We start from the raw sequence: 141227 nt of genomic DNA on the forward strand, positions 1-141227 counted from the left end.
CACATTATTTTTCTTTCGTATTTATTCTTTAAATTATTAATTTTTAACTACAATTTAATATTATATTTTAGAAATTTGATCACTATTTCTTGATATTTTGCATATGCAACATGTAAATTAAAAAATAAAACCGTATTAATATAACTTAAAAAAGAATTGGATTGTAAGTAAATAAAGTTTAATGACAAAAAAAAAAAAAAACACTATAGAAATAAATAGTGGAAGCCACATCGCATATGAGTCTACATGCACAACAATTGGAGCTGTCTCTTTTTCCCAAATCTTTTAATTTGCTCTTTGTAATTATTACAAATGATTGTTGAAGAGACCGCAAAAAGATGGACAGTGGATGGGCTTGGATCGGTGAGTTGCTCGGAAATGGTTAGTCAAACCTACTTGAAGTCTTTGCTGGCCTTTTTACGTGTTGTTCGAAACAAGATCAAGCTGGGCTTGTATTTTGAGCTTGGTATTAGAGATTTTATTGTATCCCAATTTTCCTGTGCCAAATTTTAGAGTGTTTGGCTAATCAGGAATGATTTGATTTAAAAAAAATTTAACGATTAAAAAGTGTTTTTTACTTTATTATTACACTAATTTTAGGTAAGGTTCTAAGATATGATTTGTAGTATTCTTTAACGCAACTCTTTAAATAAAAATCAAATTATGTTACATTATACTTAATTTTTATCAAATAAATGAGGAATAATGAAATTTAAACTTATAACCGTTTGATCATTAAAACTTTGATACATATCAAAGAACCATCTCAACCTAATAATTTAAATTATTAGATGATATTCTAAGATATAATTTATATTATTTTCTAATATATATATATATATATAATAACTTTACTGAAAATTTAAACAGGAGATGTACCAACATCAATAATCAATAAAATAGAATCACTTATATTGATAAATAATATTTAAATTTCTAGTGATCGACTATTTAACATCTACTTTTTTTTCTCCAACTTTTACTCTATTTTTAGCTATCTTTAAATTTTATAACAAATAACTTCTTGTTCTTTTACTTGGGCTATCCTCTTAATAACTATTTTAATATATTCCTTGATTATCATTAAAAGAAGAAGAAGAAGTTGTATTGGATGACACGATACAAAATTTGACCAACTAGCCAACTTGATAATATTTCTGGGATTTGCTGAATTCCTGAGCTAAACATTGTCACTACCGTAAAGGAGTACCTATACCATTTACAATTTGTATATCGTTATTTATGACTTTTTTTAAAAAAAAAATTAATTGATTATCTCCATATCTTCAATACTAATATGTACAATCCACCTCACCTCTAAATATGGAAAAATCATAACATTAAATAAATTCTTTTAAAAAATTATTAGAACCTCAAAAAATAGGTTAATCTTTTTTTTTTCCTTAATTTTTTTGATTTATTAACTACGTAAAACAATGAATAACATAGAATAAATTTTTAAAAATATTTATAATTTATATAGTATATATTATTATAACTTTATTTTATCTATAGAAACTCTAAAAAAAACAATAATATTAAAATCTTTTTTTTTTTAAAAAAAAAAACAAAGTTCAACAAATTATTAAGTTGTATCTTTATGTTTTCATAATATTTTTTTTATGTTTATACAATATAAGTGGAATATTATAATAAATAATGAAACACTTTTTTTTCCCCTTTTTTCTCCTTCTTCTATTTTTTTCAAAAAAATGTAAGAACTTTTTTATAACAACATAAAATACGAAAAATTTATTTCTCATTCTAATTATGCTAGTAAATAAATTGATGCAAATTCTTTACTCATTACTATTTTCAAGAGATCTAATTATAAACAATCATATATACACACATACATACAACTATACAAGTTTACAACATACACATAATACTTATTCTTCTATAGTTTTTATTTCAAGTGAAATCGAAATTTATTTATATATTTTAACAATCAACAAACTAATTTAATTACAATTATCAAACTTCAAATAAAACTATTTAGATTTTAAAAACTAAGCATTTAATTTTATAAATAATATTACATGTGGGGAGCAGGTGTTAAGAGCCTAATACTTGTAAATATACCGTTATAACTTCATTCATCACAATCACCAATTTCTTATCAACGTAAGGGACCAAAAAGAAATGGAATAAATTAATTTTTCAAATATATTCGTAAGGGTATTCCGTATAGCCAAATTTGAAGAAATGGCTTATATGAGGGAGTACTCTTTATTTTATTTTTTCCCAACTGTTAACTGTTTTAACTGCTTGTTATTAATTTTTCAAATATATTACATGATTTGACCATCCAACTAATGGTCTGCCTTGCTCTAGGCTAAGGATTAATAATACGTATTCACGTCCAACCCCATCAGATCCAAGCTTAAATTAAAATCAGAGCTTGATGATATACGGATATAAAAAAATTACTTGACGTGGTGTGTTAGAGATATTGAAACCTCACCTAAATAAATTATTGATGGGTCCTTGAACTGATTAATTGACCCGAACCTATTTCAAATTAACTCAATAAATCAGAACAAAAATAATAATTATTTTATTTTTATATTAACTTAAATCAACAATCAACTCCACCTATGAACCCAACCCGGCAATTTTCTAGCATAAAAAACACTACCTAACTCTTATTTGAATAGGATTTTTTGCACCACTTGTCAATTGGTCAAAACGTGATTCATACCGGCACTAAAGAAAAGTCAGACACACCTGTCATTTATCTGCACTCTAGTTTTCTAGAAGACAACCCAAATTACTTGTCCAATAAAGAAAAAATGACTTAATAATGATCCCTTAATCTCCCGCACAATATTGTCAGAAAATTAAAGATGCAAAATAAATTTAGAGATTGCATAAGTTACAAATCAAAATTCATTAGCACCTGAGCTAGTCATGACTCATGATGGTATCACTATATATATATATATATATATATATATATATATATATATATATATATATAATGAAGTTGACGTTTTTTTTTTCTAGTTAGGTTTTGGCTGTGTTCAAAGGGGAAAATGATACCAAGGTAGACTCTCTGTCAGTGTGACACAATAAGTTTTGATCTCTTTCTATTCACCTAACACACCGTCACGCTAGAGAGCACGCAGGTTTTGCTTTGGCTTAGGATATAGAATATAGAATGCGAGCAATCCATCTCTGCCTTGAAGCTAAACAAAATATTGGATTAAGAAAAGGACAGCAAGGTTAATTTGATGCAGCCTGACCTCATCTACGATGGAGACAGTATTGGAGTAGGTATTATGATGAAGCAGGCAGATAAATATATATTTGTCTTACTTCCGATCGAAAATATGCATGTAATTAAAGTTTATTATATCTGTGTAGAAATCCAACACTAATCTTTAATACGCGCTTGTAACTGATCTTATCCGATATATGCTTCTTAAAACGTAAATTCTCTTTCACCTTATCTTCTGGTTTGCGTGCTAAGCTCTCATATAGTTGACTTTAAGATCTTGAACACATTTTATTCTATTTGTTGTTAAATAAATACACTAGACCTTTGCTTTTAATTTACTCTTGATTTTCCCTCTAGAGTTTATGCCAAACTTATGTGTTTAAGAGCTAGGATTTGGGAATGGCTCTCATTAACTATATTTGAGTAATATTAGAGCCTGCTGGTGTTTTTTTTTTTTTTTTGGGAGTGCTGCTGTCTGTCATGATCGGAAGTAGAAAATGTTTAAGTACGGCTTCGTGTTTTGAGGTTCTTCTATAGAAGCCGAATCGAGTCATTAACAGTAATGATAAGTGACAGACTCCATAGATGTTGCCAAGCTCAAATAGACACTAGATTTTGACTAGTGGACGGGTTTTACCTAGTGGCAATATATACCAGCACTGTAACAAAAAAGGAAATAAAATATAACCTTGTCGCTATTAAAGATGAGTTAAGAGGCATAAGAACACGATATTAATTGAGAGAGGGATGATAATTACGAGTTAGTTAGGTTGGAAATATCACTATTCACTACCATCATCTAGCAACAGATCAAACGTCCTGAAATTTCTTAAGACAAATTAATTAATTAATTAATTACAAAAGATATCGAGGATCATCAGATTGCAATGTTCGTGCCTTTTGCTTTTAGCACGTCCAATGGAAAAGGCACTTAATTGAGAGAGATCCGGAGTTGCTGTTTCCTTGTGTTTTCCATGACATTACACCCAAGAGCAAAAAAACAAATATATATATATATATGAACAAAGCTAAACGAGCTGGTGGATAGCAAGATGAAATGAACGGTCCTGTTCTCTCTTAGAAAAGAAAATGCCAAGTAATCACTAGTCGACCAACCATGTTAAAATAATTAAACTAATAGATCCCATACCAAACTATAAAAAAAAATGCATAAAAAAAACAAGGCACACATGAAATAATATTCTAGTGAGATTTTGGTAAGCTGTAATGAATATTTAGATAGCTGTAAGTTTAGATAGAGCTTTCATGTTCTCATCAAGGTCTTCGTGTGGGTTTCTATTGCAAGTCTCCCTCAGGATTTGCGTTTGGCTTAGCGTGAAGAGCTGGACTCCAATCCATCATTACTCCACGTCAACCAACACCCTCTCTCTTTTAAACCATCCCCCCTACCCTTCCCTCCATCAAACCAAAATAAACCTGACTAAAGCCTAAAAGTCTCCCTTTCTTTCAAAAAAATGGAGGGTCTTATTCCTTTCGTGTATAGGGCTATAATACAATACAAGAACGGAAAAGAAGCTGGACCTCTGGGGTCATGGTTCAGCGAGTCACCTTCAGCTTCGTATATGCGACTCCCTGGCGATTCCGGTAGGTTTCAGACGTCCGATATACGAATCTTTGGATCCGACTATGGCTTCTCTACCTCTTCAACATCCTCATCTAATATGAATTCTTCTACCACTCAAATTATTGTTTCTACTGGAGCTCAATCTCCTCTTAACTGTCGCTTGACTTCTCGCCGTGTCGCTGCAAAATACCATGATCAACACCATTAGAAGTATATGTTACAGCACGTCCGTGTGACATGCCGGAAGAAAGCCCAAGGCATGGAGCTATAGCTTGTCAGAAGTGTTGGTTGTGCAGGTAATTGTATGTAGAGACTTTGTGTATCGTAATTCTATTTGATGCATGGTTTGGATGATGATAATAATAAGCGTGTGGAAAACCGAAGGGGCCACACAGCTTTGTGTGATTAGTGAAAAAAAGATGTGGGCATGTGAAAAACCAAAGGGGCACGCATGCTTTGTATTAATCCATTAATTACCGATTATGTAATTACTGAATTGTAATGTTTGGAAAGGGTTTATGTTTCTGAATCGTAATGTTTCAGAGACGGCAACCACTTTATGTTCGACATAAGTTCAATCTACCTTCGTGTTGAAAAGAAAAAAATAGCCTCTGTAGATGTGTATTGTTAATATCCTATTATTCTTATCTTCCCATAAAAATAAAAAATAAAAAATAATTCACCGGCCCGGCTGGCTGGTTCTTCATCATCCATCACGATTGAAAACCACGGCTGCCACCAAATCCGAATATTTTCCTCTTAATTGATACCTAATAGACCACTACAGACAGAGAACCGATGAACAAAAAGGAAGGATCCTGGACACTAATAACCCTCCCCATTACGTTATAATTATAATTGAGAAAATTGGAGGCATCCCTTTTGCAGTTTTAACCAGTTTCACTGAGTACTATTAACTCACAGATGCTAAACCAAAGGTGCTGTGGGCATGGACAGATTAAGTAGTAGTTTACTATTTAAGGATATGAAAGACATAATCTTAAGATTATCAGAAGAAGAAGTTAATTTTGATTATTTTGTATAATCAATTAATGGCATTTATGTGTGTGCGTGTATTATCCAATTCATTAGAAGAATATTCTTAAGATTATTTGAGAAAAAAGTTAATTGTGATTGATATTGTCCATAAACATCCTTATCATCAAATAAATAATAATGATTTTCATTAAATTAATAGTAGCTTATTATTTAAGGATATGAAATATCCATTCTTAAGGTTATCTCAAAAAGTTTGATTAATATATAATCCAAGAACATCCCTATAAATCGAATGAAAATAAAAAGTGGGAATCGTATTTTATATATATATAATCAAGGACATATTTTTATATTTCTTGTCCAGCTCATTAGAAGGTCTAATAATTTTTTTAAGAATGGTAGTTACTATTTCAACACTATAAATTATTTTTAAAAAAGTAGCTTTCCAAGATTAAATTATGTTTCTGGAAGTTTTCTAAGATTTTATCCGGAATTGTTAAAATGTGTAAAAGTTGCTGCAAAATGGGTTTGCCGGCAGTGGAACTGTGCAAAATCGGGTGGAGCAATTGGGAGAGGTGGTGCAGAAAACCGCGGGTCTTCTGTAAGGATATTACAAAAAAAAAAAAAAAAAAAATGTTAAAAAGCCTCGGTATTTTATTTTCACTGCAAACGCTCATAATTTATTATGAATTCACATAATAAATTTTTTTAACCGTTCAAATTAAACATTTAACGTTGATACGAAGGGTTACTCAATCTTTCCATAAGAACTCAAATGTCATTGTCACATTCATAAAAAGTATTATGGTTATTTCATTTTTTTTAATAGTATAATTATTAAATTGCTTTAAAAAGTTATTTTAGGGGGTATTTTTTATTTTTAACTATATTTTAAAATTTGTATTGACTAAATTACCCCTAAAATCAAATTCCTGAAATATTGCATCCAGGGGTGTTTTTTAAGGGTGATCCAGTCTTTTTTTTATTTTTAGTTTTTTTAAAAAAGAAACAAGCTATTGATCAGATTCACATGGTAAATTTACCATTATGCTCTGCTATACAAAAATATTATATTTGATAAGAGAGTAATTCAGTCTTTTAGACATAAAAAATTAGACAAGTGCTATTGTCAAATTCATAAAAGGCGTCATAATCACCTCATGTTTTTACTTAGACAATAAAATTACTTAAGTTATCGTTAACAGTTATATTTTTATTTAATGACTCTAAGATATATTTTTGGTTTTTAAATTTATTTAAAAAATTAGATTGATTAAATTGCCCCTAAACCCAAATTTCCTCAGTAGTTTAAGTTAAAAATAATTTTAATCAAACAAACTTAATTTAAATTAATTTACAAAAACCAAACATAATTTAAATGAATTTGCTAGGATGACTGGTTGGATCTGACAGCAGTCTATGCGTACTCTCTCCCTTTTTTCGATCCACTGGTTAGATATAAACTATTGTTCACTGATGAAACCCAAGACTATCTCCTGAGGAAGAGTTGTTATGTACTCCATCTAACTAATGATAAATATTAAATGGACACGTGCCAGTTATTTATTTATAGATTTTAACAAAATAAATTTTTAACAGAAAATACCAAACAAGTACACAGGACTTGGTCAGCAAATTTGAAAGAGTTCAGTGACCGAGAAACCGATCGATGCTTGAAGTCCAATAGAAATTGTACTTTGGATCATACTAGCTTGGGATTATCTTGCCTGGACCATTACCAAAGTCTGACGAACCAGTGATGTTGTAACTTCATTTTTAGAGCTTTCAACTAGAGGACTCCGAGTGGATTTCTAGATAAGTGGCAAGCGCTTTACTGTGGACTAACTCGGTTTTTTTCGTAACTTAAAAACAATATGTTAAAGCGCTATCTACATAAGTATATAATTTTAAGCAAATACTATATATATATATATATATATTTCACTTAAAGAGTACTTTAGTATTGGCACTGTGCTAAGAGGTACAAAAATTTAAAATGCCTTTATCCAAACAGCTAAAAAAAAATTAACTTTTAAGGATATTTCGACATTACACTATAAAAAAATGTTAAAAAACTTTTCTACCTCCATTCAATCTTGCAAATGTATCTCATAAAAAAACACATATTACCCTTTGGATCATGCTATAAGATTTAAATTTGTGGAGGGAAAAATAATAATTTCATTATGTAAGTTTATAGATGAACTATGAGAATCTATAATGAAACATTAATCAAGTTTATTTTTTTTATATTAAGAAAATGTTTGGAAGAACTTATCGATAATGATGATTATGATATTGACAACAATAAAAAAAGTACATCAAGCATAAAAAAAACACATAATTTTGTTGAATAGGATTATCGTACCAAAACTCTAATTCAAGATTTTATTGTTGAATATTTTCTCTTCAAGCAGTTTTTTTAAAATAAATTAAACAACTCTATTTATACTATTTCTAAGCCTAAACTAAATAAAAAGAATTTCTTAAACTGAAAAAAAGGGGAAAATTAGGAAAAATAAAATTCCTAAACTAAATAATAAGAATAAAAACACAATAAACCAAAATATTTTTCTAAACTAAATAGAAATAAAAACAACCATGGAAACAAATATCTTCAATAAAATCCTTCTACAAGAGTCTTTTTGGGTTTGAATAAACTTATTCCTGACTTCAAACCTCTTATCCGTATTTGCTTTAGGTATATAATAATTTGAGATATCAACTTCAATCCCTTCATGTTAATATTTGTATAAGAAATAATAATTGATGAATTATTTCTCTTCCATTGACTTTTAGAGTTATGAATTAAAACCTTAAACTTGCTTCATCGACATATATTGTATCTATATAGTTCTAGAACAAACCTATATTTGTGATAATAAAAAAAAAAAATTAGCTTGTATTCAACCTTTAATTTACAAAGTAAGGGTACTATTAATGATATTATCATAACTATTATTTTCATTGTGTATGTTATTATTATCAACATATATAATCATAATTATCAAAATAAACATAATAAATTAGTAGAGAATATCAATTAACATCTATCTCATCATAAGCTTCTATCCTGTCATAAATGAGATCATCAAAATTAATCTATTATGGATGACATCATCAATACTATTATTTTCATTATTTATGTTATCATTATCAACATATATCATCATCATCATCATCAAAATAAATGTAATAAATTGGTGAAGAAATCAATTCACATTTATCTCATCATAAATATAATCACCAAAATTTTTATGATATTCATCTCGAACAAGAAAATATCTCCTTTGTTCTTGCCTCTATAGTGGTTCTCAAAACTGTTCATGGATGATCACTCTTCTCTCAATCCTTAAATTTTATCTTTTTAATATTTGCCGATTAACAAGATAATTCTTCAACGTACCTCTACAATTTTATCATCGATAACTAATAGGTCAATTTCACAATTTATTTTTGAATGTTTTCTATCACTAGTTTTTGAATGTCTCTTTCCTGAGAGGGAATTGTCTTATCCCCTTCTACATGAGCACATCCTATTTTGCGACCATCTCTTTCAACCATGATTACTCAACAACACACAGTAACTAACCATTAGGAATAGTTGGGCTCTTATACCAATTAATGTAGATAGAAATAACAAGAGAAAGATATCAAACACAAAACATCTCAGAATTTTGTTGAATAGCGTCACCACACAAAACTTTAATTCAAAATTTTATTAGTGAATATTTTCTTTTCAAGTACTTTTTTAAAAAGCAAATTAAACAATCCTATTTATACTAGTATTGTGTCTAAACTGAATAAGAACAATAAATACGGAAATAAGGGATCTCTAACCGACGGAAATAAGGGATTTTACCGACGAAGAAATTAGTAAAAAATAAAAAGCAAAAAAAAAAAATAATTTTCTAATCCGTCGGGAAATAAAGGTTCATCATGTCAAACAATTACGACAGAATTTTTCCGTCGGTATTTTACAGAGAGCTCCAGAACTGTTCATCTTCCAATTACACTGTTAAACTTTACGGACAAAATCACCGACGGATTGAAAATGCGTCGGCGCGGTTTTCTGAAAAAATTCAATTGATTTAAAATTTTCATTTTATATAGCGGAATTGAAAAATATCGGTAATTTTGTGGTTTCTAAAAATTTAGGAAATTGAAAATTTAAATTAAATATTAGAGAATTGACGGAATAATTAAAAATATTTTAGTCGGTAATCCGTCGGTTCAATCTGAATCCGCTTATTTCAACAGAGGATCTTCTTCAGACTCAAGTCATTCATCTTCCTATGCTCGGGAATCCCAGTTTTTTTTTAATTAATATGCTTCACGAATAGCTTCACTTGCAATTTTTTCATGGGAAAAAAGTTTTTTTTTTTTTTCATATAAAAGTTGTAGAACACAATCTCCAAGCATTTTGAGTATATATTATTCATTTTATTGAATTTTTTTTATTATAGCGGAAACTCCATCGGTAATAAAAAAAATTTAGACGCGTCTGTTCCGCCAGTAAATTCGGTAATATTATTAGACGGAAAAAAAATTCGAGAGATTACATTCTCCGTGATTTATCGGTTTAATACCGATGGAATATGTGTCTTACGCCGACGGAAAAATTTAAATATAAGGTAAAAACATAAATTAATTTTTAGTAAGGACTTACAATTAGGGTCTAAAAATTTAAAGCACGTGCGCTTGTTTGTAAATTTAGGAATTTAATTAGTTCGGATGTCAGGCTCAAGTTTATTTCCAGTATATTTTTTATTTAAAAATACTTTAAAATAATAATTTTTTATATATTTTAACATCAATAAATAATCTAAAAAATATAAAAAATTATTTTTAAATAAAAAAAAAAATTTAAATTTTTATAAAATACTATTTGAAGTCCAATTCCAAATAATATGTTAAAAGATACCAACATCATTAATGTTTTACACGCTTTCACTTAGATTGAGGAACTAAAATGATTATTTAAATTTAGAATTTAAAATTAATTTCAATAATTTTTCGTGACCCTCTTAGTCATCCAACGACAAACTCAAAATCAAAAGAGCATTTCTATAAGTTGTAGCAAAAGCGTGGATGCGCGATGAATCATCTAGGTAGATTAATTTTTAAGTTCCAAAAAAGATTTGCACACAAGAGTGGGGATTTGGTTGATATGCGAGAGATATCCTCCTATCGAGTTCATAATCTTTTTCGATGGAATATCAATATCTGGTGAAACCTGAAAGAAGACAAAATAAAAACTTGGTTACTCAAATTTTAGTAAGACCCCATCTGCGGGAATTAAAAAGAGATAGGAAAGTAATGTATTGAACATTTAATTTAAGATTTTGAAGACTTTTTGCTTACTTTTAGATAGTGGATCCTTCCTTTTTGGGGAGCCAAAAGCCTGGCTGAATTCTGAGCTCTCCTTTAGTTCAGAAGCTATCACTCTCAACGTACAAGCATTTTCTGCAATTTGAAATATTCCTTGGTTTCTATGTGAACGGCATTCGTATTCTTCTAGATTTTTGAAAATCGTTTTACTAATAGGAAGATAAGAAGATTATCAGATTCAGATTGAAATCGCATGAGAGGAGCCTACGGTTAGTATTTTCCTTACCAAGAAATGTGGAAAGCTGATATTATTAGCAGAAAGCAGGAGTTATTATTACATGGTCACTTCTGTTCATCCGACCTTGAAGTCCTTCCAGGCGCAATGATCAGGACACATATGGCTGCTGTCTTCCTCGGCACCTAATTTATGTTAGATCACTGTCCTTTCCAACAGGATAGGAAGCTTTTTCGTACTGTTGACGCATCAACTGCCATTGAGAGAGGAACCAGTATGATGTGAAACCAATGAAATTTGTTCACTTTGGAATTGTTAATTAGGGAACAGCACCCTGGGATGATAAACAAGATTAGATTAATTAATTTGGATCTCGAAACCATTAGCCGACATGGAAAACAACTCATGCAAAGTACGTAATAACACTTGAATATCAAACACAATTTATTCCACAGATGTTGAAACAAGATTACTGATTGAGAACCGTTCAAGATTAATTGCACTCATGATTTCGACACAAGCCAATAAATGCTCACTGTTAATTTCCATGAGTTATATATATATATATATATGAGCTGTGAGGTGGGAATATGCATGTGCCTCCTTCTTTAACAAGGGACTGATCCTCAAGCACGACAATCACCATTTTCGTTTCTAAAACATTGAACTAATTACGTATCTTCCTAAGAAAATGCTACCCATTTTCAGAAAACCTAAACTAGCATTGTACAACGCAAGAACTTGGACAGATGTCCCTTGTTTTGCGCATTTCGAATAAAGTCACTCTCGGGTCGTAATTGATTGAAAGACAAAATTGTCCATCCCTCGTATCCAATCAGGAAAGAGGACTAGCTTGACCAGTTGTGTCTTTACACTATCATAAGTCCTATTCAGTATATAAGAATATCGAAACATGTAGTAGGAGTGTGTACCATAGTTTATTATCAGGCTTTGCCTCCCTATTGTGCTTTCTGCATCTATAGACCTTATCGATGGAGAAGAGCATCCTATCAATGTTGATTCTTATGGTTACACTGTTATCATGTTCCTGGAGTGCCACAGCCGTGCAGCTTTGTGGGAATTGTGGCCTTACTCCGGTGCCATTTCCACTAAGCACTGGGCCAGATTGTGGCAACCAACAGTACAAGCTCAGGTGTTCTTTAGGAAAATTATGGTTCGATGCTCTAAATGGATCATCCTACTTGATCGCGTCCATTAACCCAGTACTCCGACGGATAGTTATTAGACCTGCAAGCCTAGCAAATGAGACTTGCATCTCAAGTGATTTTCATAGCCAAGGAATCCAGCTCAATCAAAATCTCCCCTTTAGCATCACTAATAGTAACACAATCTTGTTGCTTAATTGTAAAAATGAAATTTTGCACTTGAAACCACCCATAGATTGTGCAACTGGTAGCATTTGTCATAACTATATTCAAGGGAACGCTGCAGCCTGTGCTAGTGCACCAGTGTGCTGTACATTCGAGACTAGTACTGGCTTACAGAGTGCATATATGATTAAGGTCTATGAAGGAGGGTGTGCAGCATATCAGAGCTTTGTCAACTTGGATGTTAAGGAGGTGGGAATGATCAAGAAATGGCCTGAGCCTGGTGTGGAGATCGAATGGGCGTTTCCAAAGGAGCCAATTTGCAAGATCCCAGTAGACTGCAAGGACTTGTTGTACTCAAAATGTCTGCCTGATCCGATCAGCTTAGGACAGAAAAGGTGCTTCTGTGATGCTGGGTTTAATTGGGACCCCATCAACGGATTGTGTCAAAGTGAGTTTAATATTTAAATTTTCTGACCGTTTCTTGTTTTTTCTTAATTTTTCTTCAAAACCTGAAGGGTGTTTTCCAGTCAATCTCACTCTTGCCATTTATAATCTTCTCCTTTCGTAGATTTGAAGTGTGTTCCTGGAAAAGTTTGCAAAAAAAGAAAGAAAAAGACAGTGGTCTTTGCAGGTACGTTATATCTCCCATTAAGTGAAATGATCTTAGTTTTCTTTTCTTTCTTTTTTTTTTAAAAAAAAAAATTATCAGAATTAAGCTGCACGCACAACCTCCAAATCAAGTTTTTGCTTTTGCAGTTTTGCTCCATAGTGTTTCCATGTCAAAAACGTGCATTGTCTCATAGAGTAGTTGAATATTTCATATAATTGTGTAAATATATTAGGTAACAACAATGATTTCTTTTCATTTATATGAACAAATAACCGCAATGATATTTTCTTCGCTGGTTGATTGGTTCGTCTTTTAAATCATTTCAGGTGCAGCAGTTGGAGCGGTTGCAGTCCTAGTCATGGTCCTAGGTGGTGGTTTATTCCTCAAGAAGCAAAATCGGTCAAAAAGAGCACAAAAGAATTTGATAAAAGAGCGAAAAGAGATGTTAAATGCCAAACATAGTGGCAAATCAGCCAGGATCTTTACAGGAAAGGAGATAACAAAAGCAACCAGCAATTTCTCCAAAGACAACCTCATCGGTGCAGGTGGCTTTGGTGAGGTCTTCAAGGGCATTCTTGATGATGGAACTGTAACAGCTATCAAGAGAGCCAAGCTTGGAAACACCAAAGGCATCGATCAAGTTATTAACGAGGTTCGAATTCTTTGCCAGGTCAATCACAGAAGCCTTGTAAGACTCCTGGGTTGTTGTGTCGAGCTTGAGCAACCTATCATGATTTATGAGTATATCCCTAATGGAACCCTCTTTGATCACCTTCATTGTCACCATTCTGGCAAGTGGACTTCACTCAACTGGCAACGAAGGCTCCGCATTGCATATCAAACTGCAGAAGGTCTAACCTATCTTCACTCTGCAGCCGTGCCTCCCATTTACCATCGTGATGTGAAGTCCAGCAACATTTTACTTGATGAAAGACTCAATGCCAAAGTTTCTGACTTCGGGCTTTCTAGGCTGGTGGAGGCAAGTGAAAGCAGCGATAGCCATATCTTCACCTGTGCTCAGGGGACCCTTGGTTATCTTGACCCAGAATATTACCGTAACTTTCAGCTTACTGATAAAAGTGATGTTTATAGCTTTGGAGTTGTTCTACTGGAGGTATTGACCTCAAAGAAGGCTATTGATTTTAACCGAGAAGAAGAAAATGTGAACCTGGTGGTGTATATAAAGAACGTGATTGAGGAAGATAGACTGATGGAAGTCATTGATCCGGTGCTTAAGGAAGGTGCTAGCAAGCTGGAACTGGAAACAATGAAAGCATTGGGATCCCTGGCGGCAGCTTGCTTGGATGACAAGAGGCAGAATCGACCTTCAATGAAAGAAGTTGCAGATGAGATCGAGTACATCATTAGTATTGCAGCAGGAAAGGTGTCTAAAACCTAGCTAGTTGTATGAGTTAGAATAGCCAATCAATAAGCGCTTCAAAGAATTTTGGTATTGGTGGCTTCTTGTTTAACTGCAGAAAAATCCTTCTTATTTCAGTACGTGATAGCAAAGCAGAATTTGTGCCTTAGGGTTCTATTCTCTTCATCTCTTGGAAAATCCCTCTTCTTCTTCTTTTTTTTTTTTTTTTTTTTTTGTAATTGTCTGTCTTACATCCAAGAAATAAGCATAAATCACCCCTGTTATTCTCCAGGTTTGACCCAGCTACTCCCAAGATCACCATGTCTGTGAACCTAAGATTTAACTGATAAAATCGTAGTTCTTTCATCTCTTTTCTCAATTATTTTATAAATGAATCTTAACTAATCAATAAAATTAGGATCAAGTTATAGAAAAAAAAAATTAACTAACAAATCAAAGGAAAACTAGGATACAACTATGAAATTTAATTAATTATAAGTTTTGATGTACAAAGCTATAATTTAATAATATAAAGACAAGATTTTGTTTGAATTTCCTTAAAACAAGATTATAAGATTTTTTTTTAATTTAATTAATATTCCTGATATTCACAAAGTTTAGATTATTATTTATATAAGAAAATAAATTTGAATACTAATTATAATGTTTTAAGAAAAAAAAATTTTATAAAAAAACACAATTAATTCAGGTCATAGACTCCACTTAGTTGAATAAATTGGTTTTATTTCAATTAGATGAAAAAAAAATAGAAAATATTATTAGATAAATCAAATTTATAACAACCCGGTATTTTAACCTTATAAGGCTTGAACCCATTGAAAACATAGTATGTGTAGGTGTGTGTGTCTATATATATTTTAACAACCATATATATATCTCGTTGAAATTGGTATGCATTTTTTCCTGGTCTTTGGTTGATAACTTGGACCATAGGACTTTTCCTTCCAAAAGGCCTTTTTTTATAGGTCTTAGTTGTCTTTCCATGTGCCTTCAATGCCGGTTACTTTCCATTTGATATCTTTGGTATTGTGGCATTTTACATTGTTGTGACACACTCCTCACATTGTTGTTGATGAATAAGGGTCCAACATTTCTTTTATCATCATTCTTTCAATGTGAATTTCTTCTAACTTGGTGTTTTTGGTAGTAAAGTCTTTCTTGCCTTTGCTATTGGTTTCTCCTTTTCAAGTTGCCTCTCAATTATTGATTATGGAATTGAGGTCTTGTTTATCCATGACTTATGTTTGAGGTCTTGGTTGTCTTTCTTGCCTTTACTTACTTCTTCATTCTCAAAATTCCAGAAAGAAGTATTTTTAAGTATCCTTTTAACATTTAGTCTTTATTTGTTAGGCATTGTACTTATGGTATCCACATCATATTTTTAGAAATATTATTTTTATTTAATCTATATTTATGCAATAAATGGCCTTTGTTGTTGCAAAAATAACATTTAGAAAAACAACTATACATGATAGATTGATTAACATACTTATTGGATTTTTGTTTTTCTACACAATTGAAACCTAAACTACTTTTATTTAGGCTCTTGTTTTGTTCTCCTAACAAAACATTCAAGATTTCTCGAGCTTGAGTAAACTTAACTAAAATTGAAGTTACGTCTTCAAATTGTTTTCTTAAAGCATAATTTTCATTTTTCAAATCATCTAATGATAAGAAACAACTAGCAATATTATATAATGATTCATTTACTTGTGTTAATCTATCATATTTTTCAAGCAAATCATTATTTTTATTTTTCAAAATTTTGTGAATCTTTTCAAGTTTTTATTAGTGTTTTTATACATCTTTTTTTTTATATATGTAAGGTTTCACATAAGGTAATCAAGTCATCAAAATTCATATCAGTATATTCATCTTGTTCAATGGAGTTTGAGTTAAATGAGTCTATATTATCTTCTTCATATACTATTGTCCTAAGAAATTTAAGTTCACCAAAGTTCATGATCTTTAACTTTAAGATGGCTAAGTCCTATAACAAGAACATAAGCTCTGGTACCAATTATTGGACCCTTTAAGGGATAGCCTAGGTGAACCAAAAAAAGAGGTGAATTGAAATGATTAAATAGACCCTAATTGAACTTGGTTGTAAAAAAAAAAAATTAAAAGAAAAAAAATCCTTGGATGCCAGCAAAAGATTTTTTTTAAGGGTAATTAAGTCATTTCATAGTGAAAAATATGAGAAGACTAATTCTCCCTTGATTAATTTGATAAATGCCAAATGAACCTCATTAAAAAACCATTCCCCTCGCCCTTAATTTGGACTTTATTAGCTAATACTAGGGCAAAATCATTATTACAATGTAGTAATCTTGAAAATTCAAAAATAAAAAAAACATAATGTATTTTTTTATTGAGCCCCTCTAGTTTTATTTTCTTAATTCACATTTTTTTTAAAAAAAAGCTGTTAATTGTAACATTACAATTTTTATACCTTTTTGCCAAATGGCTCCAAAAAGCAAATGCTACATGTTTTGAATGTGAAATATGAGAGAAAATTCAAAAAATAAAAAAAGAGTCTATTAGAGCCACGACTTCCTTCATCCCTCTCTGTCCCCAGCCATTTTAAAACAAATTATAAACTCTCCTTTTCTCTCTGCATGAAACCACATTTAACATTGGATGGGTCGAAGTGATTGATGTTCGACCCATCCGGGTTTAAAACTGTGATTAACTATTATGCTTAGAAATAAGGGTTTTTTAAGTGTTTAGATAGAAGATGATCACACGTTCACGTTAATGTTCATTTCTCTAGAGTTTAAGAAGTTGATGATTAATGATAAAAAAAACCCAGAACCTGCAAAACAATCCTTTTAATTTGGTGAGATTTAGGAACCCTTCATTGATAAAGTTAATGTCTTTCAATAAGAAATTGTAAAAATTAAGAGAATGAACTTTAAATTCTTAAGAATAAAAATGTTTTTTTTCTTAGTTATGTATGATAAATGTTCTATAAAATAAGAACATGAATAAAGAATTAGAAAAACGTGAACCTTTTACCTGAGTAGTGCAAAGGGTATATATAACCTTTAAACATTATCATGGTACTTGAATGAAGGGGTTAAAGTATTATTTCTTCTTGACAACATTACCAATGGATAGATATCTTTTACACAAAATTAATATTAATGGAATTATGGTAGGTCGTTTGGAGACTTTTATGCACTTATAGATATAGGAGAATGATTATTCTTGACTTTTAACATTTTATGTTAAAAGACATGAGAATAAACAAACAAATTCATGCGACTCAACATGAAACCTAAAAAGATTATCAGCTCTATATGTATTCAACTTAGAATGACTCCAAACTCAAGGGTCATGAGTGTGACACCTTGTCAGATCCATACACACTTGGGCTTAGCACGTAGCTAAATCTAAGGCATTTAGGGTTTGACGTCTTACTAGACCCACAAGCAGTTAGGCTTCGTGCATAGCTGAACACAAGGATGTTGAGTTTGACACCTTACCAAACCCACAGGTTCTTGGGCTAAGCACATGGCATGATCCAATGATATTTGGGTCTGGTATCTTGTTAAACCCGCATACACTTGGGCTCAACGCATAGTCGAGCCTAAGGATGTTTGGTTTGCCACATTTTCAAACCCACATGCATTTAAATTCAGTGCATAGTCGAACTTAAAGATGTTTTGGTATGGCATATCGTTAAACCTACATGTTCTTGGGCTCAGCGCGTTGATAAATCCAAGGGTATTAATATTAGACCCACATGATCTTAGACCCAACACATAGTTGAACCAAATGATGTTGGGTATGTCATTTTGCTAAATTTATATGCTTTTAGGCTCAATACATAGTTAAACCAAAAAAAAATTGGATCCAATATCTTATTAGACTCATGTATACAACTCGACTCGCAGTTAAACTCAAGGATATTGGACTTGAAAGTAAGTTAGACTTGTATTATATAGGCTTGACATTCTACCAAGTCTAATTAATACGTTGAGTTATTACCTTACTTTTAGTTTTTTTAATAATTAACTTTTAAGCAAACATATAAAAAAATATATTGATGCATTAGAAAATCATACCGAAGAGGAGGCTAACTAACACAAAGAAAAAACTATCGGAACAAACCTAAATCAATAAACAATATTGTGTTTGGAATCAGATTTTAGAATATTAGTTTAGTTATCCTTTCTATTCTTAACTCTAAAACTAGGATTAGTTGAGTTAGGATGAAGCTCACAATATTAATTTTTCTCTGTTTGGTTAGAGTGCGTTTCGCCTTATGTTTGAAAAATATTTTTAAAAAATTTAATTTTTTTTTTTTTTAAATTAATATATTTTTTATATTTTCAAATTATATTGATGTGCTGATCTCAAAAATAATTTTTAAAAAATAAAAAAAATTATTAAAATATTTTTTAAAATAAAAAGTACTTTTAAATATAATAACTAGTACACTTCCAAAAAAACTAAATCATGAAGGGTGTAAAACAAGGTTTCTTATACCTTCTTTTTTAAAAATAATAATAATAATAACTTAGCACAAAAATAATATTTTGAAAATTCTGTCGTTAAGTTAAAGAGACGAGAGAAATAATAAAACAGAGGAGAAGCAAGTCGGCGACTGTCAAAAGCCTTGCTCTATGCGAACGCGATTCCGTTCCTTGATTGAGAAACAGCGTCTCATTCAAGATTTCTAATTTCTCTCATCACTATTACCCCTTTTCTTGTACAAGATAGATTAGTCTCCATAACCATCATAGCCGATCACAGCACCAGCCAGCCATTAATCTACCATTCCCAAGTCTAAAGTTCGAATCAACAGAGTACGTTTTCTTCACTTCTGTCGCTTTGAGATCAATCTATAGTCCCCTTTTTTTCTTTTTTTCCTTTTTATTTTGTTAAACCACATCAAGCATGTTTACCGTATTTGGGTTTTGATAAAGGAACTTGTTGTCTCTGATTATTTTGGAGATCGAATCCATCCAAATCTTTCCTCTTGTGATATTTGTTGGTTTGAACCAATCAAATGATCCCATTTCATCCCAATTTTTTATTTTGAAAATCCAGGAGAAGAGGATCTAGGTTGAGAGCTTAACAAAATGAAGGCACTCATTCTTGTTGGAGGATTTGGGACTCGTTTGAGGCCTTTAACCCTCAGTGTACCGAAGCCGCTGGTTGATTTTGCTAACAAACCCATGATACTGCATCAGGTATTACTTGATAAATTTCATATTAAGGGTTATTTAAATAGGACATAGGAGTATCTACTGCTCTGTATCCCGACTTTCCACCCCCACATAACTAATGAGTATGCATGTATGTATTGATTGAAATTTGATTCTTCTTTACAGAAAAAAAGTAAATTGTTACTTCAAGATTGCTTCTTGTCATTGGCTAACCTACTATTTATTAGTGAATTTACTGTTTTGGATTTCATTTTTTTGAGACTGAGCAACTTCCCTGGCCATGGTTTTTCTATTTAATTGTTCTGTACCCGATAAGAAGCGCATGCCAGCTACGTGTATGATGCATTATTGAATTTCTTATAAACAGATTGAAGCTCTCAAAGCAATTGGAGTCACTGAAGTGGTCTTGGCAATTAACTACCAGCCAGAGGTAACAACAACAATTCAGAGGATCACCTTTCCACTGAAATTCCATATCATATTCATGTATTAATATTGCAGTTGGATTTTCTTACGATGCCCTGTAATTATGTACTTTTAAATTCAGGTTATGCTGAATTTCTTGAAAGAATACGAGAAAAAGCTTGCAATTAAGATCACCTGCTCACAAGAGACTGAGCCACTTGGCACAGCAGGTCCTTTAGCCCTAGCTAGAGATAAGCTCATTGACGATTCCGGTGCACCCTTTTTTGTCCTCAACAGTGATGTTATAAGTGAGTATCCGTTAAAACAAATGATTGAATTTCACAAAGGCCATGGAGGGGAGGCTTCCATTATGGTAACCAAGGTGAGTTGAATCTATTGTTTTGCTTTTTCCCAGGCACCAAGCCTGCTCCCTATATGTTAAACCAATTTTTCATGTCACAGGTGGATGAACCATCAAAGTATGGTGTGGTGCTGCTGGAAGAAACTAGCGGGAAGGTTGAGAAATTTGTTGAGAAGCCAAAAATATTTGTAGGTAACAAGATCAATGCTGGAATCTACTTGTTGAACCCCTCTGTTCTCGATCGGATTGAACTGAGGCCCACCTCAATAGAGAAAGAAGTCTTCCCAAAGATTGCAGCAGAGAATAAACTTTTTGCCATGGTCCTGCCTGGGTTCTGGATGGACATTGGACAGCCAAAAGACTACGTTACAGGTCTGAGACTATACCTGGATTCTTTGCGGAAAATGTCCTCTCCAAAACTGGCGACTGGACCAAACATTGTTGGAAATGTTTTGGTTGATGAGAGTGCAGTAATTGGAGAAGGATGTCTAATCGGACCAGATGTAGCAATCGGCCCAGGTTGCATAATAGACTCAGGAGTTAGGCTTTCCCGCTGCACTGTGATGCGGGGAGTGCGTATCAAGAAGCATGCATGCATCTCTAGTAGTATCATTGGATGGCATTCCACTGTGGGGAGATGGGCTCGCATAGAGAACATGACAATCTTAGGAGAAGATGTTCATGTTGGCGATGAAGTTTACAGTAATGGGGGTGTTGTCCTGCCTCATAAGGAAATAAAGTCTAGCATTTTGAAGCCAGAAATTGTCATGTGAGCTTTGAGGTTTTTCTCCTTGTTTGTCCATAGCCATTCTTACTAACTGATAAACTGCTCACTCTGAATGAGGAAAAATGTTACTGTAGAAACTCAAACAATTGTCTTGATCCCCCCCCCCTCATTGTTACTCTTTATTTAATTTTCCTTTGTTTGGTTAATCGTATTCAACACTGAGCGATTTTCTTGTGATGAATTTGTATCAGATGTTTGCTATAACAAAATCGAAGCATTTTTGCGTTTACAATGTAGTAAAACTAGACTGCTTATCAAGCTTGGAGTTTTCTTTTTCTTTTTTTCATTAATTTCACTGGCACGGTGACCTCAAACTATGACCCCAGGCAAATCCTGATGACCTCGACCTCAAGCAATAACATGTTTCTCTTACTGTTGCTGTCATTTTAAATGTACTGCTTGTTTGTACGGTTTTTAGGTAGTGTTTTGGTTACTGTTATAATAAAAAGAGTTGCACTTCTGAGCTCTATAGTTCTTTGTTGTATAATCAAATGTTGATTGTAAAATTGAATAAAAAAATTACTTTAATTAGAAGTATTAATAACTTCAAATTTATTTTTAAAAAACTTTTGATGAAGGAATTCTACCTTATACTATTTTTTATTTTAAAAAAACTGTTTCGAGTCAAAAAAAAAAAAAACTACTAAATACACTCTTAACTTGACTTGTTTAAACTCAATCTAGTTATAAGCTGTTAATAAAAAAATCAAGAATTCATGTGGATCCAAACCGTTTGATTGGTGGACGAACTGGATGCCAATATCATTGTTGCGAATCCCTTTCGTATGATTGGATGAACTAGGTCCCCATTTCTTCTCATCAGGTAATGATCCGGTGTCCATTGTTTTTATTTTTTAAGCCGTTTAGGACTATTAATTTATTGATGAAAATGGGAATATCCATGCCCCATTACCAATGAGGGATCAAGGAAACTGATTACATTTATGCTCAGCGACAGCCATGATCAAATCTTCTGTTTGTTTTGATCTGGTTTGAGAGAGAGAGGTAAACCTATTAGATGTACGCACCCATCAGGGCTGAGAAAGATAAACCTATACAAATTATTTCCAGCAACTTGGAGAGGCCAGTGATAGATTAGAAAGAGGGAAACAGGGCTGACTCAACTCTGCCGGGCCTCTTATAGACGCCGACTGTATTTTAATGGGTTGAAATGAATATCCATGCATCTCCATGAACTTGATCGCCCTTTCCTTTTTCTTTTTGTTTTTTGAGCGAAGAAAAGCATTCATCAAAGGAACTTAAAAGGGCAAATCTCATTAAAAAGTCCATTACAAGAGGCCTTGGCCATGATCTAAAGCAAATATACTTCTGAAACAAAGATTACAAACAGGACACTGATGAATAAGAGAAACGTAGCATTGCTTTGTCCCTCATGAACAGTCCTTAATTTATAGAATCTGCCCTTAACTACGTCGACAGCCTATTGTCCGTCAGTTACCTATAACAGACAGCCAGTGCTTTGTGGCAGGCAGGGGTCCTTCTTCATCCACAGTTCATCCGTACTTCACAGCACTGCTTTTTGAGAATTTTTTTTCCAACAATTTCATTTCGCTCTTGTATGCTAGTAACAATGAGAATTGGCCTAACTCAAAGAAAAAAAGAGCATTCTTTCCGAGTATGTGTGATCCTTCTTTCATGATAATTCTTTTGCATTTACGTTTATCTGACCAAATATGAAATTTCCATAAATAAAAGGAAATGAACATCAGACCAGGCTGATTTTTCCTACTAATTACCGGTTAGTTATGAGAACGGCATTTCCAAACTCTAAATGTTATATGTTATAGTTCGCTCAAACTTTAGGTCAAGTTTTGGAAGCAAGTGAGGACATGGAGAGCTTATATGAACACATGATCATTAACCAAAACATTCATTTGCCTAAGGAAAACTCATAACAAATAGCAAACAAACAGGGGAATCCCGAAAATTGTCCAAAATTAAGGCATGTTAGAGTGGGATAAAAATTTACATGTGAAGCAGAGAATATTACCATTTGTGTACTCTGCAACTCTTGGAAACAGACACATATCAACTACTACACCGAGGCTAGGATCCAGAACATCACATGAGATGATATACTGACTTGAAGCCAGGTGATGAACGCCAAGAGTATGGAAATCTCATACCTGCTACATGGAAGTTCTGGATGGATCTTGCAAAAGTTCATGTCCCTAGCATAAAGAACAACAACACCTGCTGATGAGCATGCAGCTGCAAGTGATAGCATAGCTGTTACCTGCAAGTTCAAGCTATTATTTGTCATTCCAACTATTACCCAAGTTCACATCATAAATGAGGTAAGCTGCCAACATAAGTTCCAGTTATGTCATTCAGTATCCAAACTCGCTTTCTAGATGTACACTGGCGGCATTATTTTCAACGCAAAGTCCTCAAGTTAACAGTTGCAAGCTGGTCTATATTGGGTGAGGGGTGAGCAAGACTCAAAGCTGGTGAAAAAAAAAGACCTGCCTAGCTAGTTTTCAAAACTGGTCAAAACAACATTTGCACAATTCTCTCTAAGGAAAGACCGGATAGGAACCTAGAACAATTCCAAGGCAGGAGGGAAGTCTCAGGCACTTTTTATGTCCACGCCTGAATTTGTAGAATCACCTTTTTGCTAAGGATGATCCTAGTCACACACAATTCAGCTTCAAGAATATTCTATTAACATTTAGACCCTCATAATGCCTCCTTGGCTCCAAGAATTTTCCACATTCAATTTTATTTGCTTAAATTTACTTATGGAGATCTTCAAAAGCATCTCTCACAAGATCATTAAATGTCGAAGCTGCCCGAGACATTGAACACCATTCAAAAGTTGAAAGCACATTGTACTAGTATTCAATGTGGTCATTCCTAAGCCATGTGCAACGGTGGAAATAACAGGGGGGGAATGTTGCTTCAATTTCTTTTTGATATGGCTACTAGATGATTGAATAGAGATTTATGATCAAGGACTTCTTGCTTTACCATTCAAAAACATTTAAGCTGAATGGCATACATAAGTCCTTTACTAGATCCTTTTGTAGTCTTTTGTGATGAGTACAGCCTTGTTAAAATTAGAAACCAGTTCATGAGGGAACCACCTTACCATGCTCCTAAACAAAATAAATAGCAATAGCCTAGCTATGTCTGTGCTTGGACAGCAAATCTTCAAGCCCCTCTCTATGCGTTTGGGAACGCAGTGCAAACCGCGTTCCCACCAAATTTGAAATTTTTTTTTTTTTTGCTAAAATTTAATGCGGTTTGTACTTTTTAGATCATTTTGATGTGCTGATATCAAAAATGATTTTTAAAAAATGAAAAAACATCATTGGCATGCATTTCGGCACGAAAAGTTATTTGAAAAGCAACCGCTACCACACTGCCAACATGCCAAACATGCCTGTCTTAATTAAAACCATTTACTCAAGAAAGGAATAAATAGAAAATCAAGTGGAACAAAATAATAGCTGATGCATGAAATTGGTAAGGTCCAATCGGTGCCTTAACATTACTGGCAATATATATTCATGCACAAGCTTTGGCTTAAATCAACTAGACAATTTTCCAGTAAAAGAGAGAATTAATCAGGACTGAGCAGTAGTCTAAAGGACAAGAGCAGTACCCAATCACCTACAACGAAGAGGCTCACTAAGACAGGATTTTGGAGGTCTTTCTTTCTCCTCAAAGCATAAATGTCAAGACATGCAAGTCCAAAGCTCCACAAAAGTTGAAGCCCCATTGATGCAATCAAATAGCTGAGCCAGAGAACCACATAACCATCAAAAGAGATGAATGACAAATGCTTGAGAGATGAATTCAATAGTGAATAAAAATAAAAGTGCATGTGAACATATCATAGATACATGTACATGAGGAGCGGGCAAGCAGTCAACATGCTCTTACTTCAATTAGCCCCACTAACCTAATAACATTATAAGGATAGAAGGCAAAATAACTGCTAAATCTACAGGAAGGAAAAAGGAAAAGGAAAAGGAAAAGGAAATGGACATTGACTTACAAATAAAGAAGCAAGAACAACGATCAAACAACAGAAGCTCATTTTCAACATTGCAAGAGACATTACACACAAACACTTATCCAGTATCAGTATTTAAAGCTTATTCATGCCAATTGGTCGACACATCATCTACAATTATTAACTCAAAAATTCAATGACAGATTGACAGTAGCTGCTTCGAAGAGGTATTCATGCATCTACAGAGAAAAACAAACTACAAATGTTCCAAGTCCCACATAAAGCTTTCAAGACGCAAGCTTCCCAATCTGCACTAGTCTAAATCTCATGTAAATTACTAAAACTCAACAAATTACAAATAACAATAATGTTCGAAAAGGGCAAAAAAGGGGCATTCTAATTCCTTGCATACATAATGAAACATCATAAAAATAAGTAATCTAATCACTGTCGAATAAATAACAAGTAAATAGAAAAGAAAAGAAGAAGAGGCAAAAAGAAATAAAACATAAAAAGGAAAGGTTGAAAAAATAGGTACCAGAAAGAAGTGTAGGTAGAGAAGCCAATGGCAGAGGTCATGACTGAAATTGAAGCTGCAGCAAAAACGAATTGTCCTATTCTCAGTAATAACCCACTCACTGTCCCCGGCCCTCCTATTATCTCCTTCATTTTCCACTCACTCTCTCTCTCTCTCTCAATAACCAAAGGGCCCTTCTCTTATTCAGAGAACCCTTCAAGCAAAACCCTAGGTTTCAATGTCACTCTCATCAAATCAGTCACAGATTTGAGAGACTAGATTATCAATCTGGTTGAAGAGACTGGTTTATAGTTTTCAATCACAATCAGAATCTCATGTTCAGTTGGACTGGTTTAACTCTAATTACGGATAGTTGAGGAATGGGCTCACCACTCGAAGCTGTTCAAAAAGGACACCGTCCTACAATGGATGCCGTGTCCCTTTCTCAGTTCGTGTAGAAAAAAAGCACTCATTTCAAATTGAATAGTTTGCTAAATTTAATTTTTTTATTTAAAATTAATTTTTTTTATATTTTTTATTTTATCTTTGATAGAGACACAAGTTAAAAATAAATTTTTAAAAATATATATTATTTTAATTTATTTTTAAATATAAACTATTTTAAAAAATAATAACCACCGCGTTTTCTATCATCAACCCACCCGACCCGTAATTGTGTAGATAAAATTTTTCTTAAAAAAGAAAAAAAAAAAAGTTTTTAAACAAACATCTGTCGTAATTTCGGTTCCCATCGACACGATGTCTTAAGATTCCATTAAAATCTACTACGTATAGATGAACAAGCCCAGGAGATAAGGATGTGACGTTGCGTCATGGACTTTTTATGACGCCATGCGAGACACCCCCACTTCTTGGAAACGTTCTTCACGCTATTCATATTGACACGGGTTAGGACTTGATCCCCTAGGTGTTACTCTTGCAGTGTAATGTGCATCTTCGATTTTAGTTATTAAGGTCCTCACAAATTCATTTTAAAAAAATAAAATAGTGATGATTAAATATGATATAAACTGAAATCGAGATTAGAATTATCAAACACAGAGAAAAAGGATCGCCTTTTTCTTTACTAAATAGGGAAACAGTGAGAAAAATCACCAATCAATTTTAATTTTTCACATTAAATCTTGGATGATAAAATGAGAAAAAAAAAAAAAAAAGGATGAATTCAAACAAAAATTTAAGAAATAAAGTAAATGGTAGCGGAAGATGGAGAAGGAGAGATTCATATTTTCTAATCAATTATGAGTTAGAATTCAAAAGAAAAATGTAAAGAAAATTGTAAAGAGTTATATCCATGAAAATATCATAGTTTTCAAATTGTAAATTAATTAAGAAAATGATCTTTTATAATAAATCTTTGCTTGTATTTAATTATTTAATACAATTAACAATCTTTTTCTAGTAAGAAGTTCTTACTTTTTTATGCTCTTTGTATTGGTTGAAAAGTTAAATTAGAGTACATGGAGTTATTAATTATTTAATTATAATTATTTGGTTGAGAGAGAATATCTACTAATTTATTTATGAGAAAGATGATAAAATAACTTGGAAATTTTAAAATTCATCTACATGTATATATATAAAAAAAAGAGAGAGAGAGAGAGCTCATGTTAGAACCAAAATGTTAAAGAAACCTAACATTCACAAACCTAAGATAAAAAGGAAAAGCTCATGTTAGAACCAAAATGTTCAAGAAACCTAACATTCACAAACCTAGAATCCTATTATATCCAGGACAATATGATTAGAAAACCCCATTACAATACATTATAAAAACGTCTGAACTCTCTTCACAAAACTATTATGAAAGTTATAAGTGATTTGATTTAATTTTTTAGTAATTAATTTCATAATGTAATTATTATCATTTCATCAACAATGTCTCGATTTAGACATTATAGCATGGAGTGTATTTACTCTATTAAATCATATTTGATCTCAATACCATAGTCATTAATTATTTTAAAAAAATCTAAATCTCATTACATCTTACACAAGGATTTATAATCAATACTATTTGAGAACATATAAAATTTTTTTTTCTAATTCACTTAAGTTGATGAATTTTCTCTCGAGTACTCAAATACTTTCATATAGTTTTTGTTATATCTAATATCTTTTTATTTTTAACCCTTAATTATGATAACATGGAGTAGAATCAAAGCATAACATTCTATATATAAGATAATTTAGTGATTTCAAGTCTAAAGATCATTTACACAACTATTATGTAAGCCTTTTTATAAACATAAGTGATCTCCTCATATGGTATTCTCATGCAAGTCAGTTCAGTATATATACATGTCATTTGACAAGCACTTACATATTAGTTATAGGTATCTTTTATATCTCAACTTATGAGAGCAATTGTTTTTTTTTTTCATAAATGAAATAATATATATATATATATATATATATATATATATATATATATCAGCCTTGACAGCATTTTTGTCTCAATGACATTATTTTTACTCTAAATTCATTAATCAAATATTTGATAAATATTAGAGATAAATAAGTTTTTATTAATAAATTAAATGTATTTAAATGAACAAATGTAGTGTTTAGTATTGTGATAACGGTTATTGTTCGGAGTGCTTTTCGCTCGAAAATGTATCAAGATAATATATTTTTTTATTTTTAAAAATTTATTTTGACATTAGTACATCAAAACTATCCAAAAACATTAAAAAATAATTTTAAGCAAAAAAGAAATTTTTTTAATTTTCATCAAACAACGCTGGGTCGGATTCCCAAACACTACCATAGTCAATGCCACATAAAACCAATCAATTAGCTACACGGCATATATACTAATAATCACTACTGTTATTAAGGTATTTTATTTTTATCCTTAATAATTTAATAAGAAAAAAAAATTATATCTCTTATTTTATTTTGCTAGAATGCATGATCCATTAAGGATTATTTTGGATTCTAAATCGGACATGATTCCCCATTTTCCCTTCTAAAATATTAGTGATTGAGGTTTTGGTATGTGTTTAATACAGGCTCATTGATTGCACTTGATTTTACTGCAATGAGAAAGAGGTTACGATTCTGTCTACCGCATAGTTTTCTTTCCATAAGTTGTGCTTCAGTTTTTATAAGAAAATTTAAAAAAGGCCATTCATTTTTTTTCCTTTTTTTTTTTTGGTAAATAAAAAGATCACGTGTTGATGTCTGGAATTGATTGCTGGTTTTCTATAGATTGGTTGTGCATGGAAGAAGCTATTTGACAACGAGGTAGGAAGGCGTGAAAAATTGTGGATCACTCCGAAACTTTGGTATATGTTAAGGGATTTAATTATCCTTTTTCTTCATATGCCCTTCAAAACATAACATCCTTAAGCAAGTCAATCTGTCCAGTTTGTAAGAGCATGTTCGATGATCTACAGGAGAAATGATCATGCACAGGAAGATCGATGCACCAAAGGCATTAGAGACAACTTTGCAGGACTTGCAACTTGACTATGTAGATATGTATCTAGTATGTTATTATAATCAATATTCATACCAGCATTTCTTTTATGTTTTTGAAATAAAAAATTTAAAAACAAATGTGCAATTAATTTTGTCACTAAAATGTGGTGAAATGTCTAAAGGTCCATTGGCCTGTCAACATGAAGAAGGGTTCTTCCAAGAGCTAGGGTGTTTGGAAGTGTGGTAGCGGTTGCTTTTCAAATAGCTTTTCGTGCCGAAAAGCATGCCAATAATTTTTTTTTTATTTTTTAAAAATTATTTTTGATATCAGCACATCAAAACGATCTAAAAAGTACAAACCGCACTCAATTTTAGTAAATTTTTTTTTTTTTAATTTTCCCCAAAAACAAGTTGCACCTCAATGCCAAACGGGCACTACTGGAAGCATAAAGAGCGGCCGGGTCACTTCATGATTCTGGCAAGGCTCGTGCTATTGGAGTTGGTAATTTCAAATAAAAAAAAATTGGGATTTGCTAGGAGTGGCTCATGTACCTCCAACTGTTAATCAAGTGGAATGTAACCATGTGTGGCAGTAGCCAAAGCTTCATGAATTTTTTATCAATCCAAGTTCTGTGAGTAAGAAATAGAAGTAGATCTTCTCTTAGTTGAATGCAAATAAAAACAATTATTATGGATTCTTTTTTCTCTTTTCTTTTCTTTTCTTTAGGGGTATTCACCTCTAAGTTCCCCAGGTTCGGGAACCATCAAGACTCAAGCTCTAAAGAATTCAATTCTTAATATGATTGCGGAGAAATTAGGAAAATCTCCAGCACAAGTAGCTCTTAGGTGGGGACTTTAAATGGGCCACAATGTGTTACCTAAGAGCACTAATGAGGCAAGGGTTAAGGAAAACTTTAACATTTTTGGATTGGTCTCTTCCTGAAGATTTGTTAGCCAAGTTTTCTAAAATTAAACATGCAAGTGGCTGGTTATTTCTTCCTCAATGTCTTATGCCTGTGAACTTTTGTGTGCACCTGTTTCATTTACTATATTTTTGAATCATGAAGTGGTTTGTGGATATCATGGGGAGGTTCTAAGCAATTAATTCGTGATTTTATCATTCAGGAGAGGCCAGTTAAAGGTCTTAAAACATATAGCTGCGGAGTAGCTTTTTTTTAGCCCGAATTTGTTTTTGCATATTTTTGCAATTGTAACATCCCTCCATTGTTTTGCTATGTTAAAAACTAACCTTGAGATTTTACATATTTTTATTAACGTATATAATTTTTATTATATTTTATTATATGTAAGTATTAAATTTTTTATTCACAGTTATATTTTTTTACTCAATGTTAGAAAATATACTAATTAGCACCTACACATTAATTTTTTTGTGTTAAAAAAAAAAATTCAACCTACAACGATACAAGTTGAATAGACGCGTTAACACCCTGTTTATTGCATTTATTGACACAAATGATTCTTAATGTATTTAATTAAATGCATGCATAGGCTTTTTTATTTATAATTATAATATTTTAAAAAAAAAAACTGAAAGCTTGCATGTTTATATTTTTACTAAAAACAATTATCCAACCCATGGTGAAGCGAGGGTGAATAACTAGTTAATATATATTGAAAGGGTTTGGTGTTTTATTGTAGTAATAAACAGTGAAAAGCCAAGCCTTTTTTTTTTTGTTACTTTGGTCCTAAAATTTTTCAATATTTATTTTTCAATTTCATCCTTTAATATTGAGTTTATTAGATATAGAGCTTCATAATTTATTTTGATTTGTTTTCAATGAAATTATTCTAATCTCATAATATGAGTCATCAATTTTATGGGTTAGCCGTGTTGACTCATGTTATTTTTTTTAATTTTTTTTCAATTTTATCATTCAATATTAGATTGATTGGGAATCAAACTCTAAAATGTTTTCCGAATCACTTTCTATGGAGTTATCCCAGTCTTTTGACTCGGGTTTGGTAGATTAATTCAAGTTGACTCAGATCATTTTTTGTCACTATTTATTTATTTTCTCAATTTAATCCTTCAAAATTGAATTGAATGGGATTGGTTTTTTTATTTACTTTTTATGTGGTTATCAAGGTTTTATAACTCGGGTCTTGGGTTAGTCTAGTTGACTCGAGTTCTTTTTGTCCTTTTCTTAGTTGGATTTTTTCTTAATTTTATTTTTCAATATTAGGTTAATTGAAAATTAGGCTTCATAATGTTTTTCTGTTTGCATTCTATGAGGTTATTTCGGTCTCATAACCTGGGTCACAGATTTAATCGATTGACTTCGTATAGTTTTTTTATGTCATTGTTTTTTTTTTTTTAATTTCACCCTTTAACATTGGATTGATTGTGAATTAAGTTTCATATTTTTATTTTATTTCATTTCTATAGAGTTATTCTAGTTTTATAACCCATGTACATGGTGACTCAACTTATTTTTTTAGTTATGTTTTGTTTTCAATATCATCCTTCAACACTGGATTGATTGAGAAATGGATTTAATAGTTTTTTATTTGTTTTCTATAGGGTTATCATAGTCTTTAACGGATTTGGTAAGATTAACTTCGAGTTGATTTAAGTCGATCTAATATTTTATCGTTTTAATATTTTAAAAAGGATATCATCTTAATTTTTTTAAATCAAATTGCATTTTTATCGATTGTTGGGTTGTCTTTGAATCTATCAAGCCAATCAGTTCATATAAGATCAATTCTCATATAGTTTAATTTGTTTTTCTAAAAAACACATTAACATTATTAGATTTTTTTTTACATTAAAAATTTTATCTAACCTACAACATAGCGTGGATAATAATGATAACTACACACACATGCAATCATAATTATGAGTACCTATCTTATCATATTATCCTTAATTTAGTCAAGTCCATTCCTTATGCTAGTTCGGAGATCTAAATGTCATTGTTTTGATTTTGTTTCTATTAGGTTATTCTGGTTGATGATTCATGTTTGACAAGTTAAATTGAATTGAATCAACTTATATTTTTAGTTAATTTTTGTTTTCAATTTCATCATTCAACATACATGATTGATTAAGAGTTGAGTTTAATATTTTTTTTATTTGTTTTTTGTAGAGTTAACATGATTTCATAACCTAAATAAAGGATTTGACAGGTTAGTTTAAGATGATTCAAGTCGAGCTAATATGTTTTTATTTTAATATTTTAAAAAAGATGTTCGTCTAATTTTTTTAAATCAAAATTGTATTTTTATTATTTTTTTTAATTTATTAAGTCAACCTGTTTATATCAAATTAATTTTTATATAGTTTAATTTAAGAAATAAAAACATATTAACAATTATTTTTTTTACATTAAAAAGAAGAAGTTAATTTAACCTACAAGTTAATGAAAAGAATGATGTTTGACACATACAATAATGAGTACCTACTTATTTGGACTATCCTTAATTTAGTCAAGTCATTGGACTATTCCTGAAGCAATTTAGTCTTAGGATGGGTAAAGGTTATTTATTTATTATTATTTTAATAATAATAATGCTAGAAGGATGAATTTGGGTGGAGTTTAGTAATAATTAATTTTTTTAATTTTTAAAAATTATTTTTAATATTAATATATTAAAATAATTTAAAACTTTTTAAAAAATAATTTTAAAAATCACGAAATAGAAGCAGCTCCATACAACCCCAAAATTTGGCCAAAATCTAAACACAAAAAGTTACCCTGAAGTACCCTCTTCGTATTCTAATTTTTTTTTGAATTCCTACCCGTTAACAAAATGCTCAAAATTTCAAACTTCCAAGGATAAAGAAATATAATTTATCCTTTTGTGACTAAAATTCACTTCTATATTATTTTTTCTTCGTTTTAACCATGAAAAGCTGCCATCTCGAAGCATTTGTTTTCTGGCGAAGCTTCAGATTGTATGTGTAAGTGTTTTCCGTGCGCTATGTGGTGACATTATTGTTCTGGTTAGGGGTTTGGTTCAGGCCGGCCGGCCCCTCAAAGCATTCCTATCAACATAAATAACATATAAATACCATTAGTAAATCTCTTTCACGAGAAGCAAATGAACAAGAAGCAGAATCTAAGAGGGACCTTCACCGACCGATTTAATATCCCGGTTATCTTAACCATCTAGTAAGTGATTTAATAGTAAGATTTTGAGATTAAAGGGTTTGTTTCCTGTGTAATTTCAAGTTCGAGCCCTATGATTGCTAATATAATAAGTCATTAAAAGTTTATATGGTTATTAACTTTAAAGTTCATAGAACTAGTTGAGATATGTGAAAACTGGCTTAAACATCACGTTAATAATAAAAAAAAATATATCCCTTTCCCCAACCCATATAGAAAGTGAAAAAGAAACATCTAATAGTACATCTATAATGTGAAAATCAAATTTGATTGGTGTTGGTTTTTGTATCATATCTTATTTAACTCCGATAATGAGAAATAAAGGTTGTGTATATACATCCTTTTATATCTAAGAATAAAAAATAAACATTAAAATTATATTAATCAGTAGTAGCATATAATTTGATTTCAAATAAGGTGATAGTGTTTAAAAGGATGGAAAGAATTTGGATGGGAGAAGAGAAAAAAGAGATGTATTTTTTTTTTATTAACATAAGTGTTCGGGTTAGCTTGCGTGTATCTTGACTAATCCTACCGGCTTTGAAGTTAACGACTATATAAGTCTCCAGTGGTCCTGAAATTTATGAAACTCGAATTGGTGACCTCTAGATAACAAACTTGAAACTTGACCAATCAAGCTACATTCCTTAAAATTAGAGATGTATTAATTTTGATATTTGAATATAGAGCAAGAAAAAAAAACATCAGTTTATAAATTATAAAGTATTAGCCATAATTTGATATCTAACTTGGCTCTAAGCCAAATCATTAGATTTTTAGGTGAACCTATTAGTCATTAAGTTAATTTATAAATTATAAAGTTAATTAGTGTTAATTTTAAAACAATATTGGTTTAATAATTTAAAAAATTAAAATAATATTTTTTAAGTAAAAGTTTTTAAAAATTTCTTAGAATCAACTTGCTAAGTAATGTGAATTTTATTATCCAAAATAATTTAATAGGAACCTAACTTGGGCATATTAGACAAGTAATTACCCTTTACCTTTCCATTCCCTCCCATTTTTTCCTTTTTTTATTTTCTTTAACAAAGACCATTCATTTAAATCGAATCAAGACTTTTAAGTTTCGACGGCTCCGATAAGCATCACAGACTAGTGGTAGCAGTAAACTACGTAGTAATACACCAGATAAATGATTACACGTGGCTCCTGAATTCTGATTCATCCCGCCGGTTTTCTTTATAAGCAAGAACAACATTTGTCTTCATTCACATTGCGATCCTTGGCCCTTTCTCTTCCCTTGTTTTCTTTCCCCTTTTTTTTGTCTTTTAATTTTGCCGCTCTAAATCTGCGTATTGCAATTAAAAACACAGCGAAAAAATGGCAAATGAGATACGATTCTTCGAATTAAACACAGGAGCTAAGATGCCGTCGGTTGGGCTCGGCACCTGGCAGTCTGATCCAGGTGTCGTCGGTGCTGCCGTGACTGCCGCCGTCAAGGTTTTCCTATTATTAATCTAGCCTTTCAGTTTTTTTATAAATATATTTATTTATTTATTTAGTTCCCATGCAGATCGGATACCGCCATATTGATTGTGCTCAAGCTTATAGAAATGAGGAGGAGGTAATTGCTTTTATTTTTATTATTATTATGGATTTTCTAGTCGCCGTTTGGTGTCATTTACAGTTTTCTTTTCCTTTTTTTTCCCCTGTATAATGGTTCGGTTTCAATCCTTGTAGAACAAAAGTCTAAAGTAAAAAAGTTTTCGATTTTTATTTCTATTTCCAAAATTCTGAAACACTAAAAAAAAAAATGAAGAAAGAAAACGGAAAGCCGAAACTGAAACTGCAACTGATATCAGAAGGTTATTACAATGAAGATCACGAGCCATCATAACTGTAGGAGTCATCGTGATCATCCCCAACAGAACATGATGATTCCTACAGTTATGATGGCCCATGATCTTCATGTGATGGCTATAAGCCTATAACTATAGATCTATGGCGATTTGTTGCGCACCGTTTTTGTTGTTCTTCCTGAATTAAAGTAAATGACTCTACCTTAAGCATGGAGGTATTGAGTTATGCTTGAGCAGTATCTTCTAATTTTTGGAATTGGTCCTTTTAGGTTGGTTTGGCTCTGAAGAAACTCTTCCAAGACGGCGTGGTGAAGCGCGAGGATTTATTTATTACCTCAAAACTCTGGTTTGTTTCTATCTCTTCCACACCCTACCATGGGAAAATTTCCTGAGAGGTGCTGTCCCTGTGGTTAGGTATTGGTTAATGTTTCAATAGTGCTTGGTGCCCATTTGCTGAGTTTTAAAAAAATGAGATAATCCATATAGGTGCTCTAATCATGCTCCAGAAGATGTGTCAGAGGCATTCGCAGGAACTTTGAGGGATCTACAACTTGATTACGTTGACTTGTATCTTGTAAGTCTTTAGTTTTTTCAGAGCTTAATTCTTTTGAGAACTCCAGTACTTCGGTAAGGATATGGCATCTACAACTAGTAATGTTTCTCATTAACTTAGTTGTTGAGTCGATGCTTCATTATTGCTTGCATGCTCACCTCGAATCAATCCATTTGATAGAAACCGTGCCTACCAGGTCCCAATAATGTGTAAGATACAATTAGAATTTTGAAAATTTAAATACTCCTTTGGGTGCCTTTGAGGAAAGTACGGCAATTACCGCTAAATCATTGAAGCTATTGAATTCAGCTTTCTCTGTCTCTGTCCAACCTAGAAAATCAAAGTATCAATACTAAAGATATATACTTTAGCATTCAAGTTTCAATTGACAGGTATGTAATTGATGAAGTCATCGAATAGTAAAGGCTGCTCAATTTTGTAGATACACTGGCCTGTTCGGATGAAGAAGGGATCAATTGGCGTCAAGCCTGAGAACTTTGCCCAGCCAGATTTTCCTCTGACATGGCAAGCGATGGAAGCAGTCTATGATTCTGGCAAGGCTCGTGCTATTGGTGTGAGTAACTTCTCTACAAAGAAACTGGCAGATTTGCTGGAGGCTGCACGTGTTCCTCCTGCTGTGAATCAGGTGGAATGCCATCCTGCATGGAACCAGGCAAAGCTTCATGCATTTTGTCAATCCAAGGGAGTTCACCTTTCTGTGAGTAGCCAGCTGCTTGCCTGCTTCAGCATCTTCTTTCTGAGAGCTTTTTGTTTGTAAGTTGGCAAGAGTTCTTTTCAAGACTATAATGCTCTCATTTGTTTGCATGTATTTCCTTCAGGGATATTCACCTCTAGGATCTCCTGGCACCACATGGCTCAAGAGTGATGTGCTCAAGAACCCATATCTAAATATGGTTGCAGAGAAATTGGGCAAAACTCCTGCTCAAGTTGCCCTACGCTGGGGCCTTCAAAAGGGCCATAGCGTGCTTCCTAAGAGCACACATGAAGCATGGATCAAGGAGAACTTTGATGTCTTTACATGGTCTATTCCAGAGGACCTGTTTGACCAGTTTTCGAAAATTGAGCAGGCAAGTATCCTAATGCACTTTGGTGTTGCTACTGTTAATGTGGATTTAGCATATTAATAAATGGTAACATGGCTAAAGATGCGATTGGCTGCAAACCCCAAGATACAGTTCCCACTTGACGTATCTGTCGCATTTTATTTAGAGAAATTTGTGGGTCGCTATACTAAGTGGGTTTTAAGTTGTCTCTGAAAGTGTTGTGGTCATCATAAGAGAATTTGCTCTTGACTGATGGTTTTTTACATCCCATTTCTGCAGGCAAGACTACTCAGAGGTACTTCATTTGTCCACGAGACCCTCAGCCCATATAAGACCCTCGAGGAACTCTGGGATGGTGAGATCTGAGCAGTTAGCTGGACGACGGTGGAAAATATTTAAGGCTAATAAATGGAATGAATGGGACGTCACAGGAGAGGCGGTTGTTTATGGATATTTCTAGCTGGCGTTCATGAGCAACGACAGAAGATTTTACATTTGTTTTTCGTGCTTGAAATTGCAGTTATAAACAAAATTGGTGGTTGTGATCGTGGCTCTTAATCAATTATCATTTACCATTTTTTATCCGTGATTTAAAATGTTTCATGCACGTATTTATGTTTGACATGGAACACTATCAAAATATATATATATATATATATATATATTATATATATATATATATATATATATATATTTGTCAAATACAAACAAAACAAAATTATTGATGAAACAAAATCCATCGATAAATTACAGTAATATATAATGATGAAATCTTTCTTTGCTTTGTCCCTTAATATATGTCAATAGAAAGAATGAAAAAAATAACTTTTTATTATTATAGATAGAATTATTAATAAAATATGCTCTTTGCTAATACTTGTTAGCGATCCATTAATCTAAAGGAGGTTCGCATATATGTCTTAGGGAGTATAATTGTAGTTAGTTTTTAAAGTATTTTTTTATTTAAAAATATATCAAAATAATATTATTTTTATTTTTTAAAAAATTATTTTTAACATTAGAGTATCAAAATGATTTAAAAATACCTAAAAAATATTAATTTAAAAAAAAATATTAAAAATTTTAAATTTTTTCAAAAACTCTTTTAAAACACAAAAATAAACATATCTTAAATGCTTATTTTTTTATATATAAAAAACACAAACAATAAGTTATCTATATTTATTTTAAAGGAAATATGGCGTCTAAAAGAATCAACCTTGCGATCTCCGATATGCAATACTCGCTAAAACACTAAAGCTGCAGCACAAAGATAATATAAAATAACTAAAAAATACATCAACTTGATTCAAGCAGTTAAATCAACCACGCTCCTTTTAATTGTTTTAGGACTCCTTTGCCCATCCAATAATTGGCATCCATTCAAACCTGTTGGGCTGTCGGGTCACGATGGTACCGGTTATGTTTCGATTTATTGTTTTGTCTCTTAGGCAAGCCTTTCAGTTTGGGCCTGCTCTTACGTAGATTGGGCCTTATCTCAGATTCAGATTTGGGCCCTTAGCTGCAAATTGGTGTTTTTTAGGGGTAAGAAAACTAGAGCCCGTTTACAACTTACAAGCAACATCAAGGAGAGATACCGCGACGCCAAATTAACCCCAAAACCCTCTGAATAAAACGCAGCCTAAACCCTCAAAGCTCAAACGTTAAACTTAAACCCTAACATATCCGACTCGCCTAGATATGGCTTTCAACTCAGTTCTTCGCCGAGCCTCCAAATCCTTCTTGCCTCTCGCTATCCGCACCGTCGGGTCTCCCAGAACCTTCCAAAGAGCTACCCCCACCGCTCTCTTCGTTGAAAACCGCACCACTCTACGAAACTTCCTTCCATTTTCACATTTCTCAACAGCGGCCACTTCAGAGAAACCGATCGCCGATGACAATTTGATTCGAGCTCTTGAAACTGAGATCGATTGCGCCGAGGAACCCCAAGATGTCGGTTTTTTTTCTCTCCCTTTTTTAACATAAATTATGAGTTTTGCTCTTCTTTTATGATATGTTTTTTGGTTAATCATGCTTGACATATATTATCTAGTCTTTTAATTTCGAGGCTTCGAGTTTTGTCAGCATAATACTCTGTTTTCTTTTCTCTGTTGTTTAACTTGAGAGTTGTTTTTCTTGTTGCCTAATTTTTATTTTCTTGTTTCTTTGAATTTTCAAGATATGTGCTGATAGAGAATAAAGTCTAAAATCTTGATGAACAAAGAAACATTTTTTAATTAAAAATGTTTTTTACTGACATGTAAACAGGTAGAGGATATCCCAAGTGAATTTCCTTTCAAAATTGAAGATAATCCCGGGGAGAGGACCATTTCACTAAATAGAAAGTTCCAAGATGAAACTATCAAAATTGAAGTTGACATGCCTAATGTTTCAATTGATGTTGAGGATACCGATGACAATACCAAGGACGCAGATGTCTCTAGCATTCCATTGGTTGTGAGTATTTCCAAGGGAAGTGGTCAGTATATGGAGTTTGGTATCACTGCTTTCCCTGATGAGATCACAATTGATAGCTTGTCAATTAAAAACCCAGAAAATTCGGATGAACTTGCATATGCAGGACCTGATTTTAAGTAAGTTTACTATGTGGACCGTTCATTGTTTTAATCCTTGGGTGGTTTTTTGTTAATTTCTGACATGGTTTTTTCTTTGGCAGTGATTTGGATGAGAATTTGCAGAATGCTTTCCACAAGCATCTCGAGATTAGAGGGATCAAACCTAGCACAACAAATGTTTTGTTCGACTACATGGCCAACAAAGACAACAAAGAATACTTGCTATGGCTGAAGAACCTCAAGAATTTTGTGGAGAAGTAACTCCTTGGACGAGAAACAACTATTTACAGGGTGGCCAGTTTATGTAGCTGATGGCAGTATCTGCCTGCTGTAGTGATATAGTTTTGTTTTGAAATGTTTTGCTTCTGGACTTGATCATGTTCAGGAAGGAGCTAGTATTGAAACCCATGTCAGGGATATTAGTTAGTCATTTTTTAACCTGCCAAGGATAAGAAAGGGAAGATGTTGTCCAAGTTCTAAACTATTTTCAAATAAGTGATGTGAGATTCGAACGTGATTCATGGTTTGTTGATCTAACTATTCTCAGTCATGTTTCTTCATCACACAGTTTTTGGATGGCGATAGGCATGCAAATAGGTGCTAAAGTTGATCTTGATGCGCATACAATCTTATTACACAACTGATTTGGTGCTGCAAAACTTTGGAATCGGTATATCTTTTATGCACATGCCTTGTTTCTGCTGCAATGAAGGGAAGTAATTAATATACAATCTCTCCTGGGAAATTTCAATCCATGAGATTTTTCCGGAAGTGAATTGGGGAAGAAATGTTTCTTTATTGTAAGATTTTCATTACTCTTCTTTTAATGGTTGGGGAGTAAGCTTGGGATTAGCTTGTTTTGTCGCAGATAAAGGTTAGTGGCTAATTGTCTTTATGGATTCGTTCTCACGATATTTTCCAGATTTTGGCAGTTAAAGAAGAAAATGTTTTGCAAATTCTGGTTGTTATCGTATAATTGGAGTAGAGAGGGAACACCAAGCTTCTTGCCGCCTTGGAAAGGATTAATTGTTCAGTACAGGTCCTATTGCTCCTTTTCAGCTCATAAAAAAAAAAAAAAAGTCTCTGTTTTCCTTTGCATTTGGGGGTAGTTTAGCTAGCAACTGATTAAAATTTTTGATAAGCCAGCAAATGTCCGTGCCAGATAAAGACTCAAATCCGCCCGCAAATCTGACTCCGGCAATCAAATACAAGCAGTTGTTTTTGCTTCCGTTGTGTTGGTTTTCTAGAAGTGAATCTTCTTCTATGAAGGTGCCCCATTTGTAAACAGTGTTAGGTGGGACTTTAGGAATTCCTGATACCATATTAGAATGCTTAACATAAAGAACTAAAGTTTTACTCCGTATCTTCAATCATTAGCTGTCCATAACTCCGTCAGGTCGTTTAAGCCAATAAGGAGTATATTTGCTTGATCTATTAACTTTCTAATGCTATAATTCAGAGTTATAGTTTACACGGATATTCTCTTTCAGAAAAGGGAAATGCCATTAACATTTCACATTTGTCATCATGTAAAGATCCAATTTTCTTGCCGTGAAGCTCTTGGAATGAGACCATCAATTCATTCGATCAACCAGTAAATGAAATTTACTTTTTATCTCTATAAGCTGGGCATCAACTGACCACTAAATACCTTGTCTTCCAAGTGAAAATTCGTGTTGAGATACAATTGCCTCCAAAAACGTCTCCTCTTCATCTTCCATTCCAAAGGAACAACGTTTCTATAGCAGTTTCAGTGTTATACACGTATGACAGAAGAAAATGGATAAAGAAAAGAAACTTGGCCTCTATATTGTGATCTGAATACGGTACTAAGATCTCATCTGTTCGTCCAGGGACATGGAAAACCCTACCTGTTATCATCGGGGAAGCTGTCAAATCTTCTGGCTATGTTCTTTTTTTTTCTTACAATCAATTCCATCTGTTCTTCCCAGACTCCTCTAACATTAATTTCTATAGAAATGCTGGAAATGTACTGAGTTTGGACATTTTGGTTCCAACTTTGTGCAGTCCGGCTACAGGCATGATGCCTGTGCTAGAGTCTCTACGGTAACCGTTTCTTACTTTCATGTTATTTGAGGCGAATAAATTCACCTTCTATAGCACCTGTTATCTTCCATTTCAAAGTTTGAAGACACCTGCTTTGTGTTTGTCATCATTTATGTTTTTTTTTGGCCTTTTTAACTAAATAGAGATATTTCTAGCCTTGTGTTGATGTAATGCAGACAGGGTTAGCATTGAAGGAATGTTTTGCAGTGGGGTAGGGAACGCAGTGAGATGTTCATTACCTCTAGCACTTTATTATATGTTTTTGCCACTCATCGTTCTTGATTTGGACCCGAACTGAAATTGCTTATAGATGATTAGTGACCACAATCAAATTTTGAAGTCAGGAGCATGATCATTAGTTTAGGACCCTGATCTTGGCCTAAAGCCACCTCTGTTTTAGCAATCAAGTCATTATTACTTGAGACTGTATTGGTTATGAAATTTTTAGGGGCAGCGACCAAGCTCCTGAAGACGTTTCGAGGGCACTGAGCAAGAGTTTAGAAGATCTGCAACTTGATTATATTGATCTATATCTTGTAAGCGTTTATTATGTATTGAGTTATATTTGCAAATCAACTGGAATTCGTCTCTCGGTAGTGCTCTAGACAATTTGTTTGTCACTGATTTTTATCTTTAGAACCTTTTTTATAATTGTGAAAAAATCTCTCTTTCGGGCACATGCCCTTCTGGGTTCTCCAGGATCTTGGATTAAAGGAGAGATCTTAAAGGAACCAGTGCGGTTGAAATTACTGAAAACCTTAACAAATCGCCTGCACAAGTAGCTCTTCCCAGGGGTATTCAGAGTGGTCACAATTTCTTCCAAAGAGTGTAAATGGATCAAGGAAAACTTATGCTTATTAGATTGGCATATCCCTCCAGAGCTCTTCTCAAAATTCACAGAAATCCACCAGGTAAAATTATATAATTGTAAGCCGCTACGATGGATACTTATAAATGTTAACTAACTAACTAAACTGGTGGTTGTGTCAAGCAGCCAAGGCTCCTCCGAGTGGGGTTTGCAGTACAAGAAACTAGTAGTCCTTGCAAAAAGTCTTGAAAATTTGTGGGATGGTGAAATATGAGATGACATATCCTCTGGTGATTTATTCACTCCCATCTTCTCATCAAGAAAGTAAGTTTGTTTGCTTTCCCATCAATCGTGGAGAAAAAGAATTCCAAAAAATATATTATACAAGGTGTGATGACAGCCATTCAGCACCTTCCCAATCCTAGAGAAGTGGAACATATCCATGCTCACGAATGTGGGCAGCCAATAAGTGCAATTCTGGATAAATCAACCTGGCTTCAGGATGGTTCCGGTCACCATTAATAAAAGTATTGATGCCATTCTTGAGTTCAATCCAGCTACATCCTGGTGTCTTCTTCACATCTTGTTGCCTCATTGTATGTCTAATGTCTAACACTTCCTGATATCTACCAGCTGCCACATAAGTATTTGACATCAATACATAATTGCCGCAGTGTGCAGGATTGAGCTCAAATACTTTTTGTGCAGCAATCTCAGCTAGATCTACGTTACCATAGAGCTGACATGCTGCCAACAAAGCCCTCCATACAACTGGATTGGTCTGAATAGGCATTGTTACAGCCAACCTATACGCTTCCTCAAGCTGCCCTGCTCGCCCAAGCATGTCAATAACACAAGTATAATGCTGAATGGTTGGAACCACACCATGTTTCAGCTCCATTTCCCCAAGGAATTTAATCCCTTGGCTTATAAAACCTGCATGACTGCAAGCTAACAAAACTCCCACAAATGTGATCTCGTTGGGTTTAAGTCCGGACTTGCACATGTCTGAAAACATATATAATGCCTCATTTCCATAACCATGCATACCATATCCCATGATCATTATATTCCATGATGCTGTGTCCCTATTGCTCATGTTATAAAAAACCATTCCAGCATCTCTCATACTACCGCATTTAGCATACATGTCCATAAGAGCATTAATAGTTTGCAAACTATACATATTTTCACTCTCACCATCCTTGACAAACCCATTAACAATCATGTAGCCATGAATCTCTCTACCATGAACCAGGGCAGCAAGATGAGAGCACGCAGGAAGAATGGTAGTAATTGTAACTAAATCAAGCTGAACCCCATCACCTAACATTCTATCAAACAACCTCAACGTTCCATCATGATCACTACAAAGCTCGTTAGCAGATAAAATTGAATTCCACGAAAATATATCCTTCTCGTTCATTGTCTCAAAAATTTCTAATGCATCAACAGCACACCTACACTTCCCATACATATCAATCAATGCATTGCAAACTGAAACGCAAGAATCAAACCCCATTTTTATCATGAACCCATGAACCAGCCTTCCATTATCGAAATCCCCCCTTACAGCAAAAACCGACAAAACCCCACTAACAGTAAACTTACTCATCAAAACCCCTTCTTGACTCATTTCCCTGCAAACTCCTAACGCCTCATCGAACCGACCAATCTGTGCATACCCATTAACCATCGAATTCCACAATACAACATCCCTGTCAGGAATTTCATCGAACAACTCACGTGCCTCTTTCATTAACTCAGACTTCAAGTAACTACTAACCAAAGAACTACCCACATACATGTCCAAGTCCAAACCAAGTTTACGCACCAACCCATGAATCTTTTTCACTTGGAAAACCTCCATAACCTCACATAACCCTTTAATTAAACACGGAAACGTATACTTATCCGGCAAAACCCCCGCCTGTCTCATTTCCTCATAAGCTCCCAATCCATCTTGTGGCAACCCATTTAAAACAAACCCGGAAATCAATGCATTATATGCAAAAACATTACGGGCATAATCAGCGGTGCGGTTAAGAACTAAAAGGGCCTGGTTCATTTGGTTGCATTTAGCATACATGTTGATGAGACTCGTGGTGGATGAGGGTGAGGAGGAGGAAATGCCGGTGATGAGCAATTGGGCATGAAGTTGTTGACCCTTTTTGAGGTTCTTGTCAATAGCACATTGTTGAAGAGAAGCAATAATGCAGGTAGTGATATTATAGGGTGGGTTCGCAGATGATGATGAGGTAGAGAAGTTGAGGAGGGTGGAAGTAGGGGTTTTGGAGAAGATGGTTCTTTTCAGCATATGACCATGAATTCCGAACCCAGATGCCAAGGCAAGAAACAGTCCACCTTGCGAGACGAGACGCTTGAAATTCTTTACAAATGCTTCCACTAACTGAGCCGTCAGATTTGTGGACCAGTAACAGCTTGTAGCTCTCGTGCCATAAGACAAGAAACTCAAGGAAGAGGTTTTTCTCATTCAACAGTCCCTTGCTTTCATAGAAGTCGAATCGTAATTTCTCTATACAGGACTGCATGCCTCGTTTTTATTCCAATTAAAAAACTAGCGTTCATTCAATTCATCATACATTTAGCACAGTCGCAACAAATATATATATATATATATATATATATATATATATTTTTTTTTTTATAACTTTGTGTAACATATTTCAAGAAACACAAAAATACCTAGTTTATACTAGTACGCGGGATCTGTACCAGTGAAATCCAACAATAACCGGAAGTAATTGGAATCAAAGGGCAAAAGTTATGGCATAGTAAGAGTTAATTACTCATCATGGTTTTAGAAGCTATGCATTTAGTCCCCATTCAAATTCATTATTAACTTAGTCCTTTCTTCAATTTCATATTTATTTTCAATTTATTTTCTTTTTTCTCTTTTGTGAAAAAGAAAAAGAAAAAGAGTATTTCATTATTTTTGCTATTATATGGATTAATTAATAGTTTCAACGGTTTAATTAGCTCATACAACTCCAGTATTTTTTTTTAACTCCTGTTATTGTAACGGTTGTTTCACGATTTTTCTTCGTTTATTTATTTTTTAGTAACTTTAAAGCAGCGCAGGTAATAATTATTCAATCGCTCACATTTTTTTTTAAATTTATTTATTTATTTTTAATAGGAGACTCCACAGATAATGGATTAGCCCAATAGGCTATAAGATCCAATGTACCCGCCCACTCCATTGAAACCAGAAGTCCCAATTCTATCCGAAAAGAATAAAACTGCGATGGAATCTTGAGCTTGAGATCGAACGAAATCCATCTTGGGATGCATGGCGTGCCGCGTTAGTAATATCAACTGTCTCCGGGCATACCCTCCTTCTACTCCGCGTTTCTCGCCCAAATGTCATCACCAAAACCCTAACTCTCCTCCTCTCCTACTTAATAATCATTCCTTCCCCCCTCCTCCTACCCTCAAACCCCATCTTCCAAAACAGGTAATTACTAAACATGTACTTTCTTTTTTATTATTTTCAATAAATATTATTACTAATGGAGAATATTGCCCCGCTGTCTCTGTCTTTCACTTACCAGATGATGTCGTGCTCCGTTACTCTTCGGCGCAGCTTTGTTACTGTGAAGTCTCACATGGCCACTGCCGAGGAGAAGTCCATTTCTGAGGACCGCATGCTTGTCAGTCCCTATTTCTTGATCTCTGTTAACTCCATTTATTTTACTGTCTTATTAAAATTAGTATTTTTTTTCCAGGTATTTGTGCCTCCACATCCATTGATAAAGCACTGGGTTTCCGTTTTGAGAAATGAACAAACCCCTTCCCCGATTTTCAGTTAGTTTAGACTCAGTCCCTTTTTTATTTTAATTTATTTTCCGTATTTTTTTAAATTTTTTTTTTTTATCTTTTTGTTGCAGGGAATGCTATGGCTGAGTTAGGCAGGCTACTCATATATGAAGCTTCAAGGGACTGGTTGGTTAGTTTCTTTAATTTCACTATGTTTCGTCCTTTCCTTGATTCTTTTCCTCTCTTTGAATGTCCGTTATAATTTTTTGACAAATGGGAATCTGGGGTTTAGTAAACAGTAAGAACTTCTGATAAATGGGAATTTTGGATTTGTCAAGAACTTAAGAAACTCTATTGTGCATTGTTGATTGTTTTTTTAAGCATTTCATGAGAGAAACTTTTATTCTTAGTGAGTTGTTTTTAATGGTTTCATGTTTTCTGACTTGATTTTCTGTTTTGTTGCTGCTAGCCTATGGTCACTGGAGAGATTCAGTCACCGATGGGAGTTGCATCTGTTGAATTTATTGATCCAAGAGAGCCCGTGGCAGTGAGTTAATAATTGCAGAATTTCAATGGTTTTTTCCTTTATTGTTGCTACTCTGCTATTGACTTTGTCAATCAATTTTTGTTTCTATGTTAAAGTATCTGTTTCTGTGGTACGGTTGTAATGAAAGTGTTATGATCTAATTGAATGCTGCTAGCTGGGTGATGAGTTAATGTTTTCTTCTGTTTTGAAGATTATTCCAATCTTGCGAGCTGGTCTTGCTCTTGCAGAACATGCATCATCAATTCTTCCAGCAACCAAAACATACCATCTAGGTAAGAACGTTCACAAATGCTAAATATGAGAGCAAAGTCATGATAATAATGATAAGATTCCTTATAATTGTCCCTATAGATTTGGGATTAAATCCAGTCCATGCCTGCAATGGGCTGTAGGTCTACTACCTATTTTCTTGGGGTCAGCTATTTAAAAGAAACTGCAAAATGACAGTTATTCTAAAACAGTTGGCATCAAGCTAAGTAGCTTTCAAATTTTACTTTTCCATTTGCCCTAGAGAATGAGAGATCTATGATTGTCTATTATTGTGGATTGACAACATTGTTGGTTTAAGAATTGTAATTGTCTTGTTCTTTTGTTTGTTCTTTTGCAATAGGGATAAGTAGAGATGAAGAGACACTTCAACCAACAATATATCTGAATAAGTAAGAATTTTCTGTCTGGGAAATAAGGAAATGTTTATAACACCCTTCGTTTGCATTATGTGATTCTGTCATCTATTAGTTTTAAATACTGATGAATTGGAATCTTCTCATCTCTTTTTATTAATGTGTACTTCTAGTGCACCGGATCTTCTTTTATTTCCTGTTTGTTTGTCTGGTTTAATTCTTTTACTGTATTTCATCTTAGAATTCGTTTTCAGACCCTCATGTTTATTATTCACATTTTTCAACTCTTTCAATAGGTTGCCTGACACATTCCCTGAAGGGTCTCGAGTACTTGTGGTCGATCCTATGCTGGCTACAGGTACTGATCTACTCTGATAAATAGGAATGCTGGCAACACTGATAAAGTTCGAATTCATCAAAATAAAGTCTTCTGCTGTCTTTCTTTGATGTTGCAACATGAAATAACAAACCATCCAGTAGTGCAGTACCATAATACTGGTTATATAAAGCAAGTAGGATTTGCATAACCAGTCTTTCATTTCTACTGCAAGCTTGCAGTCTAACCATTATTGCTTCATTGAAGGACAATAGAAATAAAATACGTAGTTATTCCTTCATCTTTCTAAGATATACAAATTTCTAATAAACAGATTAGGTGAAATATCTAGCCATTATCCAGTATATTATTCATCATATATATATATATATATATATATATAAATTAATCTTTCATTGCTTCGCTGGATGAGAAGAAGAAACTCTTGATGACTGAATTTATCAATTTTTGTATGAAAATATTTCCAATCCTCTCTTTCTCCTTCCCCTGCCCACCACCACCAAAAAAATTCTCCATGTGATGTGTAATTTCTTGTGCATACTTTTGCATTTATTACTACCACAAAATGTTGCATCTTTTAAGAAAGTTATTTTCCTCAATGGTGGCCTGTAACCATTCCTGATTTTGAGGCATTTTTCTTGATTCCAGGGGGGACGATAGTGGCGTCACTTCAACTTATTAAGGAGCGTGGGGTTGATAACCAGCAGATCAAAGTGGTAAATAATTCAATCAGAGATCCTGGATTTTTTTTATCAAGTTTGGCACACTTTTATTCTGCAGAAGTAAATTGGGAGGACGGGTTTTGGTATATGCAGTTGCTTGCATGTTATATTTCTTGATTTTTTGTTTGAATGTTTAGCGCATAGTGATTTGCTTTCCTCAATATCTATTGCCACATCTTGTGTTACAATAAGATTGGAAATTCTTTTCCAATGATTTCTCTTGCTTATATGTTCCAAGAAAGTGTTTGAACTTTGAAGGCCTGGAAACAATAGCTTTAGGATTGGGAATGCCAAAAAAATGAACATGCAGAATTAAAGATAAAATCTCATATAGTATGGAAATGATAGGAAAAGATTCATATCATATAACTCTGTGTTGATCTATTATATTTAAATGCTTGTTGAAGGATTGTCATTGGTTGTTTATTGTTCTGTTATATGGACAAAAGTGAGATATGCGAGCTATATATCTGACTCAATGAGCTTGTTAATATCTACTTCCTTTTCTGTGCGCTTCAGACAATCATGTGTATCTTTGCTTGCATTGTATTTTTGAGTGAATATTATTAGGTGTCATAGGGTTGCCAAATGCAATTACAGCATTCCATGAAAATGCATCAAGTTCTAATATTATTTTCATTTTTCTCATCTTATATGGGGTTTGCTTTCACTGCTTAGAAGAAAATCTGCTTCAAGATAAAATGCTAGTTGTTCAGCAGTTTAAGGTGTGATGCATAGTGGGTGATTTGGGTTATTGATAATTGTTTGTAGAATATTGGAAGTCTGGTCTTTTAGTCTCTGTTCAAGTGTGTGTGTGTGTAAACTTCAGTGAGTAGATTGCTGAAGGAAAAACTGCTGTATGACAGATATCTGCTGTAGCTGCTCCTCCAGCCCTTCAAAAGCTCAGCGAGAAATTCCCGGGGTAGTAATATCCTCAAATGATTTTTTGCAAGTAAATATGAATGAAACATTTGTAAGGCATTTACCGTTTCCTTATTTGGTGATTTTCCAGGCTTCATGTTTACACTGGAATAATAGACCCCACTGTTAACGACAAAGGGTAAGTACCTGTCACCATTATTATACCCAACAGACAGAGGTGAAGATGTGTGTTTCACCCTCTTATTAATCTGTTCTTTTCAGGTTCATAGTTCCTGGACTTGGAGATGCAGGAGATCGCAGCTTCGGAACATGAAGTCCAAGTAGATTTTCATGCATGCCTCTAGCCTGTTCTTAATTGTCCTGGCTTGCAATTTTGATTATTGAGTGTCACTTATTTCAGGACTTAAAAAGGCTTTCGTGAGTTTTTTGCAATGGTTCAGCTCATAGAAAGGGGGGAAAATCAGAAATTGAGGAATTTTGTAAAAGAAAAGAAAATTGTATTCTAATTGGCAAAAAGTTTATTTGCTTGCTTGGCATACTGTGAAGCGCCCAATCAAAGCATGCAGTAAAATCACATCAGCCACTTGAAATTGAAGTCTTAGATAGCATGGATGATCATGCTTTTTATTGTCACTTCGACTTGTAGAAATGACTATTGACTTTTGAGTACTGATTCTGAATTTTTTTTTATATAAATAATTCATGACAAAATGAGTTAATTCAAAAGCATAAGCAGTTTGCAAGCTCGACATTTTAGTTGCAGAATCATTGATCAGTTACCGAGTCCTGGAATTTTAAATTTCCTGGGTTTTTTCAATCGGATCACAGTGGCTATCGTCAATGAAAACGCTGGATGATTCTCTTCACAAATTCAACTTAAAGGGGGAGAGAGCGATCGTCCACTTGCTTGGCTTGGAGTTGGTATATCTTTCAAGTCCTATATTGTAGAATTTGATGGGGAAATAGAGTGGCACAGAATATCCCACCACTCCATGAATACGTAAAAACAAGAGGTCTAAGAAAGCGCATGAGTTAAGTAGGCTTGGAGGAGGATTGATCCACCTGGTTTGGGTCGATTAAGGTACTGTTTGTTTGTATGGCCCAACTGTGTTTTTTCAGTTTTTCTTGCTTTAGATAAATTTTTTAAAGTAACAAGTATGACAAAGATGATCATGATCATATGTAAGAAGTAACAAGCATGACAGAGATGATAGAGAACGTGCAAGTAGTTTCAGTTACCGCTCCTACCACCAGCTTCACGACACTCTTCTATATATGGTGCCATAATCTTCATCAACAGCTTTGATTTTGGTGCCATTTTCTTCAATTGGCATGGACTACTCGACCTCGTTGCGGTTAAAACCTAGCTTGCAGAGACAAATCGACAAGAAAGCTGCTACAAATGCAGCTAAGAGGTCTCCATACCATTACTGAAACTTGAGAAACAAGGAATATCACTGCCTCTCTCTCTTTTATAGCCAAGTGATTGTCTAAGGTTTGCAGACAGCTAGGCGGAGCGAGCGCTTTTAGTTACTCCGAAGAAAAAGAAAACAACGAGTTTACGATTCCAGGCACAACAGGAGCAAACCCTGGTCTGTTGATTTTCCCGAGCAACTCAAAACTCTGAATTGATGGTAAGAACAGGAACTGCCATTTTTCCTCTGTCCAACTTAAGATGACTTGCCCGATCTACACATAATCATTACCATCTAATCCATGCCTCGAGTTTGAGGACGTCAATTCTTGCGTATTGCAAGGGTCTCCGTCAAAGTTCCAGTTTGCACGCAGGCTGTAGCGGCCAAGGATGATAGAAAATGACGTAGAAATTAAGGATATATCCAAGAAGACAAACTCGGAGACTTCGCTCAATTCTCCTCAGAACATCCCGCAACAATCTCAAACAGAAGTCATATATATTCCACGTGCGTAAATGAGATCACTATCTAATAACATTCCTTGGCATGCAAAAATACAAATATGAGATAGATTGCATCGAAGAAATCCCTGGAGGCTTAGTGTAGTTTTTAGTGAACAGATATATTCTATATTTCTGAACTAAACTACGACGTTACAAGACTTAGTTTTATGTTATATAAAAACTAATTCGAAGTCCTTGTTTTCAAAATACAGGAAAAGAAACTAAGAAATCTCTTTCACGAAATGAGAAAACTATTGGCAAGACCTTGAACAAAAAATCTCTATGGAAACCCGATACATTTTTTGACTGTCAAGAGAAATCTCTATGGATGAAATTATAGATTATGGATAATCATTACAGAAAAAACTAAATGGTGTGGGTAAAGATTTAGAGGGTTCACACAATATTTTTCCACACTTTATTTTTTATATGCTCTGACATGAGAAAAAGATGAAAAGAAAGAACAAATTAATTAGTACTGAGGAATGTTTTTATGTAGCCATCTCCTTTGGGTTTCTTGCTTGTCTTGGCTGCTTTTGAAAAAAAAAACAAATAACGTTTCCTCTAGAATTTTTTAGAATCTAGTTATTTTTTTTTTAAGCAGGACTAAAAATATAAAAAATAAAATTTTAAATAAAAATTAAATACTATGGACCTGAATTATATTATTGGAAAAGATAAAAGAGGTTTTAGAAGGAACAAGACAATCACTTTTTTTTTTTTTTCAAAAGAGGCTATCCTATCCATACCAAGCTGAGCGTTGGAAGATTGAATCCTCTTATTATTATATTATTTGTAATATCGTTTGATGAGCTTCGATTGATGTGCAATGAGATAAGAAAAACTTCGTTACTATAATAAGTATGGTATTAAATAAATGAAAACAAATCTATATACATTAAAGAAATACCTGCTCTAAACAAATATATGGCCTAAAAAAGAAAATGGTGTTAAAAATGCAATAATTGAACTTGTACAACAAATAATCACAATTACACACCAGGAATCATCCTCGATCATGAATCCCGAACAAGAGAGAGTTGGTGTCATTGTGTCAACAACCCCACCCCCGCCTCCACCACCCCCACCCCCACCCCCACCACCCCCATCGCCACCCCCTCCCCCTCCCTCCACCACCCCCGCCTCCAAAATCACAGCCTCCCCCTCCCCCGCCTCCCCCACCCCCGCCTCCAAAATCACAGCCTCCCCTCCCCCACCTCCAAAAATCAGGTGTCCAACCAAGACCACCATCTTCTATGTCACCACCACCACCATCTTCTATGTCACCACCACCACCACCGCCACCACCACCACCACCTTTTATGCCGCCGCCAGTGCTGTTGAGCAGAAAGCAAACTGCTAGTAACTTCAAAAGAACACAGAAAGCAAACATTGAGCAGACAGCTATAACAAAGATGATGAAAGGTTGCATTTCTGTCTTTCTTTCCTTCCTCTTCTTTTATGCACTTAAAATAATTAGTTATACAAACATAGTTACGGCTCCTTTTATAGATTATAGCTGTGCATGGCAGAGAAGCTAGCCCATTCTTCTTTAGTTCTTAAAAACAATGACGTGTCCAGATTAAACCCGCGGTTTGCCAAGTCTTATCGTTTATTATGTGAAGATTGAAATCAAAATTAGCGTCTCTCTCTTGATTTTCCAGGTACTTGAATGATTCATGGGCTAGCTTACTTGTTATAACAATTGGTCAACTTCTGACTAATTCTCTTCAAGGGATTACCATTTGCCACGTAGGGTAGCATATTGGGTCCCTTTATAGCTTCACTGTTCGAATCACTGTACATTACGGAATATTTATAATTTTGTCCTTCCTTCGTGACTAGGCTCAATTTATTTTTGTGTTTTAAAATTACATTTAAAAAAATTTAAATTGTTTTTAATTTTTTTGTTTTAATTTAATATATTTTTTAATATTTGTATATCATTTAGAACGAACCTCCAATATTAATTTCTATTTATCACAAAAACATCGGAGATTTTTTTATATTGATTTCTCTTTTTAATATCTTTTTTTAATAACTTTTTTATATGATAAGATTCTAGTTTTTAGACTTTACTGATTCTTATTTTTTTCTAAAATTGATTTTGAAATCTTGTTTTTTCATGTTAATGTTTATTATTGCTCATTGTATTCTTAACTAGAAATTGAGAATTTATTTTGGAGATCGTTTTTTTTTTGTAATCATATTGAATTGCTTTTTCTATTTTAACAAACATTAATACAATAAATTATTTTATTTAAAAAATATTTATATATTTTTTGTTAGAAATGTATAAAGTCAGTCATCAAGGGGTTCAATTTTGTTAACTAATAGTCAATTTTAATAGAGGGGACCATATTATCAACATAGCATGACCTATAAGGACTCAATCAAACAAAAATCAATCGAGGAACTCAAATAAAAATAAAAAAATGGAAGAGTACAAGGATGAATTAATGAGAGAAACCCCTCGTTTAACTAAACGCAACACTCGAGAGTCAAGATTGCTGATTCTAAGGCTCCGTTTATTTGCAGGAAAGTAGTTTTTTTTTGGAAAGTGAATTTCGGGGAAAGTAAATTCCTGGAAAGTGAATTCCGGGAAAATATTTTCCGATGTTTGGTAGTGTTATGGAAAATGAACTGAAAAATAATTTATTAATGAATTAAATTTTTTTTCAAAGTTTATCTAATATATATAAAATATTTAATATAAAATATTTAATCACTTACAATTGTCATAACCCAATTTTTGACCTTTTTATTTATTATTTAAAAAAAAAAAATGATGAAAAATAAAAATAAAATAAATGAAGGATTAATTAAAATTTGGGTTAAGGGCAACATGATTGGAAATTTAAAGATTTAATTAAACTCTTGACTAGTTTAATTAATTAAATCAAGGGTTTAATTGGAGAATTGATTTAATTAAAATTTAGATTATTTTAATTAAAGAAATCAAGAGTTTAATTGAAGAATTAATGAGTTTGAGGAATTAATTAAACTTTGATTTAATCAAAAACCCACCGCTTTGCATTTTAATTAACTGCTACAGTGCAAGCGAATTATAATTCACTTGCTACAGTAGCAAGTGAATTATATCACTGCCTACTGTGGCAAGTGAATTATATCGCTTGCCACTGTAGCAAGTGAAGGTGTGCGCTACGCACGCCGAAAGGAAAGTGTTTTCCTTTTCTAACAGAAGGAAAACACTTTCTTTCAAGCACGTTATTATTTTTCTTTATCGTCGCCAAACATAGGAAAAGCAGGAAAGTGAATTCCAAGAATTTACTTTCCTGCAATCAAACACGGCTTAAGAGTTTATTGACCTCTCTTTATTTTTTTTTCTTTTTATAAAAAAAATCCCATAGTGTGGCAAGAAAATTAAGCCGCAAGGATGAAAACTATACTTGGATTATCAACAAAATAAAAATCACGATATGAATCAGAAAGGAAACCCTATTAAAGGCTGTTAATATAAAATCACATTTGAATTTACAAATAACTATGCTTAGAGGTTGACAGCCAATGCAATGTTAGAGTAGAACACACTTCCCAGTTGGATTTCTTTGAAAATCATATTATTACTGTGTTAATTAGCCAAATACTCTAAGCATCACCAAGAAAAAGAAGATTCCATGTTTTCCTCTCAAATTAATTTGCCCCATTGGAAATGAAAAATTGTGCATTATATATACGGACGAAGCATACCGTGACAAACCAAAACATAAAAAACCATGAATTATATAAGTGTTGAATATATATATATATATATATTATGAGCTAGTGTAGTGGATGAAATTTATGACATATTCGAGCTTATTTTGGCATCTTAAATGAAAGCCTTAGAGAATGCGTAGATTGGACAAATATTTAATTGTTGTTAATAGTGGATGAATTGAGAGATGACTTCTTCTGATATTTATTATATTTAGAGTAAAATTGAATAAAATCTAAGAGGTTTCAAACCCAATTTATAAGGGGCTAACATGTAAATTAGGGCTACATTGAGGGTTTTTTCTATGAAAAAAAGGGTATGATCTAGGCTATAAATTGGGTTGGGAAAATGAGCCAAAACCCACACAGTCCTATCGGCATCCAGAATAATTAATTTTGCTTGTTGACTCTTCTATGTTGCAAAACTTAACGGTCAATTCATTTTCTTGTTTCTTAGGAAATCATTTTATCAAACGCTAATAACTGATTTTTTTTTTTTTAAATAACACGCTGAATAAAAAAATTGAAAACAAGTACAGCCGGGAAAACTTTTTGGGATTCATTACACTTTTTAATTTTTATGCTATTGGAATTAATGCAACCTCAAAAAAAAAAACAATTAGTGAAGTAAACATTTATAAAAAAGCTACTGAAAGTTAAAAGTTTAGTTTAATTTAGATATTTTATGTATAATTATTTTGAGAATAAATGATTATTCATGGGAATTTAGCCTGATAAAAACTTTTACTATTCTCAGCTGAAATTCACCTCTCCTACCTTTTCTTGTGTCATTGATAAGTGATATATATATATATATATATATATATATATATATATATATATATTCCTTTTACACTATTATTTTTAATGTATTTTGAATTTATTTGAATTGATTGGAAGTTATTTTTATAAGTTTGGCATAAAAAAAAAAAGATTTCATGAATTAATCATTAAAAGATAAGAAATTCTGCATTTTATATTTTGAACCTAACTTCTTGTGACAAGTTTTTTGCCAAGTTAGAGTTCCAGAATGAAAAAATAGGCTCAATCTACGTTGAAGTACACATGTCAAGCTTTCCAGGAAGGTATTATGAAAAAAATTACAATCTCATTTAGACCTCGAATTAGCTTGCAAACTCAGGCTAGAATCCTTTTTGCAGTAGGATTCTCTGCTTTCATACTAGAGATTCAAACAAAAATATCTTGAACTTGTGATATTGAAATCAGGCGATTCAAAAATCTAAATTCATCTAAACATTCAGGACTATAATTTTCATGAAGGACTCAAAGTTAGATAAAATTATTTTGAATGACAAAATTCAGACGCAATCTGGTTGGTTGAAATGGATCCTTTGATCTGATTTGAAAACTAACAATGCCGAACATCCAAATATGATTGAGAGTCTTACATAAAAATAGTGGGGTTTAGGAACCAAGAAAGTTATAGATCAAGTCTTTAACATGTCTTGAATGAAAGAATATAGTTGAGATGATCGGATATTACAAAAAATCAAGTCAGAATAAAAATCTAAATTGTAATAAAGTTGGTATTACAATCAAATTGTAACAGTAGCAGAAGCATATTTCAACACAAATTCTTAGAGATTTATCCAACCTTAAAGATCAGATAAAGAAGGAATGAATTTAGTATCATGAAGACTTCTAATTAATTAGCCTAAGAATTCTGGAGATTTCAATAGCAAAAGGAGAGGATAAAGAAAGCACAACACAACTAAAACAAGGTTGAAAAAACATTCATTTCTTCTCTGTTTTTGTCAATTTCCAACAACCATGAACTAAACTCCTGAATTTGGTTTAAGAGGGATACACATTATCTCCATTAGCACAATGTGAGAAATAACATTATTATTGTAATTGTTTCAGATTCAAGTATTTATTTTTTCTTATTCAAAATTATGTTATTGATTCTTATTCAAACTTATTGAATTGTTTTAAGATGTCATGTATGATTTCTAGTTTATTTCAATCCATAATTGTTGTTAGAGACTAGAGTAAGAAGCAAAAGAAATTAATTTGATTTCTGCAACTCTCATCTTGATTTATTAGAGAAGAATAAACTAAGTTAAATTTGTCAAGCTTTTGAACGTTTGCATAGAAAAAATGCATAGATTTTATTCCTAAGACTACAACCAAGTGAATGAAAATTACTTTCAATATTTCATTTGTTTGATGGTAAGAAAATGATTAGAGAGCTTTTTCTAATTAATATACTCGTAATCTCATTGATTTTTCTCAGCTTTAAGGGATATGAAATTTATTTTCTTGATGTGAAAGAATATTTACTTTACTTCAATGATCAATTTATTTATAGGAATGGATATGTGGATCCTTGAACTGATTTAACGACATATCAATTTATTATTTTTAGAATTATTGTTTCTTGAATTCTTCATTCAAATCCCTCGTTCTTTCTCATTTTGGTATATTGTAAGAAGATTAAATGAAATTTTGCTTGGGTTCTACTGGTTAAATAAAATTGGCTAATTAGAAAATAATTATGAACATATTGAATAGAGTAAAATGAGTTCTTAAAAAATTTAAACCATGTAAGTTATTATTTTAAAAAATAGGATGTAAACCCTAGATAAGATCTATAAGAATAACGAAGTAAATATTATATTAAGTAAGTAAATTGACTATTTACACTAGGAGGAAGATAGCAGATTTTTGGAATTTGAAATAAAATGGGTATGTTTTATTTTTAAAAATAAGAATACAAAAAGTGGTTGAAAAATAAAAAATATAGAAATAAGAATAAAAATGAAATGAAATTCAAATTAGCCTAGCTTAAATTTGGTATAAACAAACAATGAAATCTAGAAAATATTACCTGAAAAACATAAAAGGATGTAAAGAAAAGACATAGTGATAATTAACAAAATTCATATGTGTGTATAGGGGTGGGGAAAAGTGTGAGATTGTTAAGGAGTTAGAGAGAAGAAGTTAGGGAGGTGAAGAAAAAAGGAGAAAGCTTGGAGAAAGCTTAACCGGTTAGCTTTGAGAGTGCATATTATTGCCCGGTAAAGTATTTTAAGCTTATTTGAACACGATATTAAGAAGTTTAGTTGATGTTTTGATTGAATTCTAAATTCTTGAATTTAAAGTTCTTATGTGAAATTAGGGGTCTTATAAAATCATTATGGGATGATATTATTAAGATGAAATAGCATTGAAATGGCCTAAAATAATAAGTAATTGAAGAAAGAAACTTGTAATTTTACATGCTATAGGGCCACGATCATAGTAAAAGGTAATTAAGGTATGGGAGATTACAGTATGCATGGCTAGGATTAGACGAGACCGAGACATCATCAACACGGAGAGATACAGTCTTGTTGATTTTTCGTATTTATTAGAGGTAAAACAATTCTTGGGTATTCATGAATCTGAAATTATCTATCATCTACATGTCTATGACTATTCAAACTTTTCTCCTTGTGTTGATTAATATCGTCGCATTCCTCACTAAAGACCTTAATTCTGGCACATTTTGCAGATTCCTAGCTAGTTCTCAATCTTTTCTTTCTCTTCTAATCCACGAATATATAGTTAGACGACAAAATGTCCCTTGGAATATTGGTTGGGGGGGGGGGGGGGCGACTCGTTTGACCAGAAGGATCGACTTGCATATATTTAATTTAATCCGTCAAGTCATGTAATATTTATAACAATACGTTAATTTATCATCCAAGATTTGAATCCTAAAAAATGATTTGATAAAGAATTGTGAATATACAATTATTTATAATGTTATAAGATGAAAAATCTTTGTTTGAATGATTGATGTTTAAAAAACAGCATGTTGAAAATGTTTATAAAACATCCATCTAATTAGTATTTTATTTAAATTTTCATCTTAATTTTCCAGCTTTTCACAATTACTTTTTTATTCTCTTCACCGACAACTCCTAGTAACTTCAAAAGAGCACAGAAAGCAAACATTGAGCACACAGCTATAACAAAGATGATGCCAGGGTGCATTCCTGGCATTCTTTCCTTTCTCTTCTTTTATGCACTTAAAATAATTAGTTATACAAACATAGTTACGGCTCCTTTTATAGATTATAGTTGTGCATGGCAGAGAAGTTAGCCGTTAGCCCACTCTTCTTTAGTTCTTAAAACAGTGACGTGTCCAGTTAAACCCGCGGTTTGACAAGTCTTATAGTTTATTATGTGAAAATTCAAATCAAAATTGGCGTCTCTCTGTTGACTTTCCAGGTAATTGAATGATTCATGGGCTAGCTTACTTGTTAGAGGAGAACACGCTTTCCAATTGAATTTCCTTGAAAATCAGTTAGCCAAATACTGTAAGCATCACCAAGAAAAAGAAGATTCCATGTTTTCCTTTCAAATTTGCCCCACTAGAAATGAAAATTGTGCATTATATATACAGACGACGCATACCGTGACAAACCAAAACATAAAAACCATAAATACACTATTAGAAAATCAACGAAAAATACTTATCAATAGAATTATTTTGTCAATAATTTTTACCAACGGATATAATTCTGTCTCTAATTTTATCGGTCTATGCTGACAAACCTTTTCTGTTGGTAATAATTACCGACGACATAGATTATGTCGGCCATTCAGTCGGTATCATAGTTATTAAACCCGGCCCGGGGGTTGACCCGAACAAGGGGCCGGGTCTCGAGTTTCATGGGTTAAACTCGGGTCAACTCGGATTAACCCGGAAAAAATTAAAAAAAAAAATTAAAGTTTAATATTTCATATGAAAAAATCAATGCAAATATAGATTTATACATATTATAAATAATGAAGTTTAAAAGAATATTTTAAAAAGATTTTTTTATCCCACATTGAAAAAAACATAACTTTTTCCTTGGGAACATAGAATATATATATACTAATAGGTTTCAAATCCCATATTGAAAAAACAATAACTTTTTTCATAGGAACATAGAATATATTTATGAAAGGGCTTCAAAATCCAACATTTGAAAAGATACTAATGTTTATCCTTTTAAGGTTGAAGTATTTAAACCAAAAGGCTTTTTTATCCCACATTGAAAAAACATGATTTTTTTCTTGGAAACATATAGTATATATACTAATGAGTTTCAAATCCACATGAAAAAACATAACTTTTTCATGGGAACTGTCGCACGTGTGCGGCGGCGCGGCGATCGTCCACCCTCAAGGAAAAACAAATCGGAATATTTGTTCCTATTCCTGTTAAATAAGGATAGACAAGGAATTCTTGTCTCTACAAGTGAAAAAATGGACCGGGAGTCGCCACCTAGTATTCTGGTTACTAGGAACCTTAACTGGTCTTCAGAGATCGAGTACGGAGACTGGTTGCGTAAAGGGAAGGTATTAGCACCCCAACTACGCCCTACCTAAGACAGGCTGCATTGTTTTAATGTCTGATAAAATCTAGAATCGTGTTGTGGTTTTTGAATTGTTGGTTCGTTTACGGTTTACGAAAAGTCCTCCTCTGTAAGGAGATCCTTATCTTTATCGGTAAAAAACTAATTATTCAAAGTCGTCAAAAGCAAATATCTTTTTAATATCAGGAATACGATTTACGTATAAATTCATAATCCTTGATACTAAAAATCAAACAAAATAAAATATTTTGTTGTGTTTTTGAAAATTTTTGGCCAATATTCTCTTGACTTTATAAACTGGTTATTAAAGTCAAAATGCATGCTAAAAACATTTTTTTTTTGTATGAAAAATACAAAATGAATTTTTTAACTTTTGAGATATTTGGCCGTATGCACAAAAACATTTTTTTATTTTTTTTTTAATTTGTTTTTTTTGTATTTTGGGAAGTTTTGCCGAAAATCGGGTATTTTAATACCGGGATTTGTATTTTTACGATGTAAAATACAGATCGATATTGAAGGTGGTTGATAAAAACAAGTGCTGGAAAAAATTGTCAAAATTCTATATAAAAAAAATTAAAAAAATTAGAAAAAATTGAAATGGGCCGGACCGGCCATTTCAGTGGGCTGGGGCCGAACCTGGCCCAAATGCATGGGCTGGGCTCGGGCCCGGCCCCTTAGCAGCTTCACCTCGCCTGCAGGCGTGCACCGTGCACGATCCTGCTGGCGAGGGAAGAAACGAAATAAAAGTAAAAGGGGGGGCAGTGTTTACCTGGAGAGGCGGCGACGTCGGTGACTGCTGGTGGCAGCTGAGGCGGAGGCAGAGACAGTGCTGGCGATGGCAGTGGCAGCCTCTCCCCTGTTTCTCTTCTTTCGGTGCAGAGGTGAGAACTCTTTTGTTTTTTTTCTTTTTCTTTTCTTCTTCTGCTCTCTCTCCTCGGTCCTCTCTTCTTCTCTCCTTTTGTCCCTCGGTCTCCCCCTTTTCTTTGGTCTGCTTCCCCTGTTTTTATAGGCAAAAACAGGGGAAGGACGTCACGGTGGGGCGGCCACTGTTGGCCGCCCCCTCCACTATCGATCAGTGGAGAAAAAGGAGGCAAGTGGGCGCCGAATGGTGGGAGTCTTATTGCGTAAAAAATGGGAAAGAAAGTTCGGCAAAAAAGTGGAGAAGAAAAAAAAATTCTTCTCCCTGTTCTCTGCGTGCGCAGGGAAGAAGACGATGGTGCCGTCTCAAAACGGCACCGTTTTGCATTTTCCTTTTTTTTTTTTTTTTTTTTTCAACAGTGCATGAAACGGCGCCGTTTTGGTCAAAACGCGCCGTTTCATTTAAAAAGGAAAAGGCGCCAAAACGCGTGATTCAAAGCAGGCCTTTAAGTTGCGCGCGTTTTTTCAATTTAGTCCTTGGTCTCGGATTTCTTCAATTAAGTCCCTAAATTGGCCATAAACTTCAATATTATGCAATTAAGCCCCTGATTTGACCAAATTAACTTCCAAAAATTTATAATTTGACCCCCCAGAATTCAATTTCTTCCAATTAAAGCCCGAATTAACTCCAAATCAATTTTTTTTGCAATTAAAACTCATAAATTCAATTAAACCTTCAATAAATCTAATTGAGTCCATAAACTTCTGATTTTGCATTTTTTCTTTCTCAAATTGAATTTTCTTTATCATCGGGGCTCTCATCAGTCAATGATATACTGTCAAAAAATAATTTTTATATTTTTGAAAAATCCTTAAACAATTTTTTTTTCGCATGTTTAGGGCGCTCTGACATTTTTTCACTGTTATAGTTTTTTTTATAATATATTTTTTTAATTTTTTTTGTATTTTATTATTTTTTATGCGGGGACCCAAAAATGGGTTACAACAGTTGCCCCCCTCTTTACAATGCTTACGGAGCAAAGATTTGTGCATAGTAAGTGTTGTAAAGATAAAACAAAATTGATTTTCTGAAACGGGTCGTCTCAAAATTTGATTGAATTCAAAATGGAGGTGAGGGCTCAAAGGCGCACTCAAAAGGAGGTAGGGTTAGAAAACGCACTACCGAAGGGATGAGGGCTCAAAGGCGCACTCAAAATGGAGGTGAGGGCTCAAAGGCGCACTCAAAAGGAGGTAGGGTTAGAAAACGCACTACCAAAGGATGAGGGCTCAAAGGCGCACTCAAAATGAAGGCGAGGGCTCAAAGGCGCACTCAAACGGAGGTAGGGTTAGAAAACACATTATCAAAGGGATGAGGGCTCAAAGGCGCACTCAAAATGGAGGTGAGGGCTCAAAGGCGCACTCAAAGGGAGGTAGGGTTAGAAAACGCACTACCCAAGGGATGAGGGCTCAAAGGCGCACTCAAAATGGAGGTGAGGGCTCAAAGGCGCACTCAAAGGGAGGTAGGGTTAGAAAACGCACTACCCAAGGGATGAGGGCTCAAAGGCGCACTCAAAAATGGAGGTGAGGGCTCAAAGGCGCACTCAAAGGGAGGTAGGGTTAGAAAACGCACTACCCAAGGGATGAGGGCTCAAAGGCGCACTCAAAATGGAGGTGAGGGCTCAAAGGCGCACTCAAAGGGAGGTAGCGGTTAAGAAAACGCACTACCCAAAGGGATGAGGGCTCAAAGGCGCACTCAAAATGAAGGTGAGGGCTCAAAGGCGCACTCAAAGGGAAGTAGGGTTATAAAACGCACTACCCAAGGCATGAGGGCTCAAAGGCGCACTCAAAAGGCGGTGAGGGCTCAAAGGCACACTCAAAAGGAGGTAGGGTTAGAAAACGCACTACCAAAGGGATGAGGGCTCAAAGGCGCGCTCAAAATGGAGGTGAGGGCTCAAAGGCGCACTCAAAAGGAGGTAAGGTTAGAAAACGCACTACCAAAGGGATGAGGGCTCAAAGGCGCGCTCAAAATGAAGGCGAGGGCTCAAAGGCGCACTCAAACGGAGGTAGGGTTAGAAAACGCACTACCAAAAGGATGAGGGCTCAAAGGCGCACTCAAAATGGAGGTAGGGTTAGAAAACGCACTACCAAAGGGATGAGGGCTCAAAGGCGCACTCAAAATGGAGGTGAGGGCTCAAAGGCGCACTCAAAAGGAGGTAGGGTTAGAAAATGCACTACCAAAGGGGTGAGGGCTCAAAGGCGCACTCAAAAGGCGGTGAGGGCTCAAAGGCGCACTCAAAGGGAGGTAGGGTTATAAAACGTACTACCCAAAAGTTGATGTTGAAACAATGATTGTCAATGTTGAAAAGCAAATGCATTATGATTGATATGCATGTATACTTACCTGAGAAATATAGGCCCCCATTTCTTCATGGTGTCTTTCTTTTCTCTCAAAAGTTGTAGTGTTGGTAGTAAACGTCGATGGCTTTTCCACTTTTGCTTACTCGGGTTACACATTGTGATCTTGACCTCTGGGAAGGGTTTGATGTCATCATACATCTTTGTCCTTCACCCTTTATCTCAAGAGTTGCCAATTTTGCCCGACATTTTCCTTAGAAAAGGAATCATGGAGACAGCCCTACCATGTGTGTTTGATTGCCCCCCAGCTTGATCATGCCCTAAGTGTTTCAACTTGGGTTTAGTTTGGGGTGAGGATATGTGAAAGTAAGTTTGGGTTTTTTGTACAATGAAATATTTTCATGCAAAATTTTTGGAACTTCCAAGTTATTCCAATCATAAAAATGATTTTGATATTGGTTCAAAATAAACTTGTTCTAAAAAATTCAAGTGATTCCTATGGACAGGTTTCTTGAAGTGATGAAAGCTTTTTTTGCTTTTGGTTTAAAGATGAAAGTGACATCTGGTTGGTCACAAAAGGTTTAAATTTCAATTTGAGGGTTATTGAGAACCGAAATAATTCAAAGCATTTATTTTATTTGCATGAATAATGATTTGACTCGCACGAGAAAGCACTGCATACCGATTCAGATTACTTGCCTTTGATCAGAAAGGGCTTTATCAGGTATGTAATGTAGGCTTTGGCTATTGGTTATGAAGAAAATGGATATGTTGCAGGCTCAAAAGGTGTTTAAGGGATTTCAAGACTAGGGATCACTTGTGCTTGTTTCCTGACCTTTTGTCTTTTGGAATTGTTTGTTTTTCAAAATGATTTATCCTACCCCCCAGTGTCGGTTTTGGGCTTTGTTTTTGTTTGGTTGAGCACAATCATATCAGTTGTTTGTATGAGAAGCTCAAATCTTTTAGATCCTTTAGATCTTCTTCTTTTCTTTTTTTAACCAATCACTACTTCATTTAGATGATAATGAAAGAGTAAACATTACATGATCAATTCCAGCACCCATCTTCACTGCTTTGTCTGGATGGTAAAAACAAAAAACTCTCTTATTTTGCCCCCCCAGTGTGGGGTGTGATCCTAGTCAAGGTTATTTCCAAAAAACATTACTAGGCTCAAAATGGGATTGCAACGGATATTTTTTTAGCCTTGTGAAAAGATTATCAAAGATGGTCTTTCCTCATCTCAAACTCATGCATTGAGGATCGATAGGTCTTGCTTTCATGCGCGTATGCCAAATGATTTATCCAGTCAAATAAAACTCAGCTTTTGAGTCACCTCATAGTGTTGTTTGTCTTTGTTGTCTTTTTTGTTTCAAGTTTTCTAGGTATATGTGTACCTATTTAAGGAATCACTTGAATTTTCAAAATGCATTTGTTTTGGACAAATATCAACACGATTTTTGTTTTTGTACTCACTTTGGAGGTCCCAAAAAAATATGCTTGAAAACATATGAGATTAATGTATGGGTTTGGAAGAAAGGAACACCAAAGGATTCTTTATGTTGTAGTGTTGTGAGAAAAGTTGTGCTCAAATGTTATTTACATGGAATAACAACAAAGAAGAGTGTGATGTGAACACAAGAAAACACATGATCTTATTTCACAAGAGAAGCTCATTAACAGAGAAAGTCTTGTTCAAAAGCATTAATAAAAGGCAATAACAAAGCAGGCTTCATTCCTCTATTTTGGCGAATTTGCTCTTAGGCTAGCCTCCTCTCCAAAGTTCTGTGCAGGGAACTCAAAGACAATGCGGAACAACACCACGGTCAAAATTTGAGTTCTACAAAATTCAAGCTATCATGCTGGACCATTGATGCTTTCCAATTCCCCAAATATTCCATCCTAATATGCTTCAAGCATGATTAGGCAACGGGTTTGTATTCATATTCGGGGTGTCTTCCAACTCTATCCACCCAGCCTTGATTAATTGCAGAAGCTTTCTCTTGAAGGCGTTGCAGGTATAGATGTTATGCCCAGTAATACCGGCATGGTATTCACAATTGAGTTCTGGCTTGTACCAATTAGGATAAGGTGGCTGCAGAGGTGTCAGAGGTTCTGGAGCTATTTGCCCGATGCTCAATAGCTTTTGATACATCTCATTCAGGGGTAACGGTAGTGGAGGTAGTTGTTCTTGAAACCTTTGGAAATTTCCAATTTGGCTTTTGGCTTGAAAGTTTTGGGGTTCAGGTTTTTTGATGTTGGCAATTTGGGATGGAGTATGGTAATTTTGGGATGTATTTGTTTTACCCTTGTAGCCATCTTCAACATGGTGAACATCTTTTCTTTCGACGCCTCTTTTCTCGGTTAGAGCAGCAATTCTACCACTCTTGACACCTTGCTCTATGCGTTCATACACTATCACAGCATCAGTGAATTGTTGGGCTGAACTACCCATCATATGTTCGTACTATGGTGCTTTGAGTGTATTGGAAAATAAAGAGACCATCTCTTTGTCCAGAAGTGGGGGATGTACTTGAGCAGCTAATTCTCGCCATCTTTGAGCATATTCCCTTATGCTTTCTTTATCCTTTTTCTCTATATTGGACAAACTGGTTCTGTCGGGCGTAATGTCCATGTTGTACTTGTATTGCTTGACGAAAGCATCCACAAGATTTTTCCAGTTGCGAATTTTTGTGTTATCCAATCTCATGTACCAACTCAAAGTTGCCCCACTTAAACTGTCTTGGAAAAAGTGCATTAGTAGTTTTTCATCATGTACTACCTCAGCCATTTTATTGCAGTAGGACTTGAGATGAGTCATGGGGCATTGTGTTCCACTGTATTTGATGAATTCAGGAACACGAAATTTCTTTGGGACAACCACATTTGGGACCAAACACATCTCTGCTGCCCGTACCGGGTCATATAAGTCTATCCCTTCAATGGCTTTGAGTCTGGCTTCCAGCGCCTCTATCTTAGCTTGATCAATGCTATCAGATGACTTAGCCTCGTGGGACTCATTAACAGATGCCTTTACGACTGTTGGGGATGGTGCAGGTGTCGTTGACTGCACAAATGTTGGATTTTGCTGAGGTTCTTGACTATGTTCGCTCATTCTTTCCTTAGGCTGAACTGTAGTAGGAGTCGTCGGATCAAAGGTAATCGGTCGATTAGAAGGACCTTCATCAGAGGTATTTCTTAGTGTTTGCTTGAGTAAGCTAGTGAGGTGAGCCACACTTATTTTCAGAGACTCCAACTCGTCGTGCAAATAGGCCTCACGTTGAGCACGCTCTTCATCTTCCATGTTTCTTGCTCGAAGTCGGGTGTTGTAGACTTTTTGGGGACCTATATTTCAATCTGACATGTATGCATGTTAAATGTATGAACATGTAATTTATATGATGCATTTGCCCCTTAAAGGGGTGACATGATTTTTTTTTTTTTTTTTTGTATGACATATTCTGTAAAGAAAGATAGCGCATACAAACTAAAGACAGGGTCTATTCATGAATAGGTTTTCTACCTGGTCTCAAAAGGGTCTCATATCTGCCCAGTGACGTCCTTCGTAAAGGCAGTATGGGGGCGTTGCAAAGAACAGTTAAGGCACGTATGCCCACCATTACCAAGCAGGCTCTCAGATATGAGTTGGGTGTTTCACGCATCTGAACCCGACCAATAGTCATAGGGCAGATCGTTAATTCCCCACTTAACTTAGAAGCTTGCGTGTGCTTGAAAAATATAAAGCATGTGATGCATGAGGCAGTTCTATACAATGCATGAACAAATATGTACAGAAATTAAAGCGCGTAAGCAATAAATAAAGGAAATGCATATTTAAAAATAAACACGCAAACCACAACAAATAAAACACAATAATCAGACAAAAACAAAGCTTAGTCCACAAGGTCCCCAGTGGAGTCGCCATTCTGTCGCACGTGTGCGGCGGCGCGGCGATCGTCCACCCTCAAGGAAAAACAAATCGGAATATTTGTTCCTATTCCTGTTAAATAAGGATAGACAAGGAATTCTTGTCTCTACAAGTGAAAAAATGGACCGGGAGTCGCCACCTAGTATTCTGGTTACTAGGAACCTTAACTGGTCTTCAGAGATCGAGTACGGAGACTGGTTGCGTAAAGGGAAGGTATTAGCACCCCAACTACGCCCTACCTAAGACAGGCTGCATTGTTTTAATGTCTGATAAAATCTAGAATCGTGTTGTGGTTTTTGAATTGTTGGTTCGTTTACGGTTTACGAAAAGTCCTCCTCTGTAAGGAGATCCTTATCTTTATCGGGTAAAAAACTAATTATTCAAAGTCGTCAAAAGCAAATATCTTTTTAATATCAGGAATACGATTTACGTATAAATTCATAATCTTTGATACTAAAATCAAACAAAATAAAATATTTTGTTGTGTTTTTTGAAATTTTGGCCAATATTCTCTTGACTTTATAAACTGGTTATTAAAGTCAAAATGCATGCTAAAACATTTTTTTTTTTGTATGAAAAATACAAAATGAATTTTTTAACTTTTGAGATATTTGGCCGTATGCACAAAAACATTTTTTTCTTTTTTTTTTAATTTGTTTTTTTTGTATTTTTGGAAGTTTTTGCCGAAAATCGGGTATTTTAATACCGGATTTGTATTTTTACGATGTAAAATACAGATCGATATTGAAGGTGGTTGATAAAAACAAGTGCTGGAAAAAATTGTCAAAATTCTATATAAAAAAAATTAAAAAAATTAGAAAAATTGAAATGGGCCGGACCCGGCCCATTTCAGTGGGCTGGGCCGAACCTGGCCCAAATGCATGGGCTGGGCTCGGGCCCGGCCCACCTTAGCAGCTTCACCTCGCCTGCAGGCGTGCACCGTGCACGTCCTGCATGGCGAGGGAAGAAACGAAAATAAAAGTAAAAGGGGGCAGTGTTTACCTGGAGAGGCGGCGACGTCGGTGACTGCTGGTGGCAGCTGAGGCGGAGGCAGAGACAGTGCTGGCGATGGCAGTGGCAGCCTCTCCCCTGTTTCTCTTCTTCGGTGCAGAGGTGAGAACCTCTTTGTTTTTTTTCTTTTCTTTTCTTCTTCTGCTCTCTCTCTCTCGGTCCTCTCCTTCTCTCCCTTCTGTCCCTCGGTCTCCCCCCTTTTCTTTGGTCTGCTTCCCCTGTTTTTATAGGCAAAAACAGGGGAAGGACGTCACGGTGGGGCGGCCACTGTTGGCCGCCCCCTCCACTATCGATCAGTGGAGAAAAAGGAGGCAAGTGGGCGCCGAATGGTGGGCGTCTTATTGCGTAAAAAATGGGAAAGAAAGTTCGGCAAAAAGTGGAGAAGAAAAAAATTCTTCTCCCCTGTTCTCTGCGTGCGCAGGGAAGAAGACGATGGTGCCGTCTCAAAACGGCACCGTTTTGCGTTTTCCTTTTTTTTTTTTTTTTTTCAACAGTGCATGAAACGGCGCCGTTTTGGTCAAAACGCGCCGTTTCATTTAAAAAGAAAAGGCGCCAAAACGCGTGATTCAAAGCAGGCCTTTAAGTTGCGCGCGTTTTTCAATTTAGTCCTTGGTCTCGGATTTCTTCAATTAAGTCCCTAATTGGCCATAAACTTCAATATTTATGCAATTAAGCCCCTGATTTGACCAAATTAACTTCCAAAAATTATAATTTGACCCCCAGAACTTCAATTTCTTCCAATTAAAGCCCGAATTAACTCCAAAATCAATTTTTCTTGCAATTAAAAACTCCATAAATTCAATTAAACCTTCAATAAAATTTAATTGAGTCCATAAACTTCTGATTTTGCATTTTTCTTTCTCAAATTGAATTTTCTTTATCATCGGGGCTCTCATCAGTCAATGATATACTGTCAAAAAATAATTTTTATATTTTTGAAAATCCTTAAACAATTTTTTTTTTTCGCATGTTTAGGGCGCTCTGACATTTTTTCACTGTTATATTTTTTTTATAATATATTTTTTAATTTTTTTGTATTTTATTATTTTTTATGCGGGGACCCAAAAATGGGTTACAACAGGAACATAGAGTATATATATGAAAAGGCTTCAAATCTCACATTGAAAATATATTATGTTATCCTTTCAAGTTGAAGTATTTAAACTAAAAAGGTTTTTTATCCCACATTGAAAAAACATGATTTTTTTCTTGGGAACATAGAGTATATATACTAATGGGTTTCATATACTATGTTGTTATTTTAAATTGAAATATTTAAACCAAAAAGTTTTTTATCTCACATTTGAAAAAAAAAAAAAAAATTGGGTCTCGTCCGGGTTCGCCCGGGTCCCGGGTCGACCAACCAGGTAGCCCCGGTTTGGACGGGTTGTTGCCACAGCCAATCTTTTATTAAACCCATACCAGTCCAGCCATCAGGTCGACCGGGTCACCCGCCGGGCCGAGTTTAATAACAGTGGTTGGTATATACTAATGGAATAATACCGTCGATATATACCAACCAAATTGCTGACGAAATATATACAAATTTAAAAAGAAGAAACCCTTTGATGACGTGGAATTTTTTCAAACGATGTTACCGACAGAATAAACGAGGAATTCAAATCAGGGTCTACATACAATGACGTGGCCAATTCACCGTTAGAATTACCGACAGGTATACCGACAGGTTGTGTCTGTTGGTGATTCCATCGGTAAAAGCCAATATATCCACACTCTACCAACTCTCTCCTCCTCTATTTCTCCTTCTTCTTCCCCAGCCAAACTCTCCCCTCCCAAACTACAAACAACCACCCACCCCTTAAAAACATCCCCCTCTTCTCAACACACGAACTCATCTTTCTTATACTTTTGTACGTGGTCACAACATCTGTTCTCCAATTTATTATGGATTTTATCATTTTTAATAAGTAAATCTATCCTTTTTAATTTTAACATTTAAATGTCAATTTTATTAATTTTTATTTTTTAGTATATATATTTATTAACATATGTACTTGTTTTATTGTTATGTGTCAAAGAAACTTGTAGTATGAATGTATAATTTTGTAGTTGTTATAGTTTGTTTTAGATTTTATCAAATTGTATTTGTATGTAAATTGTTAAAACTTTGTTTGAATTATACCAAATTAGATGTGCTGTGATAAAATAAATAATAGCTTGTTTTACAGGTCCATTTTAATTTTTATCAATTCTATTGCGGAGTTGTGATTTTCGTAAATTTATAAATGTATAAATTTATATGGACGTTGATAATTGATAATGAATATTTAACATAAGTGCTTTTTTAGTTTGTTGGATAATGTCGGGGCAAACCAATATTTTTGTAAATTTATTTACATAACATAGCTAATTAATACATGTTGTCATCATAATTTTATAAAAGCTTGATAGAAGTCATGGATGATCATGCATGGATATTTGAGACTCACCTCAAGGATTGTGGAGGATGGATTATTATAATGGGATTCAGGGTTTTATTAATTTCACAATATCTATTTCGAGGAATTTTTCTGATGGCGGTATTAAGTGTCAATGTAGGAAGTGTAAAAATAAAAAGTTTCTGCATCCAGAAATTGTAACGATGCATCTTCTAACCAAAGGGTTCATAGAGGATTACATGTGTTGGTATGCACATGAAGAACTATTTGTTCCTAATAAGAGCATGGTAGAAAGGGTGGTTGGGTCAACTTCTAGTACTAGCAACGTGCATGAAGTTGTAAATGACAATAGTAATCATTATAGAAATATGATTATGAATGCAATGATAATGAATCAAAGTAATGTTAGTTAATGTTCAATCGTAAAAGAAGAATATATTGTGGATGCAACAAGGTTTTTTGATATGTTGAAAGATTCTGACAAACCAGTATGGGAGGGATGCACAAACCACAGTAAATTATCAGTCGTAGCACAGGTGTTCATCATCAAGTTAGATCACGGGTTGAGTGAGGCTGATTATGACAAAATTATTGAACGGACGAGAAGCATTTTTCCTGAAGGGAACAAGCTGAAAGAGAACTTCTATGTTGTAAAGTCCATAATGAAACCCCTCAGTTTAGAAAACCAGAAAATTGACATGTGCCCTAACTTTTGTATATTATACTACATTGAAAATGCTGAGCTAACTGAGTGCATGACATGTTTGCATTCCCGTTACAAACCTAGAACTAGAACAAAAAAATAGTTAAAAATTATCTATGAAATAGACATAAAACTAAACACATTTCATTGGTGAAACAATAACAAAACACTACCCAATAGTATATACTAGTCAATTGGGTCGTATTACACCGTGGGTCGGAATAAAATAAAAATAGAGCAAAAATAAAAATATCTCATAAGAAAAAAGATTTTAACCATGAATTGAACTATATTTTTTATCTAATATTGAGATGAAAACACATTGAATTTACCTAAATTAACTTGGTTTGACCTGCAAAACTCATGGGGACAATATTGAAAAAACTAAATGGAAAGCTCAATCCCCAACCCAATGATGAATGACAAAATTGGTAATGAAACAACACTTAATTAAAAAAAAAAAAAACTAAATGAACTCAAGTCAACAAAACAAACTCATGATACAAGTCATGCACGCCATTAGATTCAATAATTTTTTTTTATCCAAAATATTATTTTCATTTAATTATACAAAAACAAAGCACATGAGAATCTTTTTGTATGAAATAACTTTTTTAAAAGGAAGAAAAACAGTGATTGACACATGGCTGAAATAGCAAAAGTAAAATCATTGATAACAACTGATGAAATTGCATTTTATTTTTAGTTTTGAGTTGAATAAAAAAATAAATCATCAATAACAAATAATGAAATTGTGTTTCTTTTAAATTAAGGGGCAAAAAAGCATTAAAAAAAAAATAGCCAGGATGCTGCGAATTAACTCGTTCAAACTATGACTCGGCTTATGGACTCAATTGGGTTTAATGATTTTTTTAACCCAAATATAAAATTAAAAATTAAAAAAGAAGACAAAAAAGAGTCTAGACGCCTAGGCCTAGCTTCTTCTTTTTTTAATTTCTTAAATAGATGAACAACAAAGAAAAAAAAATTAAAGACAATAAAAGACACATTGTCTTTTTTCTGCAGAATTAGTCACTGTAATAAATCTATTAATGACCTCAAAAAATTGAAATCAACATGAACCAAAAACTTTTCTCGCGAGCAAATCTACTACCTTCAGTAAGGTGAATGAAAAAAAAAACCCAAGTAAAACTCTCTTTATCAAATAGAACTCTTTAACAATGATATCGATTATTTTTATGGCTGGAATTGTTGCTTATGAAGACTTTCTCTCTCTACACTAGAATCCAGCGAGCTTCTTTCTTCTCTCGTATAAAAGGATTGCAAAGTAAGGGAAATAAAGTTTGATATTAAAATTAATTTTTTTACATCTAAAGGGACTTATCACATAATAACTAAAAAAGATATGAGAACTAAAATGAATTCTTCAAATAAAATTTGAAGCCATCCCCTATTTTTCCACTCTTTCACTTTAATCCTTTATTTTTCAATCCAATCCTTTCTTTCAAAGGAATCAGCAATTGAGTGCTGATTTGAGCTAAAAAAAAAATATTCAATTGCTCTGTTGATAGGCCTTGCTGTTCCTTCACCTCTTTTTTTTGTTTTTTTTTTATTTCCTTTTTGCTGTCTTTTCATAAACCATAAAATAATGTCTTAACTAAGATTTTAAGAAGAATTGAAGGGGTCTTTGTCCCAAAAGACGAGGGGGAGAGAGAGTTGAGGATGTCCAAGAGATTGTTTCGGGGCAAGTCAGGTTATCAACAGAGTGAGCATGATTACTACGGTGAAGCAAACATATAATCACGTTGTAAAGCTAGGGAGGGAACCTGCCACACGTCCAAATTTTTATAATACTATGTTGACAGAATATGCTAGTTTTGAGAAAGATGATCATTCCGGAGAAGGAGCTAAGCGGCCCACGCTTGCACCGGTGGAACTGGAAATGGGAGGAAAACACAGAAAATCCAGTTGAGTGCCATTTGCACTTCGGTGTAGAAGAGAGCAAACGGATCCAATTATAAACAGCTCAAGTGATTTTCCCTCCTCCAGATGTAGTAAACTCTTTCCCATTACTTATCGTTGAAGTTTTACTCAGATCCTGGGCTGGCTTCTTCTGTAAAGGAATATAATTTGTTTGATACACATAAGCAACCAAACCAAGAGTATCGGAAAGAATCCATAGCTTCTTATCCGACAGACCGCCTTGTGCCATGTCCCTGATTAGCACTTGCCACGCTGAGTAGCATCTCTGGTTCGCTCAGTTCCAGAATTTCAGTAACTCAAAGTGGTGGGTTGCAATGACAGGAACGATCTGGTATGAAAAAACTTCACCCCCGGACAACTGATTGATGTAGATCAAGAAGCTACAATTGCATCAGTTGAAAATGGACAATCGGTAGATAACAACTCATTTCGATAGAAACTACATCAGACACGTTTCATAACAACATAGAACCCTTGAAATCAAGTTGGGCATTAAGACTTCATCCAAGAATTCTAAATGCCAACCTTTTTCCCTTTCTTTCTAGGTTTCTTCTAATATGGACTGTTCACTTTACAGAAAGAAGTCCTGACAATTTACATGACATATTGGAGATATGTAAACATTAGAAGCCTTAGCCTGAGAATTTCCAGTCCAGTCAGAGAAGATTGCTTTGTAGCAACAGAAACAGCTAAAACCCCAGAATAAAGTGAGCTATGCAAAGCCCCGAAATGAAGAAATAATCCCTGCACAAAAGCAAACCTGTTGTTACTATGAAAGTTTGTAAATAATTAACATGATAGATAAAAAGCAACTGCTGGCTTCAGCATTCCCCATGAAAAGGATATTTTACAGTAAAACCACCTCTACAAGCAGCAATGATGGTGGCCTTGAACTAGTAATACGACATTTTTAATGTAGCAGCAATAATAGCACATTTTTACTTACACATGCAAAGAAAATAAACTCCCCAGATTCAAAGATATGAACACAGGCCACAAGCTCAAGCTACAGCTCACTGTAATTGCGCCAAACTGCACGAAACTCCTCACGAAATGTGTTCAGACGAGCTTTCAGGTTAGGTGTTCGGAAACTTGCATGTAGGATAGTGGCTGAGAAAGAAAAGGAGAGAATAAAGAAATGAGAACATGAAATTCTAAAGAAAGTGTGAAAGATATGAGCAAGAAAGAAACTAACCGAGAAGTCCAATGGCAAGTGCCCATAGAACAGTCAAGAGACCACAGGAGACATACCAAAGGGTGAAACTCACTGCAGAACATGGGAAGTAGAAAGCAAATACAATCAATTACCAGTAAAGGCTACCTGGTTCACAACAGTTTTATATTGCTTTGAAAGGGGAAAAAGATGCGGGAAGGTATTAAAGTACCAAAAGAAAATATCATGACAAAGAACCAGCGAGGCCGACCACATATGTAAATTGCTCTTTTTGCTGATGGTCGTCCACGAATAACAGGTCTGTCAAAGCTAAAAAGTGAATAAAACAGCAAACTAGATGCTACTTGAAACAATATAAACAAAAGGACCTACGTCAGAGGAGGTCTCATTTTTGCCGCTAAATGTGGAGAGAATTGCCTCACAGTTCTCGTTACCTTCTCACTAAAAGTACCTGCAAAGCTGTAAAGAAAAATTCTCAACAATCATGAATGGGAAAAAGAAAGCAAGAACAGATGATAACCAAAAGATGCCGATATGCTTGCAAGGGTGAAACAGCAATGAGAAATGAGAATTAGATAGCAACCAAAAATGTTCCTCACACTTACCAGATCCGGTGTTGCCAATGTGACTAAAAGTACTACATCAATAAAGCCTCATGTCTACCATGAAAATCATGGCTGGGAGAAAGGAAATGCCCAGTTGTTTTTGTTAAACCTTAGACATAAGTTTTTATAATAATACTAATAAGCAAATCCCTAGCCTGTTTCAATATAGGCCCCTTATAAGCTCTACATTCATTCTATAGTACACCAAAATGATGTGGCAAATTTGGATTTGAATTTTGGCTAAGATATTGGATCTAGTAAAACTAAGGAACTTTGTTATTAGTGATTATGTTGCTCATCATGACTCTTGATCGCAGTGGTAATTCAGAACTACGTTTTGCAGTGACAAAGGTATTCTGTCTACTTTTCAGGGCAGACAATGGACTGCTGGAATGACACTATAACAAGATATAACCCTTTTACCCAATTTATCTTACCCAAGCCTTTAACAGGTAGCATTTCATGTCAATTCTATGACACCCTAGAAATATTGATCTCTCTGAGATTAAGTGCACACGCTCATTTCCATAATGACGGGAAAAATACAAAAATGAATTCCGACACACGCACACAAATAAAGAGGTCCGAAGCAACCTACCTATCATTCATAAATGCAATGGAGAGTGCTGTTAAAAGAGCAGCGACAATAGCAAGTGGCCTCCTAAGGAATCCCAGTCCTGTAGTAACAATAATATGCAAAATTAGACACAAACAATATTCATAACAGCACCGTCTCCTTCCTTACCCATAATGAGAACCATCATAATGAAGTAATTCGTCCTGTAACTGCAAACAAATTAAAAAAAAAATTATCTACGACAACAGCAATCGCCATTCAAATTAAAGCAAAAAAAATTAAGATTAATAGAAAAAAAAAATGACATGATTATTTGGATAATAGGGATTGAAATGGAGAGAACATACTAGTAGAGATTACATTTGAGGCGGCTGTTCCATTTGGAGGAGGATTTAGGGAGAGTAAATCTAGAGAAGAACTCAGAAAGAGGTCGAGGTGGAGATGACCAGTCAACTTCTCGAAGCGCGTCGATCAGATCTTCTGCCGTTACATTTCCCCAATCCATTACTATTACAAAACAGTAGAAGGAAAAGTAGCAGTTAAGAAACGAAGATGACGAAGAAAGGCACTGATTTTTAGGAGATGAAGAGGAAAGTTCGAAAGCTAGAGAGAGGAGAGAGGAGAGAGGAGAGAGATCAATCTTTTTTCTCAAAGTGTTGACGTTACGTATGCGTTTTAAGACGCGAGGCAGCCATTGAAATTGATTCTCTCCTTTTCTCCTGTTGAAAAAGGCAAAAATTTATGGCTTAATTGTCTGAGCCCGGGTTCGAACCGGGGACCTTTAGTGTGTGAGACTAACGTGATAACCAACTACACCACCCAGACGTTTTATTTTGTAGGTTCCTAACCTTATATTTGTACATAAATATTTGTTAAAAATGGAAAATTTTTTTTTGCCTCCATTTAAAGTCTGGAAAAATTGAAAAAATGTTCTAAGAAGAGTATTTTTCATATTTTAAAAATAAAAGTAGAGATGAAACTATTTTAAATAATAATTTATACTAGTCTGGGTAGCATTCACTCCCAAATTACCTTAAAATTTATCTATAATAATCATCTGAATTTTCTATTATTTATGGTACTTTAAGTAAACTATTTTATTTTATGCGATATTGTTAATAAAATGTACACAATTTGTATATTATGGATGTAACCTTTTTGTATTCTACTATTGAATTTTCTTTATAAAGCTGGTTATTCAGGTAAAACACAGTTACATTAATGTTATTAACTTCTGTGAAATATAATTTTGATGACATGATAGCAAATAAAACATGTATGTTTCTGAGGTGCTTTAGGTTTTTTCATGTAAAATCCATAATCCATACAATTGATTAGTCCAAAATACCCTTATTACATTAATATATTATAATTATAATTATAAGTATAATTATATAAATATATTGATTGATTTACCTTTTACTATACCCCTAGATGTATTGTTCTCGTCACTAAAACGAAACATTGACTGGTAAAAATTCACTTTGATCTTTTGAGTTTTTGTTTTGTTATAACTTGGTCCATGAAATTTCAAGGTTTTATATTTTAGTTCTACAAATTTATTTTCATCACTTTCCATATCCTGAATTATATATATATATATATATATATATATATATATATATATATATATAATAGCGATGAAAGAAAGAATTTAGTTAGCCATGTTGCGAACATAGAAATGAACAATCTTGATATTAGTTGATTTGTCTTAGAGATGGAAATTTAATGATGGTGTTTTCCATCAACGATGGGGGGATTGATTGGAACCTGTAAAAAAAATTTAGATTTAGTTATATTTTTTTTTTGGATGCTTTTAGAATGTTTTGGGGTTAGAAATAGATTTGTTTCCCTTTTTTTTTTTAGTCATAATGCATAATATACAAATTTGATTTATTAGAAGTGTGGTTATGGTTGTTTTTTAAAGTGTTTTTTATTTCAAAATACATCAAAATAATATTTTTTTATTTTTTAAAAATTATTTTTTATCTCAGTATATCAAAATAATTTAAAAATAAAAAAAATATTAATTTAAAATAAAAAAAATAAAATAAATTTAAATTTTTTAAAAAATATTTTTAAAACACAAAAATAAACAGAGTCATCCCACACACACGCAAGTTTGATTCAGGCCATGCGCGCCTTACCTTTCCTCTTTTAAGGCTAGGTGAGTTGATTTCGTACCTTAGGCCCATAAAATTATTTTTTAATTTAAAATAAATTATTATTTAAATTAATAATTACAATTCCATTTATAGTTATACCATACTTTTAAAAAATGATATGGCACCTTTTATAATTATATTTGCAATAACGTTTTTTAACAATTATATAAAAGTCTAATATGTAATAAATTATGAAAAAATTGCATATGAATATTTAATGAGAATTAAATAGTCTTTGATCCTTTTAACTTTGCCACATAAAAAATTACGAAGACATATTTTTTATATTTTTGCTGAAAACTGGCTTGATAAGTTATTTATTGAAAAAAAAACATGTTACTAATAAAAAAGAAATGAGAGTTTCTACTTCTACTATAAATGGTGCAATTTTAGCATGGATATAGACTGTGCTCTATGTAAACCATAAAAGCTCAGAGTCGAGAGCAGTTTTTTTCCATGTCACCCATAGGCATCCATTAACACTCACCGAGTTAATTAGGAGATGAGGATGAAATTCCAGCATTTGTTAGTAGCAAATATAGTTGTGTTCCTGACAAATCATGTTTCGAGCTAGCTTCCATGAAAAACCCAACACAACTTTCACCCTGTTGGAAAAATAACAGCAGAAAACAAGATGAACAATCTAAGAATTTGTGTTTTAGAAAAATATTTGGTAAAGCTGCAGCTCAATACCAATCAAACTTCTTTCATTAATTTTGATCTAATTTCTTAACAGATTATTGAAAGACTCGCGAACTTGGCTCTTTAAATTACCCCCAAATCTCAATTTCAAGGCAGCAGAGAACGGTAAACAAGAGGAGATTTATTTGCGCCTTGGAACATCCTCTTTAAATTATCTCCCAACGTGGAAATAGTTTCATCTATTTGCAAAACAAAATTTATATCCCGCGGTATCAATATTAGTAGGCAAAGAAGGTCAAAACGGATTCCATATAAAATTCTCTTGTGGGTTCTATGGGATGGGACAAAATGCTTATTGGTTCTCTATTTGGTTCACCAATTCCAAGGACAGGACTGTGGTTTGGATGGCCAACAGAGACAGACCTACCAATGGCCGAGGCTCAAGAGTTTCTCTACGATGAGATGGTGCCATGGTCTTGTCCGATGTTGATGGTTCCCTCATATGGGAGACTAACACCACCTCCACTGATGCTAGAATGGCAGAGCTTCTGGATACTGGTAACCTTGTTATTAAAGGCCCTGGTGGTGAAATTCTATGGCAAAGCTTTGATTCTCCGATTGATACACTTCTTCCAAACCCATAATTTACTAAGAGTACAAAGCTGATTGCTAGATTACATGGAGGGTCTTGTGCTTCTGGATATTTTAGTTTCTTTTTTGATAATGATAATGTGCTGAGGTTGAAATATGATGGTTCTGATATTTCAAGCATATACTGGCCTGTACCTTATTTGACTGTGTTCGAAAATGGTAGAACAAGCTATAATAGTAGCAGAAATGCATGAAACGGGCCATTTTGTATCTAGTGGTCGGTTCCAGTTCATTGCTTCTGACATGGGTTCGTTAAGGATCAAAAGGAGGCTAACAATGGACTATAATGGGAATCTCAGGCTTTATAGCCTGGACAATGACACTGGGTTGTGGTTGACATCATGGGAAGCTCTTTCTCAGCTTTGTAATGTTCATGCAGTTTGTGGGAGAAATGCGATTTGTGTAAATACACCAGAGCCTAAGTGTCCATGCCCTCCTGGCTATGAGATCACTGAGCCTGGTAATTGGAATAAAGGCTGCAAGCCTTTGTTTAACGTAACTCTTTTCCAGTCACAGCAAGTGAAATTTGTGGAGTTGCCGCATGTAGATCACAGGGGATTTGATCTTAATTACACCGAATCCATTTCGATAGACTCCTGCATGAAGAGCTGCGTGGGGGACTATCGGTGTAAAGCTTTTAACTATAAGCTAACTGGGGAGCGACATTGTTACACGAAAAGTGAGCTTTTCAATGGTTACCAGTCTCCAAGTTTTGAAGGCAAAATATATCTCTAATTGCCAGCGACTGTTGAGACATCTCAGCTCGCTATTCTTAATGGCACTGACCCCATTTGCCAGTCTGATGAATTGGAAACAATGATCGGTTCTCCATCTATGTATAACACCAACACTAAGAGAATAAGATGGGTTTATCTCTATTCATTTGCTTCTGCCATTGGTTTTATTGAACTTCTCTTTGTAGTCTCAGGTTGGTGGTTTCTTTTCAGAAAGCATGGTGTGCCAGCTTTGGAGGGAGATGGATATCATGTGTATCAAATCGATTTAGGAGGTTTACTTATGCTGAGCTCAAGAAGGCGACGAATAATTTCAAGGAAGAGCTGGGAAGGGGAGGTTCTGGAACCGTATACAAGGGCATTTTGACAGATGAAAGGGTTGTAGCTGTGAAGAGACTGGAAAACATGTACCAAGGGGAGGATGTATTTTGGGCAGAAGTTAGCACAATTAGAAAAATCAATCACATGAACCTTGTGAGAATGTGGGGATTCTGTTCAGAGGGCAAACACAGACTCCTAGTCTATGAGCACATGGAAAATCAGTCACTGGACAAGCATCTATTCTCCCCAAAGTTTCTTGAATGGAAAGACAGGTTTGAAGTTGCCTTGGGGACAGCTAAGGGTTTGGCTTATCTTCACCAAGAGCGTCTAGAATGGATTATACATTGTGATGTGAAGCCAGGAAATATACTTCTGGACAGTGAATTTGAACCTAAGATTGCAGATTTCGGGTTAGCCAAGCTGTCTCAGAGGGGTAGCAATAGCTCTGACTTCTCACGAATTCGAGGAACAAAAGGTTACATGGCTCCAGAGTGTAGATACCACAATTCAAAACACCACAATACCAAACACATGTAGATACCAAACACATATAGATATCAGTATCAGACGTGATCTAGTGACTTTGAAATAACACGAGGGTTGCGATTGGAAACCAATTTACTATTTCTACACAACAAATTAATAAAATGGCCTGTTAAATTTGAGAACACAAATAATGCATCAACTGGAAATCAACTAAATTGTTTAGTTCAAAACTGGTTTACTTGCAGCACAGTTCGGACTGCTGCCTGCTTGACTTGTAGCATATGCATCCATCCATCTATAGATATTCTGTGGAAAATAACAAATGCCGCATGGTACAGACGATAACAACATATCTAAAATGTAAATTATTAACATCATATGCTTTTTAATTGAAAAAACTACATACTAAAGAAGATTCAGTTCTTTATGATATGATTATTCAAAAGAGAGAATAAATAAATAAATGAATAAAAACAGGAAAATATTCGTATAATTCTCCAAGGTGAGTGAACAAAATAAAATAGTCTTCACCCTTGTCCTCCTTGTCACCATAATCTCTAATTCCCAGCGGTGCAGCAAAGCATTCAACACAGTCACTGGCCAAATCAACTCAGCAAAGGTTTCTCCAAGGAAAAAGGAGCAATTCCAAAAATTCAAGCAAGAGGAAATTTATCTGCGATGTTCTGATAATCTTGGAGTTGCTGTTTTCCATCCACAGCATCAGCAAGCATATCTGAAGCATATTCAATTTTTTGCCTTCCCTGAATAGTGTCAAAATCAAGAGGCAAAGGCCTTTAATGTCTTTCTCTCATCTACGTAAAAGGATCACTCATTAAAGCAGATGAATTTGCACATGAAAATCAACAGATTGATAATTTGATAGGTCCTAGGGCTCAACAGAGAGTTCAGGTTCAGTTCTAGAGTTGTCATAACAAACACATGGACATACATTGCTTATCACAAATATGAAAAGATCATATGATCAGGCTCAGTTCTAGAAACACAAGGACATATACCAACACGTGTTTGGGGGCTTCTGAATGTCGTGTTCTTTAATAGCCCTTGAAACTTCATGTGGGGCACATGTTTCTTACAATGTTATATCATCAAAATCATCTAGCTTGGAAAAAGAGCTTGAATGCGACCAAACAATAATAAAACGCCTCTCATGCTCAATTAGAGAATGGGAATTCCAAGATATTGTAAGTGATGGTAATGAATAAAGATATAATAGTTTTGTCTAGAAAAGCAAACTGCAGATACTAAATAATACATCTCTTACTAAGATTTGAAGGCTGTAATTGGATGAAACCAAATGCTTTTATACATATTATTATGGCATGTCTTCACTTAATGGACCTATTTATATTTTAATTGTGCATAATCCAATAAATGTTTTTGAATATAAATAAATAATATATTTGAACTAAACGACCATCATACCCAGTGACCCACCAGTTGTAGAAGAGGTGAAACTTCCAGGCCCTTGGGCAGGTCAAGGTTGAGCTGGGTTTGATAAATCAAACTATCCAAAGGACTAAAGCAGGTAAAACCATATTTTTTATGAAATGTCAAACTTAAAGTCTAGCTTGGTCCCCATCCACTACTGTATAATCTTCAATGCAGTCAAATTTCAAAGCTTGCAATCACGAAAAATTTGAGGGATGGGCAATAGCAAAGATTGTGCATATACTATAAACCATCACTGTATCCAATTTTCCATCATTGGAAGTAGTTTGGAGGTTTGAAGACTAAATTGAAATGTGTTCATGTTTGTGTATAGAAGCTAAATGATGATATTTGCTACAGCACCAAATGGCAAAGACACAGTAATCATACACGCTCTAATTGCAAAGTACAATCATAGGCCAAAGAAATCTTGTTTTCAGAACATTCATTTCAAAAATTTGCTTAGTTTGTTTTTTCCTTTTAACTAGTTATTGAGCAAATTTACAGCACAAAAATTTGTTGCTATCAGAAAGTGACTTGAAAATGCCTTACCTGATTTGTTATTTTTTTTGGAAGAGACAACCCTAAAATTCTTGTTCCATCCTTTCCCTGTCTCAATGAACAGATGATTGTACTTCTCTAGTAACCTTCCCTTTTCTTCAAGTAAGCCTAGCATCTCATATGCATCTGCTACTTTTTGCACAATTGATTTTTCTGGAGGTTTACGATCAAAAGCTTCCAACCCCTTGAAAAGCTTTGCATCCAATTACAATGACAAAGCTGCGTTAGTCCAACCAATATACAAGGTGCAATTTTAAACAATTCAAGATAGAAAAAAGCTAATCCAACATCAACCTATAACCAACTAACAAAGACAACAAATGACAAATCTAAAGAATGCATACTGAAAGGCAAAACTAACATTCCTTTCTTACAGATAAACAGTAGATTCAACAAGAAATGAATTTTATAGCACTTTTCTCCTTCCTTGTACTTTTTTAACAAAGGATAAATTCTTCCACATCCTCCAATGACTACCAAACTCTGTTCAATTTAAGCAGCAAATCAACAGAGTTTTGTTTTGCTTTATTCTTGGGATAGAATGGAAGAAATATTAAAATATAGACTACACCACTAAAATCAGAGAGATTCACATGCAACTATTGCAAGAAAAAATGGACAATCTATGGGTGTATAGATACAGTTGCACTGCCAGCTTCATATCCTATAGAAAAATTGAGAAAGAAATCTCACTTCACTGACTTCAAAACATTATAGAATCTTCAAGTTTTGTAACATTTCCTTGAGTTAGTTACACATCCAAGGCGTCAGAAAGTAATAATGGTTAGTATGAACACCTTTCTACCATTTTCATTCATGTTCCTATGCAGCTACCTCAACAAGGATAGAGCTTTTCTGTGTCCTTCACTGGAAAATAAATTTCTACAGAAAATATTCAAATTGTTTTTCTTGCATTGGATGATGTATTTCTAGAAAACCACCATTTTCTACAGAACAATGAAAAAAGTATGGTATGCAAATCGTGAGGATGAGTGCCTAGTAAACATAATAAGTTCATTACACAACCAATTCTCCATGTGAAGGGGCATATGACATGCTGCAAAGCAAACCTTTATAAGATTCTCTAGCATGTTGTTTCTGTAGTATATAGATATCATGCTATTACATAGCTTCCATGGCACGGAATGAAGATCTCTACCAATTTTCTTCAACCAAAACTCATGTGCTTCTTTTGCTCTGTGGTCCATATCTAATGCTCGTATTAACTGTGCATAAGTTGCCATTGTGGTTCCCTGCCCCTTGCTTAGCATCCATTTAATAACCTTTAGAGATTAACAAGAAACTATTAACATATCAAATAAATTTCAATGTTAATGAAATAGCATTAATTAGCAGCATAACAAGGAAAATTAAATAATATTTTGAAAGAACATTACAAACACCACCATGAAAATGTTAAAAGCCAAGCTCACAATATTGTTCTACAATTCGATGTTGTCAAACATACAAGGTAGGTAGTCACTATAGTTCACAGCTCCATGAGCAGCTAATGTGGGTCTTGGAAGTTATCTTAAACTAAAGTTACCAATATAAAAGCAAAAACAAACAAACACTGTATCCAACATTCTCTAATGACAATATAAGAAAACTAATCACCAGGAGCTGAAAGAAGACCTTTTGCAAAGCCAAATATGAGATTCACAAAATGCCTTCACCAATTTCTTCAAGAAAAGTAAGCACAAAGCAGCTGGGCAAAAACACAGTTGCAGCTGTCACCATGAAGATCTCCTAATAATTCTAATTATCATGGCCCATTCCAGTTCCTCATGATATTTCTTTGTGAGACTTCTATACTATCCTGTGCAGACAACAAATGTACCCATGTCACCTCAGGCTAACATATCCACACAGACAAGATACCCCAACTTCAGGTCCTTTTTCTAAACTACAGTACTCAAGAAGAGAAAGAGAAATACTAGTGATCCATTGCAAATCAGGAAGCCAAAATTAGGCTCCATCACCTGATATTCTTTGTGCTATGAACCATGGCAACAAAGGGATGCACGGTCACTTAATCTGTAGTATTCACAGTGAGTCTTCAGAGGCAATATGTAGAGTGAGGTGGATGTTATGTATATCCACTTCATGGCTTTTAGGATGAGAGAGGACTAGCAAGCTCTGTAGAAACAAGCGGTATTACTATCATTTGGAATATGGAGTTGAAGTGCAAATTTAAAATCTTTGATCAATCTTCATTAAAGGCAACTCCTTCAGTATGTATTAGTCTTTCTCAACTCTTGAATTCTTAAGAGTTCTGCATCCAAGGCCTCTCGAGGACTTTCATTAGATGAATTGTGCAACCTACTGACCTATTACTTCTTAATTTATTTACCTAGAAACAACCGCAGCTGTCATTTTAACCATGTTTATCTGACATTCCCTTGAATCATTTTTTCTAGCCAGAAAATTATCAGCAGCCAGGAGAGAGTGAAACAATGAGTCATCCAATTTTATCAAATTGAAATCTTCTCAAAATTTAACTAGGTTAATGCTTTTTAAATGACATTTTTTCTCGATTCTAATAGCTCTAACTTGCTTTGCCTGGTAACCTAATGACATGGGCTGGTTACAGGGTAACATATTCCACTTGATCAATTGATATGTTAGTACGCAAAATTTGTTCATTGATTCAGGCGCATCAAACACCAAAATCTTCTTTTCTGGTTTCTCTTATGAGATAGAGCTTTCCTCCTTGTTTACACAATGGGGAGTCATGGAAAAAAAAAAAAACAGCTTCACAATAAAAGATAAGTACAGTATAAGCAAAGCGTTTTCACAATAATAGTATTAAAAAACCATCTTCAACAAGTTTAACAATGTAATCCTATTCCATGATTTATGAAGGAGTATGTACATCCAATGTACATCCATATCAAGCACCAATTTTTGGTTTCTCTTAGAGAAAACACGGTATAGTTTGCACTTCCATATCTTACTGGACCACAATCCTAGATCTCAAATTTAGGGTGGCAAAAAGAACCGGGATACAGCTGCCTTTACTAGTGGCTCTGTTGATAAACCAAAAAACAAAAACTCGTGTATCACAGACACAGTATCTAGTCATCAGTTCTCAAGAATTGACCAACTTGATTCCAATCATTTCCTTCTCATTTTTTATACAATTTTACTAGTCATTTGTAGTAAGATTCAAAAGAAGAGACTGATGCCTTAAGAACTTAGTATCAAGATAGCATAACAGCAAAGATTTGCAGCTCCGTAAAAAAAATACAAGATGAAATTTCTGCCTTTGCTCCTTCACTTTTGTCTTTAATAATTAATAGAGATTCTTAAATGGACATACAATTTCTTTTATTCTTGTTTCACTTTGCTTTGGTAGAAGTGAATAGAAAACCAGACCATAGGAGTGTTCACGGTTCGGTTTGGTTCGGTTTAGACCCAAAAAACCAACCAAACCGAATTACAGTATTGTTGTAAAAATTTAACCGAACCGGACCGAAAACCGGTTCGGTTAAATCCGGTTTTTTAAGGAAAAAACCGGGAAACCTAATCCCTTAGGTTTTTTTTAAATTGGCTTATGGTTTGGGAAGATTTAGTCTTTCATTCATTACAAAATATCCCAAAAGGCAGGAATTCACTTCAAAATAGCATGGTTTTACAAGAAAAGTAGAAAAAGAATCGTGGGCAGTTACAAGATGGAACCCACAAATGTTACAACTTATATTGAAAATTAGCAGTATCATTGACAATATGAAATAGAAGCAATTTCATTTAGCGAAACAAGACAGGAACCAGAGCCAACATTAAATTCTATTTAATTTATCTAAAGCATTGTGCAAAAGGTGTACAATGAACAACTCTTTAATTATGACAGTAAATCAATCATCACAACTCAGTGTAAGGCCCGGTATCTCTTGAACAATTTAACGCTCCCTCAACTCTTTACCTCTTTAACTCTTTCTACTGCAGGTGAAGAGAGAGGCCAAGGGGTTTTGTTCGGGTTTTTTTCCACTGCAAGTCTACTAGATCTATGGATGCGGAGATGTGGGTTATTTGCTTGTTGATCAGCTAGAGAAGAAAGTTAAGAGACACATGCAGGGGGCAAGAGGCAGGGAAGATGGAAATTGAAGGGGAAAGGAAGAAGGCTGGTTTGGTGTGGGCGGCAGCTGCAGAAGTGAATTGTAAATCATTTAGGTTTAGGTTTAACTGTACCGTTTAGTATTTATAGTAGGTCGTTTCTGCCTTTCTGGCTTTATTTTTATGGGTAGCCGGTTCGGTTCACTGGTTTTGGTGGTGAAACCGGAACCGAACCGAACCGGAAAGATTTTTTGTTTTAGTAATCGGTTTAATCGGTTTTTTATCTCGGTTCGGTTTTTTCGGTTAATTTTCCATCAGTTTTCTCGGTTTTTTCGGTTATTCGGTTTTTTTAAACACCCCTACCAGACTATAGTTTGAAAAGCTCGAGGATCTCAACCATCAATCTTAGAGAGAATACAAGTAGCCAATCAAAATTATTTCGTTTAACATGAAAGATAAAAATTTGTCCCAAAAAAATACCATTTCTTTTATTATTGTTCATTTTGTTTTGCTGGGAGTGAATAGAAAACCAGACCATAGTTTGAAAAGCTCAACGATCTCAACCATCAACCTTAGAAAGAATATAAGTAGCCAATCAAAATTGTTTTGTTTAACGTGAGAGATAAAAATCTGTCCCAAAAACAATTAAATCAAGTTAATTCTATTTATCATCAGTTTATGAAATATAATAGAGAAGGTGTCCAATTATATTACCCCGTATTAGCAAACAAAGGAAAATACAATCAATACAAAGAACATGTATTTAAAGTTTTATTCTAGAATAGAGAACAATGAGTGGTCAGATTTGATTAATGGAAATAACATGACTACCACAGCGCAAACTCTTATCAACAATTGTCACTAGTTTTTTAAAAAGAGGAAGAAGAAAAGAGAGTGTTATACCAAAAAGCTTTAACAACTTTTGGTATAACATCAAGATTATCCAGTGGGAATAACACAATCAGTTGCCAAATGAGCAATAAATCACTTGCAATAAGTCATAGAAGTTTTTCCCACCAGCATAACTTAAGATATTAGATTCATATGGCTTGTGAGAAGTTTTTTAGTCAATATTTGAAAAAGATATAGTTACACAAGCTAGGAGAGTGCTAAAACCATGAATTTTTAAGTAGATAAAATGAAAGGTTTATCTGGCATCCATATGACAGTTGTCTTGTGATCTTTACATGTTTTCTGCTTATTTTTTAGACTTAATCCTACAAGAATCCACTGCTATTCTTAATGTTCACGCAGTACATAAACACCATCATATTCAGAAAAGCATGCATCCAGGTTAGGGTCACATAGGGTGGGGGGAGAGGGGGAGAGGGGGAGAGAGAGTATCAGACCTGAACAATTCGATGCCACTGCTGTTCCTTCTCAAGAGCAATCAATACTTGCTTAATTGACGCAATAGGAAACTTTTGCTCCCATGCAACCCAGGCATCAAGAGCACCATAAACAGCATCCTTGCTGTCATTTAGATCTAAAAGCTGCATATGTAAGATTGTCTTGTCATACAATACTGAAATAGTACAAGCTATGGAAACAAAAAGATGAAAGTTTATGGACATTGATGCCATTTAGAAACTCTCAAATACCATATCCAGAACTAAGCAGCTTATGCCTCATAACTACAAAAACTACCAAGCTATTGAATGGGTCATTGAGTGCAGAAATTAGTTTATTCTGTTCTTTTTTTTAATGTATTGCCACCATGAGTGTGCTTAACTTGCTTTCTTGTGTGTAGGTTCGTTGTTTATTTCCTTAATCAATTTCTATAACCCTAGAGGCTGCATTACAGATTTAATAAATGGAAGACCGACAAAATAGCTGGTTAGCGAACCAAATTAGAAAAGGGATTTGGCTAGTTGTTGCTATATGCAGGTCAGAAATGGCTCAAAAACTCTGCAAACCATTATCCTAATTACTAAATCAAAAATAACCTTCGCACAGCATTAGTGACAATGTCACTAAATTCAGAAATGATTTTTCCAAGTACTGGAGTCAATAGATAGCAATTTGTAATTTGTGTTTTGGGTAATTACTGAGGTAATGAGAAATTTGATCCTGTCCTTCTTGGAGACATTGTCACCAATTTGGTTTCGCCTCAGATTCTGCTCTGATTTTCCATCATGGTAAACCGCCTGAAATATTATTACATGCATATAATTCAGGAGATTAACATCAATCAAAATGAAACAAGAAGCAAACTAATGAGAATATAAGGAACAATTTAATTTTAGTTTTGCTATTAAATGATATAGGGATAGTAATTGTTTTGAGCACCTGTGACAAAGGCAAAGCAGCATTAGCAGCAGAGTGTGTCTTAGATGTTAGTATTTGAACTTCCATTGTCGTTTTGTAGCTAGAATTTAGCAAGGTTTGCACCCTGCCCACTCCTATTCTCCTTAAATGCCCAATCTGAATCAATAATAGATTGAAATGAAGTTTAATCAAAGCAACAGTAGTAGCAGCAGAGCAGTAGTTTCATGAATAACAAGTAAAAAAGGCAAGTTAGCATGCCATATCAACAAAGTAACACAAAAAGAGAGAGGGAAGACCAAACCTTAGTGAAAGAGAGGGCAACGTCTGAGATTAAGAAACAGAATGAAAATGAAAATTGCTAATAAAATAAAACTCAGTCAAGATGAGCTGTAAAATTCCTACAAGTCCACAAACAACAGAACTGGGTTCAGTTGTAACACCATCACTAAGTGAATGGGGAGAGAGTCTCCTGTGTCACTGTGAGCGTGTCAACACAAATTGGAGGGTTTTAGCCACTGGCTTATATATTGTCCATGTTCTGTTAAAATGAATCAGTCATTTATTATTTGGACTCATTTTAAACCTTCTACTATAACAAACCAGGTCTCATCTCTTTATGCCCGACGGGTGAGGTCTGTTTGGTAAAAATCAGCATGCAGTCACATGTATTTATTAAAATCTGACAGTAATACAAGATTCCTGTCAAAGCTAACTAAATTTTCCAGCATGGATGACTGAATACGAAAATCACATAAACTCATAGAGAAACAGCTAGAAAAAGGGAAACAAACAAGCAGTGGTTTCGTAAAAAATTCAAAACTCAGCAAGCACATAAAACTAACATGTTTCCTATTTTCTCCGAAATAAATCAAATCAGCCAGCATTTAGAGTAATAAGTTAGCATTTTTACCATTAAAGAAAAATAAAAATTAACCTAATTTAAGCCATCCTCAACAAAGATTAACAAGGGAACCCAAAAACAATGAAAATAAACACAGAATTGAAACATGCTCAAAACTGCATCTTTTTACTTAAACCAGACCAGTAGAGTTCCGAAACAGAAGCATACAATGGCACGAGAAGCATAAGACATCAAAGTAGCGCAACCTAAACTCAAAAAACTAACCAGGCAATCTTCACTCATTACACACAAAAAAAAAAAAAAAGGAAAGGAAAGGAAAGGAAAAAGTGGGTTCAATGGAGATTAATAATCACATTTGAAGCCTAATATTATAGACAGTTATGTGCATTTTAACCTCCAAAAATCGCACAAATACATGAACCAAAGCAAAACCATCTTTTTCATATTAACAGCCATTTATAAAGTAAGAGTATGAAGAGTGTTTTTAGTAACAGCAATCACACAGTCCCGTATTAAAATTCCGAATCTCCTCATCAGGCATTAAAATCGCACATCTTCTATTTAACTTGTTGATACAGAGTTCAAACATGAATTTAAGTAATAAAAATTTAAGCTTTCAAGATTGAAGGTAAAAATAAAAAAGGCTATACCATTGCGGGTTTTGGCTAATTTAAACCCTGAAACGAATCTGAATCACCTCCTCAACAATTTTACACAGGTTCCTCCAAATGTTTCTTTTGCAAATCGTAATAAAGGTTGGTTGTTAGAGGCGCGGAGGCTTCAGCCAGGACGGTTAATGACGTTGATGGTGGCGATGTGGGTGGCGGTTGAGGAGGAGTGCTGTCTGGCATGGAGTCAGAGAGGTGAGGACGGAAAAAGAAAAGGAAAAATAGTTTTTCCTGTTAAATATTAATTTGAGCCCATGTGAAAAATTAATTTAAAAATCTTATTGTGTTAATAAAATAATTATATGAGATTTTTTTTTTAGTTGGTTATATATGTATATCCCAAAATCACTTTTTATTTATAAGATATTATTTTTATTTTTATAAAATTTTGTAACTTTAAAAATTGTGATTGTAGTTCTTGTTTTCTTAATAGAATAAAAAATTATAAAAGCATCTAAATTATATTTGTTTAGCAAGGAAGTATATTTAGTTTATCATAAAAAATAAAAAATAAAAACATTCAAAACATAAAAGGTATTCAAGAAAGGTTTAAAATTTGTAAGTTTAAAGTAATGAAAAATTTTAATTTTTATCATTATTAATATTTGATTAACCACTATAAATCAAGAATTAAATTTGAGCATAGTAGTTATAAATACGAATTTTTAAACTAAAAAAACTATTCAAAATTGTAAAAAAAAAATTCTGGAAGATACTGTTAATATTCATGAGTTCAACTAAATAAAACAATGAGCTAAAATAAATAATTTTTTTGGACTAAGTCTAAGTCCAAATCTTACCTAGTAAAAGATAATATTTTGTGGTACAAAATATTATTTGACAATAAACCTTAACCTAATCATAGGTATGGCTTAAAGCTTGAGTACGAGTCAAATTGGGTTAGTATGAGTGCGCGTGGGTTTAAGTTGATAGCTCATTTTACTTAGAACATCTTACTTCTAAGAAATTAGGTGTTTTTAGACTTGCTTTTTACTTTTTAACTTTCCTCTTTATAAACATCAAGAAAGTTTCATTTCTTTTCTATGTAGGATATAGTTCTTTTAGAGGGTTTTAGATTTCATCAAAACATGCTAACCAATAGTTATTTAAGATTAACTTCTCATTTACCCATAATTTATTTAAATCATGTTAATGTTCTATATTAAAGAGCTTATGTTTGAGATTAAAATTAAGTTTCAATAAAGTCTTAACTCAAAAAGTGAATATGTTTTAACAAATCTTCCAAAACTCCCCAACATGAATGGAAATTGTTTCACCAATTTGAAAATGACTCAAATGTTTGTTGAGAGATATTAATTTAATAGATTACTATATCAGGATAGATAGCTTTTGGTTTTGAACCTTTCTTTTAAATTTACTCGGTTAAATAATAAACATGATGTTTTAAACTATTTATTTTTTTCTTTTGTAAACCAAGATAATAATACTCATATAGTTTTCTACCTAAATTTTTTTGAACTTCTCATTGTTATGTTCATTTTGATCTCGAGAAACTCATAGATTCACAAGTGCTTGGGAGAAGTCAACCTTTATCGAAATTCTCAAAGAAGCAATCATATTACTTACACATATAGATGATTTTTTATTAAGAGTATTGTGTTATACTTTACTTGGTATATCAAGATATGAAAATCATTAATAATACTGTCATTACCCAATTTTTGAATTTTTTTTAAAAATAAAAATAACAAAAAAATAATTTGAGAATTGGTTTAAGACAACACAAATAGAAAGTTTAAGGACTAATAATGATTGAATTATAAATATGGGAGTCAATTGGTCAAAATTTATAAGTTTAAGGACTTAATTAAATTTTGGATTAGTTCAATTAATGAAATCAGGAGCATAATTGAAGATTGGGGCCTAATTGTTAAATGTCAGAAGTTCAGGAGGCAAATTGAAACTAGCCATTTCTAGGGATACAAACGGAGCCATTTTAAAAAAACTATTCATCACCTTTTTCCTCAAGAACCGTTTCAACAGCAAAGGTACTAGAACCGTTTCAGTAGTAAAGGCATAAAATCGTTTCAGTCTTGGACTGCGTCTCCCAGCTGCTATCGTTCGCCCCCACAATGCATGTTGTTACCAAGCCATGACTGCATGGCATTCTCTGGCCTTATAAAAGTTAGAGAAAGGTCACATACTAGAGGAGCTGAAAACATGAAAAAACACCGGAGAGAAAAAAGACGATGAGTAGAAAAACCAGAGGGAAACATGGAGAAAAACAGACAAACGAACACAAAAAGAAAGGACAAGAAACCAAAATAACACACAAGCAGAGAACACAGGACCAAGAAAGATCACATAAAAAACAGGAAAAAAAAAATACAAGATAGAGGGAACAAAGAGACTGGACAGAGAGAGCTAGAGAGAAGACGAAGAGACCAATAATTAGGTTAGAAAGACTTGAGAAAGAAAAGAAGTGAAGAAGAAATAGGGGAGAGAGTGCACCAAGCAACCTCATGTCTTCGTCTCCACCAAGTTTATTCTCTTCTTTGCATTACAATTAACACTATGCTTTTTGATTTTTAATTAACTGTCTTCTGTAGCAAGCGTGGGTGAACATCTCACACATGCTTGTTGACCATGGCCAGCTAGGTCACTGGCTTTGGCTAGTGGTTGGGCTGAGTTGCTGGGTCTAGCTTAATCATATGATTTTTTTTTTTAAAAAAAGGAAAAAAAAAGCTGAGGCTGAGCTAGGCCTTGGGCTCAAGCCCAACCGACCCAATCCCCTTTATTTTATTCTATTTTGTTTTGATATTTGGCTAAATGAGTCCTTTTTGATATTATAAAATTCCAAAAAATTTCATGGGCCCTTTCGAATTTATTTTTATATCCCTCGCATTTTTGTTTAGGTATTTCACTATATAATTGATTTATGAAGTTTTACTATGAAATGCAAATTTGGTATATGATATATATTTTTTTTCTTAAAAAAAAATTATGCATTGATTTAAATTTATTTTATTAATTTATTCATTGACGCTAGAGTTAAGAATAACATATGTTTTTTTGGCTACATAATATTTAGCAACACTAGAGTTAAAAATATTTGTAGTTGAATATTCACTGACACTAAAGTCAAGAATATTATAACTAAACCATCATAGTATAATCCAACAAACTCTTAGCAATTTAAAATAAAATTAGTAATGTAGTCTATCTCAAGTATAATACTTAAAAGATAATAATATATTTTTTTCTATGTAATTAATACCATATTATAGAATTTTTATTAATTAATTAAGATTTTTAGTAACTATAATGTTAAATAACGATTCTTTAAATCAAAATAAAAATACTTATTTACCTATGATTGGAAAAAAAACAAACCATGAAAAGAGAAGGATTCATGACCATATGTTTTGTGCACAACTACACATTCAAGCAATTTCTCATTAACTGATTTGGGTTCAACGTCAGATGTATGACGGTTATCCATACTGTTTGCCATTTGTTGTCCTGTCTAATCTGATTTATCCTCTTCCTCAAAGGACGGTTGCAATGCTTGAGAGGACATGTTTTTATTTATTTATTATTTTTTAAAGAAAAATATACAGTGCTAGAAAGAACCCTATTCATAGTTTATTCAAAACTTTACGTTGAAGGGGGACATGCTTCTGCGTACTAATTATCTATCCCTAGTACAAATAATTTTAATTATTTTATTGGAAAATAATATAAAATATATTTTAAAATTTTATTTAATAATTTAAATTATTAAATTAAAATGGTTATTTGATACGAAATTAAAGTTTTGATAATAAAACAATTAGAAATTTAAATTTTATTATTTTTATTTATTTGATAAAAATCAAAATATATATATATATATATATATGTATGTATAAATTTTAAAAAAATTATTTTAAAATATATATTAAAAAATAATATTAATTATATTTTAAGATATTGGTCACACCTATAAATTTTGAAGTTGTAAAGTAGCCTAGCTTAGGGTGTTTGAATGGGAGGTAATTTGTGTTTTTTTGAGTAAAAAACATGTTTTTATAGCTTTTAAAGGTGTTGTTTGTGTTTAAAAAGTATTGTATCTTTAACAAAAAGCCACCACACCTTCAAGCCAAACACACCAATGTAGATTTGACTAATTAAACAAGTAGGGTGTTCTATAAAAGCCCAACACATAAGTTTAACCTATACTAAAAGTTGTGAATTCATGATCAAATCTGGAAATATTTTGTGAGAAATTATTAGGTATTATTAGATATATATTCCAGGAATTATAGGCAGCCGTTATTCAAAATTTTATAGCCTGGTAATTGTATAAGTTGAACTTCCACAAGTTGTTAATAATAGGAAGGAAAACCCTAAATGAAGGAACATGGGTCAGGTGCGTAGAAAGATAATTAAGCTGTCCAAAGGAAATAACAGAACGATTCATTAAATATGACAGCTTCTTTGAGTTTGAGGCTGTAAGAAGCAAGAAAGAAAGAAAGAAAGAAAAACTACTCGAACCACATGTGTTATGTTCGATCTTACGTAGAGATCGACCACATATGTTATGTTCTTGCCATTCTTGCTGTGCAAGCAAGCAAACAAACTAGTGAAAGAAAGAAAGAGCATCAGAAAGGGCTGTACTGTAGCTGGTTAAGGTCTTTTGTTTTCTGATTTGCTATTTTCTTATTATAACATGACAGCTTAAATTAAGGGCAGATATTTCTCATCCGCATTTTAAGTGCACAAACAAAAACAGCTTGTACTGTTAGCTAGAAACAAAACCGATCGAGAACAGCTAGGTTCTGAAAATACAAGAAACAGAAAAATAAGGAAGAAGGTGTCACTTGATGCGAGAGATAAGGATTGCATGCGAAATGCAGAATAAAGCCTTGAACAGGAAGGGGGCAGGAGGAACAGAACCCAGAGACGGAGCAGAGAAGGAAGAGATGGAGAATGTTGTCGTTGCTGCTAAGACTTCATCTCCTTCAGATGACGATATCTCTCCACCTCCTCCTATCTCTTTTCTTCCTCCAACTAAAAAGGCACCTGGAGGATGGAGATCTGTAAAATACATTCTTGGTAATTAATGCAGTCGATTAGAATTATCTGCATGTTTTTTCTATAATTAATTTGTTTTCATGTATTTTGTGTTGCTTGGTTTCAAGGGAACGAGTCATTCGAGAAGTTGGCTTCCATGGGTCTTGTAGCCAATTTAACAGTGTATCTACAGACAAGATACAACATGGATGGTATTCAATTGGTTAATGTGTACAATATTTGGTCTGGTTCCACCAATGTCACACCCATGCTTGGTGCTTTCTTGTCTGATGCTTATCTGGGAAGGTTCCGCACCCTTCTCTTCGGCTCCATGTCCTCTTTCCTGGTAAAATCATCTGTCTGCACATTTCCAAAGACTCGTGTAGATTGTGATATAGTAAATAAACATGTTCTACGAAATCCTTAATCTTCTACTTCCGTTCGCTTGAATGAACAAATTATAAGGATGGCTGTTTCTTAATTAGTTACCGTTAGGAATTTTGGATATGTATTCTCTACTTTTACTTGGAGATTTAAATTACTAACACTGAATAAGGATCATGATCCATTGAATATGTTCTTTTATGTTTTAACAGGGCATGGTGGTCCTGGCCCTAACTGCAGGCATACCAAAGTTAAGACCCCTCAACTGCCCTGGAGTATCCAATTGCCAAAAACCTCAGGAATGGCAGCTTGGAGTCCTCTATTCGGGTCTTGGGTTGCTAGCCGTTGGAGCAGGAGGTGTTAGGCCCTGCAACATTGCCTTTGGAGCTGATCAGTTCGACACCAGAACTGAAAAAGGACGAGCCCAGCTTGAGAGCTTCTTCAACTGGTGGTATTTCTCTTTCACAGTGGCTCTCGTGATAGCTCTCACTGCAGTGGTCTACGTTCAGACCAATGTTAGCTGGGTTATAGGTTATGCCATACCAGCTGCCTGCCTCTTGTCGTCTATTGTCATTTTCTTGATTGGCAAACACACTTACATAATCACAAAGTCCCAAGGAACCGTTTTTGTCGATATTGCGAAAGTGATTGTAGCTGCCTGTAAGAAGCGTGCAGTGAGTCTTGAATCATCTTCCGGGCATCCCCTCTATGATCCTCCCTTGACTGAGTCAGATCAGCGTGTAGCAAAGCTTGCTCACACTGATCTGTTCAAATTCTTTGACAAGGCTGCTCTAATTACTGATCCAAGCGAATTGGATGACAAAGGCTCGCCCAAGAATTATTGGAGATTATGTAGTGTTCAGCAAGTTGAACAGCTGAAACTAATAGTAGGACTAGTGCCAGTTTGGTTTACAGGAATCGGTTGCTTCATTACCATGGACCAAATGAATACTTTTGGCTTGTTGCAAGCAATTCAGTCGAACAACGAAGTCCACAATTTTAAAATTCCACCTGGTTGGATGGGCCTTATTTCGATGATTTGCCTTTCAATATGGATATTCATTTACGAGCAAATTTACCTGCCTCAGGCAAGGAAAAGGTCAAAAAAGAATATTAGATTTACAACGAGACACAGAATCAACACTGGTATTGTAATGGCAATCCTATGCATGGTGGTGGCTGCAATTGTTGAGAAGAGCCGCCGGGACGCAGCTTTGAAACAGGGAACCTTAGTGTCACCTCAAAGTATTCTGCTGCTGCTGCCACAGTTTGCCTTATCGGGTCTGAACGAAGCATTTGCTGCTGTTGCTATTATGGAATACTACACCAACCATTTGCCAGAAACCATGAGGACTCTTTCTGGGGCAATCTTCTTTCTCAGCTTCTCTGCATCCAGCTACTTGAACACGGCTATTATCAACTTAGTCCACCTCGTGACTTCAAACAATGGGAAAGAATCTCCATGGTTGGGTGGCCGTGACCTCAATAAAGTTAAACTCGACTACTTCTACTACCTTATTGCTAGTTTAGCAGCATTAAATCTCCTTTATTTCAATCTCTTTGCATTCCGCTATTTGGAAAAGCAAGTTGACAAAAGATATGAATCAAGGCATGAAGAGATGAATGAAGCTGCTTAACGACTCAAAAACTTAATGATTTGCGGCAAAGTCTCGATTCCTTCCTGGTATCATGCACCTCTGGCTCACCAGCGTCTTGTGTTATAAGCATCTATGGTGTGTTCTATTTCCTCGCCTCTGCAAGGGTTTTTTCTTCTTCTTCTTCTTCTATTTTTTTGTTCTTTTTTCTCCTCTTAAGATGTGAAATTAGTTTGTAAACGCTCAGAATTGCCATCTTTCATACGTTGAAGACTTTTGATGTTGGCGGAAGCACAATTAAGTATAGAAACTAGTAAGAGAGATATAGACTTGACCGAAATAGAGTTGTCACAAACATAATCTAAGACATAGTTTTATTTCTAAAGATAAAAGTCTGATAAGCTTTGCCTTTTTAAAGGTTTACATCCCATAAATAGGCAAGTAACTGATCTTTACTATGCCTATATGTGAAGAAGTTTGATTCCAAGGGGGAAATGCTTAGAAACAGGATTTACGTACAGAATTCCTGCACACGGAAAGAAGACTGTAGGAAATATTAGGGGTTGGTACCTTGCCGATGGCCTAATGGCCATGCCCATTCTAGACCTCCCTACAATTTTAAGATGATTGTACTTAATTTCCTACTCCAAACGAAAACAGAAAGCTCTCGATCTTGAACCAGTATTAACAAACAAATCTCAACGGCTATATCTTCTTCCCGCCCCCCCCCCCCTCTCTCTATATTTATGTATCTGCATCACATTATCCCATGCGACTCTTCAGAATAACACATCGTACCCGTTTCTTCTTTTGTTCGGGTAGCCAAAAACAAAGATGACCAAGATTGACGCCCTACGTCGATTCCTCCTCCCTTGTTTCTCTCCTCCCACTACCACCAGCACCACAACCACCACCAAGAAACGCCTTAGCACCTCCCTTCGTGATGATCTTGATAACCCCATCACCACCAATCAAGAACCTCGAATCCAAGAAGACCAAGAATCCAGCCCCCAACAATCGACACTCAGCCCCATAATCACATTAGCCCCACCACGCCCTTCAAAAACAATGGTGATCGGTACCATTTTCTGCAACCGCAGAGGCCACGTTTGGTTCTGCATCTAACATGACCGTCTCTCCACTATACCTCTTCTCCTTCTTGAATTCTCAATCCCCACCCACCAACTCGTCAAAGAAATGCAATGTGGGCTGGTCCGCCTCGCTCTTGGGTGCAATCGATCTGAGTTGAACTCTGTCCCGCTACGAGCAGTCCCAATCTGGATAGTGAATTGCAATGGGAAGAAAGCAGGTTTTGCTTTAAGGAGAAATTCAAGTGAGCAGATTCGTTTGATGTTGAAGACAGTGCAGTCAATGACGGTTGGTGCGGGTGTTATTCCGGCCAGGTTGGGGTGATCTTCGAATTCGGAGGAGATCATGTATATGAGGGCTAATTATGAGCATATGGTTGGCAGAGCTGATTCAGAATCGTTTCATTTGATTAACCCAGATGAGTGTCCTGGTCAAGAACTCAGTGTGTTCTTGATGAGGTCTTGATAATCTTGGACCTATATAATTTATATGCCTTGATAAATTGTACTAGTAAATCTTGACGTTTAGAATGCCTTTTTTTCTTTCTTTACTAGGAAGAGGGGCATGAAAGAAAACAAAGCGTTTTCTTGATTGGGGGATTCTTCATCAAGAATTTTGAGGATTAGGAAGGGTGATCTTGATAAAAAGAGATGGCTAATTACATTTAATTTTTGTAATATAGAGGGCTAGATTATATTGAGGTTGTTCCATACTTGGGGATTATTCAAATTGTTCATTGATTAGGTTCTTAGGGCTAACTCTGATGGATAAAAGGATCATTAAGACTCTGATTTGTGTACCATTTCACTTTTCAAGAGAGTGTTCGAAATTTTATCCAAGTTTTGTATCTGAAAATGTGTGCTTTGATCTATGTCAGAGTTTATGATTCATTACTGTTGAAGCTGAAGGTTTCTAAAATTTAAAAGTGGCGTGCTTCAAAATTCCTGTGCATCTGATTTGAGAAAGTTTCAATAATTTTTTATAATGAATGAATTTATAAAGAAAATAAAATACAGCAAGCTTTTTATTCAGGAAAAAAAATGAAGTTACAGGAACCAGAGTAGTGTTACACTTGGTCTCTGTTGGGACACTAAGCAGTTCTGAAGAAATTCTATAAAGCAACATGTAGGCCTCGTTGTAGTGGCTTAATGAATGGCGTAGGATTGGGGAGACTACCATCCACAAAATCTCATATTCGAATCTTCCTGGCCTTTCAAAGTCTCAAATTGACCTCTTTGTCCTAACTATTTTGTTATGACAATTGCTGACAGCTTATACAGACAGAGAATCAAATTTAGGTTCTGTAAGAATCACCTGTGGTTGCAATTTCTTCTGCAGTAGTTTTTAGTCATCTATTACAGCTTGTCATGTATCAAGCAACATGGCTATTATAAGAACCAAAATTTGAAAGCCATTCAATATTCCAGCTGAAATGTCTCACAGGTCCTTCGATTGCTGCAAAATACTGGGTCGGATTACTAAGAAGAAACGATCCACGCCCTTAAGATAAGATATTTATGTTACAACTGTTCTGATTTTGACAGCTTCTAGGAATACAAAAGGTGAAAATTGTTCTCAGTAGTTCTGCAGAAAAAAATATCATCAAGCAGCTTCGAAGCTGAACCACAAGATTATTAGTCTGCATTTCTAAGCAAGTCTGTTCTATTTTGTAGTAGTATATAAGTTCATAAAAAAAAGGCTTTTAATAAGCATCAACTAGTCCCGCTAGTAGCTACTTTAGGTTTTGGTCACTGGTTAAGATGCTGGAGGGAAAAGGTGTACTGCGTGAGACAGACATGCCAGAGCAGATGCAGAGCCATGCCATGGAATTAGCTTATCAGGCTCTTGATCTACATGAGGTCTCTGATTGTCAATCCATTGCTCATTACATCAAACAGGTCTCCTTTATTCCTTAAAAATCTTATCTTATATATGTAGTCTGTCTTATTGACACTCCAATCAGCAAGATTAAAGAAATCGTTTTCTTTTCTTTTCTTTTCTTTTCTTTTTTTATCTTTTGTGAGAAATATTGTACCTTGGTACTTATTCTTGGCAACAAACATATCAGACACTTAAAGTGATAAGATACTGATTGGTGGGTTAGCGTGTTATGCCCTGGAAGCAAAGCATGATTAGAAAGGTATCTTTCTTTTCCAAAAAGCAACATAGCAATATAAGATTGTAAAGGCTCTGCTTGCTGCCATAAGAATAATTGATATAGCGAGGAAATAAATAAACTGATGCTTTTGCATCACAGAAACCTTAGCAGCTCTCTCTCTCTCTCTCTCTCTCTCTTTCCAATTTATGCAGAAATGGGCAGAGTTAAAGAAAATCCACTTCTGTTCAAAAAAATCAAAGAAAAAAGAGAGAAGATTTTCTTGATGTTCCTATATTCTTTATTTCAATCTGGTTAATATCTCATGATTTTCGATTGGTTTTTTTTCTTTCTTTCTAAAGAGGTATTATGAAAAAGTTCATGTTACTCACTCAGCGGGGAGAATTTGCATATCATGGGAATGTAGGAAGTGGTCTGCCATTGCTTGGTACGGAAAATCAAGAGCTATACAAGTTCCCATATTCAATGCAATACATGGTTTTAGGTTTTAATACGAAGAGTTATCATCTTTAGAAGGACCCAAAATGGATCTAATCCATCAATCTTTCTCATTGTAGCAAAGTCTTGTCAGCAAAATACCCAGCCTTTAACAACTTATTTTCTTAAGAATAAAACTTGGAATAAGCTACTAGGCGAATAATGCTCAATTTGATGTATTGAATTTGAATATGCCAAGTGGGGCATGAAACAAAGAGGTTTTCACGCTCGCTCTCTCTCTCTCTCGCACACGTTTTTTCTTTCTCAAAAAATCACAGACAACAATCATGGTGCAACCCCACAGATTAATGTTTCTCACCTCTGAATTACCTCTCTGAACGCCACTAGTTCACAGTGGAAGTGTTATTTATCCCTCTATCTATTAACATGATCAACCAGCATCGATGTTGGTGGACATCAAAGAATGATGGTGTTGAAGATTTTGCTTAATGAAGCTATTGTTGTAATGTTCAAGCTAACAACATTTGTAACTGCTAAACAGAAATTTGATGATGCTTATGGACCAGCATGGCACTGTGTGGTTGGAAAGGACTTCGGCTGTTGCATTACACACTTAAGTGGAAGTTTCATTTTCTTCCGGGTGGAGATGATGGAGTTTTTAATCTTCAAAGATGGCAGGGACTTCAGTGAAAGCAAGGAGGAAGCTATTGGAGTGCTGCAGCAATTCCAGAAAAGTGACACCTAGATTCATATAGTTTCTTGCCATGTCTTACAGAAAACCTCCATCTGCTTCAAGAGGTTGAAAACTTCTAGATAGGAACTTGGAATATGACAAGAATGTTCAATTTTGCTAGAACCAGAAATCTAAATTATAGAGAACTCGCTCCTTTTTCTGTTATGCTTCTTTGCCAGGGCATTAGAAAACAGACCTAAGTGTCAGGGGTGGCTGTGAAATCATTATTTTCAAGTATGGCCATACCTGAACTATCATAAGAGAGTGGAACCATAAGTAAAATGTGTAGTTTGCCAACAGGATCAAAGACCTAGAGTTAGAAGTGGAGAAGAAATATCAGTGCAGGTAGCAGCTAGCTCTCAGTTGTTTGACATGCCTACCAAACGAAAGAAGCATTTGAAGTTTTAAACGTATATCTCTGGGAATAGCATCCAACTAAAGCAAATAAAATTTTTCATCAGCTGTTATTGACAAGAAAAAGGAGAGCTCAGAAAGAAATGACCTGAAGAGCAAGAGCATGGTTTTAGTGTAGCCAGTAGCCACCTCAAGTAACTTTGAGTTGTCCAGGTGCGAACGGAAAGCTCTACATTGTCAGTGAGGAAGAGGTAATCTGCAACCCAAGGACTAGATCAGAACATGTGGTGATCCAAACCTCAGGATGCAGATTACCCAATCCTGACCCAATATCAAGGATGAAGTAATTAATTTCAAGAGGAAAACAGAAGAGACGTAAAGAAAGTGATAAGTTGAAGGTTAGTTGCTGGGTGATGCTCATTTGAATGATTGATTGCAGGAATTTATAATGGCTCTTAAAGCTAAACATGATTATTCTGCAAGAAAGGGATGCATAATTGCTTTAAAGCGATGATAAGGTGCTCTGCCCTGGAGATTCTGTTCTTCCTAAACCAATCATATAGGCCAGGTAGATTACTTTCCATAGACAATGATGTTGATCTTGACTGCTTTTTCAACAAGACTGGAAGATCTTCTTGCTAATTATGAACGATTCTTTTCAAATAATGGCAACGCTATTCAAGCTACAAGAAAAAACCCACATCACAAACTCCGTCACCATCGTCTCGTGTGGCTATTCAATTAGTGTGCTTGAAGCTTACTAGAGGCTGTAGTTAAGAATCCATCTATTTAAGCTTTATAAACACATATCTCATATGCTCATGATTCTGTAATCCTATCAAATCTAAAGACAGTGAACCGAAAAGGAAAGGTAGTCTAGCCGCACTGCCTTCTTGTAGTATTACCATCTAGTGTGATGGTCACCATCTGCTTTTGTTTCTTTTCTTACACAGTAGCATATTCTATTCCTTGGCCTATCGAAACACACATCATTAATTATCACAGGCTACAAGTGCAATATAATATTTTGGTGAATGATCATAGTTTATTTTAAGCAGAAACCATTTCAAGAATTCATAGAGCGGGGCTACACAAGCATCAATTCCCTTCTTGGGTGATGCTGATAATCAAATGTAGATGCTTCTATAAGTGACTTCCGAAAGCACTAACTTCGCTGGCAAAGACGCAGATCGTAATTTGAAATGAAATTGATCGATCGAACCTGTGTATTCAATTGAGTTTCCATGCTTGATTCTCAATTTCTCATACTGGAAACTTCCCATGAGGGAAGAGCTACCTTTATGTAACCTTGCTAGGGGCTTGCAATAAAGATTCATGTCAGCATGCAAGTTATCGAACACAAGTGGTGACGGTAAGTGTTCTTTACTGTAAGCTGTTAACAGGTTACTCCATTTCCGGGGCGAATTATGTTCTGCCTGATTTCCAACACTTCAAAATTGTCTTCTGGATCCCACATAGTAACTCGTGTTTGAGCAAAACTGGAAAATACGTTTGAGGGCCAAGGACGACTTGTCCTGTCATTATCTCGCATTCATTGTACTTCATTCCAATTTCACGCCGCAAATTGATGCCTTCCCTAGAAAAAAAAAAAAAAAAAAAAAATCACGGATTGGTGTCATGATTTTAGCACCACATAAAATTATATACTTCCCTGTCCTCTGGTCGCAAGTCATGCAAGTCCCAGTTTGCATCGATGACAGGCACTATTGGCAACAATATAACATTCAAGTTTTCAACCAAGTATTGATGTTTAGGGATTGAGGAGATTGCCCACTGAAAATAGGAAATGACTTCTTCCATAAGAACACTCAAACAGTAGCTGCTCAAACAAAAGTAATACACAAGCCTAGGATTACAAGACTGCTAGGCAAGTACGAACACAAGCTGGGATTACAAAACTGTTGAGATAATGAGATCATCAACGACTGTTAACTTAACGACTATATATTGGTATCGGATACACTTGTGTAGCTCTCGCAATCTAATCTACCCTACTATCACCAAGTTAGTGTCCTACAGAAATATAGAGACACCCTTCATCTTCGCATGAATTAGCCAATTCTCAAAACCTGCATCCTTACGGTTGTAAGCCCAACTCTCCAAACATTTCATCTTTGCATGAAATGGCACCTATACATTAAATAAAGTATAGTCTCACGGCAGCAATGACAAAATTTACCACCATGGAATTTCTTGACACAATAACTCAAGACATTTCTCCAATCTACCTTCAACTATAAATAACAAACTGATTCATTCATTTTTCTCATGCTATGGGCTCAAATAGATAGCATCAATATAAACTGATTTCATGCAACTAATAACCGCTGGGGGTGCACGATAGTAGCATCTTCAATGTCTCATAAGTCATGAACACAATGCCAACACCGGGAACCACCTTGTAGTACTCGGGCAGAATGCCTCTATACATGCCTCGCAACCCTTCAGTCTGGATTATATGGGCAAACGCTCCAAACAAGCCAGTCTTGTAGACACGTGCTCGACCACCAGCCCCTTCCAACTGCATTCTTCTCCTCACAAGATCCAAAGGAAATGTTGCTGTAAATCATGAGGAAAGAAAAACAAAGTCATACAGCATACAGCGATCGCCTATAATAATTTAGCATTTTAGTAGATACTTGAGGAAACTGTGTTCACTTTATCAGGAACACAACAAAATCTAACAGAATAAGATGTTGACAGACAACAAACAATTTTTCATAATTTATTCCTATCCCAGTGATTTCTAGAACAGTCACACTGGCTAGATTGACAGAAGAATAAAAAATAACTAGTCCTCATAGCATTGTATCCAAGTAAAACCTGAAGCATTACTAACAGATGGGACATGATAAACAAGAGTCACAGCAAAAAAGTCCAGGTACAGATAGAATAAGGTTTGAAAAAAAGGGTTGAATTGAGGTGCTGGTCACTCACCTGTTGAGGATGCAATGCCTGAAAGACTGCCACAAGCAAGACTAGCCATGACAGTAGAATCATTGGGCCTGAAAACAACACAGAAGCGAGCTTATAAAACACCATTCCAACTCAAACACACCAAGCAAGAGATAAAAGCATAAAAATATAATGGAGCACTCAATATAGCTCAATTGAATTAATTTAGGGAGTCCTCACCTTTTAGACTGCCAAAACGATCTGAGAGACTCATAAACAGAAAAGCTTATCGCTATACTAGGTCCAACACCCTGTAGCACAAAAGTATCCATGTTCGCAGTTAAATTTGATAGAAAAGGAGAAGCAAAAGGAAAAGAAAGATAAAGAATAGAGATGTGTAACAGAAGCTTACAAGTAATGTTGCTCCAAGTCCTTTATACAAGCCCAGGAAACCTTCTTCTCTGCATATGGTGTGAAATGCATGCAAAATACCTCTGTAGTATATTGTGTTTCTCTGCAAGGTTCAAAACAACTGCATCAAGACAAAGTTTCAAACGGGAAAGAATACAATAAGATAAGAACAAAAAACCGAATCTGTGATCCAATACTCATTAACCCACCCAACCCATGGCAGTTCTTTAGCCAGCCAAGCATGATAGAGTTACCTGTGCTGCTAGGCGTGTCCTCACAAGATCCAGTGGATACGTGGCAGAAGCAGCTGTTATTCCTGCCATCCCACCACCTATAAAGTGCACAGCAAGGTCTGCAGTTCCATTCCCCCTGTGATTTTCAACACCAAGAACTGATTGCAATAACTGCAAAAGAGCAAAACAATATGGAATTTAGCAAGATTGAGATGACATGTCAATCCAATTTAATTTCAATAGGAGTTTTGAAGAAAGAAATTGGATGCACTTACACTCTTGTAACGTTCATAAGCATAGAAGCTGACTGAAGAATAAGGAAGGCGGTGTGCAATAGTCACTAGATTGCCTTTCCAAAATGCCCTAAACCCTTCTTCATTCATAACACGAGATGCCTCCCGCCATATGCTAGCCTTGCTCAATGCTGTAACATCAGAGTGCATGCCTTGAACCTAGAAGAATGACGAAGTAAAAGGCAGTCGGATAAGTATTTGATGTGAATATGGACAGCATAAAAGAGCAACCAATCCAGCAAATCATTGTCATCAGCAAAGTAGAGAGCAACGTTAGTCCTCTTATGAAACTCGTACAGTGCTAGAATTGGAAGTGAGCAAACTGCTCGAGCTCCTTTTGTAACAAAATACATTGGACACATAAAAAAAACTCTTCTTTCTTTTTTACAAAAAAGAAAAAAAGATATCAAAATTCAGGGGCATTATCAGACATCTAATTCATTTTCAGAACTCCCCTCCAACTGGAAGGGATTTGAAAAAGTTTTTCAGCAGAAACTAATCACATACCAATTTTGCATTGAAATCCGAAACAGAACCAAATTAACCCCTTCCAGCTAAACCCCAAAACCCATAATTCCAAAAGAAAAAAAGAAACAAAATAGCAGGAAAAAAAATATAAAAACCTGAAAGAGGATAGTAAGTCGTGCGAGAGGAGCCGTGCAAGTCTTACTAAAAGCACCAGCAACACCACCAGCAAGCAATTGTTGGATAGTTCCTAGCTGTGAATGTTGTTGGTGACTATTGTTATGTTGTTGCTGCAAGAATCTCCTGGCACCTGCATCCAAAATGCTTCCATGGGCGGCGGCGGCGGCAGAATTAAGTGCTCTCTGCCCTCCCTCAACAACCGCACCAACTCTAGCTTCCATGTTCATATTCTGTTTTAACTATTTAAATAAATAGAATAGATTTGGTGCTCTTTGGGATTGTGTAACATGAGATGGGTTGAGTGTTGTGCAAATGTGAGAAAAGGGAAAGTCGTGGTGGTGATGGTGGCGAAGAGAAACCCTTGTGTAGTTAGTTCTAGAGTAGAAAGCAGAGAGAGTAAAACCCTAATGAGAGTGTGCGCAATTTTGGCACTTGATTAGGGGGGTTTGTGCAGTTAGACTTTTAGCGGCGGGTGGAATATTTTTTGGTATATGCGTGGTTTGAACAAAGACAAATCCAAAGAGGTTTTCTACCTTTTTTTTATTATTTGATTTTTTTGTTGGTATATATATATACACATGCTAGCACATTGGTTTGTGCTCGAAAATATATTAATATTCACTTCTCAACATATCAATAATAATTTTTTTAAATATAAAAAATATATTAAATATCTTAAATATAACGACAACTCAATTTTATTAGATTTTAATGGATAACATAGCTCAATGATATTAGATTATATTAAAAGTAGGGTCAAACTCTATTGGGGTAAGGCCTAACTCTATTAGATCTTGCTAGACAACAAGTTTAATTCTATTAGATTCTGGTTGCAGCAAAACCAAACACAAACATGCTCATTTCTGAGTGGAAGCATCTTGAGAAATGATGAATTAGTTTTAACTAAAACTCAATTACTTTATATGGTGAATTCATAATGATTATTGATTCAAGTGAGAGTAGCAGTACCATTAATTTATTAATGAATCAATTTCAACTACAATGATATGGTCATTATATTATTCTTTATCATTGTTTTAAGATTGAAGGCAAAGCAATTATTGTTACTCCACATGAAAAAAAGGGGCCAAGAAATATAAATGAAATTCTTACATGCTCTACTAAGAAAAAATGAATTAAAGCTATTGAAAAAAGGTGGAGTATACAAAATCAAACTAAGTTTGGAAATTGTTTGATTTAACAAAATGATGTAAAGCCATTAGGAACAAGTGAGTTCTTAAAATAAACCAAAATAAAACAACAAACTCAATTTCAAGCTCTTAACTTGAAAGGATTAAATTAAAAATAAAAAATTAAGTGACAAAAAAACATTAAAGAAAAAAAAAAGAAAAACATTGTGGATAACTATTATAACCTCAAGTGGATTGTGTCTTTTTCCCATATTGTATTTTTATTATTTTATTTAATATTTCTTCAATTCAAATATTGTGGGTAACTAATATCTTTTGTGTTCATGATTCCAAACACCATTTCATAATTTACAAAGCATTAAGTTTACAAAACTTAAATACAATTGTTAAATGAAAAGCAAAAGAACTCAATACAAAAAAGGATGTTAATGAAAGAAAATCTCAATAAAAAAAGGAAGGATTTGAATGAAAAAAAAAGTTTGAGATAATTCACAATTTATAATTCAAATATCATTTATTGGTATATAGAGCATCAATTTTACAATTAATGAAAAGAAAAATTACTCTAAAAAAAGGATGCAAATGGAAAAAAAAATCCAATAATAAAAAAAAAAGATTTGAGATGTTTAACTAATCATAAAATTTCCACCTCAAATCTTTTAATGTTTTTATTAATAAGAAAGCAATTTTATTTGATCACTAAACGAGTAAAGTGGTGAAAGAATATCCACCGTTGGATGGTTTTCCCCAAAATTACCCATCAGCTGGACCATCAGTGATCTTGGCATTAGAAGGTGATTATTCAACGGCTGTGATAGTCATTTGTGGAGGGGCCTAGTATGGTGCTTTCATCGAGAGGGCATTGAGACCCCGACGCACGGTAGTTATGGGTGTATTGTAGCTATATCACTCAACCCGATTTGGGAAATGGAGGATCATGGGTGTGTCAGGTATTGCCCATAACTAAAGATGATTATTTTCAATTTGATTCAGTTTTTATTAAAAAAATAATTAAATAAAATTTTTCTTTAAAAAAAAACTGAAATTAATTCAAACCGTCCAGTTTCAGTTCAGTTTTTTAGGAAAAAAATCGTTTGCTTGATTTTTTTGGTTTAGCTTGGGTTTTTTTTCGGTTCGGTTTGGTTTTTTCGGTTTTAGACTTATAAAACCGAATCGAACCGATGTAGATTTTTTTAAAATTTTAATTGGTCTAATCAGTTTTTTTTCACAATTTAATTTTTTAATTATTTATTTTCAGTTTTTTTAATTTGATCTATTTTTTAATTTTTTTACTCATCCCTCTCATAACTGATTATATGCTTCTTCTTTTTTGCTCTTTTTTAATATTTATTTTTGAACCAATTGGCAAGCAGTAATTGTTGATATAGAAAAAGTGGTCAAGGGGACTTCATAATGTAAAATAAAGGATAACATGAAGAAATTCCAAAAAGAGAAGGCAAAAGAACATGGGGGCGGGGGGCTTAATTTAAAGGAATTCATAATGCTATATTATTGGTTGCTAATGTAGATAGAATTTGATAATAATTATTTTTTAAAATGTATTTTACTCAAAAATATATTAAAATGATAAATTTTTTAATTTTTTAAAAAATTATTTTTTATATTAGCACATTAAAATGATTTGAAAATACTTAAAAAATATATAATTTAAAACAAAATAAATAAAAAAAATATTAAATACTTTTAAAAATATAAAAACAAAACAGTCTTTAATATGCAATGAAATCCACCCTAAAATTGAGATGGGTGTTGTGGCTTTAATCTCTAAAGACTCCTTCAAGGACCCTTTCATTTCTTTAAGAGGTACCCAAATAAATTAAGTTTTCAATGCCCAATAAGATATTGGTTATTTTTCATGTTGTAAAAGTATTTTTAAAAAAATTAAAGTTTTTTTTAAATTAAAGTTTTTAGCGTTTTTAGATTGTTTTTAATGTATAGATGTTAAAATAATTTTTTTTAAAAAATATAATATTTTAATAAATTTCAAATAAAAAATATTTTAAAAAACAAATATCTTGGAACACATGTCGGCGACTTAAAAAGAAAAAGTTATGGTATCTTTATTATATATTAGCGACTGATTGCCATAAAGGCAATAAATACCCTTTTGCTTCATGGCAATGGCAATTCCATGAATAGTTGCTAGTTATTGATATTTGTTATTATTTTATGACACTAATAATTCATTGCAGTTCCTGAAAGCCGCTCTTCTGCTTTTGCTTCTGGACTGAGTTTGATCATAGATTGTTGATTGCGTACAAACATGCATTGATGAAGCAGGAAGAGTTGAAAAAAACACCAGAGAAGAACATCTGCAAATTTCCCACCGCTAATAATAAGCAAAAACATGAAATAAACTCTCTTGATCGATCATATACTATTACATTCACATGTTATGCCTTAAGCATCGAAGGTTATTTCATATATATACTAGCTAGTGGCATATGTATTTCAGGCCATTGAACCTTCCAGGCCATCTTCATAGCAGTCAGCTACAGCCACGCTACTCTGCACATTTTTGTATGGATATCGCCGAGCCAAGAACACATAGAGGATGAAGTTGGCTGCAGTCATGGCGGCTACAAGCCAGTAAAAGTTGTCCAGGCGGCTACTGTTCAAGTCTTTTCCGAACCAGCTCTTGCCGGTTTTCTCAGTCACATGATCAACGGCTGTTATCAGGAGACTGCTGAGGAAGTTTGCAGCTCCAATTACACTAAGGTAAAAGGCAATGCCTAGGCTTCTCATAGAATCAGGAACTTGGTCGTAGAAATACTCTTGCAAGCCCACTAGAGTAAACGCGTCTCCTACACCAATGATGACGAATTGTGGAGCCAACCAGAAGACGCTCATTGAAAGTGAACCCTTCACCGGATCCTTCGCTACAACACCTAGTCTCTTCCTCTCAACCAAGGCTGAAACTACCATTGTTGCGATTGAGAAAAGCATTCCAACGCCGATTCTCTGGAGGATCTTGATGCCTCGCTCATTTCCTGTAGCCCTTCGTAATACTGGGACTAAAATCTTCTCGTAAATCGTCACGGAGACGATCATTCCAATAGCGGCAAGTGCGTAAACCGAGGCTGGAGGGATCTGAAAGCCGTTACCAATACTCCGGTCCAACGTAGTGCCTTGCTTGATGAAGAATGTGGCGGTTTGGGCAACAGAAACTCCAAATGGTAGCATGGCTAGCCATATTGGGATCAAATTGAGAATAAGCTTCATCTCTTCAACCTTGGTCACGGTTGCTAGTCTCCAAGGATTTTGGTTTTCAGCACCAGTTTCCCTATCCTTCACAATAGTCGCCTTGTCAAGAAACCTGTACGTACGTAATATTCATTTGCCAAACGAGCAGTTTAGACAATTAGGATGAAGATGCGATCTAAATCAATTACAAGGATACATAACACCATTCAATATATATAAATTATCATGTCAATGAGTTCGTTCGCTTGCTTACTTGAGACTTTCGGTATGGCAGAGAAGTCTCCCCTTGTCCGTTCTTGACTTGGGAACTTCATACAATTCTGCAGGATTGGAAGGATATGGCAGGTTTCTGTTTCTAATGGCAGCTACCAGGACCTGCAACATTGGGGTCAAGGGGCTCCCTGTTGGCACCTGATAGCGGTAAAATGGCCTTCCTATAATGAAGATAACTAGTGATAAAGCCATAACTGCTGTAAGAATGATATCTCCAGCACCCCAACCAACATGATCTTGTACATAAACAACCACAGTCACACCAAACAGGAGTCCACAACAGAGGCCGAAGTTCCACCAGTTGAAGTAGGACATCTTTTTCTTTCTTTCTTCATCGTGATTCTCGTCAAATTGGTCAGCTCCAAAACTCTCCAAGGAGGGTTTGTGCCCTCCAGTTCCTACGGAGATCAAGTAAATTGCAAGAAAGAAGACTACTTCATGAACCTTCCTAGGCTTGGGACACACAGCTGCCTCACAAGCCTTTAGACTTGGTACAAACGCGGACATTGTTAAGAGAATCAAGCCCTGTTGGTTCAAATAGATAGAATAAAACTTTCAGAAGAAATATAATATAAAATTGTTTGAAAGAAACTATGGGATCAAGAATTAAATTATTTCTCTCTTTTGCAAAGACGAAACGATCGATGGCGATAATTAACATCATTTTACACGAGCTCTTCCTGGCCCATATATTGGATCAACGAAAACATTCAAGAAATCCAATGGACAAGAACCCCAAATTTAGCTTTCATGGTCCTCCTCAACCTTTGAAGGTCCATCTCTCTCTATCACCATGTGATAAGTCAGTGAAAGAAGAATTAAATCCATTGCATATTGATGTGCTACTTGGAATAGCTATTCAGGGTTAAATATATCATACACTTCTTCTAATTCCAAAAATAAATAAATAAAAAAAACATATATAGAAAATTAAATTACCAGAAGATAGACAACGGATGAAACAAAAACAGTGGTAAATCGGCCCCAGTAAGCATCAGCAAGAAAGCCTCCAAATAATGGCATCAATGTAGTCACGCCACCCCAGTAGTTTACACTCCTAGCAGCTGTCTTAAGATCTTGATGCATCACCTTGGAAAGATAAATGATTAGGCTCGTCGCTATTCCGAAGTAACTCAATCTCTCACTGAATTCAATCGCTGCCAAACAATAATAATTACTTCAAACTTCATTCTCACACTCCAAAAGGATAAAAATAAAGTTATGATATGATCATAGAATTTCTGGGCCTTGAACCACTGTGGACTGCTCCATTGTGATCGCTACATTTGACATTAGTGATGAAATTTATATTAATCACTTAGTGGATTTGTTTTCTTGTCATGGGATTTTACGAGAAAGAAAAGATTTGTGCTGCGATTGTGGACCTTACCACGTATCTTTGCAGCGATTACAGGCTATTCATTCATTCACTGACCTCATAAAGCAGTAGGACCATGTAAAGCACAAGTTCTTCTTATTTGTGATTGTAAGGGAAGAATCAAAAGTATGAAGCTTTTACTGATGTTGACAAAAACATGCCCACGAACTAAGAATAATTGCACTCCAGTGAACAGAAACACGAGTACAAGCTAATAACTTTTTTCTTCTTTTTTCAAAAAAACAAAAAAAAAAACTATATCTAAGCTCCTATTTGGAGAATCTTTAATGTTTTTCAACTTTGAATTAGGATTTGAACGTATCAACACACACAAAAAAAGTGAATTCGGATTAGAACGTATCAACACACACACAAAAAAAAGTTGTTTTTAGGATAAGTATTATAAGACAGATTTGAGTGTGAGCTTTATAGGAAGGGTAATGGGTTTATCACTTATTTTTCTGAATAACAGATGTTCTTTTTAGGAGTCTACTTTTTTTTTTTTAAGATACAGCTGATGAGGATTGTTGTGTTATATATCCATTGCATCCAAGCACTGATATACTGGTTAGTGCTACAAATGGCCCTCCACTTTATGCATAAGACCAACGGAATCATCCAAATTCTAACATGTATGGCTTATCTTTAATGTTTCTTTTACACACACACACACACCAAAATGTCCTAAAATATAGAGGACCTTAGATACACACACTCATCCAATCATGTATGTTAACCGATCGAAACTTAGCGTTTTCTTTTGAGAAAATATTTAGTGAAATTTCATTGTGATTTTCATCTTGCAAAAACTCACACAAATATTGAACCAAAAAGAAATTAATCGTGGGAAAAGTATTCTTGTTGCTAGCTCCCATTGTACAGGAGTTTTAGAATTATTCAGCTGTGTATGAGCATGAGCCCAGGTTCCATGACGACCATCTGACACGCTAGCTAACTTCAGGTTTTAGCAACATTACCAGCTAGTTTGACCACTTGTGAGCACATATTTTTCCTTTAAGAAGTTCTCAAAGCACATGGTAACGGCGAAAATTGTATTAAACACCTCACTCTCTTGCATGGGTAGACATTTTTTCGTTTTGGGATAATAAGAAGAAAAGTCCCATGAAGAGTTATCCATCGGCATTGAAGGAAAAATAGTCCTTTTCTAGGGGTAATATTCATGGATTTTCTTTAAATAAACTCGATCAAGCTATATTAATTCTCCATGAACACAAAGAAAATAAAATATTATCGAAAGAATTTGAGACTTTATTTCCCTCCCAAGCAAGCTTCCTCATCAGTAACCAAACACAGCATACACAGAAAATATATAGCAGTGTGTGTGTTAATTTGTTGATAGCTCTTATTTATTATACGTTATTGCACGAAAATATTTAGTCCTTACCGATGATGAAGAGTGATGCTTTCCATGCACCAGTAGAGGCTCGGAGGGGAACCCTTCCTTTATGATCCACCGAGGAATCATGAACCCATTTCTCTTCATTAACACCTCTCGTTTCTACTCCCTTTTTAAGCTCCATAATATTCCCTCCCTAACTGGCTGATCACTTGATAATGTTTTTTACAGGGCCCTAAGATTTCTAAGCAAGAGCAATGCAGCTGCTTCTATGGTTGTGGATTTGTGGAAGAGATGGTGGGGAGAGAAGCTTGTTTTGGACCTCTTTATATAGAAAAGGACTTGCTTTGTTGACTCATTGAGTGCAGGCTTTGAAAACTCTTTATTCCCACCCCATAATAAAGAAGAAGTTTTTCTTGGAAATTATTGTGAAAGAGAAAATGGTCATTTTATCCTCCCACATCCACTTACTCAGAGATGTCATCGTCTTCTCTAGATGGGAATGGCATCCATCCCAAAATGTTGTCTTCACTCATGGACTCATTGGACCCTTCAAAATGGTAAAGAATCTCGTAGGCCTTGTACACCACTAAAATGATAATAAAGATGGATTGTATATATTATTGCCTTCGTGGTTGATCTATTGGACCGGATGAAAAGTTGTGTCGATTGAAATTCTTAAATCTAGAGATGTGTTTATTAAAGATTTTAAATTAAAGTTATGTTTGTTCAAACTTTATTTAAAATAAAATTATATCATTTTAAATAGGATTGTATTTTTTTAAAAGGATTTTTTTTGTTTATTTTAATCATTAAAATCATGTGTGTGTAGCCTTATAATATTCCTTTAAGCCACTAAAATGATATAATAAAGATATATGGTTGCAAATATTCATATCAATATGAAGAATTCAAAAACTTTTAATAAAGAATAATGTATAAAATCTAGTTTGCCGCTTATTTTTGTTTGTGCTATTGATAATAATAAAAAAAATTGAGTAAGAATGAGAAACAATATTGCGATGAAACTACTAACACTAGAAAACAAATAATAAACTATTTTAAGGTAAAATGATTGATCCTTAACTTAATTTAAGTTTTCACATCTATTTTTTTTGTCAACAAGTATGTAAGTTGATTTTTTATATATATGTTGATTTATTTATATGTTTTATGTTTTGTAAAAAATCAGATCATCAGTGCAAGAAGTAATAATGCATGCTTCATATCATTGATCCTTTTTCTCTTTTCAATTAATTATATATGTATATAAGCTAAATTCAAATTAAAAAGTTTAGGACTTTACCTACTAATCAGTCTTCTAAATTATTAGATGATAACTTATATAACCAAAACCTTCAGTTTTTTTATGCGATCAAAGAAATTGAAGTTCAATGTCATCTTTTTAGCTAGATAGATGATTATCTATGGTAAAAAAATTTTGGTATTTTAAAAAAAAAAATATTGAAGACAACTAGAAACTAATATTTGAATCTACCATAACAGCTTATTTTTATTGATCATTGTCTTGCAATATATACATCATAATGAAATTAGATTTGCACACAAAATGTACTAGCAAATTAGTTTGTTAAGCAAAGAAATAATGATAAATATAACAAACACATTGACTGATTTATTTTCAAAATACTAGCAACAAACAATTGTTAAAAGTAAAATATTGTTAGCTGTTTCATGAGTCATGCTAATCAAGAATTCTCCTTCTTAACTCGGGAAAAACATGTTCTTAGTTTTTGTCTTAGGAATTCAAATCTACCATTTGAAAGTGATTTTGTTAGTATGTTATCATGTTGCTTTTATGTTTTCCATTAGATTAGACGCGTTTTACCTTCCTTTTACATGCACCTCTCTTAGAAAATAAAACTTTATCTAGAAGTGTTTCGTCTTTTCATGAAACACCGAATCATTAGTAATTGAGCTGGTGTTCAATGCTTGCGATTTCACAAAACTTGTTAGATTTTTTAAAGATATATTCAGCTTCATTGTCAGACATTATCATTTGCATCTTACATCAACTTTTAGTTTCAACCCAAGCTTTAAACTTCCTGAAAATGCCAACAACTTCATATTTAAGTTTCATAAAATAAATCCAACACATTTATGTATAATCATCAATTAAAGCAATATAAAACATACTGTCATTTAGTGATAATGTGTCTATAGGTCCTCCAACACCTGTGTGTATCAATTACAGCTTTTGTATGGCTCTTCGGGCTTTAATTTATTGAAAAGAAAAACTTAATAGTTTTTTATATTGACAAGCAGCACATGTAGAAAGTTCCTCTTTTAATTCAGAAAAATCTCTCACCAATTTGTTTTTTTTTTTTTCATGAAGAGTAGAGCAAAATAATGGAAATGCCCTATTAAATAACACCCTATAGCCTTTTTTCTAGTAACTAGTGACATTCAACATGTTTTGATTAATTTCAAGAACATATAAAATATAATAAATTAATTTCAAACTTCTTGACCTTCAATTACCACTATTCCTTTGCCTTTTACTGTTATTTGTGCTTCATTTCCAATCCTTACTTTAGATACAATAGTTTTATCAAGATCTTTGAAGAGCTTTTAATCAAAGGTCATGTGGTTTGTATAACTGTTATCTACAAGTCAGCTTTCAATGGAACTATTGGTGTAAAATATAATGCCACAAATAACTGCTCCTCTTTGTTTTCATCCTCATCATCATTGGCTTTACTTTGTTGATATTGAGTCTTGTATATCCTTTCCATATAGCTTAACTGACCACACTCATGACATCTTGCATCTAGTCTTTACCATCACTCTTTTTATGTATGATTGATTTTTTTACAACGAAGACAAGATAGAAATACTTGAGTATTGTGTTTTTTTTTTTTTTGTTATTGTTGTTGTTTTTCATAAAACCTTTCAGCTTGTTATAGTGACACTGGCTTTTTTCTTATTTTTGCTTTCATTGTTGTTTTATGTTTTAGCTAGAAAAGCCCCTTCACATATCTTTCTTGCCTCGTAAGCTTTCTTTGTTTTTGTGCTTGCAATGCATTCAGTCATTTTACCAAGGTAATACTTGACATATCTTTTGAGTTATCCAATGAAGATATTCTAGCCTTAAACTTCTTAGGAATTGTAACTAGGATTTTCTGAACTATTCTAAAATAAAAATAAAAATCAATACCAAAGAGTTTTACTTTGTTAACAAGATAAAAAAGTTTGTCGCAATACTTCTTTATTATTTCTGAATCTTTTATATTTTGCATTTTGAATTCTCAAATCAAATTCAACACTTGCATCCCTTTGACCCTTTTATTTCAATCATATTTTTTCTTTAAAAAAATCTCAAATTGCCTTAGCTGCTTTTAGAATCATTATTTCAATAAAAATAAAGGATGAGACAGCAGTAAACAAGCTTGCCCTTGCCTTTGAATTTTTATTTTTTTTTACTTCCTCTCCTTATATTTTTTATTTGTGCAAGTGTTAGGTTATTTGATAGAGGTGGAACTTCATACTCTTGTTCAACAGTTTCCCATAGATCATTATCATCATGATAGGCTTCCATTATGATAGTCAACACTTGATAATTTGTTCAATCAAAAACTAGATGAGAATTAATCATAATTAATTGAATTTCAGAATTCATACCAGATAAGTTGCAGGTTTTTTGTATTCGTGTAGTGTTAGGTGATAAGTGTTTAGGGGTTGTGTTTTAATTCTCTTAATCTCACAGGTTTCTCAAGAATATCTCTTTGATACCACTTTATCAATATTTTTTAAAATATTAAAGACAACTAGAAACTAATATTTGAATCTGGTGAGAAAGCTTAGTGTTATTTATCATTATCCTGCAATTTATACATCATGATAGAATCATATTTGCACACAAAGTCTTCTAGCAAATTAGTCTGTTAAACAAACAAATAATAATAAACATAACAGTCATATTGACTGCTTTATTTTCAAATTAAAAACTAGCAACAAACAATTATTAAAAATAAGAGGTTGTTAGCAGCTCCATGAGTCAGTAGTCAACTATATACAATATAAGTTTTTCATTTTTGTTTTTGACTCATTAGGAAATCAAAATAGGTTACATATCTTGAACTACAGGATAATGTTAGTGTTCTTGTAGTTCCCAACTTATCATTCCGTACTTGGCTCATTTTCTTACAGGAATTTAATTTGAGATCTTGGTAATGAAATCCCAAATTTTAAACAGTGGACCCCATTTTAAATGTTAGGGCATTAATTTTTAATCGATTCTATGACTTAAAGTCATGATATCTGTAGTGGGTTTGTTTCAAATTGTGAAGAAAAATGTTGAGTGATACAGTAAGATAGACTGAAATTTTGAATCTTGAGGCAATGGATCTTACAGAAAACACAATTCCCACAGTAAAACTTTGGCTCCACCAATAATTAATGAGACATGTAATACAGTATTAAGGCTGCTTGACGAAAATACCTAGTGTTTGATTATTCTTTTTCTTAATCAAGTGGTTTGACTGATTAATAATATAAGATAAGAGGGAGGAAGATATAGAGTGTCATAATCACCGGGTTCTATTTTCAGCTAATCATGATTATGATTGAAATGGATACGTACGAAATCTTTCTCCCTATTATTTTTTTTTTTTTTAAATAAGAACAAGAACAAGATATGAAGACCTAATTACTTGGCACTCTTTCTGAAAGTGGGATTTTTCTGCTTGATGTTGGTGTTCCTGGGTTTTTGCTAGGCATTCCAAAGGCACTTGAAAGACAGAAGACAGGCATAGTCCTACATGCCTTTAGTCTTGTTTCGAGTCGAGTGGATTGCAGACAGTTCCTTCTTCCATAATTTTCCATTTCCCCCCTCGAAGCGGCACTCCTTGATTTTGAAAGGAAGGAAAAAATGGCGGTGGTTGGGGCTCAGGGGTGGCTCTAGTTGGCCCTTTTTTACGCCAGTGGTGGTGCTGTGTGGCGTGATCACAACTGGAATTCAATAGGAATGATTAATAACTTAATTAAGCAATCTAATGATAACGATGATTATGAAACAAGAAGAAATATGACTTCTTCAATAATTACTTGTTCCATTAATTTATTTATGGAGACTCATCACTAAAGCCTAATGTATCTAGTTTCCATCACCAACCAACAATGATGAAGTCAGAGTTTTTACATGAAGGGAAAAATTATTAATAAATATTATGTTATGTAGATATATGTTATAAATCAATTCAAAATATATATAGTAATTCAAGTAAAATTAATTTAAAATAAAAAAAAAACCTTACATTATAATTGTTATCTTTGAGTTTTTATATTTTGAAACCACTTTATAAAACTTACATATCTATATACATATAATAAGTATGTTAATTAAATTATACTTAATCATGTCTATATATTTAATTGAGAAACAATACTTGAAAAACATGTTTTTCTACTTGATATTTTACTTACAAACAAATCATGTGAGAACATTAAATTTCAATAAATAATTCTACCATGCAAGAGATGCCAATAATAATGGTTTTGCATGAATATTAATTTATTCCTTTATAATAAGAAAAGAAATATTTAATTGATTATATTAACAGATTTAAATATTTATTTTGAATATATTGATATCAAAACCCTTAAATTATCACAAACCCTAATATTTTTAATGACTAATTATAAAAAATTATAATTAAAATGAGAAAATAAAACAAATAAAAAGATGAAGAAAATTTATCTAAAATATAAAATAAAAAACAAAAAAAAATTAATTACTTAACTGTACTTGAAGAAAAATTTATATATTGAAGAGAGTCAAGAACCAGCTGGACATATATATGGGAGAGAGGCAGGGAAAGTAAAAGAGAAATTTGCATAGTTAGAGTAAGGAAAGGAAAGAAAAGGAAATGAGCTGCAATAACAACTTTCTTATATCAACCATTCACTAAATTATTATATTAATATTTTAATATAAAAAAATATTTAAAAAAAATTAATGGGGTAATTGTTTCTTTTTGTCCCTAAGTGGCGGAGCCACTGCCAACCAAAGTCATACTTAAGTTTGGATATTGGTGCATGGTGCTTAAGTTTAATTTTAATCGGGTTTTTGAATTAAGGGAGATTAAAATAACTTAATCATGGCTGCTAATTCAAAATCATCAAAAATTTGCGTGCTGTAAGAATCATATGTATACTGCAGGATACAAATCCTCGATCGTGTTCCTTCGGCTCATTATAGTTTTATTTCTCTTGTTGAGTTTTTTTATTATTATTTTTTTTAGAGAATCAACTTTATTTTATGTTTTTCACACAAATTATATCAAAGTTTCGTAGATTAAGATATAATCTTAGTTCACTTGCATTTTATTTTTTTTATTTAATGCCTTCTCTCCAATTTCCTTGAAAACATACATCTTCTTTTAACCAATTATAAAAATACAAAATGATCATATAAAAAATTAATCATTTAATAAAATCAGCGTGTGAATGTAATCAAAAGACTTTGATTAAATAAATATACCATGTATAATCATTTAAGATTGAATATAAGGCATGCAGCCAATCGTAATTTCATGACACACAAGTAATTATGTGACAAAAATGCAAGAGGAGGGGGTGACCTTTCACCTTTTTAACAATCTTTTAGATCACTACACAAACGCACAAAAAAATTAGTGGTAAGCAGATTACTATGATTAATTAAGAAAATAAAAAAAGATAAAACCAAGGCCGGAAGTCAAATCCTACACAAGGATATATTTAATAATTACTTGTAGCCTCGAAACGTTTTGAAACTTTAGCTCCAAAGTCCACATCTGATTATATTATTTCATTAATTAATCAAGAGTGTGGTTGAGGTTTAAAGATAAACACAGATGATTCAATTCTATAATTGAACTCAATGGCAAGCTCAACTTGTCTGTGCTTCTGGTCAACTGCAAGTTCACAACATTAAGCATAATTCAGTGGCTGTGGTTGATGAATTAATTAGTGCTTAACTTTTTCATGGTGGCTAGAGCACTCTGGCTCTATACGTCATGATTAACCTCTCCAAAAATTGTTAAATGGCACATGGATTTGCCAACTAGTTAATTAGTTAAATATTAGAAAATTGACTCTCGTGATGCTGCAAGTCCAATTAAATCTTTCTTAAACCTAAAAAGATGTTCAGATGTTACTAATTTTTTTTCTAGTTAAAAAAATTAAATCGTGTGAGGGTTGACCTGATATATCACGGTTGAATATGCGGGTCCAAAAAAAAATCCATACAACTTGTAAAAATATAATTTGATTTACAAAAATCAAGATGATATATTTTTTAATATTAAGATAACAACATATTGGATTGACTTGAGTTAACCCGAGTTAACTTATCAAATCCGCAACTCGGGTTATGAGACTATGATAACCTCGTAAAAAGCAAATCAAAATAAATTATAAAGTCTAATTCTCAGTCAAACCAATATTAAAAGATAAAATTAAAAAAAAATTATTTAGAAAATGATTTTAAAAAGCAGTCCAAGTTAATTAAAAAAATTAATTAAGAAAAAATCCCAAGTTAATAAGGTTAATACGTCAAACTAAATTAACTTGATAAACTCGTGATCGAATATAAGGGTGAGATAACAAAATAAAAAAATTAAATCTAATATTAAAGAATATTGCATTGTGAAGGAGGAGTTTTCCTTTAGTTTATAATTAATAATTTTTAGTGCCAATTAAACAAAGCTAACACATTATTAAAAAATGTGGGCACATGCTTGCAATTGAAGCCAATGAACCACGTGTTTTTCACTTGCTTTTTAATCTCTCTCTCTCTCTCTCTCTCTCGCTTTTATTTATCAGCACCTTTCCATGATTTCAATCAAAATGAAGGTATCACTGCTCATCAGCAGTGATAGAGATGGACAGATACACGATGAGGTATAAGCCCGTTTTCAACTAGCCAGTTAAGTTATGATGGCGTGTCAAAATCCACCATTTCCCATCAAAGTCTTTTCTGGAACTAGTTCTGAGTTTTGACACGAACTTTGTATTTGTAGCTAGAGGCAGTCATTCTCAGATCACAGTGATGATATATCTAGCGGCAGCCTGCAGTTTTGGAAAATCAACAGTATCTTGGAATTTGTTTATACTTGCATCAAAAGCAGCCTAAGAAATTAATTGGTTATCCGTGATCTAGGGAACTTATTCGAAGATCTTCAAGGATGAAGCTTAAGGGAGCACATGAACCGCATGCCATGCTATATATATATATATATATATATATATATATATATATATATATATATATATGTGCAAAATATTGCATGCCTCTCCTGTGTCGGGTTTCAAGTTTTGAAGAGTTATGATTTGCCCTTTGACACGAACAACTGGGCAGTTCATGTAATTCCTTGCAGAGTTATATATTCGCATGTAATGTTGATGTCTGATCAACCCTGAAAGAGACAAGTGAGGGATGGCCATTGTAGATTGATTCTATGCTTTTGAGGTGCTTTATGGACGGCAGGTTTTTTTCAATTTTTTTCAACCAGAAATAACTTTTTCTTCCCCCCCAATGACTGGGGTCTCAAGCGTTCAAGGCCAGTACAAGACTCATCAACATGTTAACATCGTAGATCTATTGATTGTAAGAAAATCTATGCATGGTTATGTTGTTGGTTCGTGAACAAGCAAGCGTCCTTTAAGTCAAAGGCTAGAATATGTATAAATCTTTAAGCGAGACTAAAATTCTTGAAGTTAGTGAAAAGAAGATTCGGTAGTATCTTTCGTTTTGTTTTCTTGTGCCAAAATAATGACCAGGTAATGTAATTATATATTTAAGAACTCTAAACGTGGTTAAATTAGCAGGAAAAAAGAAAAGAAAAGAAGATTCGTGTATCTTCATCCTGTTTCCCTGACAAAAACAGTGCTTGTGTATTATAAATGCAGTGTAAATTACTCCTGTTACAGCAACATTTCAGAAATCTAAACGTGATTGAAAGTAGATAATGTGCTTTTCTTTTTGCAGTCTACTTCAAGCAAGGAAGTGCGCCAGCATCACTTGGTAGTCGTTCATCTGCATCATCTTCTTCTTTCTTTTTTTATGTCTAGAAAAGATGACATAGCTATAATTTGAATCCATTCATCTATTGCTATTGCCATCTTCAATGTCACCACGATCTCATCTTTATCTCCACTCCATGTCATATCCTCTTCCTGCATATATTGATTCTGATGGCTTCTTTATTCGATTCATATAATGCCAGCTGTAGCATGATGCATCTTAATCCTCAATGCCATCATCATCATCATCATGCATCATCATCGTTATATTCCAAGCAAGATTTATTGTCAAGGTTTTTAAAAAAGTAAAGTTAATCTGTAGGGAAGTAAACAAAGATGACCACAATTTTCACATGATGAAAAATGGAATAGAAAAACACTTGGCTTTTTTCCCAAGATCTGCCCTGGATCGCTTCTTATCTTTTTGCTGTTTATTCTGTAAAAAGCTGTGTCTTAAAACGAGTCCATGATTGCTTTAAGAGTACAGCTATCAATGAGCCACGACTAATTTGGTTGCTGAGTCAGGCAGGATCATGTTTGATCTTTAAATGGAAGGTTTGCAGGATTGAAGGTTGATAACGCGGTTGCTCAATTGCCACCAGCACAAGGCGGTCCCTTGAGCCACTATAATTTGGCTGATGGTGGCGTCAACTGTTGCCAACGCAACATGAAGCATGTCATTTCATTTCTTTTAAGCAGGTCCAAAAGAACAAGCAACCACAGCCGCATTAAGCAACATTTTTCCTGTTAAATCAACAAATCACGCATTTAATCTCTAATGCTTTTCTTTCAACATGTATCCATCCATATGGTTCACGCATTTTTTGCAACCACATATACCCTACACATTCTCATCCCGACAGGACAAATTAGCTGGGGGGAAAGAATTAAGAGCAGCAGCAGCAGCCGCCACCATGGTAGGAGCACTAAACAGTAAACACCATAACAATTTCCTCTGTTAGCCCTGTTAACCATAGTGATGCAAACTTGGATTTAACAACAATGCATTAGAAAGGTGTCCACTACAATCTTTTAATCATTGAGCAAGCGAACATTCAAAACAACTGCATGCCGGATAAGTTGACTTTCTAAATGGTCAAATTAAATGAATCCTTTGTGGCTTGTTCATACTTGAAGCCTGCATCAATTCAACGAGCATTTGAAAAATGTATGAAAGCAGAAAACCCAAAAAAAACCATGGAAGTTCAGATTGTTGTTGGCCAAACATATATAACAAAGAAGCATGCCTGGATTAAATCTATGAGAACATCTGTGGTAAAAAGACAAAGAAACATCAAGAGTTCATCAAAAAATCAAGGTAAAAAAAGCACAGATACGATCGCCCTTGTTATGAAAAGTGTTAACTGTCTTGTTTAGGCACCAAAGAAGAAATGGAAGTGTGACAACCCACAAATCCTCAATCTCAAGTCAAATTTTAAAGATAAATAAGGACGGCAATTTTGATGATAGAAAATGGAATCCACTAGCATGAACTTTAGTGGGTTGGAGAAGATGAGTGCAACAGCCCACTAAATCACTCATGCTTTTGAAGGAAAACATGTGGATGCAGCAGTGTTGACTATTAATGAACAAAAGTGAAATGGAAACCTCATAAGATTTTGGATTAGATTACCGACAACCGAACTGAGTGTACATGTATCCAATGAGATTCTTTGACATTTATACTTAGACAATGACACGGAACTAAACCCTCTTGAAGTGGAGATAAACCTGATATCTCAGAAGATAAGGAGCCTTTTGCGCAGAGAAGTAGCCTGTATCTTGTTTAGGAAGATCTCAAGGTCATTCTATATTCCGCATTAAGACTGCCTCTAATTTTCCCGAGCAAAATATGAAAACTGGAGGATGCAACTGCAGTCCTAACAAAGATATCCCATGCCTTGAAATTCAGGGACCATAGCTTCAATTCCAGGACATTGTGTGTGTACGTCTCTGTGTGAGCGTGAGAGAGAGAGAGAGAGAGCGAAAGTCTTGAGGATAAGATGACATAAACAAAACCATTTCTCCAAGACGCTCTGTGGAGAGAGCCACCCACCCATTCCCCTTAGCCTCCTCACTCCCTTGATTATGTAGTTGGAAAATGGTTCAATTCAAGCATAGTGGGCTCAAGCTACATTTCCCAACTGTTCGACAAAGGGCGGGTTGTGAAACAACTCCTTACCTATGACAGATATTACTCCATTCACAGTGGAAGCTGTTCCTCCATACCAATGTAGCTTCCAACCAGTGCTGTTCGTGTCATTAAAGCTGGCACACCAGAGGATGAAAAAACACATTAGGGGGCAGTTAAACCACAATTTTTTCCTTTTTCTGTCTTAAGCAGACCCAGCAACAGTTAACCTGAATGAAGTGCAACTGAGAAGAAGTTGATACTGTTCATACAGCCCCCAGTCTCTCTACGGATATATCTTAATCAATTCTCTTGGGGCCCTAATTTATCAGTCAAAATTCCTTAATGAAAAAATATTTCAATCTATTTATCAACGCTCCAACATTGCACTCAAGATATCATTTTTTTTAAAAAAAATCCTCAAAACTCAACCACTAATGTCCCCTGAACAATCTGGCAGTCTGGTTCCTCAAGGTCATAGTTACCACTACAGTCTGGTTCCAAAAGTCCAAATTTCTAAATGAACTGTCTTCAAAAATCTGTTGAACATGTACAGGAATAAAAGGAGAGCCTGAGCCACTGGCTGGGATTCTTTAACACCTCAACGGTAGTTATAACAGGCGTGCTAGTCCCATGCAGATGCATGATGCTATCACATCATGATTTTTATTTTATTCTCCAAACAGAAATGTATGAAATTTTGCATAAAATCACACTTTAAGTTCCTTGTGTCATTTAAAACCAGTAATATGAAAAGAAGGTAAAATCAGTTTTTGTGCTGCAAATTGGCTTAACGAGTTCTCAAGAACCCAAACCATCTAAAATATCTACATTTTTGTTTAACTTTCACTTTCAATTATTCATGTGCTTTTGTTTGATTTCATATGTCAGAGTCCATTTTGTATTTCCAAATGTTCAGTTCAGAGGTACTTCTATGATTTTAATTTTTGCTGAAAGTTTTAGGTCTACGTTATTGCAGTAACCTTTCACCTTCATCTATTCAAGTTTTCATTGCTAAAGTTTGCAGCATGCATGTTATTCAAAATAGGCAACTCAAAAATACCAATTTATACAAGAGAAATTCTCTTCCTCCCCACGGGTAGCGAGGAGAAGCTGCTTTCCTGCTTCTCATTCATCAGTTCAGAGACCAAACACAAGTTGGGAAGAAAGAAGAAACAAAAAGTGAATGACGCAGCCAATAAAAAGATGTGTTTTTGTTTGATTTCATATGTCAGAGTCCATTTTGTATTTCCAAATGTTCAGAGGTACTTCTATGATTTTAATTTTTTCTGAAAGTTTTAGGTCTACGTTGTTGCAGTAACCTTTCACCTTCATCCTCGATTCAATCACCCTTAAACCCCTAAATCCCTTATTTTCCAAGTCTTAAAACGCCATGGACACTTGTTAGTGATTGATTTTTGGCAGTATTTGTTGCTCAATAAATTTATTAGTGAGACAAGTAATTTGAGTCAAAGGTAAGAAAGGTAAAATAGCAGACTGGATTTAATAAGTGTTTTCATATTAAACAAAGTCTAGGCCAGTTGATAACGAGGAGAAACTTAGTTATAGGCTGAACGAAGTGAATCATGAAATTTGTACTAATAAAAAAACAATAAAGAACAGATGCGTTTCAGAACTAATTAGTGGATCATGAAGTTTGGACTAATAAAAGAAAAAATATAGAAAAGATGTGATATAAACTTGTAAAAGAAACAGCAAGTGAAGTTAGACAGCTTCATTTGTACATCTTCAAAATATGGAATAATGGAGAAAGTAGGTACTTAGTAGATAGTTATATCGAGGATGGATGAATAACTCAACAAATCAATAGCAATAGTTATTATACAATTGAATCAAGTTTTCAAGATCTTCAAAACTTGTTTAATAATAAACTTGTAATTCTATAGGCGGCATATAACTTGTGAGTATATAGTTTGTAATCTAATAGTTTGTAGGTAATAATCAATAGACTTATAATGCAGCCTTGCAGTTTCCATTGTAATTTATTAGGCTTGCAATTTTCATTATCCAAAAACCCAGAAAATACCAAAATATATATATATATATATATATATATATATATATCAGCTCATGTTCTTCTGTCAAGAAGTTCCAATGCATGGTGCATGTTTATAATCAATTAAAGAATCATTTAATAAATATAAGTTCCTTAATCATAAGCTGTTAAGCTGTCTTTTATATTCAAAACATTTAGATTATTTGATTACTTCACAGCTTTTAATTTGATTTCTGCATGTTAAAAGATCATAAAAATTTTAAAACATCATTAAAAGTCTAGAACTACAAGTTTGAAGTTGTAAGAACAGTATCTAGAGTTCAGATTACTAATATCAAATTTAACATCGAAATTTCAAGATCTTCTTTGTTGAGACAGACACAAAAAAATCCGAAACAGTATGTCAACGCTAACTGATTGGCAAGGAAGATGTATTCTAGAAGTGGAGTTTATTTGCTAAAATTTGGTAGGATAGACTCAATGAGCTTGAGCGCAGAAGATGTCCATGAAGAAAAGGTCAAATTTTCTCAGACTATTTCCTACTACAGAGAAATAGCAGCATCAAGTGTTTAATGATCCATAGTTATTTTCTATGTGGATTTTGTAATCATGTTTGAAGAATGATAAGTTGGCCTGCACTAACTTCAAATCTGTGCGGAGTGCTGTTTTGGCACAATTTTCCTTGCATGATAGCTGTGTTTATGGTAATAGTTGCAAGATGGATATTCGATTTTCAGTTTTTGTGTCTGCAGAATGTACTGGAATAATAAGCACCGTAGTGATATCATCTAACCTTTGAATCAGCAAGTCAAGCCATCACAATATGGATATGGTAAAGCTTCACTTGAAAATTACAGAAGCAGGCATTACTATAAATCTTTTATTACCCTCTACCTAACTACGCCTATGTCAAATGAAAAGAGATGCTACAAAGGAGATATTTGAAGAGTTGTTTCCTGCTACTTACAGAAAAATCATCCAAACTACAATCTGTCTTTGAGTCAGATATTTCTATGAAAAAATGAAGTGAAAGAAGCTAATGCTGATCATTGATGATTCGATCAAGCTATCCAAGAAAAAGATGAACCAACATCCAAGAAGTTTCAAGGACAGTGGAATCTAGAAACTGCTTAGTTTCAAGTTGCCAAGAGCTTAAAGAAAGGCACTAGACTGCAATTTTGGATCTGATACTACAGCAGTGAAAAGGCAAGAACAAGTAGTGAAAAATTGAAGCACAAGTTGATGAGTGCATTGATGTTAGATTAAAGAAAGTTCGTCCAGGACAATCAAGATTGAAAAGGATGAAGTTACGAAAATTTGAGCTTGAGCAGTTCAAGTAAAGAATGAAATTAATCCAATTCTTGCCAATTGTTGATAAAAATTTCCAGGAAAAGTCTACCATTTCATATCCAAGGATAAAAATTATAATCATTCCAACAAAGAGAAGAAGCTGCCATCAAGTCCTCACTAGCTGTTCATATTCATGTTTTGCTACTTCTGCACTTCAAAGCTCGAGGTCACGTTTTCTCCAACCAGGGGAGAATGATGCAGCTGCCAACACAGTTTAATTTGTTTCAATTCACTAGTCAAGGTTAATTTTCTGCAATTTTTTATATTTTCTGGAAGTTTATAGATCTGGTTTCTATTTTAGTAATCTTCCACCTTCATCCCCAATTCAATTTACAAATCCTAAAACACTTTCTTCTTTAGCTAAACCCCTAATCCCTTATTTTCAAAATCCTAAACCACCATAATGTGGGACAAAAATACAAACATAAACTGTGTCTGCAAACCAGACAAAGCTGCGGCAAATTTGTTCTTCACTCAACCTTGAAGTGATGGAGTTAGCTCCTACACTTTTTCCACTTTCTAATACATTCAATGTCAAAAAGTTAATAGCATATATCACACATGAAAGGTGACTGCAAACCTATTCAACTTGTATTATCTCTTGAACATCAATGGCATTATCTGTTTTCTATTGCACCAAACTGCATGGCATCATGCTCTGCGCACAAATGCAATTGCTAACAATGCCTATATCTCTCAGCAACAACAGATATATATATATATCAATTCATGACAAGAAAACAACAATATTTTCTTTTGCTTTCAGCCTCTTCAACAGCCTAGAGAGTTTCGCACATCAAAAGTCAATGTCTAATCCGATTTACACCTATCTATTTTGACAAGTGAACAGATATAGAAAACTTTCAGGTATATAATAGTTCCATTCCATCCATGCAATATTTGGACTCTAAGGAAAAAGAAATCAAACATAAGAAGTGACAAATGCTAAATTATAGCGAAACTTCCTTCTATTATTTCAGCAAAGAGTGAAAGACTTGATATACAGCTTAGTAAAAGCGAGCACAAAATATATTATACAATCATATACATCAATCAGTTCTTACAACATGAAGTGTCAGAACTCCAAAGAGACCAGCAATGCAACAGGGTTTCACAATTTAACAGCACCCTTTATTGCCAGTGCAACTCACAATAGCCAGTCTAAAGCTAGAATGAATCGAACTCAAATACCTCCACATCCCAAGAATTAGAATTGAACTTCTCATTCTCGACTTGGAATCCATAACTCCCATCCTGTTGCAAACTTATATCATAAACATCAGACTTGGAATCTCTCCCATTCCTATTAATCCTACTGCCATTGTTGCTCCTACTAATCCTATTATCACGACCAGCACTGCGATTGGTAGTGCCACCCACTCTTTTCTCTTTCTCAAAACCAACTTGCCCTGAATCAAATGCATTAGAAACATTCCCAAAGCTCCTCCTATCCCCCTTCTTCCTGTATTTACCAGTATTTCTCTTTGCATTCCTCTTATCCAGCCCCAATTTCCCATCAGAATTTCTCCTATATCCACTCTCTGAAACCGACCCATCTTCAATTTCTGATAAATTACTCAATTTCTCATTAACGGGCATTCCGTCATTCTGATATTCACCTTCAGTATAGCTTCCAAAATCAGAATCCAGCATTCGAGCACTCAATTCACCAAAAGCAGAAGCTGAAACCTTACCATAAGGTTTCACAGTTTGAACAACACCTTTGGGAAAAAATCTGGCAGATGTAACCCCATCAGGGGTCTCAAACAACTGGGGACCATCTCTTTCACTCCACAAATCAAAACCACCTGGTTTCTGAAAGCGGTCAGCCAAAACCTTAACTTGTTCATCAGCGCCTACAGAAAACAACTTGGGTGCTTTGTCAACAACCTCCCAAGGACGCTCTAATTCAGAAACAGCAGCTTTGAGCTCTGCCCTTTTTCTCATTTCGTAAAGCTGTCTCTCTCGACAAAGCCTAGCTTTTAGGAGTTGCTTAGCTTTCTTATTTTGCATTCGTTTCCATTGCCACTTGGAGACTCCTCCAGGGAATGTTCTTGGGCCTCCGCCCATTCGAATTATTATTGTGTTTTTAGGAGGGAGAGTGAGGCTGAAGGGTTTTGGAAAGAAGAGAGGATTTTGGGATGAGAGGGTTTTAGAGAAAGAGAGGTACAGCGTTGGGATTGAGAGAGACATTGAAATTATCAAGGGTTCTTTTGGATTTTACAGTTCGTCCAAGGAAGGAGGAATGCAGTGGAGGGAGTGGAGCTGTGGAGGAGAGGAGGAGCAGGCGCTCGTTGCTTTTGAATGTTATATTATATTTTGAGTAAATCACTCATTCTTTATATGTATTTTGTTTTTCTTATAATTGTATCTATTTATATGATATCTAATTTTCTAATTTTTGTTTTTCGAGTTTTTTTATTTAAAAGTTAAATAAATATATTTCTTTTTCTAAAAGCACTCTTAAGCTATATAAAAAATATAAATTTATTTTTATTTTATAGTTTTTCTTTTCCAATAAAAAATAAAAAAAGATATTCACTTCTCAAAATTTCAAAAAACAATTTCCAACTCCAAAAACTGGTAAATGTGTTCATGTTATATTGTTTTTCATTTAGAGAAAAATGCAAAATAAAAATTGCATTTCAAATTAAACTTGTTTTCTATGATATCCTTTACATGATAAAGTACACAAGTAATTTTTTCTTCCTATTAACGATATTGTCCTTTTTTTTACTTATTTACCATTGTTTAGAAAAAATTCCACCTAATTAAATTCACCAGGATTTTCCAGAGAGATGCCGTCCACATCCACATTAACAAAGCCGAGATCTGTCTGCGTGCAGCCTCTTTATCATTCCAAGCAGCGCGACAATCCTCGGCTAGCTAAGAGATTTGTCTTAACAGCTAGTGATCACCCCTGTAACTATCACTGTATACTATGATGTTTCTCTTTCTCCATAGCCACCAAACTCCCAAAGAAAGAAGCAATCAAGATCACCCGACAGCAGCTTGATTAACAGTTGGTGGACATCTGCACACTACAAGTCAGGTCTGTTAGAAATGCGGAGAACCTTTTAGCAATCTCACAGACAATGCAAAGAATCTTCCTCTGCTTGGTTGTGGCGGCAACACAGAGCTTGTAGAGAGATGGCGTGCAACAGATTGGTTGGAGGGCTCTCATGAAATATCAGACCAATAAGCATGATGATCTTCTCTGGGGCATTTCATTTCTAAAGCTAGCTCCATTTCCGATTTATGATGGCCATGTCCATTTCTATGTAACAGCCACAGGTTGGCTAATTTAGTACTGTATACTCCTGCAATATTATCAGCCCAAACCATGCAATCATCAATGTGATTATAGTTGTTTTTAAAATAATTTTTTGTATTAAAATATATATTAATAATTTTTTTATTTTTTAAAAAAATTATTTCTAATATCAACACATTGAAATAATTTAAAAATACTAAAAAATATTAATTTAAAATTAATAAAATAATAAAATAATTTTAAAATACAGAAACAAAAAAACCGTAAGGACGGGGACTTCCGCAATGCAGTGCTTGATAAGCTGGGGAATATGTGTTACCACCCTGCTGTAGTCCTAGGTTTCATTGCACCAAAGATCTTTAACTTTAAGATCAGCAATTCAGCATCGATGACATTCACACATTATCAATTAATTAGTTGCAGATTGGCTTTTCTTCCGGCCACGGCTTATTCCAGATCGAAAGGTCCTTTTGCTCAGCTTATAAATGAAGCCTGCACTGCCTGGATTTCTACGACCTCTACGAAAAAATCAGGTTCATATGTTTCAAACCAAGAGAAGTCTATTTGTAATAATATTTTGACTAGAAAAACATCCTAAATATTTTGTAAAATATATTTATAACCTCTAAAAATCTAAAAATCAGCTCTAAAATCCATAATTAACTCAAAATCAAAATTCTTTCTGGATTTAAATCTATCATTTCATGCAAGTTTAAAGGAAAACAAACACTTTGTATAAACTTTTTTCATTAAAAAAAACTTATAGATATCAAAACAACTTGTTTTCATTGTCAAAATCGATCTCAATTAGCAAGGGCTAAGCAAAAAAATAAAATTAAAGGGGGGCCAAGATTTAGTGGTTTTATTATTTGATTTAAAACTATAAATATTGTTAAGGAAGGGATTAGAAAAACAATTTATTTGCAAGGGTCGAGGGCTCTGCCAGCTCCCCTGTCTTTGCCACTGTTAACCAAGGTTTTCTCTCATTATCACTGAAATTTAGAAACTTTCTCTGTTCTCTTTCAAATTAGAGACCAAAGAATAAAGAAATAAAATGAAATTAACTCTAAAAAGTATTGCTCAATTAATCAGGCCCTAAATTTGCTCATTATAGATCACCAGTTCAAATACTATAAACCTTAAGATCACTGAAGGTTTATATGATCGTTAACTTCAGGACTCGTGGAATTAGTTGAGGTTCGCTCAAGCTGGCTCGAATATTCATGTTAATTAAAAAAATAAAAAAATAAAATCTTGGATAAAAATTGAATATCATAAATATTTAATGACTGAAAGTTTATAGTTTGAAAAATTAAAACTTAAAAGATAAAAGTATATATTTAGCCCCAGATTCAAAAAAACCTCCCTTTTTTTGTCGCGGATCCATAATGATTTGTGCCTCAATAAACAGTACCATAGGATTAACCGAACTACTTTACCACCTTATTTATGCTCAAAGGGGTTGCATGAAGCACTAGATGTCTAGTGGTTCGAAACCCGGCTGGTGCAATTTTCAAAGAGTCATCTTTTTTACATCGATCTTACCAGATTGCCAAAGAGCATGCCATTACATTTTATTTTTCTTGGGTTATGCTGAAATTCTCAAATTTTGAGTTGTGAGTTTCTGCCTAAGATGATGCCATTTACTTGTAACGATCCACTTGCTGTACCTCTCCAATTAACTATCAATTATAAAACATATGAGTAGATGATCAACCAGCCCTGAAAGCTATAATAATCACTGGCTTCTGTGCCTGAGGTCGTGGCGGTGCCTGGGGACGTCGTGGCGGTGCCTGGGCTTGGGAACCGGGGGTTCTCGTTTTCCAGAGACCACTGCACGTGCAACTTACCGGCATGTTACCCCACCGGGTAGTGACCATCACTAGTTCATTGGCTGGCACTGCCAATTCTGATATTTAAATATGTTTTGGCTAATCAAATCGCAGTTACATATGCAAAAGACAGGAAACTTCCTGATATTAATCAATTAAAAGTCTGCCACACGGTCTCTTGATCTCAAGGTGTCCATACACTCCATTGCCTCCTATACAAGAGGCATTACCTTATTTGTTTTTGTCCTCTCAAATACTATTACATTAGAATTTAGAACTCTGGATATCATGTCTCCAATTTTCGAAGCACTCATCGTGAGTGTAGATTTCCAGTTCTCATGTGACATTAATGGTGTTATACTGCAAATTTTTATGGGAAATAGATAAAAAGAGTTTTATGATAACTAACCGATCATTGGATTAATTGAAAGAAACTTAAAACATAAGGGTTATTGACACGTACAAAAGAAGAAGCATGCACGCAAGATTAACTCTAAAAGCAAGTATAATAAGCCACGTATTATGGATGTGAGATTGTGGAAGGAATTCTGAAAAATAGAAGGTTATTAGTAGTTAACAGGCAGTTTAGTGGAGTACCTTGAAATGTGGAAGGTAATCGGTAGTTGACGTCAAGGGATGGTAATAATCAATTCCTGTAAAAACATAATTCTCTTAATTTATTGCTTCAGATTATTTGCAGACAACATATATTTCTTGTAGCTAGGTCAGCAACATGATATTATATTGGATCTGTTCAGCCTTCTTGACTCAAATTTGCTAGTGATAATTATGGAGAAAGAATCATACGAGAAGATTGTTGTCTTTCATTGTTAATTTCCAATTGTTTGCTGGCTAAAGATAAGCTTCCTGAAGGCTAAAGCAAATGTTTAATTCCCTGTAAATAAGCAATCTTCCGGGCAACGCCTGTGTCGGATTACAAAGTTGCCGTGTGAATCCGTCTGCACACATAAGTTTCTTTGTATCCTGTTCTCCGTTGTCAAAGGGAATGGAGAATCTGTTTGTGTTACCGAGTATTAGTACAGTAAGAACTCATTAATAATTTGAAGTTGAAAATAATAAAATTAAAAATTCTCAAAAATACAGTTGAACCGTAATATCCAACACCACATAAACTAGAGGCTAAAATCACTATTTAAACGCCAAGTATTTTTTTTTTTTTTTAAAAAGAATTCAAATAAAACCGCCACCAAATGCATTACAGCTCTACAAAGAAACATGTTAGAGATCCTGCTCCCTTGATTGAATTCGTAGTTGTATTTCTAATATCCTAATGCTTCCACGTGTATATCCCTCAGGTTTCTCCCATTCAAGGGACAGCTCAACAATAACAAATGTGAAATTGTAATAATTATCAATCGAAGGAGGGAAATTTCCATCACACCACACGCTTGGATCTCCTTCTTAATTGATGCAATCTCCTCCCATATATAATAGCTAAACTCTCTGTTTTGGCCTCAGCCTCCAAATTAAAGATCAAGCATCGATCTCAAACAATCTTAACCCAGTCCCTAAGTTATTAATGGCTCAATTTCTTCTTCTTTGCCTTGTTTTAGCTGATGCTGTTGTGGGTCTAGCAATGACCAGTGAAAAGGTTCAAACCATGGTTCAGTCTAGCTCTGTATCATCCTCGTACCCACAAGCTCCATCTCAGAATTCATACGAGGCTCAAGCTCCCACGATTAGGAAACTTGGTAAACACCATCACCATAAAATGGTCCAGTCCTTCGTTGCACCGAGACTTAGCCCATCTATAGCTCCTCCTCAAGCTCAGGAGAACGTTCGTTCTAAAAAAGGAACCAGTTCCTTGGACCAAACTCGGTCTTCTTCTGAGCACAGTAACACGGATCATGAAGAGAGCGTTAGCATACAAGTTCAGGACATTCACCTTCCAGGCCGTCATCATTCAGTGGATAAATCAGTAGCTGGGGGTGGTGTCATTCTTGGAGGTCTTGCCACCACATTTTTGGTGGCTGTTTTCTGTTACATTAGAGCTTCTGGAAGACACAAAGCAGATACTACTTCCTGAGTTATCTGTAGCTAGTCTTGTAGGAATATGATAGGGAAAAAAACATCTTGATCTTCAACGTTGTAAAGAAAATAAATGTCAATATATACAAGAATATGGTTAATTTCCAAGTTATATTTGTGAAAATGAGTATATTTTTGTTTTGAATTTGCATAAACATTCCTATTCTTTAATTGAATCTTGAATTGGAATAATAAGATCTCTCTATGTTACAAGAGCCAGGCAATGTGACAGTTGCTTGAAGTTAAATGTATGGGAAAACATCAAATATAATCCCCACTTATTAGAATAGTATTAACTTTGTCTCTAAATGATATTTTATATTTATTTTATCACCTGATAATTTAATTTCTTACAAAAAAAATTAAGTTTGGTGTGTTTTTTGAAAAAAATAAATAAATGGAATTTATAATTAAATATGAATGAAAAAACTTAATTGGGTATTTTTAAAATTTTAAAGATAAAATCGATACAAAATATTGTTTGAAATTGAGATTACTTATAGTTAGTTAGTTAGAAACTATTTTTATGCTAAATATTTTAAATATTAACTTGAAGAGGAAAATATACACCCAATTTTTTTTTGTATAGTGATGCAGTAGAAAATTTTAATTTGGATTTTCCACAACTTTAAATAACATTTTGTGAACCACCTTTCCCCCCTTGTTAAAGTGGGGGAGGTGGCCATCTCTTCATATTGCTGAAACTTGATCGATTGACACAAAATAATTGATAAAAATAATTGAAAAAATAAAAAGATAGATATAGATCACATAAAATAAAATATTTGTATGTTTGTCTCTACTTAAATATATTTATTAAAATCAATAAAAAATAATAAAAAGTGGATGAATAAAATAAAATGAAAAAATATTATGCAAGATAAACATATCTGAAATATTATTTTAAAATAAATATTTTTTTTATAAAATAAAGCAGATATGTAAATAAAAAAAATTCTTTAAAAATTAAAAACAAAAAAATCACTTAAAAATATCTATTTAGAAAATACCTGCAAAATTTGTGGCCTAATTCATTTAAAAAATCACACAAACAAAGAATTTTATTTCCGGGTTAGTGAAATAAAACGGCCGAGGCAGTATTTTTATTTGGGAAACTTGGGGCTGAATAACATTCTTAAGAAGCCCAATGGGCTAGAGGAAACAAAATAGATTTGAGCAGGCTCATTGTTATCACGTTATAACATTATCAACAAGTCTTTCAAATATTCAACCAGATGATGATGATGATGATGATGTGTCACAACTTCCATTTCCCTCACCAATCCCTATTCTATCACTTCTTCTTCATTAATTCAAAAACTACCAATTCCACCTATTACAATTCACAAACAAAATTCCAATGATTTTTTTTTAAAAAAATATAAATTTTAATGAAAAAATTACATTGAACCTGGTCCAGCTCGATAGGTTAATTCAAGAAACCTACAACATTGAACTAAACCTTAATCAAATTTTAAATTGAATCGAAAAAATATATTATTTCGATTTAATTTTTAATGATTTGATTGATTTAACAAAATTTTATTAAAATTCAACCAGATTAATGCAAGTAATTTAAAAAAATCACATTGTTTTAATAAAACTAATCGACTTGAATTAACTAGATGAAATGCAAGTTAACTAGATGAGACAATGACCTAATTTTTATTTTTTTTTAGTTACTAGTTTGAGCTTGGAATCTATTTGGAAGTACATTAGATAATTGGTTCACACTTCATTGCAATCCATATCAAAATACTTTTAAATGTAAAAACAAGACATGCATTATTGTTAATTTATTTTCTTTTTGCAAGAGAGATTTTGAGTGACCCGACAACCTCAAAATACTTTAAAATCACTAGGGAAAAAAAAAAATCAATTAAATCTAAAAAATCAAAATAAAAATCAAATTTATATATCAATAATGTCCTCTCGAGAATAAAAACATAGTGACACAAAGATTCTCTATTTTGATGATTGGATTGTGGCGAAATGACAACGTTGTTATTTTCCAGTGAGCTTTTCTCTTTTTTCTCAAACTTAAGAATTAAAAAATAAATATAATAAATTTTGGGATTAAAATGAAAATTTAAAAAATACTTTGAGATTCACCATTTATTTTTTCTATATTTTATATTGTGGTCATCTCACTTTAAATTGTCTTTTTAATTTAATCAAAAGCTTTATATCTTGGAATTAAACTAAAAAAAATAAAGTTTAAAAAAATTAAGGATCAAATTCAAGAAAAAAAAGACAAAAAAAAAAAACAATAAAGAGTAGCTTTACTATTCATGCAAACAAATGAAATTGATTTCAATTAGCTGTCAATTGTAGGTTAATATGTTTTCAACAGAAATTATACAGTTAAGAAATTTCATTAGTTCAATCTATAAATTTTTAGAGAATGTGTTTCTCATAATAGGAAGTTAGGACATGTATTTTTTTATATAGAGAGCTTATCCTTAAAAATATATTTTAGAATGTATATGAGAATTCTCCTAACTCTCATATCCTGTGGGCGTGCCGGAGTGGTTATCGGGCATGACTAGAAATCATGTGGGCTCTGCCCGCGCAGGTTCGAATCCTGCCGCTCACGTTAGTTTTGTTTCTTTTACTCTGTTTTGATTTCCGCTCTCAAAAGCAAATCCTTTAGGCAAATGTCAACTTTAGGTTTGAAATAAATGTTTTAAGTGGTGGGTAGTTGTTTAAGGATAAAACGAGGTAATGATAATAATAATGATGATTAAGGGATCACGTGGATGAATTTAGTTTTTAAAGTATTTTTTATTTTAAAATATATAAAAATAATATTTTTTTTAATTTTTAAAAATTTATCTTAATATCAATATACAAAAACAATTTAAAAACATTAAAAAAAAACGCTAATTTAAAGCCCTTGAAAATTTTAAAAATATAGTTCAACTACAATGTTAAATATAATATATTGGGTCGCTTCGCTCTCTTTCATGGAATTTTCAATGCAGCTTCTTAGTACTTTTATAATTAAACAATTTCTCCATTTCTTAATCTTTCGCTGTCATTAATTTGTTGTCTCGTGGGATAGCAAATGTGCGTGGCTTCTATTTCAAATCAATGATTGTGTTCATATATACATGCTAAAGTTTTGCCGTATATACTAACTAACTAAGACATGCTCAAGATTTTGATTCCACAATTTCACTCTCTTGATCTCTTTCCAAACTGGGAAAAAAATCTCATTTTTTGAATTATAAGAGTAATTTATCTTTACCTTAAATTAAACTTCTATGTTGTCCAAGAAATTAAAATACAGTTTATATAAAAGGAATCTCATTTTTGAAGGCACATAAAGCTCCTATAAAAAGTTGTATACAACTTTTCTGCATCCAAATTCCAAGCCAGAAAAGTCTACGTAGAAAGTGCTTCTAGATGCAGAGATTCTAGACGGAAATGGCCGTCTTCCCTGTGTGATCTGATACAGTCTTATTTAAAAGAAAGAATATCAGACAAGGGCCACGTGTCTGTATCCAACGTATGTCTATTAGATGTCAATTTCAATTAATTACACCCTGACGTGAAGGAGGAAGTTTCCAGCTAATTCATTTGCCCTTGTGTGGAAAAGTAAGCAACTTCAAAACGTGTGGCACGATTCTTGTGTTTGCTCTAGAAGCCCCCACTTAAATACCATGAAAACTCACCCACCATTGTTATCCTTGTTTATATATAGATTGTTTTTCTGTCTATATAAGATGACTGAGATGATGTCTCTCGCAACTCCACTTGCCTAAATTATCTATCTGTCGGCTGGAAATTATAACTGAACCCCATGTTTCGTTGAAGACAGAAGGATCAATCATGGGTATGCCTAAGCCTTCTTCTACTCTGCTTCTGCTGTTGCTTATAGTCACCGTTTCTGCATCCCAGAAACAAGTAACATCAGAAGCAAGGACACTTTTGTCCCAGAAACAAAGTAAGTATATATCACTATTTACACTTAAGGCTCTCTCTCAATGGTGATTCTTGATTGATTGATTGATTTTTGTCTTACTTACCGTGATCATGCAATTCGCAGAATACTCCAAGATTTTTTCGACACTGGGAGTTGTTTGCAAGTGTTGTGAAGAAACTGGAGCTGAGTGCGCAACTACTTGGACGGGTTCTTGCCATAATCTCCAATGTCTTCCATGGAAGATATAGACTAGACTAGTCAGGGATTTCCTTGCGTCTTCTCTTCTTAGCTGTTTTTGTACATGTATGTAGTCATACTCGATCAATGATTCAAGCAGCTTTCCAGCTCTGGCCATGTTCTAGATTCATAAAATGTTCCTAACTTGACAAGCTTAATTTGGTCGATAGCCAAATTTAAAACTCCATAAAATATTTTAAGCTTAACTTCACTAAAGATGTATTGTAACTTGAATCCCATATTATGGTATCGAGCATGCCATTCAAGTGTTGGGATGATTAAGAAAGGGTTGTCAAAGCAACTATGGGCTGTAAAAGATCCTCCAAAAATTGTCAATTTCTTATGGAGAGCTATTACCATCTCACTGCCAACCCAAGTTGAACTGATTGAAAGGAAGATGTTGCCAGATCACATGTGTACTATGTGTGGCTGTGAGCATGCAGGAAACGGTGTAGCGAATCCTGTTTCTCTGTCTGCTTGCTAGATCGGCTAGGTTTTTAATAAATCTGCGATACTCTCCGGATTATATTGGGTTTAGATCGATGGGAGCCTGGAGGGAAAGAGTGCAGAAAGCTTGTAGCGGGGACCTCGAAGAAGTGCAAGGAATTAGTTTCTTTTCCAATCAAAGTGATGACTGCAAGAAACGCAGACAGGGCTTTTAGATAGAGGCTTTGGACAGTAGTCTCCCATATGATGCTAATGTACAAAGACCTTGACCTGATAATAAACAGGTTAACGAGCACTGGATCCTTCCAAGAAATGGACAAGTAAAGTTAATCTGCGATGCCTCTTTGAACAATAGTTGCGATGAAGGGGGCTTTCCTTTGTGGGAAGAAATGTCAGGGACAAGGGGCTGACTGATTCTGGGAAGGGCTTGGAGGAGCAGTCTCCTGTAGTTTGGTGGCAGAAGCGATCAACGGCATGCTTGGAGCCTGTTGATACTTAATAAAGGGCCGAAGGGTATAATTAATTGAAACTGGTGCCAAGCTAGCCGGACAAGTCTCTGAGAAGTGAGATTCAAAGGGCCTTCCATGGCAGATTCAAGAACTCTTAAAATAGCAT

At 34.1% G+C, this 141227-nt stretch overlaps 16 protein-coding genes, 1 long non-coding RNA gene, 3 other non-coding genes and 1 pseudogene across 25 annotated transcripts; 12 read left to right on the forward strand and 9 right to left on the reverse strand.

Annotated features, from left to right (window-relative positions):
* The first annotated feature begins 4698 nt into the window (after nt 1-4698).
* LOC118048294 (uncharacterized) lies at nt 4699-5016 on the forward strand. Its single transcript, XM_035057898.1, has one exon. The coding sequence runs from the start codon at nt 4699-4701 to the stop codon at nt 5014-5016; it is 318 nt and encodes a 105-aa protein (XP_034913789.1).
* Nucleotides 5017-12365: 7349 nt separating this feature from the next.
* LOC118048485 (wall-associated receptor kinase-like 20) lies at nt 12366-14741 on the forward strand. The gene is made up of 3 exons (XM_035058178.2): nt 12366-13152; nt 13273-13335; nt 13641-14741. Exons 1-3 carry the CDS (start codon nt 12366-12368, stop codon nt 14711-14713), a joined length of 1923 nt encoding a protein of 640 aa, XP_034914069.1. The 3' UTR covers nt 14714-14741.
* A 4507-nt stretch (nt 14742-19248) lies between these two features.
* LOC118048484 (mannose-1-phosphate guanylyltransferase 1) lies at nt 19249-21602 on the forward strand. Its single transcript, XM_035058177.2, has 5 exons — nt 19249-19509; nt 19754-19896; nt 20240-20302; nt 20420-20659; nt 20740-21602. The coding sequence occupies exons 2-5, from the start codon at nt 19786-19788 to the stop codon at nt 21409-21411; spliced, it is 1086 nt and encodes a 361-aa protein (XP_034914068.1). The 5' UTR covers nt 19249-19509; nt 19754-19785; the 3' UTR covers nt 21412-21602.
* A 1078-nt stretch (nt 21603-22680) lies between these two features.
* On the reverse strand, nt 22681-26390 carry LOC118048483 (CASP-like protein 5B2). 3 transcript variants are annotated; one of them, XM_035058176.2, is made up of 4 exons: nt 25946-26390; nt 25054-25186; nt 23573-23682; nt 22681-23109 (listed from the first exon to the last, which is right to left on the reverse strand). In XM_035058176.2, exons 1-4 carry the CDS (start codon nt 26074-26076, stop codon nt 23106-23108), a joined length of 378 nt encoding a protein of 125 aa, XP_034914067.1. In that variant the 5' UTR covers nt 26077-26390; the 3' UTR covers nt 22681-23105. The 3 variants fall into 3 exon arrangements, with proteins under 3 accessions (XP_034914067.1, XP_034914066.1, XP_034914065.1); XM_035058175.2 differs by having other exon boundaries at nt 23437-23682; XM_035058174.2 differs by lacking the exon at nt 22681-23109 and having other exon boundaries at nt 23285-23682.
* An 8335-nt stretch (nt 26391-34725) lies between these two features.
* On the forward strand, nt 34726-37526 carry LOC118048482 (NADPH-dependent aldo-keto reductase, chloroplastic). Its single transcript, XM_035058173.2, has 7 exons — nt 34726-34968; nt 35042-35092; nt 35597-35673; nt 35814-35901; nt 36323-36598; nt 36720-36968; nt 37224-37526. Exons 1-7 carry the CDS (start codon nt 34849-34851, stop codon nt 37308-37310), a joined length of 948 nt encoding a protein of 315 aa, XP_034914064.1. The 5' UTR covers nt 34726-34848; the 3' UTR covers nt 37311-37526.
* Nucleotides 37527-38536: 1010 nt separating this feature from the next.
* Nucleotides 38537-40037, forward strand: LOC118048481 (uncharacterized protein At2g39795, mitochondrial). The gene is made up of 3 exons (XM_035058172.2): nt 38537-38897; nt 39213-39538; nt 39622-40037. Exons 1-3 carry the CDS (start codon nt 38646-38648, stop codon nt 39779-39781), a joined length of 738 nt encoding a protein of 245 aa, XP_034914063.1. The 5' UTR covers nt 38537-38645; the 3' UTR covers nt 39782-40037.
* Nucleotides 40038-42414: 2377 nt separating this feature from the next.
* LOC118048480 (pentatricopeptide repeat-containing protein At3g14730) lies at nt 42415-45020 on the reverse strand. Its single transcript, XM_035058171.2, has one exon. The coding sequence runs from the start codon at nt 44887-44889 to the stop codon at nt 42817-42819; it is 2073 nt and encodes a 690-aa protein (XP_034914062.1). The 5' UTR covers nt 44890-45020; the 3' UTR covers nt 42415-42816.
* A 582-nt stretch (nt 45021-45602) lies between these two features.
* Nucleotides 45603-49919, forward strand: LOC118048479 (uracil phosphoribosyltransferase). 3 transcript variants are annotated; one of them, XM_035058170.2, is made up of 13 exons: nt 45603-45873; nt 45971-46069; nt 46145-46223; nt 46307-46365; nt 46645-46722; nt 46913-46994; nt 47333-47381; nt 47642-47703; nt 48331-48398; nt 49271-49326; nt 49417-49464; nt 49548-49606; nt 49687-49919. In XM_035058170.2, exons 1-12 carry the CDS (start codon nt 45709-45711, stop codon nt 49597-49599), a joined length of 897 nt encoding a protein of 298 aa, XP_034914061.1. In that variant the 5' UTR covers nt 45603-45708; the 3' UTR covers nt 49600-49606; nt 49687-49919. The 3 variants fall into 3 exon arrangements, with proteins under 3 accessions (XP_034914061.1, XP_034914059.1, XP_073266362.1); XM_035058168.2 differs by having other exon boundaries at nt 49548-49919; XM_073410261.1 differs by lacking the exons at nt 49271-49326; nt 49417-49464; nt 49548-49606; nt 49687-49919 and adding an exon at nt 49234-49252.
* A 22819-nt stretch (nt 49920-72738) lies between these two features.
* Nucleotides 72739-73768, reverse strand: LOC140955684 (uncharacterized). The gene is made up of 2 exons (XM_073409730.1): nt 73455-73768; nt 72739-73413 (listed from the first exon to the last, which is right to left on the reverse strand). The coding sequence occupies exons 1-2, from the start codon at nt 73579-73581 to the stop codon at nt 73325-73327; spliced, it is 216 nt and encodes a 71-aa protein (XP_073265831.1). The 5' UTR covers nt 73582-73768; the 3' UTR covers nt 72739-73324.
* A 139-nt stretch (nt 73769-73907) lies between these two features.
* Nucleotides 73908-76507, reverse strand: LOC118048478 (PRA1 family protein A1). The gene is made up of 8 exons (XM_035058167.2): nt 76198-76507; nt 76019-76059; nt 75872-75950; nt 75041-75127; nt 74880-74968; nt 74690-74761; nt 74441-74604; nt 73908-74238 (listed from the first exon to the last, which is right to left on the reverse strand). Exons 1-7 carry the CDS (start codon nt 76353-76355, stop codon nt 74501-74503), a joined length of 630 nt encoding a protein of 209 aa, XP_034914058.1. The 5' UTR covers nt 76356-76507; the 3' UTR covers nt 73908-74238; nt 74441-74500.
* Nucleotides 76508-76601: 94 nt separating this feature from the next.
* TRNAV-CAC (transfer RNA valine (anticodon CAC)) lies at nt 76602-76675 on the reverse strand. Its single transcript has one exon. It is a non-coding gene; the product is annotated as a tRNA-Val (tRNA).
* Nucleotides 76676-78995: 2320 nt separating this feature from the next.
* On the forward strand, nt 78996-80994 carry LOC118048293 (putative receptor protein kinase ZmPK1; annotated as a pseudogene).
* Nucleotides 80995-81182: 188 nt separating this feature from the next.
* LOC118048477 (pentatricopeptide repeat-containing protein At4g21190) lies at nt 81183-90940 on the reverse strand. Of its 2 annotated transcripts, none has more exons than XM_073409638.1 (7): nt 90696-90940; nt 89205-89339; nt 88964-89062; nt 88265-88408; nt 83930-84142; nt 82851-83052; nt 81183-81661 (listed from the first exon to the last, which is right to left on the reverse strand). In XM_073409638.1, the coding sequence occupies exons 1-7, from the start codon at nt 90696-90698 to the stop codon at nt 81627-81629; spliced, it is 831 nt and encodes a 276-aa protein (XP_073265739.1). In that variant the 5' UTR covers nt 90699-90940; the 3' UTR covers nt 81183-81626. The 2 variants fall into 2 exon arrangements, with proteins under 2 accessions (XP_073265739.1, XP_034914057.1); XM_035058166.2 differs by having other exon boundaries at nt 81183-81610; nt 90696-90937.
* A 4626-nt stretch (nt 90941-95566) lies between these two features.
* Nucleotides 95567-97750, forward strand: LOC118048292 (protein NRT1/ PTR FAMILY 2.8). Its single transcript, XM_035057896.2, has 3 exons — nt 95567-95771; nt 95858-96075; nt 96326-97750. Exons 1-3 carry the CDS (start codon nt 95567-95569, stop codon nt 97748-97750), a joined length of 1848 nt encoding a protein of 615 aa, XP_034913787.1.
* Nucleotides 97751-98189: 439 nt separating this feature from the next.
* Nucleotides 98190-99262, forward strand: LOC118048291 (protein MIZU-KUSSEI 1). The gene is given in 1 exon segment (XM_035057895.2): nt 98190-99262. A coding segment is annotated over 1 exon segment (720 nt). The 5' UTR covers nt 98190-98542.
* Nucleotides 99263-100133: 871 nt separating this feature from the next.
* Nucleotides 100134-102249, forward strand: LOC118048476 (uncharacterized). The gene is made up of 2 exons (XR_012170188.1): nt 100134-100695; nt 101893-102249. It is a non-coding gene; the product is annotated as an uncharacterized protein (transcript).
* A 1982-nt stretch (nt 102250-104231) lies between these two features.
* Nucleotides 104232-107421, reverse strand: LOC118048475 (uncharacterized). The gene is made up of 7 exons (XM_035058164.2): nt 106915-107421; nt 106274-106450; nt 106020-106169; nt 105767-105868; nt 105595-105665; nt 105397-105464; nt 104232-105018 (listed from the first exon to the last, which is right to left on the reverse strand). The coding sequence occupies exons 1-7, from the start codon at nt 107161-107163 to the stop codon at nt 104777-104779; spliced, it is 1059 nt and encodes a 352-aa protein (XP_034914055.1). The 5' UTR covers nt 107164-107421; the 3' UTR covers nt 104232-104776.
* Nucleotides 107422-110394: 2973 nt separating this feature from the next.
* On the reverse strand, nt 110395-114653 carry LOC118048474 (protein NRT1/ PTR FAMILY 5.6). The gene is made up of 4 exons (XM_035058163.2): nt 114369-114653; nt 112525-112742; nt 111566-112110; nt 110395-111424 (listed from the first exon to the last, which is right to left on the reverse strand). Exons 1-4 carry the CDS (start codon nt 114502-114504, stop codon nt 110560-110562), a joined length of 1764 nt encoding a protein of 587 aa, XP_034914054.1. The 5' UTR covers nt 114505-114653; the 3' UTR covers nt 110395-110559.
* A 15142-nt stretch (nt 114654-129795) lies between these two features.
* LOC118048473 (uncharacterized) lies at nt 129796-131174 on the reverse strand. The gene has a single exon (XM_035058162.2). The coding sequence runs from the start codon at nt 131036-131038 to the stop codon at nt 130013-130015; it is 1026 nt and encodes a 341-aa protein (XP_034914053.1). The 5' UTR covers nt 131039-131174; the 3' UTR covers nt 129796-130012.
* Nucleotides 131175-138514: 7340 nt separating this feature from the next.
* TRNAS-AGA (transfer RNA serine (anticodon AGA)) lies at nt 138515-138596 on the forward strand. The gene has a single exon. It is a non-coding gene; the product is annotated as a tRNA-Ser (tRNA).
* Nucleotides 138597-139131: 535 nt separating this feature from the next.
* LOC118048462 (uncharacterized) lies at nt 139132-140282 on the forward strand. Its single transcript, XR_004687481.2, has 2 exons — nt 139132-139949; nt 140052-140282. It is a non-coding gene; the product is annotated as an uncharacterized lncRNA (long non-coding RNA).
* The last annotated feature ends 945 nt before the right edge of the window (nt 140283-141227 follow it).

Source organism: Populus alba, chromosome 6 (assembly GCF_005239225.2).
Source record: "Populus alba chromosome 6, ASM523922v2, whole genome shotgun sequence".
NCBI classification, from domain to species: Eukaryota; Viridiplantae; Streptophyta; class Magnoliopsida; order Malpighiales; family Salicaceae; genus Populus; species Populus alba.

Bases quoted from the DNA above. Each gene is read 5' to 3' on its own strand.
- LOC118048294 (XM_035057898.1), top strand. From the start codon at position 4,699: ATGGAGGGTCTTATTCCTTTCGTGTATAGGGCTATAATACAATACAAG.
- LOC118048485 (XM_035058178.2), top strand. From the start codon at position 12,366: ATGGAGAAGAGCATCCTATCAATGTTGATTCTTATGGTTACACTGTTA. The intron at 13,153-13,272 runs GTGAGTTTAATA...CTCCTTTCGTAG, and splicing joins CATCAACGGATTGTGTCAAA to ATTTGAAGTGTGTTCCTGGA. The intron at 13,336-13,640 runs GTACGTTATATC...AAATCATTTCAG, and splicing joins AAAGACAGTGGTCTTTGCAG to GTGCAGCAGTTGGAGCGGTT.
- LOC118048484 (XM_035058177.2), top strand. From the start codon at position 19,786: ATGAAGGCACTCATTCTTGTTGGAGGATTTGGGACTCGTTTGAGGCCT. The intron at 19,897-20,239 runs GTATTACTTGAT...TCTTATAAACAG, and splicing joins AACCCATGATACTGCATCAG to ATTGAAGCTCTCAAAGCAAT. The intron at 20,303-20,419 runs GTAACAACAACA...TTTTAAATTCAG, and splicing joins CAATTAACTACCAGCCAGAG to GTTATGCTGAATTTCTTGAA.
- LOC118048483 (XM_035058175.2), bottom strand. From the start codon at position 26,076: ATGAAGGAGATAATAGGAGGGCCGGGGACAGTGAGTGGGTTATTACTG. The intron at 25,187-25,945 runs GTACCTATTTTT...TCTCTGGCTCAG, and splicing joins TCTACCTACACTTCTTTCTG to CTATTTGATTGCATCAATGG. The intron at 23,683-25,053 runs GTACTGCTCTTG...TTGAACTTGCAG, and splicing joins TCTTCGTTGTAGGTGATTGG to GTAACAGCTATGCTATCACT.
- LOC118048482 (XM_035058173.2), top strand. From the start codon at position 34,849: ATGGCAAATGAGATACGATTCTTCGAATTAAACACAGGAGCTAAGATG. The intron at 35,674-35,813 runs GTTTGTTTCTAT...TAATCCATATAG, and splicing joins TTTATTACCTCAAAACTCTG to GTGCTCTAATCATGCTCCAG. The intron at 36,599-36,719 runs GTGAGTAGCCAG...TATTTCCTTCAG, and splicing joins CCAAGGGAGTTCACCTTTCT to GGATATTCACCTCTAGGATC.
- LOC118048481 (XM_035058172.2), top strand. From the start codon at position 38,646: ATGGCTTTCAACTCAGTTCTTCGCCGAGCCTCCAAATCCTTCTTGCCT. The intron at 38,898-39,212 runs GTCGGTTTTTTT...ACATGTAAACAG, and splicing joins GCGCCGAGGAACCCCAAGAT to GTAGAGGATATCCCAAGTGA. The intron at 39,539-39,621 runs GTAAGTTTACTA...TTTCTTTGGCAG, and splicing joins TATGCAGGACCTGATTTTAA to TGATTTGGATGAGAATTTGC.
- LOC118048480 (XM_035058171.2), bottom strand. From the start codon at position 44,889: ATGAGAAAAACCTCTTCCTTGAGTTTCTTGTCTTATGGCACGAGAGCT.
- LOC118048479 (XM_035058168.2), top strand. From the start codon at position 45,709: ATGGCGTGCCGCGTTAGTAATATCAACTGTCTCCGGGCATACCCTCCT. The intron at 46,366-46,644 runs GTTAGTTTCTTT...TGTTGCTGCTAG, and splicing joins AAGCTTCAAGGGACTGGTTG to CCTATGGTCACTGGAGAGAT. The intron at 48,399-49,270 runs GTAAATAATTCA...GCTGTATGACAG, and splicing joins ATAACCAGCAGATCAAAGTG to ATATCTGCTGTAGCTGCTCC.
- LOC140955684 (XM_073409730.1), bottom strand. From the start codon at position 73,581: ATGGGAAAGAGTTTACTACATCTGGAGGAGGGAAAATCACTTGAGCTG. The intron at 73,414-73,454 runs TTTCCAGTTCCA...CGCTTAGCTCCT, and splicing joins TTTTCTGTGTTTTCCTCCCA to TCTCCGGAATGATCATCTTT.
- LOC118048478 (XM_035058167.2), bottom strand. From the start codon at position 76,355: ATGGATTGGGGAAATGTAACGGCAGAAGATCTGATCGACGCGCTTCGA. The intron at 74,762-74,879 runs GTACTTTAATAC...CATGTTCTGCAG, and splicing joins TGTCATGATATTTTCTTTTG to TGAGTTTCACCCTTTGGTAT. The intron at 74,605-74,689 runs GTTAGTTTCTTT...TTTCTTTCTCAG, and splicing joins ACTTGCCATTGGACTTCTCG to CCACTATCCTACATGCAAGT.
- LOC118048477 (XM_073409638.1), bottom strand. The intron at 84,143-88,264 runs GTCTGATACTCT...TAATCTCTAAAG, and splicing joins AGTGGCATCGAATTGTTCAG to GTTATTAAATGGATGCTAAG. The intron at 81,662-82,850 runs GTAAGGCATTTT...CCTTTTACGTAG, and splicing joins CAAAAAAAATAACAAATCAG to ATGAGAGAAAGACATTAAAG.
- LOC118048292 (XM_035057896.2), top strand. From the start codon at position 95,567: ATGCAGAATAAAGCCTTGAACAGGAAGGGGGCAGGAGGAACAGAACCC. The intron at 95,772-95,857 runs GTAATTAATGCA...CTTGGTTTCAAG, and splicing joins ATCTGTAAAATACATTCTTG to GGAACGAGTCATTCGAGAAG. The intron at 96,076-96,325 runs GTAAAATCATCT...ATGTTTTAACAG, and splicing joins GCTCCATGTCCTCTTTCCTG to GGCATGGTGGTCCTGGCCCT.
- LOC118048475 (XM_035058164.2), bottom strand. From the start codon at position 107,163: ATGAACATGGAAGCTAGAGTTGGTGCGGTTGTTGAGGGAGGGCAGAGA. The intron at 106,170-106,273 runs GTAAGTGCATCC...GCTCTTTTGCAG, and splicing joins CTTATGAACGTTACAAGAGT to TTATTGCAATCAGTTCTTGG. The intron at 105,666-105,766 runs GTAAGCTTCTGT...TTTGTGCTACAG, and splicing joins GACTTGGAGCAACATTACTT to GGTGTTGGACCTAGTATAGC.
- LOC118048474 (XM_035058163.2), bottom strand. From the start codon at position 114,504: ATGGAGCTTAAAAAGGGAGTAGAAACGAGAGGTGTTAATGAAGAGAAA. The intron at 112,743-114,368 runs GTAAGGACTAAA...ATTGTTTGGCAG, and splicing joins AGCATCACTCTTCATCATCG to CGATTGAATTCAGTGAGAGA. The intron at 111,425-111,565 runs GTAAGCAAGCGA...ACGTACGTACAG, and splicing joins TGCCATACCGAAAGTCTCAA to GTTTCTTGACAAGGCGACTA.
- LOC118048473 (XM_035058162.2), bottom strand. From the start codon at position 131,038: ATGTCTCTCTCAATCCCAACGCTGTACCTCTCTTTCTCTAAAACCCTC.